The sequence below is a fragment of the Engystomops pustulosus genome, chromosome 5, assembly GCF_040894005.1.
Source record: "Engystomops pustulosus chromosome 5, aEngPut4.maternal, whole genome shotgun sequence".
NCBI classification, from domain to species: Eukaryota; Metazoa; Chordata; class Amphibia; order Anura; family Leptodactylidae; genus Engystomops; species Engystomops pustulosus.
This window is the reverse complement of record NC_092415.1, coordinates 145,534,203-145,665,966: the sequence shown is the minus strand read 5'-3', so window position 1 is coordinate 145,665,966 and position 131,764 is coordinate 145,534,203. Positions and strand designations below refer to the sequence as shown.

The window sequence follows — 131,764 nt, the reverse complement described above, 5'->3', positions numbered from 1 at the left end:
TTTTTACTTTTTCACTTTTATACCATGGTACATGAACAAGAAATCCTCTGATTGCTTGTTCATGATAATATTCTGCAATACTCATGTATTGCAGAGTATTATCAGTGTCAGCCTATACACTTGCATAGGCTGGCACTGTGCCAGTAAGATGACGTCACAGACGCCATCTTACTGGCAATTCTTGCAGGTAACTCTGGGGTCCAGATCGGACCCCAGAGTTACTATAGCAACGATCGGCGCACCCCGAAAACGGTTCGGGGGGGGCGATCGTGGGGGAAAGACCCCCCCAGATACATGTTAGATGCCGCGGTCGCGCTGACCGCGGCATTTAACGGGTTAAGCACCCGCGATCGGAGACAACTCCGATCGCGGGTGTTACACTGGGGTGCCGGCTATCAGTCACAGCCGGCACCCCGTCTTTCCCGATGCCGGTTCGGCTCAGATCTTGAGCCGAACCGGCATCAGCTCAGCGTCCGATATATCGGACGCTGAGCGCTAAGTCACTGAGCTCAGCGTCCGATATATCGGACGCTGAGCGGGAAGAGGTTAAAAGGGCTCTGCAGCGGGCCAGTCCCTGCTGTAATTTGATCAAACAAAAGATCATACAAATTGTATTCCTTCATTTTTTATATATAAATATTTCTACTTTTTGCTGAATATGCCATTGCCCTTATGTAGATGCAATTCACGCTAGGTTATCATGGCTCTCACTGAGACAACGAACGCCCAGCCTGTGTGTGACATTTCGGAGGAAACTCCTCCTTCTTCAGACCTACATGGTGCTGACTCGGATAATCCTTAAATACTTTTCACATATAAATATTCTTGTAATCTACTAATACATTTAACTTACTAAATCTATCAAATATCCTAATACAAAACCACCAATTACTAGCAGCAAACGAACATTTACAAAAATACATTAAAATTGCATTGCTCATTGAGACTGGCGCAGAGATGAGACTTACCACGGTGCAGGATATCGGCAGGGCCGAACGAGGTAAGTACACATTTATTATTTTTAAATAGCACACCCCAGCCCGGCCCTCAATAAATTTTTACACCCCTTTAAAGGTTACCTTCAATCTTGTCTTCTTCTTTGCCTTTTCTGTAACTCCCACTCTAAAAATGAATCCTGGTAACACTATCTCTTAGGTTCTTTAAGACTACAAGCAAATACTTATTAAGCTTTAATATACAATAGTGCAGTGCACACATTAAAAATATATCAAAATGAAGCATGGGACCCTTACTCATAGATCCAGAGACTTTGATTGTGGTAAGCTTATTTTATTTGTGATCCATGGCTTCCTTCCTTCTAAACCAACTTCTATAATTATTCTAATGAGCCCAAAGGGCTCTGGTGTCTCCCAGAGCCCCTCAGTATTATAGCTTCACAGGCTCCACAAACTGATGAAAATAGTTAAAGGGGTATTCTCGTCTGGGCACTTACATTCAGTTTCACTAATCTGCCATATATAAACATTTCTTCAATTGGATGTTATTAAAAAAAATGTTCCTGTGTGGAGATAACTTCTCATAAATGTAGTCATTCTGTCCCTTAGAAACGAGATAGCTTCCTCGGTTACGACCACGTAATACTCTGGCAGCGGTGGCCAGACTTGGGCTATAGAGTCCTGCCAGGCCACCAGGATTCAGCGATCATCACCACAGGACGGCTGCGGGACCTGCAGTAACTCCCGGACATTTCATATAAAAAACCTTTTTGTTTCTTTGTGCAATCATTCCGGCACAGGTGGCCGTATCCGAAGAAGCTATCTCGTTTCTAAGGGACAAAATGACTACATTTATGAGAAATTATCTTCACACAGGAACATTTTTTTTAATAACATCTAATTGAAGAAATGTTAATATGTGGCAGATTTATCAAACTGAATGTGAATGCCCAGATGAGAATACCCCTTTAAAGGCTGCCAAGAACACGATCTGGAATAGGATCTGCTCTATCCTTTGTTTCGCAACCAATTGGCTCATGCCTGTTTGTTTTCCTGCCTGCTCTCTGCCGGAAGTTGGAAGTCTCCTAAAGTATTGTTAAGGACCAACACCTTGTCCAGAAGAGAACCTTTACAAAAGTGAACCCTGAAGATAGGTAGCACTCTTCAAACTGGTGGAGACTGTTAAGACCACCTACATTGACAAAAATGATGAGATCTGCTGTCAGTGGGGAGGTGCTATCTTGTGGATGAAATCTGTGGCAAAAATTGCCAAACTGGAAAAAGCCAAGGAATTGACTATGAAAATTGGATAAATGTACTGGGTATCCACTATGTACAGTATTCTTTACATAATAAAGAAAATTGCAAATGTCAAGGGAGATAAAGACTTGGTAGTCAATTTCAAAGTCCCATTCATTTTATTGATACATTACTAAAAAGATAATACTACTTGAATACATTACAATCAAATATAACAAATACTTAAGCTTAATAGCTTAATTTACAGTAAAGTGCCATGAGCACTAAAATCTCTTCTAAAAAAAAAACACTTTTTGTTGTGTTGGCAGTGTCCTTGACTCAGAGCCACAAGCCTGAAAAAGTGTGAAAATACTGCATGAATTGCAGCCATATCTGTTTGCTGAAATGGAGGACTTGCCAAATCTTGACACACATTACGGGCAGCTAATTGTTTCCTGTATTTTGTGTGTTTCATCTATTGCATTTTTACTCTCTGCTGTAAAAGAGCAATTACATGACTAGTTTCAATCAAAAATAATTACTGCCCTCAGCATTGAATGACTTCAGTGAGCAGTGAAACATTGCCAGTGATATAATAGCATGAGCAGTTGCTGCATAAAAAGTACAGTGATTGCCAGGCAATAAGCATGTAATGTATGTGGTGATGTACACCAACTTATTTCAAATTTCATGCATATTGCACCCATAAATTACTTAGTGGCAGGAACCTGAAAAGTCTACAAAACTGAAATCAGTATTTAGATGGCAAAGGGGGTGTCACCTCCTCCTGAGATCTCGTTTAGCAGCGTGCAGTCCAACACCGCCAGGTCTCTGTTTGTATACAGTAGCTGGTAGTAGCATCCTGACCACAGCCATATGCCTGCTACACCAGTTAGTGTAGTGTAGTAGTGTCTGGCGGGATGGCAACTCCAGCCTCTGTATAAAAACAGAGTCCAGCAGTGAAGTTTGCATCCAGTCTGTTTCTAGAAAATTGACTTAACAGGGCAAATATCAAAAGAGCAACTTCAGCTCCTGCTAAGGAGTTCAGAGAAGGAGTCAAGTGCAGCACTCTTATAATCAATGGCCCTTCTTAAAGACGTGGATGCTATTGATTCTAGTATAATCCATCATACTAATAGCCATCCACCTCCACCTGGTAGAAGAAACGACCCTTACTTTCACTTGCATCTGCTAATAAGAGAAATGTTTCAGAGCCCAGTTATACATTTTGAAACTTCTATGAATAGATGTGGCAGTTCTAGTAAATGAGACCTAATGTTTTGGAATCAGAATTCATTTAGATTGCTTATCATTTTTAGAATATTGTCACAAAAAGTAGTAAACTGCTCTTTCATACTTGACTTCTATGAAATTTAAATCTGCATTTCAGTTTGGCTATTTTCGTAGTGTTTTCAATTAGCATGCTTCTGCATTAAAATTAGCTTAAAATCAGGTAATGGGCAAGGAAACAACAAGGATATCCTGTGTTTCTGATGTCATTCAAAGAAAAATGTGCATATAGGGCTACAGTACCTTCCTGTAACGCAAGTACAGTTAAAGAAAATATAGGGAACTACACCCTAGTTATAACACGCATTGTTACTTTAAATAGAATTGGTCCCCCTGCAACTATTTTACAATACAATAACATTCTAAAATGAGTTTACATACAGACAGTGTTGTTGTTGGTGGGATTAATAATTTTTTTTCAAGATGCTAACGTTGAAGGGGTTTCCAAACTAAGGCACACAGGACATGGATCGTTGTTTGCAATACGTTAAAGTATCCTCAAGCCCTGGTGACAATTGAAAAAGACTGCCTGAATGCAAACACGAGGAGGAATAGGCCAAACAATCAATTTTTTTCTGTTCTGTTCACACTACTAGGGCCCCCCCAGCATCCAAACCAACATGTGCCCGTATTTTAGGACTTAAGTACTACTCTATTTCCTTAATCTCGTACTGTTCATAAAAGTAATTTAATGATGAACTTCAAACATGCTCTTATAACCCATCTATTTAGGAAAACCAATCACATTCGCTAACTGCATAAAACCATCCTCCCCGACTGCCGTCCAGACCAGATCTCCCAGACAATGTAGGAGATGTGGACTGCTGCCCCTGGCTAGTCCGGCCTCTGTGCGCTCTGCAGCTGAACTCCCCCTCATACATTAAATACTTGCATATAAGTTTAAACATTTATAAAATTAAAAAAAAACTGAGATAAGTTATTGGAAAAAAAAAAGATTCCCTTTTACTCTCTCCAAATTTCTTCCTTCGACTTATTACGTTTATCATAGTAAGGTTTTTCAAATGATTTAATTCTTTTGTGTAGGGCCAACCAGTTGGCAAAGATCAGGGCACGCTGTTCTTTTCATTTTCTCGCAATCAGTATCTTTGCTATCATGGACAACCTACAGATAATGGATTTTTGTAATCTGGATAGCAGTAGGGTGTTATCGTGTAAAAAATCGTTAAGAATTAATAACTCAATGAAACATGGAATTGGGCTTCCCAACAAATATTCAATCTTGTGATGTACCTCCTGCCAAACAGTGTGTATGTGGGGACATGCCCAACACATGTGAACAAAATCTGCTTCTAGATTCTTACATCGTGGACATGTAACAATCTAATTTATACTAGTTTTCTTAAATTTATTTAATAAAAGTGGAGTGCAATACAGTCTATGAATAAAATTAAAGTGTATCATTCTATGATTCATGTTCAAAATGGAGAGGGGAGTGTTTTGATACACTCCCTTCCATTGTTTTTGCGTGAGCTCGACACTATCTCTTTCCCATTGTGCATTGTCTTTGAACAATAATTCCATTGTGGTCTCTTTCAACAAGAACTTATATATTTTAGAAACAGTAGTTTTCCCTTTCCATTTAAAAAACATCTGATCAATTATCGTGTTTGTGTGAACTATAAAGCAAGTTTTATCCACCGTCTTTATATAAGCGTCCCTCAGTTGTGCATAAAAGAAAAAAAAATTCCTTCCTATCCCAAATAGTGTATCTATATCTCTAAACGCTAATAATACCCCATTATCAAAAAGTTGGGAAATCTTAGTGATGCCCCTTTTAATCCACGCATTCACATCAGTCATTTTCCACACCTCTTTTAGATTTTTGTTATACCACAACGGGGTGAACTCTAGGGCACCTTTCAGAGCTGCTATTTTTTTTAATATATTTCCAGCTTTCGCTGACCAATCTGTGGATGGGGAGGTTTTTAGTAGCTCTACCCCCTAATTGTCCTGTTTCACAGAGCTCAAAAAAGGGTATCTTACCCTGCATTTTCCCTGACAGTGTTGCGAAGGCCTCCGAGCTCCGCCATTCTGACATAAAACATACTTTAGCGGCAATAAAATATAACCTAAAATTAGGGATCGTGAGTCCACCGTCTCTATTGCTTTTATATAGGTATTTTCTTCCCCAAATAAGCTCATTACATAGTCTCTCTATTAACCTAAAGAGTTTTTCCTCAATCCATACTGGGGCAGCTGTTAGAGTGTATAATAATTGTGGCAGGACTACCATTTTTAGTAAGCCAATTCTGCCTGCTCGAGTGAGGGGGAGTTTTACCCATATCTTCGATCTTCGATCTTATCTTTGAAATTGTTGGCAATAGGTTGAGTTCTGTATATTTATTGATATCAGCCGAAATTCGCACCCCCAGATATTCCATGGAAGATTGTGGTTCTATTACATGAAGACCCCAGTGGTTAGTGTTTTTTAATTTTTCTAATGGTAATAACGCTGTCTTTTGCCAGTTAATTTGTAATCCAGAATGCCTTCCAAATTCTTGAATCAATCCCATAGCTATAGGGATAGAAGAGTCTGAGTTCCCTAGGCACAGTGGTATGTCGTTGGCAAAGAGCAGAATTTTGTCACTCTTATCCTTACACCCAAAACCTACTATTGTGTCATTAGATCTAATTAGGGAAGCCACAGGTTCTATAAAGATGTTAAACAAAAAGGGCGAGAGGGGACAGCCCTAACGAGTTCCCCTATTGAGGTCAAATTTATCTGAGACATGTTCATTGGTCAGGATCCTAGCCACAGGTTCTTTATATAATAACTTAACCCAGGATATGTATTGGTCACCTAGCCCCATTTTGTGCATGACCGTCCATAGGAAGGGCCACTCCACCCTGTCGAATGCCTTAGCTGCATCCAATGACAGGATGGAGCGCCCCCCTACCCCTGAGCCCAGCTGGATATTCAAGAACAATCTATCCAAGTTGTCATGGATGACCCTCCTGGGGATAAATCCCGACTGGTCCGGGTGAATGAGATCCTTGATCACTCTCCCTAGCCTTATTGCTAATAATTTGGCAAAAATTTTAACGTCCGTGTGTAATAGGGATATCGGTCTGTATGATTCCTTTTCTATTTTTTCTTTACCTTTTTTAGGGATAAGGACAATCAAGGCCTCCGTCATGGATTTAGGAAATTTCCCCTGGGAAATACTGGTGTTTAATACTTCCAAAAATAACGGGAGCAGAGTATCGCTATATCTTCTATATACCTCAAATGGTAAACCATCAATCCCTGGACTAGTGTTACCTGAGATGGATTTTACTGTGAGAGTGATCTCCTCCAATGAAAATGGGCGATTTAATATTTCCCTTTCTGTTGTCGTAACTTGAGGTAAAGGTATTTTAGCAACATACTCCTCCAGTTGGATTTTTTCTATTTTTGACTCAGAAGCGTGTAAGCTGGAAAAGAATTCCACAAAAACCACATCATTCCAATCATTTTCCCATATAGAAAGATATATCTGCCCTCGGGGTCGATTTTGTTTGAGATTATTTGGAAATCAATACACTAATCCCCCTTGAATAAGTGGAGAATACCGAGTGAAATTCCCTTATTGCCCACTTCCTACTGATCCTATTTATAGTTTCACTATCCAAGTGGGTTTCTAATAAACATATTATTGCAGGTAGGTGTCTTTGAACTATATCAAATACTACCCTTCACTTAATCCTATCCCCCAGTCCCCGCACATTCCATGTGACCACGGAAATCATTTATGGTTGTAGCTGTAGCAAAAAAAAAGGGGGGGCCGGGAGACCGGATAGCGAAGAGAGGAAAGGGAATAAGAGAGCAAGACCCATAAAAGAAACACAACTAGAGGAAAAAAAAAAAAAAAAAACCCCGGCAGACCACCAAACCCCCTTCAAGTCCCTCCGCATCCTCCCCAATACCCAAATGTATACAGTACCCTGTAATACTCTTCTCCCCTAGCAATCTCACAGAGTCACCTCATCCCCTCAATCACAACGAAAATGAAGGGACCTCAACAATGCTAAATTAGAGTGACAACATAGAGGATCATTACAATCCCTTTAGTTCTACCCATTGAAACCCTTCTTCCGGGGTGGAGAAAAACACAGTTCTCCCCTGATATATCACTCGCAACTTGGCAGGGTACAGTAATGAGTAAGAAACATCTTTTTCAGCTAACCTTTTCTTTATATCTATGAACCCTCTCCTCTTCATCAATGTCTCCTTAGAGAAATCTGGATAGGCTGATATTTTAGACCCATTATAGGATACTTCCTCCTTGTTTCGTAGCTCCCTTAGGACCATATCCCTGTCTCTGGCGCATAGAAGTTTAATCAAAATTGTACGAGGGGGGGAACCAGGGTCGGCGACCAGGGACCCTATGGGCCCGTTCGATAACAAATGTTGGGGATATATAATCTTTGCCCAGGGTTTCAGTCAACCAGGATAGTATAAACGACCCCGTGTCCTTTTGTTCTACCCCTTCTGGGAAACCCACTAATCGAATATTTGATCTTCTTGATCTATCTTCTAGGTCAGTAATCTTGGCCTGCATGTCCCTTTTCTCAGCTTCTATTTTGGTTATTTTTTTATGGTATTTCTCGGATGATTCCTCAATTTTGCATAATCTATCACCTTGATCTTTAATACGCTCTCTAATTTTATTTAAATCTTCCCGTATACATGAGATATCATTTCTTGTAACCTCCAATTGGCCTTTTAGCCCCTCCATTGCCGTATTGCTTTTATTAACGGCTGCAAGTATTTCATCCCAAATGGCCGGGGTACTTTCACGTCTTTCTTCTCCCTCTGCTTCGAGAGTGGAGAATCTCGACCCTAGCTCTGGGTCCTTAGGATTTTTAGAATTCTTCCCTGGTGGGGTTTTTAAAAATTTATCAAGCTTAGATGTATTTTTCTCTCTAGGAGAACTAACCCCCCCAGATTTACGTGCACTCTTAGGCGGCATAGTGATACAAAAAATTTTTTTTTTTTAACCCAGCAGCACATCCACCATAGGTGCCACTTGTGGATATACTCTGTAGAGGGGGAGCCTCTATCCCTTAACCACTTAGGGGGATGATTGTAAGAGCAAAGGAAGGGCAAACAACTACAAATATTAAATCACAGAACAGTCCTTTTGTTCAAGAACACCGTCTTTCTTTTCCTCTTGTGGCGGGGCAACCCCCATAGAGGGCACAGTACAGGAGGGTACCACAAACCGAGACCTTCCGTATGGTTTCTCCAAAAGATGCCAACAGGTCAACAGAGTGTTTTCTGCGGGAACAATTCCCTCAAACAGTTCCTAGGCTAACCCCTTAAGGACGAAGGCATTTTACAGCTTAAGGCTCAGCCCCATTTTTTGGATTCTGACTTGCGTCACTTTATATGGTTATAACTTTTGAACACTGTTACTTATCAAAGCGATTCTGAGATTGTTTTTTCCCCACATGTTGTACTTCATTTTAGTGGTAAATGTTGGCTGATAAGTTTTGCGTTTATTTTCCAAAAAAAGAAAAAAAAATGATGAATTTTTTGAAAAATCTCACTTTTTTGAAATTCAAAATCATTACATTTTCAGGTAGATAGATTTACCACCTAAATAAGTTGCTGCATAACATTTCCCATGTGTCTACTTTACATTTTCATAATTTTTGAAATGTCTGGATAATATATTTTGATGTCGCTCGGCTTACAAATCGAATAGCGATTTTCCGTATTTTCAGAATTTACTCTTTTGCGGATAAATACAGTTTTGAATGAAATGTTACATATTTAGTATCAAAACCCCCGTATATAATCAACCCATTTTCAAATCTGCACCCCTCAAACTTTCAGAAACAGCTTTTAGGAAGATTGTTAACCCCTTGAGAGCTTCATAGTAATTGAATCAAAATGGAGGTGAAATTTAGATTGGTCAAATTGTTCCAGTTATATGCTCATTTAGCCCTAAAATTTACACATTTCCAAAAGATAAAAATAGAAAACACACCATACAATTTGTTCTGCAATTTCTCCCGAGTGCAGAGACCCCCCACATGTGGCCGTTACTTGTTTTATGGGTACACAGCGAGGCGCAGAATGGAAGGAAGGACCTGCAGCTGCCAGGATTTTAGTTTCCTCTTTGGTCCCTTTTGTAGGCTATAAATTTTCGCTTTTTCGTTATTGGGGCCATGTGCTGGCATTTTTTTTTGCGGGATGAGATGCTTTTTCCAGTGTTGCCATTTTGGGGTTGGTATCACCTATTGATGAAAATTTAGGAACTCGTTTTTGAGGGTATATGTAGAAAAGCATCAATTCAGTACTGGATTTTTGACTTTTTTTTTTTCCGTGTTCACCGTTTAGCCTAATAATCATGTTAGCTTTATTCTATGGGTCGATACGATTACGGGGATACCAGACTTGAATATATTTTCTTACATTTTGCAAAATTTGTCAAATAAAACCGTAATGTGGGAAAAAATCTATCATTTTTGCATTGTCGTCTTCCAAGTGGCATAACATTTTTACTTTTTTGACTTGGGAGCTGGTTGATGGCTTGTTTTTTGCGGGACATGCTGTACTTTGCATCAGTATCATTATGGAGTACATACGTTTTTTTGATCACTTTTGATGGCATTTTTTGTAAGATTGAATAGGTAAAAATGTAAATTTTTGGTGGGTTTTCAATAGTTTTTTTTAACGGCGGTCATCGTACGGGTTCAATAATGATTTACTTGTATTCTACGGGTTGTTACGAACGCGGTGATACTATATATGTGGGGTTTTTGTTATGATTTAGACTTTTTTGGGGTTATATGTCTCTTTATATGTTATGGGGCTTATGGGCATTTTTATTGATTTATTATTTTATTTTTTATTGAATAACATTTTTTTTTTACTTTTTCACTTTTTCCACCATGGGAAATGACCAAGCAATCATCATGTATTGCAGGGTATTATCAGTGTTAGCCTATGCACTTGCATAGGCTGGCACTATGCCAGTAAGATGACGTCACAGACGCCATCTTACTGGCAGTGCCTGCAGGCAGTGCTGGGGACCAGATCAGACCCCAGCACTTCCATAGCAGCGATCGGCGTCCCCCGAAAACGGTTCTGGGGGGCCGATCGTGGGGGAAAGACCCCCAGAGGCATGTTAGATGCAACGGTCGTGCTGACCGCAGCATTTAACGGGTTACACACCCGCGATCGGAGCCCACTCCGACCGCGGGTGTTACACTGGGGTGCCATCTATTAGTTACAGCCGGCACCCTGTGTTTCCAGAGCCGAGCCGGCATAAGCGCCATGGCGGATATATCCGCCACTGAGCGCTAAGTCACTGCACTCCGTGGCGGATATATCCGCCACAGAGCGTGAAGGGGTTAAAGTCACATAGGAAAAAGCTCTAGGAGCGACCACAAGCTGCTTAACAAACCGTTGGTCATCAAATAGCAATATACAGCTTAGTCTGCTCCCAGCACATCCACCATGGTTGAAACTTGCGGATAGACACTGTAGAGGGAGGGCCTCTATCCTTTAACAGCTTAGGAAGATGGTTATGAAAGTAAGGGAGGGGCAAACAAACACAAATATTAAATCAATGGGCAGCCCCTTTGTTCAAAGGTGCCGTCTTTCTTTTCCTCTTGTGGCGGGGCAGCCCCCACAAAAGGCACAATACAGAGGGGTACAGCAAACGGAGGCCCCTTGTGTGGTTTCTCCAGGGGATGCCAACAGGTCAACAATGTGTTTTTGCTGGAACAAGTCTCTCAAACAGTTCCTAAGTCAAAGTCACATAGGAAAGAGCTCTAGGAGCGACCACATGCTGCTTAACAAACTATAGGTCCTCAGACAACAATAAACAGCTTAGTCTGCTCCCTTGGAGCCCAACCGTGTTCACAAGCAAGGGTTTAACAGGGTACCACAGAGGGCCACAGTCACCTCCAAAAGGGCAGTTAAGGCTTGCCTTACCGGGCTTCAGGGGTTTTCTCGACCGGAGTGGCAGCGGAACTTTCCTGTACTTTTCCCAGGAGGAACTCACTTATGTTCGCTGTATCCCTGCAGAAAATCCCGGGTCAGCCGAACGTGACCTCCCTGACGGGCCACCAACCTCTGCCTCCACAGCGGGCCGTCGCCTCTGGGCACCGCCTCGGTCCTCCGCGCCCCGGCGCCAGCTACTCAGCCTGGTTTTGGAGGCCTCCGAGCCACGGCGGGACGCCGCGACTAGCAGCCACCGGGCGGGAAAAAGGTTCAGTGGGATCCGTCCAGTCTGTCCCGGGGTCCAGTAGTTGAGCGTCCACACATAGTGACCGGCGTCCGTCAGCACGAGGGGAAAGGAGGCGGCTCCGTGAGCGTTAGTGTTACGTCATGCCGCACATGCTCTCATGTTGAAATGAGAAGAGCTCCTCTTTAATGAAATGTCCACAGCAGAACCTCCCTTTAATGTAATGTGACAGCAGAGCCCCCTTTAAAGTCATGTCCATAGCAGATCCCCCCTTTAAAGAAATGTCCACAATAGAGCCCCCTTTAAATAAATGTCTATAGCAGATGCCACTTTAATAAAATGTCCACAGCAGAGCCCCCTTTACAGAAATGTCCACAGCAGAGCCCTCTTTACAGAAATGTCGACAGCAGATGCCCTCTTTACAGAAATGTCCACAGCAACTGCCCCCCTTTAATGAAATGTCCATAGCCGAGATCCAGGGGCGGACTGGGAATTTAAAATGGCCCTGGAAAAAACTATAAAAGTGGCCCCATTTAATGGGCGGAGTCAAAACAAGTGGGTGTGCTCAGATAAAGTGGGTGGGGTTATAACAGACAAATTGTTGGTAGATGGCCTTAATGCAAAACAAGAACATCTTTTGATAGTAAGTGAATCTAATGTGCAAAGAATGTGACCTGTCGATCCGTAAATGATGCAAACACATGACCCGATAAGCCTTAAAGAGAACCCATCATGCAAAATAACCCCCCTAAATGAAATATATTTTCATAAACTGCCATTAGAGAGCATTGCCTCTATCCCTTTATTGTCCCTCTACATGCCTGTAAACCTAAGCAATAAGGTCCGAAAGCTGTATGCAAATGACCTGTGAAATGTCCAATGAAGCATTAGCATATTCAAGCTGTCCACTCTATTCATGAGTGGGAGGCACAACCACACCCCCAGTGCATGACTGACAGCCTGTATAATGGTGTGAGGCTGTATAATGATGTGCTTCCTGGTGCTGGTGGCCACGCCCCCTGCAGCCTGTGTGTGCTTGTGTGTGTGTTTAGGAGAGATACAGCAGCTCCATGTTACAGCAGAACATGTCAGATTCATGTGTAGCTGATGTCTGTGTCTCTCACCTGTATATTAGGAGGATGCAGCATGTCAGCAGATACAGCACACACTAGCCATGCTTTACTATACATTATACACAGACATGAGCAGGGGGAGGAGAGGGGAGGGGGAACAGGGGTGACATCACTGCCTCTGACCATGTGACCAGCCTCATTTACATGATAAAAATAGATGATTTTATAATGATTAATGTATGAAATAACTAGATAAAGGCTGGGATGGGATCCTTGTGAGCTGCTCCAACAGGTAGTAGTGACAGGACAAGTGACACAGACCTGATGACAGGTGCCCTTTAAATACCTTTCTCCTGTGCCATACATGTACAATTCAGAGAAATAATATATTGATACTGCCTCCTATGTACAAGAACAATGCTACAATAACACATTTAGAATAACCCATTCAATCCTGCCTTCTATATACAAAATAAATTACTACAATACCTTCTCCCATATACAAGCCAACTACTATAATACTGCCCCCTATGTACAGGAATATAACTACTATAATACTACTCCCTATGTACAGGAATATAACTACTATAATGCAAAAGAAAACAAAAGTGTAAGCTCACCTGTGAAGAGTAAAGGGTCGCTCCGTATGGATATAGCTGTGCTCGCCGGGACAGGGGGAGCCTGGTCTGGACCCAGGTGAGATATGCAAGTATGGACGAAAAAGAAAAGCGTCCATCGGCACCAGCTTGAGTAAAAAATCTTCAAAGTTTATTCATAGCAAAAAAGTAGCAAAAACAAATAACATGGTGAAAAAGTAACTGAACATGATAAAAACATGTTTGTACCCAGTCATGTTTGTACAAACATGTTTTTATCATGTTCAGTTACTTTTTCACCATTTTATTTGTTTTTACTACTTTTTTGCTATGAATAAACTTTGAAGATTTTTTACTCAAGCTGGTGCCGATGGACGCTTTTCTTGTTCGTCCATACTTGCATAACTACTATAATACTGCCCTCTATGTACAAGAATATAACTACTATAATACTGCCCCCCATGTACAGGAATATAACTATTATAATACTGTCCCCTATGTACAGGAATATAACTACTATAATACTGCCCCTATGTACAGGAATATAACTACTATAATACTGCCCCCTATGTACAAGAATATAACTACTATAATACGGCCCCTTATCTATAATAATATAACTACTGTAATACTGCCCCCTATGTACAAGAATATAACTACTATAATACTGCCCCCTATGTACAAGAATATAACTGCTATAATACTGCCCCCTATGTACAAGAATATAACTAGTATAATACTGCCCCCTATGTACAGGAATATAACTAGTATAATACTGCCCCTATGTACAGGAATATAACTACTATAATACTGCCCCCTATGTACAAGAATATAACTACTGTAATACTGCCCCCCTATGTACAAGAATATAACTACTATAATACTGCCCCTATGTACAGGAATATAACTATTATAATACTGCCCCCTATGTACAAGAATATAACTACTATAATACTGCCCCCTATGTACAAGAATATAATTACTATAATACTGCCCCTATGTACAGGAATATAACTACTGTAATACTGCCCCCTATGTACAAGATTTTAACTACTATAACACTGCCCCCTATGTACAGGGATAAAACTACTATAATACTACATATATACACAGAAGCAAACATGAAAAAAATCAGTATTTATCATATACAGCTACAGAAAACACATGAGAGATCCTCACTTATTACGTCTCCTCGGATTGTACTCGTTCCTCAACTTCTCCATTAGTTCCACCATCACCTTGTCTCTTCCTCCAGGTACACAGCTTTCCTGCAGAGTTTACCACACAGACGTCTTATGTTCTGCTTTCCCATTGTCCCTTAACTGTCCTTTCTTCTGCTACCACCAATACTGTGCCCCAAATACTGTAATAGAGCCTCCTGAAATATTAGTACCACACAAATAGTGCCCCATAATGTAACACCCCTACCCCAGACATAGAATTAATGGCCCCAGCCTACCCCAGACATAGAATTTATGCCCCCAACCTACGCCAGACATAGAATTTATGCCGCCAGCCTACCCCAGACATATAATAAATGCCCCCTGCCTGCCCCAGACGTATAATTATTCCCCCCCTGCCCACCCCAGACATATAATTAATGCCCCCCCCGCTCCAGACATGTAATTAATGCCCCCTGCCAGCCCCAGATATAGAATAATCCCCCCCACCCCAGACCTATAATTAATGCCCCCTGCCAGCCCCAGATATACAATAATGCCCCCTGCCCGCCTCAGACATATAATTAATGCCCCCTGCCAGCCCCAGATATACATTAATGCCCCCGCCATATAATTAATGCCCCCTAACAGCCCTAGATATAGAATAATGCCCCCCGCCCCAGACATATAGTTAATGCCCCCTGTCAGCCCCAGATATACAATAATGCCCCCCGCCATTTAATTAATGCCCCCTGCCCGCCCTAGACATATAATAATGCCTGCTGCCCGCCTCAGTCATATAATTAATGCCCCCTGCCAGCCCTAGATATGGACTAAGGCCCCCCCACCATATAATTAATGCCCCCTGCCAGCCCCAGATATACAATAATGCCTCCTGGCCGCCTCAGACATATAATTAATGCCCGCTGCCAGTCCTAGATATAGAATAATGCCCCACCGCCCCAGACAGCGTCGGACTGGCCCAGCGGAGTACCGGAGAAACCAGTGGGCCCCGAGTCCCGACACACTTACAGAGTGTCTGTGATCAGGTGCTGGCGGACGCCGGTGTGCTAGTACGCGGCAGCGGCATCAGTGTGCGCGCCGCCGCCGACACTGTGCACGGCGGTGTCAGTCTGCTCGCCGCTGGTGTCAGTGTGTGCAGCGGAGGCAGCACTGTGCGCCCACGTGGCGTCAATGTACGCGCGCGCAGTGTCAGTGTGCACACTGCGCAACTGCTGGGAAGCGCGTAGGAAGGCAGCCTGTACCATCGGAGTGGGACAGTCAGCAGCCTTTCATGAGGAGCTGCAGTACACTGCTATATATGGAGCTACAGCCGCAGTATACAGCCATACATGGAGCTACAGACGCAGTACACAGCCATACATGGAGCTACAGCTGCAGTACACAGCCATACATGGAGCTACAGCCGCAGTACACAGCCATACATGGAGCCACTGCCACAGTACACAGCCATACATGGAGCTACAGCCGCAGTACACAGCCATACATGGAGCTACGGCCACAGTACACAGCCATACATGGAGCTACAGCCGCAGTACACAGCCATACATGGAACTACAGCCGCAGTACACAGCCATACATGGAGCTACAGGAACAGTACACAGCCATACATGGAGCTACAGGAACAGTACACAGCCAAACATGGAGCTACAGCTGCAGTACACAGCCATACATGGAGCTACAGCTGCAGTACACAGCCATACATGGAGCTACCCAGCAGTGGCGTAACTAGAGTCCACTGGGCCCCGGGACAAAATTCTTAATATTCTCTCCCCCCACAATGAATTATTTAATATTCTCTCCCCCCACAATGAATTATTTAATATTCTCTCCCCCCACAATGAATTATTTAATATTCCCCCCCCCCACAATGAATTATTTCCTATTCTGTCCCCCCCCACAATGAATTAATATTCTCTCCCCCCACAATGAATTATTAAATATTCTGCCCCCCCCACAATTAATTATTACATATTCTACTCCCCCCCCACAATGAATTTTTACATATTCCCCCCCCCCCACACAATTAATTTTTACATCAAATTAATTATTAAATACAATAAGCCCCTTTTACAACTGATTGATTTTTTAAAAAAAACCCTGTACTCACCTCTGGCAGCAGGTCCCACGTCTTCGTTCTTCAGCCAGCGGCCAGACACGAAAAGGTGCGCGACAGCGTGATGACGTCATCACGCGGCCGCGCAGCCTAGTTCATGGAGCGATGTGCGCCGGGGTGGTTTTCCGGCCACATCGCTCCAGTAATAGTGCTCGACCGACCGGCCACATCGAGCACTATACAGTGACGGACAGGAGCTTCCTGTCCCTACGGACGGAGGCCCCTGCCCGACTGCCAGTGGCGTACTGACCGCTGTCATCATTGATACGGTCGCCCGGGCCCCCCCGTCCGATGGGCCCGGTCTCAATGGCGACCGCTGCGCCATATACAGAGATGCTCAATCCAGGATTTGAAGAAAAATGTGTCTTGGAATTGTTATTTCATGGAGAATGAGAGTATTGCAGAGCCACTGTGGACACCTTGTATTTGACTACTATATAGTCACTGTTTAGCACTCTCTTGATTTCGCTCTTAGGTCTGTCTCTCATTTAAAGGTTGGTAGATACACTAACCAGATCTTCCCTGTCTGGGGCTTGCAGTACAGTAATGTCACCTGTGTTGTTATGACCAAGGTTGTCGTTGGCAATGTACAAATGTTGAATTTTGTATGGTTCTGTATCCGTGTGCAGATTTTAGACAGTTTTGCAACAAATATGACCAAAGGGATTGTTCCTCATTACCAGTATCAAAATTGCCCAAAAATCAGGCTTATTTTTTGATGTAATTAAACCAACTAATGGAAGGTGCAAATTTATACTAAAAAGACTTATACTACAACATATGTATCATCCAGTTTCATATATTGCGAGGCTGGATGATACCCGGTGCAGTATAAATCTGTCCATCTCTGTTTACGCTGTCTAATGTTGAATGCTTCTGATATATCTGCCCCAACGTGTCTTGGATTCTGTAATATTCTTTCTATTTTAATGAAAGGCGGGCCCCAAAAAAGATTTTCTCTGGTGGGCCCAAGGTACTCCAGTCCGACACTGGTCCCAGACATATAATTAATGCCCCTTGCCAGCCCCAGATATAGAATAATGCCCCCCTGCCATATAATTAATGCCCCTTGCCAGTCCCAGATATACATTAATGCCCCCGCCAGCCCTAGATATAGAATAATGCCCCCCTGCCATATAATTAATGATCCCTGTCAGCCCCAGATATACAATAATGCCCCTGCCATATAATTAATGCCCCCTGCCAGCCCCAGACATATATTAATGACCCCTGCCCGCCTCAGTCATATAATTAATGCCCCCTGCCAGCCCTAGATATGGACTAATGCCCCCACACCCGCCCCAGACATATAATTAATGCCCCCTGCCAGCCCCAGATATAGAATAATGCCCCCCTGCCATATAATTAATGCCCCCTGCCAGTCCCAGATATACATTAATGCCCCCGCCAGCCCTAGATATAGAATAATGCCCCCCTGCCATATAATGAATGCCCCCCCCCCAGATATACAATAATGCCCCCCATTCTATAATTTAAAAAAAAAAAACATAATACTCACCTCTTTGGCGCAGGTTTCTTCCCGTCTTCCCTCGGTCTTTGGCGGCTTGGTGTAGAGGCGCGGGATAGTGACGTCACTGCTCCGCGCCTCTTACACCAAGCCATGGAGCTACATGGAGGCAGGCGACAGCTGATAGCTGGTAAGTGTCAGCCTCCTCCACGCTACACAGGTCGCGCAATGACGTCAATTGCGCAACCTGTGTAGCTGCGGGTATACACAGACGCAGAAGCAGGTACTATACGTTAAATCAAAAGTTGTAGGGAGTGCGGACCGGCCCCGGAGCAGCTCCGGACCGGCCCCAGACCGGCCCAGGACCGACCGACCCACCGGGAAAATTCCCGGTGGGTACAATGGCCAATCCGCCCCTGCCGAGATCCCCCTATTAATGAAATATCCACAGTTGGCCCTCTTGGAATAAAACCCCTCTATCTCTGTCATCTCCTCTTCCTGCTCGCGCAGTGCATAGACTATGATGTCAGGCAGCGTTATAGTGTATTCACCCGGCAGGAAGAGGAAAAGATGGAGACGCGGGGCCGAGAAGAAGCAGGTGGTGAGTATAAATTTATTTTTAAGACATGATGGCGGATCTTCACAAAGGGCCTGCATATATGAAGATTCACCATTGCGCATAGTCCAAAAATATGATTCATGTTTCCTTCTGACTAGAAGATGCCTATATACATAAGACTAAGCCTGCATTCACACTTATATATAAACATGAACGTTGACAAGACAAACCTACATTTGCATGAAAAACAAAGTCTGAGAACAGGCTAAAAGCTGTGTGCAGCAAACTGGAACCAAAAGTGGTCAAGCTAGATCATAAAACATTGCCATTGTTTTAATGATGAGGAAATTGCACAAGAAATAAAAGTTGGTGGATTGCTCATCACAAGACCACAATTGTGCAGTATAATAGTTTATTCATTACCATACAGAAATACTAGCTTTCCCATGATTCATCATATACATTCATGTATCATGTTATCTTTACTATTTACAGTCCAGGGCATTGTTGGGATGGGCATTTTGAAAGGGCTTATAATAATAATACCTCTATTTATATAGCTCACGCAGTGCTACACTGGGCTTTTGAAATCAGTCCCTGTCCCCATGGCGCTCACAATCTAATCAACCTAGCTGTATGTTTTGGAGTGTGGGAGGAAACCGGAGGAAGCCCACGCAAACACGGAGAGAACATACAAACTCTTTGCAGATGTAAAACCTGGGACTTGAACCCCAGCGCTGCAAGGCTGTAGCGCTAGCCACTGAGCCACCATATTGTCCATGTATTCAGGTACAAATCCCTACAAGTCAAAAAATGTTCCTTCATATGGTATTTCTGTGAGGCTTTGTATTATCCCCTAGGAGTGGATGTGGATTCTAATGGACAGTGATGCCATCAAAGTGTATCTACAAAAATTACAGACTTGCAGATGCTAAAATGTCAATACCCCTGTCATTCTGAAGTGAGGTAAGCTTCTGAATGGGGTTATCATGGGACAGTAATAACCTCATATTGGAGTGTCAACACCAGAGAGAAACACTGATTCTACTCCAACCAATACAAAAACTATATTTATTAAAAATGAAAAGGTAGTACCAAGTCCATCTACAGTAAATAAAATAATATAATAAAGTAAAGCAAAAAACCTTTATGCATATATACAGTTGTCCAATTAGGTCCAATCAGGAAACACCCTTCATCAGACTAAGTTAGGACAAATATCATGAGGCTTAGATTCCCCTGGTGTATAAAGATTCCAGGATTATTAAAGTACTGATGTAATTTGATGTGATGTAAGATATACTGGTACATTCATTTACCTGCCAATGAGACAAGAAACATACAAAATTAAATTGTAAACCTAAATCAATGAGAATACCCATATGTCAGTATCTGGTGATATGGAAGAATTGTTTCTTCATTATGGTTAAGAATAAGCGGAACAACTGAGAAAGGTTCCTTAAAAGAGGATATCAGATGGAAGTACTTACTAGTGGCTTTAAATAAGTACAACCAGCAGACAGGATGGAAGTGTTATCATCTCAAAAAGGAAAGGGGGGGGGGCAAAGAATGGGTCACATGGGTTTTACTCACCTCTTTGTGATCCCTGCTACTCGGGTCCTGACACCCAGGAAACGTTTGGAGGTGCCCATTAAGCCATTGGCAGCATCTCAAAGCTCTTCCCAGAAATTGGCTAAGAGTAGCAAGGCAAAATAGCATGACACTTCTGTAAGTGCACCCTCAGGTTCGGCTCTTGTCCTTGGCTAAGATTTTAAGGCAATTATCCAACTCAAAATCAAATTCAAAGAGGCCCCTGTCAGGCTCTAGGGGTAGTGGACCCACTGGACCACCACGGACGATGACGTAAGCCAACACCTGGGACCAGAATCTAAGTGGCACCCAGTTTTCACCAGAGCCCGCCGCAAAGCGGGTTGGACTTTCTGCAGTGTGGTACCACCAGGTTGCTACACTGGTGCAACCTTGTCCATAGTGGCAGCCAAGGCCTGTTACACAGACGTTAGGCAGAATCGTAGTCGGGGACAGGCAGGAGGTCAGGACGGGTGGCACGGGATCAGAGTCAGGGACGTGGCAACAGGTCAAGGCAGGTGAAACAGGATCAAAGTCAAACACGGAATCGGGTTCACAATGGGAAATCAACAAATAGGCACTAGGCAAGAGTACAAGCTTTTTCAAGGGCATAGAGCACGAAGATCCGGCAGGGAATGCTGGGAGAGGCCAGCTTTTAACCATATCCTGGAATGGCCAGCACCAATCAGTGGTGTGCTGGCCCTTTAAATCTTCAAGAGGCGGCGCGTGCGTGCCCTAGGAGTTGGGGATGCTCACACACAGCCGTAGGAGCCGAAACAGGAGCTGGGACAGTTAAGTGGTGCGGGCTCCGGGGGAGAAAGGGGCATGGGGATGAGCCTGCAACCAGCCACATTGTAAACAGTAAAGAAAGACAGATGAACCTGTGGAAAAGAAAATGTTCCCTTCGAAATGAACGGGTGCCAGATTGTCAACATTTTTTGTATAAGGTTTTTCACCTGACAACTGGCTTCTAAAATATACTGTGTGAACATACTCCGAGAGACACCCCAGATAAACTAGAATCTGGACAATATTGCTACTAGGACTGCAGCAGTCCTAACTGTGATGTTGTACACCCAATCAATTGCAAACTACAACAATTATCAATTGCAAACTTAAAATAATAATTGCTCAGGAACTTTGTATCAGATTTCTTGAAACATTTAGCAACTTTCTCCAAAGTGGTAGATGAATATTAAAACGATTTGCCGAGGCAAAGAAATAACATGGAAGGACCTAGTGTAGCTAATTATGTACTACTCTGTCCAAAGAGCTTCACAGAACAAGTGCACCTTCAGGCCATGTACAAGATGTGCTAACCGGAGGTTGCTTAGAAGCCACCTAACTGCAGCAAAGGACTATTAGGCCCCTTCTCCACTGGCGTTTTTCACGCGCGAGTTCTGCGCGTGCATTTGACGCTCAGAACTCGCATTGCACTCTGTCCCATTGTATTCAATGGGTCTTTCTCCATTAGCGTGGTTTTTAACGCGCGTGCTTGCGTTCGTTTGCACGCGCGTCAAAATCGCAGCATGCTCTATTTTTGCGGGTCACGCGCGTTTTTCACGCCCCATTCAAGTCTATGGAGATGCATCAAGAACGCATTGCACTCGCAATCATTGCAAGTGCAATGCGAGTGCAATGCGTTTTAAACGTAAGGGTTGCTAGGTGACCAGAATAACATTATTTCCCCTGCTCGCGATCGAGCATTTAATTAAAAAAACACAATGAAGAACAGTGAAGAATAGAATAAAATCATTGTACACAGTGAACACAGTGACCACAGGATCATTTAAGATAAAAACACAGTGCAGAACACAGTGCAGAATAGATTACAGATGTTCGGCACATCTGCTTACTTGTCGGGAGATACGCGCGGAACGGTGCGAACAAAATAGCATGTGAAGAACAATATATATGTGTGAAGAACACATTGCAGATGTATTTAAACATCTGCAATGTGTTCTTCACACACATATATATTGTTCTTCACATGCTATTTTGAACAACAATGTGCCCATCCTTGTAGTGGATAACATCGGTTACACCGCGGCTGGCAGCGCCTCCTCTCCCCCGCAGGACATTCCCGCAGGGTGTTATCAGATAACACTCCCGTGTGTACTGTATGCGGCACTGCCTGCCCTCCATGTAACTGAAGCTTTCCCTCAGTCATGTAGCACAGCGTTCATACATGTCAGGGACGTATGACAATAGTAAGCAGCCGCCACCCCCTTAATGTGTGCTGCACAGGTGCCGTGTCACTGCTGGGGCTGTCCCATTGTCGCAGGAGAAGAGGGGACACGAGGGCTCGGAGACTGTGTAGTATGCAGCTGTTCCCTCACTCAAAGTCCTGCAGCGCCGCAAGGAGGACGGCAGCAGGCACCTGCTGTACACGGGAGCACGCAGCCCGACACCTGCGGCTGCTATCCCGTACAGAGAAGGGGAACCTGGCGGTGTGTGAAGGTTTCCTATGTCACTGGCACCGCTCAGCAGACGTTACCCCGCGCCTGTGTGTACAGCTACGAGTAAAGGGAGGGTGGGCGACACCTGGGAAACTTTGTGCGCGCTCACGCCGTGCCCTGTCTACACCGCGGGGAGAAGAACAATATATATGTGTGAAGAACACATTGCAGATGTATTTAAACATCTGCAATTTGTTCTTCACACACATATATATTGTTCTTCACATGCTATTTTGTTCGCGCCGTTCCGCGCGTATCTCCCGACAAGTAAGCAGATGTGCCGAACATCTGTAATCTATTCTGCACTGTGTTCTGCACTGTGTTTTTATCTTAAATGATCCTGTGGTCACTGTTTTCACTGTGTTCACTGGTTTTATTCTATTCTTCACTGTTCTTCACATCTGCTAACTTGTCGGGAGATAATATACGCGCGCGGAACAGTGAAGAATAGATCGCAGATGTTTGCAACTGATCAGAAGACATTATTTTTCAATTAAATAAAACATTTTATTCCCGAACCTTGGTCCCTTTGAAAAAGTCCAATGGACTTAAAAAAACGCGCGTGAAAAACGCACCAAAAACGCAAAAAAACGCGAACAAAAATGAAACAAAAACGCAGCAAAAACGTCAGTTTTTCACGCATTGCACCCTGACGTGAAACGCAACGCTAGTGTGCAAGAGGCCTTAATGAGCACAGAGAAGCCACATTTAAATTATTCCTGTGCTGTTTCCCATGTGTCCTTATGAACTCAGTCTGAATAAATTGTATAGTAAATCTAGGACACATAATAAGAGCATCTGTATTCCATTGTCTGTTCATAGACACCACATTTCAGCAGCATTTGTTTTCTGATGCAGATTTTAATTTCAGTTGGCATTTGCATAGGATATGTGTGACATTTGGGTTATATCTCTCATCTCTATTTTTCTGGTGAAATTCAAAGCTTTTTTTTTATAATAACTGTATAGAAACAAATATTAAAATATTGCAAATGTAATTGAACATGCTTCATAGTCTCAAAAATAACATATGACTAAATAGATGGTGAACATGCGTAAAGGGAAGCTTTAAAAAGTTTTAGTGTTTAAAGATTAGCTACTGTGTTGTTTCAAGTTACATTTGATGAAAAAATATATTTGCCCATAAACCAATGCGAAAGTTTCAAACTTCATCTGAATTATTCAACATCTCTCTCTCTTTGGCCAGGAAACATGATCCTGTCAGAATCAAACCCTGAACTACAACAGTGAAAAAAGACAATGGGGGTCATTTACTAAGGGCCTGATTCGCGGTTTTCCGCCGGGTTACGCAAATTTTTCCATTTTGCGCCAATTTTTCCTGAATTGCCCCGGGATTTTGGCGCACACGATCGGATTGTGTCGCATTGGCGCCGGCATGCACGCTATGGCGGGAAATTGGCAGGCGTGGCCGTAAAAAAAAGACGGATTCGGAAAAACGCTGCATTTAAAAAAAAAAAGTGTTGCTGGACACGCGCTGACCTTCACCTGGTGGACGTCGGAGGAACAGTGGGGCAGATTTATCAATCTAATTATGACACAATTCTGTCATAATTTGTACCACACAACTGGGAGGCGTGACACCTGTGCACCAAAAAAGTCTTTGCTTCAAAAATAATGCTACTGTGTCAGAATCTTGGCACAGCTTTTTGCTGCAAACTAAGCTAACAAAAAAGTGGGAATTATGATTGGACAGTCGTACCTTACACCAGATTTATAATCCAGCATCAGACCAGGGGCGTAACTAAAAGGGTAGTAGACCACCATTAAATACTTATTATGTACATTGTACAGCATAGTATGTAAAGGTTAAAAGGGGTATTCCCATCTGGGCAGTCACATTTAATTAAATTCGTTTGCCATATGTGAACATTTCTTCAATTGGATGTTATTAAAAACAATGTTCCTGTGTGCAGATAATTTCTCATAAATGTAGCCTTGCTGTCCCTTAGAAACGAGATGGCTTCCTCGGATACTACCACCTCACATTTTGGCAGCGGTGGCCAGACATGCGCTATTGAGCCCTGGCTGACCACCTGGATTCAGCGTTCATTACTACAGGACGGCTGTGGGAACTGCAGTGTCTCCTCGGACATTTCACATACAAAAACTTTTTGTTTCCTTGTGGAATCGCTCCAGCAGAGGTGGTCGTATCCAAGGACTCAGTCTGGTTTCTAAGGGACAAAATGACTACATTTATGAGAAATTATCTTCACACAGAAACATTTTTTAATAACATCTATTTATGTCTACAGTATTGTGACTGTAGGTATAAATTTATGTATGCAGCATCGTGACTAGAGGGATATACTATAGGATATATATAGGATATACTATACTATATAGTATGCTATATAGTGACTACAGGGTTATATTTATGTGTACAGTATCGTGACTGCAGGTATAAATTTATGTATGCAGCATAGTGACTAGAGGGATATATTAATGTATACCATATAGTGACTACATGGTTATAGTTATGTGTAATCAATTTAGTGCCTATATTCCTGAACGTATCCAGTGTGCACCGTCCACCCTTCTGCTTGAGTACGTATGGCTTGATACAAAAATAATTTTATGGTCCAGCCCTACTGTAGATATGAATCTTCATTTTATTGTAATGCAAACTACGAAGATGACCACAGTGATGTGCATCCTCGCTGGATACCACTACATATTTAGAAACAAATAATAATTTTGTATGTATATATATATATACACTCACCGGCCACTTTATTAGGTACACCATGCTAGTAACGGGTTGGACCCCCTTTTGCCTTCAGAACTGCTTCAATTCTTCGTGGCATAGATTCAACAAGGTGCTGGAAGCATTCCTCAGAGATTTTGGTCCATATTGACATGATGGCATCACACAGTTGCCGCAGATTTGTCGGCTGCACATCCATGATGCGAATCTCCCGTTCCACCACATCCCAAAGATGCTCTAATGGATTGAGATCTGGTGACTGTGGAGGCCATTTGAGTACAGTGAACTCATTGTCATGTTCAAGAAACCAGTCTGAGATGATTCCAGCTTTATGACATGGTGCATTATCCTGCTGAAAGTAGCCATCAGATGTTGGGTACATTGTGGTCATAAAGGGATGGACATGGTCAGCAACAATACTCAGGTAGGCTGTGGCGTTGCAACGATGCTCAATTGGTACCAAGGGGCCCAAAGAGTGCCAAGAAAATATTCCCCACACCATGACACCACCACCACCAGCCTGAACCATTGATACAAGGCAGGATGGATCCATGCTTTCATGTTGTTGACGCCAAATTCTGACCCTACGATCCGAATGTCGCAGCAGAAATCGAGACTCATCAGACCAGGCAACATTTTTCCAATCTTCTACTGTCCAATTTTGATGAGCTTGTGCAAATTGTAGCCTCAGTTTCCTGTTCTTAGCTGAAAGGAGTGGCACCCAGTTTGGTATTCTGCTGCTGTAGCCCATCTGCCTCAAAGTTCGAGGTACTGTGCGTTCAGAGATGCTCTTCTGCCTACCTTGGTTGTAATGGGTGGCGATTTGAGTCACTGTTGCCATTCTATCAGCTCGAACCAGTCTGCCCATTCTCCTCTGACCTCTGGCATCAACAAGGCATTTCCGCCCACAGAACTGCCGCTCACTGGATGTTTTTTCTTTTTCGGACCATTCTCTGTAAACTCTAGAGATGGTTGTGCGTGAAAATCCCAGTAGATCAGCAGTTTCTGAAATACTCAGACCAGCCCTTCTGGCACCAACAACCATGCCACGTTCAAAGGCACTCAAATCACCTTTCTTCCCCATACTGATGCTCGGTTTAAACTGCAGGAGATTGTCTTGACGCCATGTGATTGGCTGATTAGAAATTAAGTGTTAACGAGCAGTTGGACAGGTGTCCCTTATAAAGTGGCCGGTGAGTGTATATATATATATATATATATATATATATATATATATATATATATACACACACACACTGTATATTTCTCTGGCAAACAAGGTCTGTACTGCATTCAGTAATTCAAAGCTTTCTAGTTGTGCCTAGTAACTGATGCCAAAGCCAGTCTTTGCTATGAATAGTCCTTATTGTATGGGTCATTACTGATGTAATCAGTAAGAAGGAACTTCACAATCCAAGAGTTATCACTGATTGGTAATGATCCAAGATGGTTTGAGAATACTGCTGAGCCTATTATTATATTACGAAGAAAACAGAATTCCATAAATATGAGGTCAATTTCTACTGCCTGTAGCCAGGGTCAGCCAATGACTTTCATACTATGATAGATAAAGCAAAGAAACACATTGAATATCACCATTAATGCTGGTGTATACATTATTTCTGCTTGCTCAGTACAATTGGTAATGTCAGAGGATGTTTCTTATTTGTCTGGCTACAACAGGAAAGTGTTACTAATGCTGAAAATTTGGGAAGATAGCATATACAGAATGCTCAGAGGTTCTGTTTTTATAGATCACACTATTCATTAAAGATTTTTCAGTTACCATCAGAGGCGCAGCTACCAGGAGGGTGGGTGGATCCGAGGCCCAGTGACTTCGAGGACCGTAGATACAGATCCCTGAATCCCTGAATGCAGGGACTAGAGAAGCTTTGCTCTCTATGGTAATAAAGTTCCCAACATTACTATTGACCTTTAAGGACCCTTATCCTGTATATATGGGTTCAGTACTGCTACTCTTATCCTGTATATATGGGCTCCGAACTAGTACTCCTATTCTGTATATATGGGCACAGATAAGTACTACCGTACTACTCCTTCCTACCTGTATATTTTTTTTAAAGACTTTATTCCAAAAAAAAGCATAACATCATAACAAAAGACAAACACCTGCCTCAGGGAGTACATTTTGCAAACATAGAAGTCAGGTATTAGCATAAAAGTGATACAGAATAAATCATATCAGACAATAAAGCAGATACAGAAGGATAACAACCTTACTAAGAAGCACCCATTTCCTTAGGCGGAGGACAGAATTCACTCAACAATCACGCAACACACATAAGGAAGCTACGTTTGAAGCCATGTGAACCTCCTATCCTGTATATAGGCACAGATCAGTACTACTACTACTATCCTTTATAAATGGATACAGCTTAGTACTACTGCTCCTATCCTCTATATATGGGCACAGATCAGTACTACTTCTAGTTTTATCCTTTACAAATACCTGTATCTTAGTACAACTATTCCTATCTTGGATATATGGACACAGATCAGTACTATTACTACCCTGTATGCCTGGGCACAGCTTAGTACTTCTACCCCTATCCTGTATATATGGGCACTGCTCAGTACTACTACTCCTATAATCTATATATATGGGCACAGATCAGTACTTGTATTGAAAAAGCTGTTACATGAAAGTGATCATCAAATACATCTTGTTATAAACTAAAGGAAACCTGTCAGTGGATTTGGGACACTAAACCACACAGAGGACATTATGGACTGGTGGTTTAGTGTCCTGTATGATTACTAGTTATGACCATATAAAATAACAGACAAAGAAACAACATTGGTCTGGGGCTCTTGATGCTGCTAGTGAAGCCATAGTAGTACACTCTGGCTTCACAGCACAAGCTCTGTAGGTACGCAGCATGCACTATGAATACAGAGTAGTATACCCTGCTTCTTGGTGACCAGAACCCAGTGTCTTACATTAAAACTATTTTACAATTTTATGTTTGAAGCCTGAAATGTGGCAAAAGGTAGAAAAGTTCAGGAGGCCAAATACTTTCGCAAGGCACTGTAAGTCAATGGGGACCCAAATTATGCTTTAAAAATGGCTTTAAAATGGAGGAAGAGGGGGGTTGGAGGCTCAGCATGCTTTGGAGTCAACTCTTCAAGAGCCTTTAACCCCTCAACGACTGGCATATGGCTATATACGTCCCATTTGCACATGTCCCATGCAAAAAGGACATTTATAAACGTCATGACAGTGGCCAAATTTAAATGTCTATATCTCCTAAAACACAGCATCTAGAAACACAATTCTGGTCTCATATTAAACAGCATATACAGCTTTCTATTTGTCCAATAGTAACTTGAGGAGTGAATATCTCTGGTTCTGTGAAGCATTGATCCATATATCATATTAAAGAGAAGATTATCATGTTTAATATGACACCAGGTGTCAGGGTTCAGGAGATATAGACATTTGAAATGAGACGCTCTCCAGCCTGTCAGCAGAAGGCAGAATGTAGAAGAAGCTGAAGCAGAGAATTAGCTTCTAGTTTGCAGAATTGCAGAAGAATGTGTACCCTCTGTATCTGTAGCTGGACTTGAGGAAAGGGTAATGGAATGATACTATACATTTTATAATATATTCTGATAAAAAGTCTTTTCTGTTTTATCACTTATTAAAAAACCTTGATTCAGAAAAATGAAAAAAGCATATTTTTTCACATTTGTAGTCTTTTATCAGCTAATTTTGTATGTCATGAAAAAAAAACAAGTAATGGGATAAGGCGGCTGTCTTGACCCATAAGCTCTTTGTCTTGTCACAGATACAAGAGACAAACTTTAAAATTGTGTCCAGGTGGTACCGAACTCCAGCAAAACTACATAAGATGTTCCCATCGGTGCCTGATACTTGCTGGAGATGCAATAGGGAACATGGATCCATGTTACATATTTGGTGCACTTGTTCTGGGGTTAGGGAATTATGGGAAGCGGTTTTTGCACTTTACAACAAATTATGGTCAGACACAATTACACCGATACCAGAGATTGGGCTTTTATCTATGATTCCTGGCTCCATTTCTGCGATAAAAAAAGGCTTTCTGAGACATTGCAGTTCTGCCACTTGTCAGATTATTCCCAGACTCTGGAAGTCAAGTGTATGCCCATCGAGGGCCCAATGGGCAGAGGCCTTGAACCATATAATGAGGATGGAGGAGATGAGAGCCATGGAGGGACTGGCGGATGCCCAGATGGATAGGTATACCAAGGTATGGTCCCCGTGGATCGATTTCCGTAGCTCGACGGAGTTTGCTCCCTGGATAACAGGCAACGGTACTACACTTTGATACTCTGTCATGTACTGATCAGGTGCTATAGGTAATGAAGGACTTGGATAGAGTGGGGTTTTTCTTTTTTTTTTCCATACTCCTCCTTTTTTCCTTGTGTGCTCTCCCCCCCCCATTTCCCTTATCCCTCTGTTCCCCTACATGTGCTTCTCAAGCACAAATAGAGACAAAACATGTGATCTTTATTAATTAAACAAACAAATCAGTAATCACACCAAACCAAAAGACAATAAAAACATTTAAAAAGGAAAAAAAATCCTCTATACAAGAACCCAGGGAGGGTAGGGCACATGATAATGCCCACCAAGACATCACCTCCCTACCCAGCCCCAAACCCTATGCCTGTCTAGCTACACCAATACAAAAAGTAGCAAAAGTGACAAAAAATTCTGCAGCATCATGGCAAAGTAGCCCATGTAAGAAGCATGATAAAACTGTCAATCGTTATAGTTACCCAACAGGCCTGACAGATGGGGAAAGGGGCTGGGAAAGGCCTTTGGGGATGGGGAAAACGATCGTATGTGTTTTTAAAATGCATGCGTTTTTAAATGACTGCTTAAAAACGTACTAAAAACAGGTTAAAAACGCCACATGTGCCACCACCCTAAATGTGATGTGCCCACCAGACGGAATTCCACTATGCTTGAAAGGGTGTAGTTAAGTTCCATTTACAGAAGTCAAATTGCTTAACCCCTTTCCGACATTAGACGTAATAGTACTGCGTGTCAGGAGGAGTTCCCGCATTATATAGTACTATTACGTCCAGTATTGTAATGATTATTGTGTCTACAAACACAATGATCAATGGGAGACCATCTCCCTTCATGGACCAAGGGAGTCACTCTCCCCCCATGCCCACGATCTCTGCAATCAGCTGGTCAATTCAGTCCAACGGATTTCAGCAATGCAATGGTTAAAGGACGCTATAACAGTGTCTGTGCAGCAGAATAAGCTACATTGTTATTGATTCCCATACACATGTTGAATCACAACATACAAACCCTGGGGTTTTTACATGTGTTGAAGCACAACATTTCCACAACCCCTCCCAATAAAAAAAAGATCCTTTTCATCAGTGGAAGCATATGCCTCCCTAGCCTCAGACATTGATTCAGAAGGGGAGGGTGCCCCATTCCTTTATTTCTCATCCTTCAACATCCTCATTTACTAGATGGGCCCCTGTAGATGATGAAGTTTTGGGGTCTTGTGCATTGTCAAAAAAACTGAGATAAGGTAATTTTGGAGTTCTGATATGTTCTACATAACTCCAATTTATCGCACAGTAATGACTCATGCTTTGAGGCCATTCTAAAATTTTTACACTAGAGCGACAATTCACAGTTCCCATTTGACCGTCTTCACAAAATTAGGCCAATCCTCAATCACTTTACCACCAAGTTTGCCGTGGCCTACACTCCTGAAAGGGGTGATTTGAGTAGACATATCACTTGTCCAGCAAGAGGGCAAGGTATGGAATTAAAATGTACAAGCTGTGTACCACAGGGTACACCCACAGGTTTAGGGTTTATGAGGGAAAAGATTAGCCCCCCCCCCCCGAATGACCCCCTTTCCTAGTTGCTTCTGGGAAGCTTGTGTGGGATGTGGTGTACCCATTGTTGGATAAATGCTTCCACCTCTATGTGGATAACTTCAGAATTCCACTCTTCAAGTCCCTAATTTCCAGGGGTACTGTAGCTTGCGGCACTGTACGCAAAAAATTGTTAAACAATTTCTGTGGTGCAATTTCTCCATTTTGCCCTTGCAGACAACAAAAATTGGGAAAAAGTGTTCCATATTTTCAGGTTTCAGCCCAAATTTTTGATAAAATCTGTGAAGGGTGTAGTTTCCAAAATGGGGTCTTTTATGGGAGTTTTCCCTGTTGTGGTACTTTAGGCGTCATGGCCACTGAAAACTATAAAAAACGGCTTTGTGTCTTGTGGACTTTCACTGTGCGCTCCAAATAACACCTCTGATTTATTCTTTCGTTTGGTCTAATCACGGTGATGCCACATTTGTATAGGTTTTATTGTGTAATACATTTAAAAAAAATAAAACGAATGTGTGCAAAAACAAAAATGTTTTCGCTATTTCCGAGGTACATATCTGTGTGAGGTGTCATTTTTTTGCTACCATTTTGAGGACTGTGTGACCTTTTGATCATTTTTTATTACATTTTTTATGTGAGGTTATTAGGTCTATCACCGTTCCTCAGACCCAAGGATGGCAACAGTTTACCGCCCCTTGACGACATCCGGGGGTACAAAAGGAACAAAAATGGTGATCTTTTGCCGGCGGCATGGGAAGGGTTAATAGTGGGTAATAGTTGGGTGTTTACTGCATACAACCTCATACAGCCTTTGCACCTCTGAGCGGTACACGTGTACGGCGCAGATTGTGGAGGACTTAATGATGCATTTTGTAAACGCAATGTTTACATCTAAGTATTAAGGCCGGCGTTACACGTGGCGTTTGGGCCGTTTTTGGGCCGTTTTTAAGCCGTCCATTTTTGAAAATGCATCCGTTTATGACCGGTTTTACCAATTATTTTAATTAAAACCAGTCAAAAACTGATGTTTTTTCAAAAAATGCAAAAACGGACCAAAACGGGTTCAAAATGCCAAGTATGCCACCCTCTTAAGGGCGTTAATTTAATGCAGAACACCAGCGGCTCGTTCCCGATCACAGGCGTTTCCCGATGCGATCGGGCCATGGGCCGCCCCGGTGTGTGCGGTTTTGTTTGCGTTTGCAAACGCAGCCAAAACACAACATGAGACAGTGCCCTAAGGCAGCGGTCACAAGTACAGCTAGGCGTCCGTTGATAATGCGACGCTAGCACACAGGGGTAGGTCCTCGCCCTGAACTCACATGTGTTTCCAGAGAAATGCATGCGATTGATAAGCCAAACGCATGTGCGTTCGGGCCGAGGACCTCCCCCTGTGCGATAGAGTCGCGTTATAAACGGACGCCTCGTGGTACGTGTGATCGCGGCCTAAGGGTAATGTCACACATGGCGTTTTTAGGCCATTTTTGGGCCATTTTTAGTAAGTGTGCTTTCAGATCGTAAAAAATGCATGCGTTTTTATCTGTTTTTAATTACGCAAATTCAGAATACCGGACAAAAACACATGTGGTTTCAAAAACCGCATGCGTTTTTCAAAACTGATACATTTTTTCCGATCTGAAAACACACGCCCGGTGGGCGCGACTTTGTCTGCGTTTGCAAGCGCAGACAAAGCGCTACGTGTGGCGCCGGCCTTAGGGCGCTGTCTCATGTTGTCTCCTCATCTTAGCTGTTCTGATGTGATCATGTCAGGCCGGTTTTGCATCCTTGTAAAACGCATCATATTTGCATATTGGCTTTTTCAATGGGTTTTAGGTTAAAGTGTTTTGCCGTTTTCTCCCCTACATGTTTTTTGTGTGTGTTTTTGAAAACACATGCGTTTGTGGTCTGTATTTTGAAACACATGTGATTACATACACCAACAGCAGGAAGAAGATCACTGCGTTTTTACAAATTTCAAGAGACACAGCTGCTTGCAATTTCAAGAGACACAGCTGCATGCGGCATTGCATTTTTTAAAACGCTAGCAAACATTTGAAAAACGCATACGTAAAAACACAACAGTTTTCAATGCGTTTGAAATCTCAACAGAAGCGCAACAAAAACGCACGTGTGTCACCGGACAGCTTAAAAAACGGCCCAAAAACGGGTACAAAACACCACGTTTGCCACCACCCTGATTCGTTTAAAAATGCATGCGTTACTGCCACATGTGAACGCACCCTGAATGAAACATTGATTCCAGCTGAGACTTCTTAAGGTTACAGGTGAGGTGAAGATTTGTTACGGCACACAACAGATGCTGCAGGAATGGAGGCATATGCTGACCTGGCAGAGGAGAGTACTATAGCAAATCTCTGGACCCCATTAGACAAGGAGAATGCTTCTGTTTTGCTACATGCTCCTATTGAATACCAGCAGGAAAGGAAAGTCTCTGAATTAGGTAAATGAAATCTTTACCATAATGGGTCGTAAGTTGAATTGAATAATTTGATATAGTGGCTTCCAAATATTCACTTCCTGGCATGCAATTGCACTGCTGTTGTTATACTGCATTTGGTGTAGTTAGGGTGGGTTTTTAAACCCACTGCAAAACACATGTTACCATGCATTTGGCTGCCAAACGCATGGTAAAAGGGAAAAACCATGTGTTTAAAAATGCACTGTGTGACCACACCCTTAGGGCGCGTTCACACGATGCGTTTTTCATTGCGTTTGAAATGCATTACAAGAGCTGAGAAGAGGTGATTTACATTGCTGTTAACATTTGCATTTACAAAACACATTGTAAACTTTATGTCGACATGTGTGAACAGTGTTAACATATGTAATTCGGTAAATGTACACAGAAACAGATGGATGCGTACCCTGACAAAGACAGAACAAACATGATTATAGAAAAAACACTTAGGGCGCTGTCCCACGTTGCGTTTGCAGACGCAGACAAAACCGTGCACGCTGGGGCGGTCCGATCACATCGGCGTTTCTATGGAAACGCCTGCTATCGGGTACGAGCCACCGGTGTTTTGCGTCAAATTAATGCAAAACACTGGTGGCTCGTTCCCGATCGCATAGAAACGCCGATGCGATCGGACTGCCCCGGTGGGCGCGGTTTTGTCTGCGTCTGCGTTTGCAAACGCAACGTGGGACAGCGCCCTTAAAGTACACCAGCAAGGTGAAACTGACTACCATGGGCCAATGTTTGACCCTCTACTCCTTAGCTCAATCTGCCATGACTAAAGTATATCCATACAAGAAAGGCAAATATGCGCTGTAGTATAAACCAACAATATAAGCCACTAATGCATATGGGCGCACTATATGCCTGACTAATACAATACCAAAGTATATTTCATGAATCCATGTGGTAGAGTCTATCGGGCTTGGTCAGAGAACAGGGGAGGTAGTAGACCCCATGTGTATCGTCACCACAGGGTGATTTATTAAGGGATAAGTGACAACAGAGTGCAAGGTCCTGTCCATATACAGGGAACCCCTCCCCCGCCCCCGCCCTCAGCAATACAGTAGCAAATAGAATTGAAGTAGTAATTACCTGTGGCAGACAGGAAGCGCCATTGAACTGGAGTGTGCCAGGTACAACTGCGCCTGTGCGTAGAGTGCCGAGTCATGTGACTAAGATCACAATATCGGAAAGCAAAACAATACAAGGACGAAGTAAGTGCATAAAAGCTGGTAATATTAGTTGCCAAAATGAGCCAGAACGCGCAATCCATGGTGAGAAGGTAAAGTATAAGCACGCATGCTCAACGAATAATCAACCCAAAAGGGGATATAAAGATTAAATAAGTTAGCGCTGATCATAAAAGGACATATTAAATAAAAGATAAATCGGGGAGGACACCACTGTGTGGAACCAATATTCTTTAAGATAGATAACACATAAAATAAGTATGAGTGACGCAAAAAATAGAGAATCAATAACTATGTATATTTAAGACCATTTTGACATGGCGATAAAGTAAATAACAGAATACGCCTGAGCGATAAAATAAATCTGCGCATAAAGTGACATATGCAAAATAATAAAACGGATATAAATGTGAACCATACCATGAATGGCAAACGGTCATCCAAAATAAATAAAGTGCACTAGTGTGGACAAATGAGTGAAAATGCAAACTGCAATAATGTAAGGGTCTAAAACTAGACCAAAATTCAAGAAATATAAAGTTTCAATAAAAAGGTATCCATACATAATGGTAATGGGAAAAGAGACCAAGAGTCAAAAGGCCAACCAGCCAGTGAGGTGTCATTCAAGAAAAAAAAAAGGTCCATAAGTCTTGCAAAAGTAGAGATGGGCAAATGTGTTGAAATTCAATTCTACCCAAATCGGATCATGACGAATCACGTTAAAAAACAGGTATTTCTTTGGTGCAGAGAGCCTGTAGATTTTTTGGAACGTTGTGCTATGCTCAAATATGCATATGGAGCTTGGTTTGGTCTTCAAACAATGCTGTGTTTTAGCATGACACACACATGACAGCCGCCGCTTTTAGAATCGCTTCACTCTTCAATTCCATGGGCACTTACAGAGGCCAACTTCACCAAATAAGTGAAACGGGAACACAGCCTGACAAGGTAACGTCTGTGTCAACTCGAAAGGACTGAGCTGAGGGCCAAGATCTCACTAGAACATCAAAGAGTGCACTCTTTTTTACACTGACATCAGATGATTCCATAGAATCCGACAGAACCTGTTCTGTTAAAAGTGGATACATGAAGAAGCCCCCCCAAAAGAGTGGAGAGGGTATCAGCAGTAATTTTGCATTGACGTCACTGATCATTTTGCCCTTTATTGCATCTGTCAGTGTCCGGATATTTGCATGTCCTATGTGTTCTGTATCCACTCCTGCTTTTGGCTATCAATCCTGAGGCTTTTCATTCCTTCTGACAGATGAAATGAAGGGGAAAACCGAACTTAGTGGCAATGTCATAGAGTAGTGAAGGGTGAAAACCGCATTATGGAAATCACAAGGTGTTCCAGGGAGACAGCGGTCAGTTGGCAGCAGCATGAGAAGGCCGCAGAGTGGCACAATGACAAATTCTTTAGGTGGCAGCAACATTGTTATTGTGCTACTCTGTGGTCTACCCAGTGTGGAGGTGGCGTACAATTCCAGTCCCTGGTAAAGATGGAGGGAGGCAGATGTGTGGCATCAGGTGGGTGGCAGCATCAGAATAGTGGTTGAGGCAGGTAGTTAGAATCCAGACTCCTTTCTCAACATTTAGGGGATGCGCCATGGCTGATCTAATTTGATGCATAAGGCATTGGTGTGTTGAAATCCTGGCCGATCTAAGCCTGATTCATCTTGACAAAGGTCAGTCTCTCCACATTACGGGTGGACAAGCGGGTTCTCCTTGGGGTAACTATGGCACCTGCCGCACTGAACACCCGCCCTTATGCCACACTACTGGCCAGGCAGGACAGCTTCTCTACTGCAAACTCTGCAAGTTGCAGCCACGTATCAAGTTTGGCTGCCCAGTAGTCCAGGGGATCGTCTACCTGAGGTGGTAAAATGCTGTCTAAGTAGGCCACCACCTGTATTTCTCTATAGTACGCCAGTTGTTTCTCCCTCTTGGCAGTTGGAAAAAAGTCACACATTTTTGACAGGTAGCGAGGGTCCAAGAGGGTGGAGAGCCAAAACTCATCCCTATGCTGGATGTTGACTATTCTGCTGTCACTATTTAAGCAAAGCAGCATGCTGCAGGCCATCTGCGCAAGTGACTCTGAGGGACTCCCGGCCTCCATCTCCACTGTATACTCTCACGGTGCTTCTGGGTCATCTGCCTCATCTTCTACCTGCTCCTCCTCTCCTGTCACCTGAGTATAAAAACCACTAATTTCACTAGACTCTGCTTCTGCTCCAATGTCCTCCTTAAGTTTAGCCCCCACTGGACTCATGTGGCCATGAGATGTAGTCGCCACTTCTCCAGTGCCCTGACCAGACAGATTTTGCAGCATGAGTTCCAGGACATGAAACAGTGGAATGACGTTATTCTTCCCGCAGTCATGGTGATTTAAAAATAACGTTGCCTCTTCAAAGGGCCTGAGCAAATGCCAGGTGTCACGCATAAGCTGGCAGTGGCTGACATCAAAGTTACACAGGGGAGTACTCCGATCCACTTGCATCATCAAAAAAATCATTAATGGCTTTTCTTTGTTCATACAGACGGTCTAACATATGGAGGCTGGAATTACAATGGGTGGAAACATCGCATATCAGACTATGTTGGGGGAGGCCGTTCTGCCGCTGCAACTCGAGGAGGGTGTGCTTGGCTTTGTAAGAATGACTAAAGTGCATGCACTGTTTCCTGGCCATTTTTAGAATGTCTTGCAGATGGGTGGAAGACTTGAGGAACCTGTTGATAACCAGAATGAGCACGTGCGCCATGCAGGGCGCATGGGCCATCCCTCGGTGCATCGCGGACACAATGTTCCTCCCATTGTCTGTCCCCATGGTTCCGATTTTCAGTTGACACGGAGAAAGCCAAGGATTGATTTCTTCTTGCATGACGCTGAGCAGTTCCTCCCCTGTGTGACTTTGTTCGCCCCAAACAAACCAGGTGTAAAACTGTGTGACACCGCTGTGCCCTGCACATGGGGTATGATGGAGCAGCACTTGTGGAGGAGGAGGAGGAGGAGGCCGGACACTGGCGCATGAGCAGCAGTTTGACAATGTGGAGGAGAAAGTAGAGTCTCTTGTGCATGTTGTTGGTGTGGCTGGGCGGGAACACATTCACCCAGTGGGCCGTAAAGGACATTTACTGGCCTTGACCATAGTTACAGCTCCACACGTCCGCGCTGCCATGCACCTTGGACTAAGCTCAAGGACTGGCCCACCTTCTGTTCTACATATTTGTGAAGGGCTGGTACTGCCTTTTTGCAAAATAAGTTTTTGCTTGAAACTATCCACCTCGGTTCGCCACAAGCCACTAGTTCTCTGAAGGGTGCAGAGACCACGGCTTGGAACGGTACCAACAACTTTGACAAGACCATGGTCAGCTTCTGCACCTCAGGATGGCTGGACACATACAGTTGTCTCTTCGTAATCACCTAGTGCATCATCGTGGGATGATGTCAACGACAAACCGCTCCCTTCGGCAGAGGTGCTGAAATGGCATGTGTGCCACTAGGTGTTGCTGCGGCGGCAGGATGCACCTCCACAACTGTACCACGTTTCTCCCAGGCCATTGGATGGCGACGCTGCATGTGTTGACGCAGGGCCATGGTGCCAACGTTGGCTCCCTGGCCTTGCTCCACTGTCTGCCCACAGATTCTACATATACACACGTTCGGCTCCTCTGGTGTCTTAACAAAAAAATACAATATTGCGAGCTGGGGATTTACTGCCAACACTGTGCACTGAGTGACTACTAATGCTGCTGCCTCGCTGAGTCCCTGTGCCACTGCTTACTTGGTTTGTACCCCGCGGCCGTTTGGCTCCTGTCCTCGCACTGCTGACTCAAGGCTGCAGTGTGATCGGCTACATCATCATCATGTGTGGTTTTTTTTTTTTTTGGTTTTTTTTTTCCACTGCTATTCTCAACAGACCGTATGCACAGCCTAACTACTTGCAAGTGCAACATAACCTCTCGTGCCACTCTCCACATCTCTACTTTCCCACCTACTGCACTAAGCAGCGGATTCCTGCCCCACCTTTTCACTGCCAAGCAGCTGCTTACTGTCCTCAAGGAGTTTGTCCTCACTGTATAGTGGCGCTGAGCCTAAACCACCTAGTTGATCTCTGGCTGAGGGAAATGAACAGGACAGAGGCTGGTTGAGGACAGCTGAGCGCTTGACCTGCTCCTGGGCCATGCCAACTGATTTTTGTATCTGACAAACCCACTAACTTGGCTGGGGTTGTCAGATGTCATTTTGGAGGAAGTGGATGACAGAGTCAACCAATAGACAAACTTTGGGTTGTTTATCAACACTAGATGACAACGGCAGTTCTGGCCTCAGTCACCCCTGCTGTAACGTCCCCTTACTGTGCTGTGACCTGTGCCTGCTCCACCTGCCATCTCTCTGTGACATATTGGTTAATCAACTATGTCTACTTTATTTACCAAAAAAACTTGAAATTTGGGAAAGGAGCAGAAATCGCCACAGAAAATATGTGGATTTTACACTCCTTTCTTCCTATTCACTTCGGCAACAAAACACTGCTATTTGAGGTATACAAATCCCCCAAAATGGACACCCTTGGAGCAAAAATCACTACAGCACAGTACAGTACAAAGCTGGATGCTACAGACAGCACATGCAGTGTGAAATGCCGAGATTGAAAATGGCTGGCTGGCTGGCTGTCTTTATAGGGCTGTGTAACATCACATAAGCCTCCTGGTCGCTGATTGGCTTACAGGTCTGCACCTGCGATTGAGGAGTTCTCTGCCCCATGTAACACATTGTATTCGTGCCCATTTTGGTAATAAAGGAGAAAAAAAAACTTTGTTCCCACCAATCACCGTAAACTTCGGATTCGTGACTAATCAAATTTTCCCTGAAATTCGGACCAAATTCCACTTCGTTAGAATCGATTTGCCCATCTCTAGGTATAAGTATAGCTCAGCTTGTTGGCAACTGTCGAATTACGGACCAAGTCCAATTGTTGGTCCTACAGGAAGTGTAACATGTTCACTTTGAAGTCAAAGGGAATACACATTAGCAGCCAAAGAAAGGAGTTCATCAGAGGACCTAGAGCTAATGCAAATAGGAAAATATAAAAATTAATCAATACACATTAATAAGCGACTCCGAAGAGGTAAATATAACCGTGACTAGAGTGTGGTCGGAAAAGCCATGGTTGCATTGATGAATTTGCATTTTAACTTTTGCACAATTATGGACTTTTTTTTTTCTCCTTGAATGATACCTCATTGGCTGGCTGGCCTTTTGACTCTTGGTCTCTTTTCCCATTACCAACTGTTTTTCCACTGTTCATCTCCATCTTCTTAACTCGCGTTGTATATCTTATATATTATTATCTTATTGTATATATGTACCATTGCCTTCTGTTTTGAAGTAGATTTAGTGCACATTATTTATTTTGGATGACCTTTTGCCGTTCATGGTAGGGTTCACATTTATATCTGTTTTATTATTTTGCGTATGTCACTTTATGCGCAGATTTATTTTTATCGCTCAGCCGTGTTCTGTTATTTTACTTTATCGCCATGTCAAAATGGTCTTAAACATACATAGTTATTGATTCTTTATTTTTTGCGTCACTCTTATACTTGGATATCACATAAAAATATCTTAAAGGTTATTGGTTTGACACAGTGGTATCCTCCCTACTTTATCTTTTATTTAATAAGTCCTTTTATGATCGGCGCTAACTTATATATAATGTTTTATATCCCCTTTTGGGTTGATTATTGGTTGAGCATGCGTGCTTATACTTTACCTTCCCACCATGGATAGCGCATTCTGGTTCATTTCGCCAACTAATATTTCACCATATATATGTTCCCCATTGGCCGGCAATGGGCGCACGGTGGAGTATGGTGCAGCACCTTACCGTTCAGTACCCGGGGAAAAGATAGGACATGTCCTATCTTTTCCCATAATATGGTGCTGTGCGCCATGTATCTGTATGTAGAGGGACGGGGGAGAGCAGCGCTCACCCCCTCTTCCTGTCCCGTGCGCCGTGTGAATTCGCCATTAGGGGAAGGGGGCCCCATACAGAAGTTCGTCATGAGGCCCAGCCTCTTCTAGTTACGCCATTGCCTGTCAGACTAATCTGATTGGTTTCTACGAGGAAGTAAGTTCCAGACTGGATCTGGGGGACGCTGTGGATGTTGTATGTCTGGACTTTTCAAAGGCATATGACACCATGCCGCATTAAAGGTTGGTATATAAAATGAGACTGCTGGGACTAGGGGAAAATCTGTGTATTTGGGTAGGTAATTGGCTTCGTGATGGAAAACGGAGGGTCATCATTAATGGCACATTCTCAGATTGGGTTGGCATTACCAGTGGAGTGCCACAAGGGTCAGTATTGCGGCCACTTATTTTTTAATATTTTTATAAATGACCTTGAAGTGGGTTTACACAGTCAAGTTACAAAGACTTTATGTACGTGTTCAAGAGAGGCCTGGATGCCTTTCTGGAGAGAAAAAATATCACGGGTTATGGGGATAAACCATTTATTTAATTCTTAAAGGTTGGACTTGATGGACTTGCGTCTTTTTCCAGCCTTATATACTATGATATACCCTGCTGGTGTGCTTTTTAAGTGTTTTTAAAATCATGTTTGGTCTGTTTTAATTTACTTTGTAATAAACTTTAACTTTTCAGTCTAGCGTACGCATCCGTTTCTTTATATATGTCCATGAATTTTTTTGGGATGCATGGATTTATTGATCAGTGTTCCATGTTGGTAGTCCTTGTCCTTCTTGTTATTTCTTTGTGATTTACCTAGAAAATTACATCTCCTCAGCTGTTTTAAGGCGTTTCACGTGCAATTAAAACACAGGGCAAAAAGCGATGAGTGATGGCGCCCTCAGGACGCTTTCACACGGTGCGTTGCGTCACGTTTTTTGATGTATTTTGATCAAGTGCTAAGGTTACATTGCGTTTCCACTGCATCTGCTAAAATGCAATGTAACCTCAGCATGTGATCAAGGCTGTAGTCTTTGGAATGCGTCATAAACGCATCAAAAAACGTGACGCAGCACAATGTGTGAAAGCGCCCTGAGAGTGATGCTACACGTGGTATTTTTGGTCCCTTTTAAAGCACCCGTTTTCAGCCCGTTTAAAAACGCAGTTTACCAAGCGTTTAGCTGCTTAGAACCTGTTTATCTATTAAGATAAAAATCAGGAAAAAAGGGGTCAAAAATTTACTGAAAACATATGTTTAAAAAGGACCAAAAGAGCCCCGTGTGGCATTACCCTGAGGAGGACTTGGAGTGTAACGGGATCAAAACCCACCGGTGCCGCCTGCAGCCGATCGCATATGCGCTTTTTTTTTCTGTCATTGGAAACATTTACAGACATGTGAATAAACATATTATATAATCCAAACAATATGTCTTTGTGTCGTAATTCTCGTGCCCCTTTTCCACTCCTGTTTTCTTTTAATTTTCCCCCTGTTCTTTTCCTTGTGGTAGCGCTTTATGTGCCATTGAGTTCCAATTGACAGTTTTTTTTTTTTTGTTTTGTTTTTTTTCCTCCTTGTTAAGGTTCTTAACTTTATGGATCACTTAACAATATTTAACTTGTTGAGTGTAAACATCAAAGCCAACATGGTAAAAATAATGTGATCATGGTCACATAGCCAGCCAGGGGGGGGGTTACCTTTGTTGTTATATTGGTGTTGCTATTGGGGGAGTTATGTGATATTAGGTCTGTATGAGGTGCGTTATGGCCCAAAACCTTTTGTTAGTTTATGTTCTCAGTCTGCCTAATGTGCCTTTGATGTTCTCGGTCATGTACCATGTAGAGAATTTGAGCTTTCTCATTAGTTCTTCAATCTCGCTTGTATTCATGTGGTTGGTGATAAACTTGTGCCATTTGCGGAAGAAGGCTTTCACCCTTTTGTCCCCCTTCCTTTCCGTCTCTATCTTGTCTATGTTTAGGTATATCTCTGCTTGGTCTATAACCTCAGAAAGTGTCGGGAGAGTTATCATTAGCCAATGGTTCAATAAACATCTTTTGGCAATCAATAAGAGAATGTGTATAATAGGGGATATAGTAATATCTGTGTTTTATTCCTCTCCTTGTGGTAGAGAGTGGAAGAGAAATGCTAATGGCTGCAGAGGGATTGTTATTGTATAATCTATAATAAATTTCTGGAACTCTTTCCAGAAAACCTGTGTTGAGGGGCAGGTCCATATTGAGTGGTACAGATCAGTTAGTGGTTTATTGCATTTGGGACATGCAGTGAGCCTGTCTGGTCTTGATTCTGAGGCAGGGATGTTGAATGCATATATCGCTCCGTGCATCATCTTGAAAAATGTTTCTCTCCACTTTTCACTGATCACATGTTTTCTAACTGCTGCCCACCCTTGTAGAATCCTTGGGGAGGTGTCCGTCGTTCTTAGTGGTTTTTCCCAATATGTTAATTGTAGTGCTATTTCCGTATCGTCTCTCTCTGGTGTCAGTAGTATATATATAAAAAGGATATTGTTCGTTTGGCGTTTGGTCCCCCTATTATAGTGTCCACTTTTTTAGTCATAATTTCTCCCGCTAGATTCCGTAGTTTGGTAGAACAGAAAGTTTTTAGTTGTGCGTATTGGAATTCTTGCCTCGTTGGTAATTGGAAATCTGTGGTTATTTCAGTCAGGGTTTTTAGTCTTGGTTCGGTAGGGTGCAAAACCTGTTGTAGCCGGTGTATCCCCTGTGTACGCCAAGGTATGAATAGCCTGTTGTTTTGTCCTGCAGGAAATTCTGGATTGTCCCATAACGTGAGGTGTTGTGAAATTTGGTAGGATAACTGTTTTTTTTTTCCGTAATATTTTCCATGTCGCAATAGTGTCTTAACAGTAGGGACTGCTTAGCTACTTGTGGCAGTTTTCCATATGGTATGTGTAAGGCCGTTATCAAACCACATGGGTGTAATAGTGCCTGTTCTAATTTGGTGTTGGAGTAGTGGCTGGTAGAATTGAGCCAGTCTGTGAGGTGTCTGGTTAGACATGCTATGTTGTATCTTTTAATGTCCGGGAAGTTCAGGCCTCCTAGGTGTTTGCGAAATACCAGTTTCTGTAGTGAAATGCGGGGTCTCTTTCCCTGCCATATGAATTTTGTAAATGTTATTGAAGACGCAGGACATCAGGGAACTGAATAAAACAACGGTAAGGTCTGCATGGGATATAAGAGTCTGGCAAAACTGATCATTTTAATCAGATGGACTCTCCCTGATATGTTGAGTGGTAATGATTCCCATTGTTTCAATTCCGTTTTAATTTTGGTGAATATTGGGGGGTAATTGAGTTTATATAGGGATGATGGTGCCTTTCCTATGTTAATTCCCAGGTATTTAATGTGTTCTCTAGCTATGTTAATATTGTGCCTCCTCTTACTAGCCTGTTCAGAAAAAGTAAAAAGGTCTATGAGTAATATTTAACTTTTTGCTGTGTTAATATTAAAGCCTGAAATGCTACCAAACTGTTGGATGTGTTGTAAGATTTTAGGTATATATGTGATCGGATCGCTTATAAAAAGCAGTATATCATCCGCAAAGAGTGCATTAGTGACCCTTTCAGATCCCACCTTTATGCCAGGGTTGATATTTGGGTTTCTCAGCATTCGTGCCAGAGGTTCTATCGCTAAATTAAAAAGTAATGGTGACAGAGGGCATCCCTGCCCTGTTAAGAGGGAATCTGGCCGTTAGATATCCAGGCGAATAAATGGCCGCTGTCGGATTTCTGTATAAGGCTTTAATTAACGTCCGGAATGAACCCTGTATTCCAAATCTGTCCAGAACTTGGTTCAGCCACCCCCATCGGACCTTATCAAATGCCTTTTCCGCGTCAAGGGTTAAAAGGATCCTCTTGCCCGATGTTGGTGGCTGGACCTTTGAGCACCTGCCGCAGGTTTGCTGCTGCTGCTCTGCTTTTAATGAAACCCACCTGTGGGTCACCTATCAGGCCAGGCATAAAGAGCGCTAGGCGATCCGCTAGTATCTTTTCTATCAGCTTAAGATCTTGATTGATAAGAGAGATGGGTATGTATGAACTGGTTAACATGGGGTCCCTGTCTGGCTTAGGTAGGACCTTGATGTAAGCTAGGTTAGCATACGGGGGTAGATGAGTTCCTTTCAATAATGCGTTATAATACCCTGCCAATACTGGTGATATCTGTTCTCTTAGGCCTTTGTATGCTTCCGCTGGGAAGCCGTCAGGTCCCGGTACTTTCCCTAGTGCTAGGCCTTTGATAGCCGCCGATACCTCTTCTTGCGTGATCTCCGCATTGAGGGTCTCCCTCTGTTCTACTGTTAGTGTGGGTAGTTGGAGTTGGGCTAGGTATGTCTCCCCTTTTGTGCTGTCATAGGGTTCAGAATCGGTATAGAGGTCCGTGTAATATTGGCGAAAGGCATTTAACACTTCTCATGGGTCTCCCTGTGTCTGCCCTGAGTCCTGCCTAAGTTTAGGTATATGTGTAACCGGTTTTCGACCCTTTGCCAAATTAGCTAGTATTTAGCTAGTATTTTGCCTGACTTGTTGCCAAATCTAAACAGGTTTGCCTCTGCATGGACCCGTGTGTAGCGGTCTTGTTGTTCTAGTATAGATTCATGTTGGGATTTTGCGGTCTTCCACTTTTTGTTGTGTTGGGGTCGCTAAATATAAAGTGTATGCATTTCGAAGTGCTGCGCTACTATCATGCATTTTTTTTTTTCTGGCCTGCTTCTTGGCTCGTCCTACATGCCCCATGATTTGGTCTCTGATTACTGTTTTGGCCGCTTCCCAGTGTATGGGTGGATTGTCTTTTGTAGATGCGTTATGGAATTCGAATTTAGTCCACCATCCCCTCAGCAATTGTAGGAAAGAGTCGTCCTGTGCCATGTACGAGGGGAAGCGCCAGATGTAGTCAGTGCCCGGTTGGTGTTGCGGGCTCAAGGTCAAGCTTACTGGTGCGTGATCCGACCCGACTATTGTTGCGATGTCAGTATGCTCTATTCTAACAGGGTCCCGTTTGCATATGCGCTCCTATGCAAATTCATGCAATCGGCAATCAGTCGGCCCCCCCCAAATGCCTGTTTACATTACTGTTTACATTGCATTTAGTAAATGCAAATTTAAACTATGTTAATGCAAGCTTTCGCACATGCGTTTTGTTAATGTCATGTTAACAGTGTTAACTGTGTTGCGTTTTGTAAATGCAAATGTTAAGTTATGTATTTGGCCAAATCTTCTCTCCTCAGCTGTTCTAATGCAATTCAAAACGCAATGTAAACACAACCAGAGTGCAATGTGTGAGTGCGGCCATAGTGTCGCTGAAGCTACCAGTCACATGGCAAACATGTGAATAAGCCTTTATGTTGTATGTAATTGGTTTCAAACTCTTCTTCAGCTCCAGTAAAGCGGTCTTCCAAGACCTTACTAGAAAAACTTCATTTGAAGTATTCTCAGAAATCGTGGACTGAAACGTATAAGCTTGTCCGTTATTGTCTGGTAAGAACTTTTTTCATTCTTTGTAAATTTTATTTGCACTTTAGAAATCATTTTAAATACTGTGGGTTTTTTTTCCCCTGTAAGGGTGATGCCACACATGGTGTTTATGGTTAGTTTTTAACCATGCGTTTTTAAAACGCATCAGTTTATGATGGGTTTTTTTCCCCCCAATTTTCTTTATAGATAAACAGGTTGTAAGCAGCCAAACACATGGTAAACGCTCAAAAAAATAATGCGGTTTAAAAACACATGCGTTTTTAAACTGATTGAAAACGCATGCTTAAAAACGGACCAAAACTTTTACTAAGGGCCCGAATCGCATTTTTACGACGGGTTACCAGAATTTTTGCGATTTGAGGCGTTTTCCCCTGAATTGGCCCGGGTTTTTGGTGTACGCGATCGGATTGTGGCACATCGGCGCCGGCATGCACGCGACGGAAATCGGGGGGCGTGGCCGAACGAAAACTCAACGGATTTGGAAAAATTACATGATTTGATAAATTACATTACTGTTGTGTGTTAACAGTAATGTAACATGGCAATCTCATCTCGCCAGTTGTTGTAATATGTTTCCAAACGCAATGAAAACGCAACGTGTGACTGCACCCTTAAAGAAAAAAAAAGTGTCAGTAAGAAAAACTGGCAGAAATCCATAATAAATTACCTCCATGGGCTGGTAATAATGTGACTGGATTTGTTGAAAAGTACTCGACAAAGTTGTCTGCATCCACTCAAATTCTAGATTTGTCCTTCCACACATTTTGGTCCTTATTTTTTGCACTTTGCAGTCTATGGAACACTTTGACTACAATGGAAAGTCATTTATTTTATAGGATCATATAGCATGTTCAAGGTTTACTTACAAATTCATGTTCATTTAGGATAAACCTGCTGCAGGCACTATAAGAGGCTTTACAGAACATCCAATTTTGAGATGCACAAATACATTACAAGAAGCTGTAAAAGGTAGGTAGAAATTAAATGTATCTCTACTGAAGTTTAAAAAAGAAGGTTGAAGCAGCACTCCAATAAGTAGTGAAAAAAGAAAAAAGTTTATTCCACCATTGATGCGACGTTTCGCCTTATCATTAAAGGCATTCTCAAGCATAGTGTTAGTCAGAAATCAGCTGACTTAAATAGGCGGCGTTAGTTAGCGCCGGAACACGTGACATATCATACAAAGTATCAAAAAACATATTAAACAGTATTAAAAAGATATGTTCAAGATACAACATGTGTACAGTGACAACTAAAGTGCATATTATCAGTAAAGTGCATAATTATTATAAAGAGGTCCATTGGTTACCAAGGACGCTATCAGCATGTGTAAAGGATTAAAAACATTCTGTAAGTGCATCATCGATCGTGCAGAGCCCAGTGTCCATCTAAAAACAAAAGAGGGTTCCATATCGAGGCATCCAGAGTTTTGAACTAAGTGCGCTCACGGACCTAGCGTCGGTGTAAGGCTGTTAGTCAGCCCGAGTTCTGTATGCAGAGTCCGGGATTTGCGCATGCGTACAAGGGTTATGAATCCACGTAGTAACCATCTTCATTATGGGAGTTTTGCCCAACTCCTTTGCAGCTGAAAACTCACGGCCGGACTCGGGACAGACCAAGCGGGACTGTGAGAGGTGATGTACGGGGAAGTAGGAGGCAGGACCAAGGACATTGAGGGCCATGGGCAGGAGGACACTCATTGTGCCACAAAGGCTAGAGTGAACCAGCCCGTCTTATGTGTCCCATCCGGGATCGTGGTCCCGTCCAAGGTATCCATGGTTTCCAAAGTAGCCCAATCACCTGTATGTCACCGCATCCAGGAGAGTCATGTAAGTCCTCATCGTGGTTCAATTGCTGCTGTGGAGTGAAGAAGAAAGACGGTAAGTGTGGATAATTTAACCCAAAGTACAGAGCAATCAAATGGAGCCTCACATTGTATACAAATATATAAACAAGAAGTTTACAAACACATGTAAGAAGTATGATATATAGTATCCACTAACACGGGATCAGAAGAAGACAGAAAACGGTCCAATAGAAGACAGAAAAAAATCGGGTGTTGATAATCAGAGGAATACATTAAGGGGGAAATCCCTATTTAGACCCTTCGGGTTCAGGGAGTTGAGTCTGTGAATCCACTGTACTTCCCTACGTTTAAGTAGTAGTTCCCTATTACCACCCAGGGGTAATGGAGGTATTCTATCAATAATGGAGAATCGGAGATCATCAAGTTTATGGCCAGCTTCATGAAAGTGGAAGGGGACTGGAAGGTCAAGTTTCTTGGTGCGAATACTGGATTTATGGTTGTTGAGACGCAATCTGCATTCGGTGGTAGTCTCTCCCACGTACAGCAGATTGCACGGACACTGTAAGACATAAATAACAAAATCGCTTCTGCAAGTAACAGTGGATTTGATTTTGTAAGGTGTCTTGGAGGTGGGGTGAACGAACACCTCACCCTTAAGCATCAAGGCACAATTTTCACAGGACATACATGGGAAACAACCTGTACGGGAGGATTTATTCCTTCCAGTAGAAGACACATCAGACTTTACAAGCTTATCCTTTAAATTCCTACACCTTCTATATGAAAACAGCAGGGGAGCCTGAAACTCAGGTGTTTGTTTATAGAATGTACTCAAGATACACCAATTCTTGCGGATGATGGAAGCAATATTCCGACTGTGAACAGTGTAGGTGGATACCATGGGGATATGTCTTTCTTCCTTAATAGTCTTAGTCTTGGAGAGTAACTGAGCACGATCTGTGGTTATCACTCTATCTAGTTGTTTGTTTATTAGTGACTTAGGATAGCCTCTATTAATGAATTTGTTTCCCATAGAGTATAACCCTGTCAGTTGTAAGTCTTCATCTTCAACAATCCGTTTGACCCTCAGAAGCTGGCTGTAGGGCAGGGAGCGAATCATGTTTTTAGGATGGTGACTGTCAAATCTCAAAAGTGTGTTACAGTCAGTTTCTTTAACATATAAGTCAGTGCAGAGTCGATTGTCAACTATAGAAACCTTAGTATCCAAAAACTGTAAATGTGTGTCCCCAACCACCATCGTGAATTTGATGTCGGGGTCTACGCTATTGAGGTAGTCCAAAAACAGGTGCAGTGAAGGGAGGTCCCCCGTCCAAATGGCGAAGACGTCGTCTATGTATCTCCACCACTGCAGCACTAGGCTGAAGTGGTGGGACCCATAGACGCACGTCTCCTCCAGGTCCGCCATTACAATGTTTGCGTAGGCTGGGGCCACATTGGACCCCATGGCCGTACCGCGCAACTGCACATAAAATGCATGGTCAAACATGAAATAGTTACAGGTAAGTATCATTTCCAGTAAATGTAACACAAAATCCTTGCTCTTGTTCGAAAGACTTGTACGAGACAGAGCTCTACTGACACTCATAAGACCTCGTTCTTGATTGATGGACGTGTACAGACTAGTTACATCAAAGGATGCTAAAATCGCACCTGGAGGAACCATAACAGTGGAGATTTTATTTAAGAAGTCGGTCGTGTCTTTAATGTAGGACTTGGCATTGATTGCATGCTCCCTAAGAATTTTGTCTAAGAAGATAGCCGCTGGACTGAACAGAGAGTCTCGTCCAGATACAATCGGCCTGCCTGGTGGAGCTGATAAACATTTGTGTATCTTTGGCAGACAATAAAGGAGGGGGGTCCTCGGAAATCTAGGTAGTAAAAAATCATGTAATTCTTTATCTACAATGTCCATGGCATAAGCATTATCTACCGCAATCCTCAATTTCTTGGTAAAACTGTGTGTGGGGTCTGAATCGACCTTTCTGTATACTGACTGGTCCCCTAATTGTCTGTAAACCTCATTCATATATTGAAGGCGATCCATGACGACGATCCCACCCCCCCTTGTCAGCGGGCTTGGTTATGAGATCGCCGTCATGGACCAAACCCTCAAGAGCCTGTTTTTCAAGGGAAGAAAGGTTACCTTTGACTCTGGGGAAAAAGGGATTTCTCCTTATACACACCAATATCTCGGAGAACAGATGTTATGAAAGACTCCACTGCAGGAGAGCCCGAGGGTGGACAAAAATTGCTTTTTGTGTAAAGACCACAACTCTTTAAAGAAAAATCATAGGTTATGTTACTGGCCACAGGATCGATTGTAGGTGCGGAGGGTCTATCTGAAAACCAAGTCTTTAATTTAATTGTCCTGAAAAAACTATTAAGTTCAATGTCCAAAGTAAGCCAATCCATCGGTAAAATTGGGCAAAAAGATAGTCCTTCACTAAGTACTTGCAACTCTACATCAGATAGTAAACGGGAAGATATATTTACCACAGGATGTTGTGTCATTTTCTCCTGGTTGTTTGTGGAGGTGGCCTCAGGGTCTTGCCACCTCACGTTTTTTGACCATCGACGGTATTTGCGTCCCCCACGTCTCCTCTTGTGTCCGGTATGGCTTCTGCGTCCGAGTTGGTTTCCCCTAAAAAATCACTAGTTGTTGATGTTGAGGAGGAGGCAGCTACTGCTGTTTTAAAATCGCTACGTTTTCTTTGGGTATCCCGTTTATTTTTCCTTAACGATAATGTCTCATCAGGTTTCCAAGTGTAGATCTGGCCTGTAGCATAGTCCTCCTTGTCCCTAGTCCACTTGTGTCTTTTGGCCTCCTCCTGTTCTTTTTGGAATTTCAATAATATTGTTTTAGTTTTTTTCTTTATAACTATTGAACTCCGAGTCCTCCAGAAGATCACGAAGCTCTGTCTCCAATTCACCTTGTTTCAACTGGTTAGAGATTAAATCTTGTTGTATAAATTCTATATTAAGTAGAATGTCAAGGGCATATTTGTTAGACAAGCCTTCAAATCTTGTACAAAAATCAGTATTGGAAGGAAATAAATTCGGTCTCAACTGTGATCTGAGACCCCTAGGTATAATCTTGTGTTTATAATACTGGCATAACAAAGATAAATGCAGTTGAAAATTAATAAGCCTCCTTGACACATATTCATACTTGCGTTTTAAATCCGCCTTAGCTGGTATATCAAGAAATGTCCCATCTCCCAGAGGACCACCTAAGATTCTGTCGAAACCATGGATACCTTGGACGGGACCACGATCCCGGATGGGACACATAAGACGGGCTGGTTCACTCTAGCCTTTGTGGCACAATGAGTGTCCTCCTGCCCATGGCCCTCAATGTCCTTGGTCCTGCCTCCTACTTCCCCGTACATCACCTCTCACAGTCCCGCTTGGTCTGTCCCGAGTCCGGCCGTGAGTTTTCAGCTGCAAAGGAGTTGGGCAAAACTCCCATAATGAAGATGGTTACTACGTGGATTCATAACCCTTGTACGCATGCGCAAATCCCGGACTCTGCATACAGAACTCGGGCTGACTAACAGCCTTACACCGACGCTAGGTCCGTGAGCGCACTTAGTTCAAAACTCTGGATGCCTCGATATGGAACCCTCTTTTGTTTTTAGATGGACACTGGGCTCTGCACGATTGATGATGCACTTACAGAATGTTTTTAATCCTTTACACATGCTGATAGCGTCCTTGGTAACCAATGGACCTCTTTATAATAATTATGCACTTTACTGATAATATGCACTTTAGTTGTCACTGTACACATGTTGTATCTTGAACATATCTTTTTAATACTGTTTAATATGTTTTTTGATACTTTGTATGATATGTCACGTGTTCCGGCGCTAACTAACGCCGCCTATTTAAGTCAGCTGATTTCTGACTAACACTATGCTTGAGAATGCCTTTAATGATAAGGCGAAACGTCGCATCAATGGTGGAATAAACTTTTTTCTTTTTTCACTACTTATTGGAGTGCTGCTTCAACCTTCTTTTTCGACTGCATTCAGCGAGTCATGTCAGACCCGCTCTGAAGACCTGCGCCCGACCGTTTGCACGGTGCTGTCCCAATCTTTTCCTTTTTTCTACTGAAGTTTATATGCTGGAATGTCCAAAGCTAAGAAGAGGTTATGGTTTCCCAATACAGAGGCAAAGTGGTTTAGAGACTTGTTTTTCCAGACATTGCGTTCTAGGAACAAAGTATACAAATTATTTCATACCAGTATCTGTACACACCTGTATTTAATGCTTATGTCTTAATAGCATGAATCACTTCTCTTACTTGTTTCACCATGGTACGTTGTCTAAAAATAAGTCTCCATGTCAAACCATGCTTCTCCATTGGGGAACAGTCTCTGCATTGGCTTGTAAATCCAAAACAAATTAACTTCAATACGGCAGCTTTCATCTTTTTAATTATTCTTTATTCTTTTTATTCTAGCAAAATCCCTTTCAACTTTATTAACCCGAATAGAATCCATATCAAAACTCAAAGGGTAAGGAAATTGGTTTGTTTGAATTAAAGTAACAAATTTTATTGTTAAATGATAGTTTTGGTAAACTTTTGAATTTGTTAGTTTTGCTGTTCCATATTACTGTAAATAAGGTGTGTATGTTGTGTGTTTGCATTTTTGTTTGATAATAACTTCAGAACACATTTACTTATCTATTTTATTTTGAGTTTTTTTTTTTTTTTTTTTTTTTTTTTTTCATGACACAACGGGGCTCATTTACTTACCCGGTCCTGTCACGATCCAGCGGCACCTTCTCCGGCGAGGATTCGGGTCTTCCGGTGATTCACTAAGTTCATGCACCCAATGTCGCTGCTGCGCCGAGGTCCGCCAGAGTTTACCATCCTATTCCTGGTGCATGTGTGTATCAAGCGACACTTTTTTTCCAAATCCGTTAGGTTTTCCGATGGCCACGCCCCCCTTTTTTCGTCGTGTGTAACCCGTCGCTGATGCAACACAATCCGATTGCCTTTGCCAAAAACCCGGGCCAATTCGGCGCATAACGGTAAAATTCAGAAAACCTTCCGGAAACCGCAATTCGGACCCTTAGTAAATGTGCCCCAATGTGTTTTATGACAGTGGTAAATGTTAGTTGATTTGTTTATTATAAAAAAAGGGGAAATGTAGAAAAAAATCAGAATGGGTTTTTTTTATTAGACAATCTTACCATCCAAATTACTTTTAATAAATAAAATTTACCATAGCTCTGCATTCTATTGTAATACGGTAACTTTGTAAACATTCTTAAATTTTTCTGTTAGAAAACCATGTTTATGGACTATTTCAATTTAAGAAAGGTCTTTTTAAAAGTCTTTGCAATAAGAAATCATCACAAATCACTCCATTCTCCATCCAGCTTATCAAATCCACTTTTAGAAAGTTTGTTTACCCTTTCGGTGTTTCACAGGAATTAAAGCAAAATAGAAGTAAAATTTTTAAAAATAAAATAATTTTTTTCACTAATATATTAAAATTTACAATGGGTTGTAGAAAAAAACAAACACCCCAATTTGTTGCACAATTCCTCCCGAGCACGGCAATATGCCACATGTGGGTCTAAACTGCTTTTGGGGAAAGCTCCATTTGGCTATGAGTGGGTAGATTTTCCTGAAACCGTTTTAGGCCACTATCATTCATTTACAAGGATTCTGGGGAATGTAAACTGTTAAAAACCCCAACAAGTGACCCCATTTTGGAAACCAAACCCTTCAAGGCTTCCAGGATAAAGCAATAGTGACTTATAGGCCCCATTCCACCACACTTATTGTAGATTTGAGCTAACAGAATAATGTAACACCACCATAAGTGAACCTTATTGAAAACCGCAACCAGAAAGTAAAATTATTCATCTAGGGGTATAATGAAAGCTTTTGGGGCTCGTAAATATATTTTGTCAGCATGATTTTACTCTGACACAAGGACTGTCTTTCACCCCGTCTCAATTTACAGTCCACCAGGTTTCTTTGGGGAGGCCTCTTTGATTCCTCCTTATTGTTCCGCAGGCCTTGCTTTTTCAAGGAGGCACTGAAAGAGATGATCACTTGTATAGAAATTATCAATGTAAAGGTGATAGCCTTTACCCAACAGGGGGAATAAAAGATTCCACACAATTTTACCAGACGTGGTTAGGACAGGGGGGCACTCAGGTGGACAGATCTGGGAGTCCTTTCCTTCAAAGATACAGAATTTTTAGGTGCATCCGCTTTCACTTTCACAAAGCTTGTAAACTTTGATCCCAAATCTAGCTCTTTTGCGTGGCAAATATTTCCGAAATTTAAGCCTACCTCTAAAGAGTACAAGTGACTCGTCGATGGCTATATTATTTGTGGGGTGTAAGCCTCCATAAATTTCTCTTTAAAATGAGTCACTACTGGCCTTATTTTATATAATCGGTCTTGGGCATGGTCAACAGCAGCAGGACACTGACTACTATAACTGTAATGCAGAACCCGATCCCTGGGTTGGAATTGAATGCTGGAATTTAAGGAGAAAACATATTTGGGCTCCCATCTGGGGTCACTTGACTGCTCTTCACTCAGCCTACAGCGCTTTTGTGAAGGCTCATCACTGTCACAAGAGGAGGACGTTAGACAATGCAAGTGATGAAAAACACTTTCTGTATCTAAACACATGTAGGCAAATGCCTAATCCGCAGAATACACCTGTTTAGCTGTGGTAGAAACCTATATATTTTTTTTTTTTTTTAGTTTTTTTTTTTTTTAAGGTTTATGAAAAATTTTATGATAAAGCAAAAAACAGTAACTGAAATGTTAGTGCAGGAAGGGATACAAAAGCTGAATGTGTAGGTGTATGTAATGAAGTACAAGATCTGCTTTTGTGTGTGTAATATATATATAATATATAATCCCTATATTTAGAAACCCTGATCACTTATATTCAGTAACTCTAATCGCACACAAAAAAAAAATATACAAAAAAAATGACAGCTCTGGCTGTCACACTGAATAAAGATATGGAACAGGGGTGTGGAAGGGTCGGAGTGGGTTTTTTGGGGGGAGGGGTATTTGGGTTTGGGTATTTGAGGGGGCACTCTGAATACACGGCTCTTGTCCTGTCACTTCTGTTACGAAATATGATGGAATTGGACCCGGGAATCAGCTCTCCCCTCCCTTTTGAACTGGGATTGGTCAGGCTGCATTTGCTGACCAATAGCAGTGATCGTCGGGCAGAGACGGCTGTGATTAGTCCCTGGCCCGATGTCGGTGACGATCAGCTGTCGTCATGGACTTGTCACCATGCGCTTACACATGGTGACTCTTTCAATATATGGCGATGTAGATCGTCTTTTTGTGCAAAGTACCCACTGAAAAAGACTATCTATATTGCCTTGCGTCGTTAAGGTGTTAATCAAACTTTTTAAAAATGTGCTTACAGATTCTATCACCTAAAATGTAGGTTTTACAAACCTTGTTAAAGTGGTTGGGCAGTCATATATATTTATATAAATAACGTATGTTTGTGTATGGGGGGGGGGGGGTTAAAAGTAATAAAGAGCATAGATTCTCCTTGTTTCCCATTCAGCTTTTGTGCTTTGGTTGGGAAGGCACTGCAGGCCGCTGTAAACGAGAGTCGGCACCACAGTTGAAACAGGTCGGGCAGAGAGGTAACATTTTGCTTTTTAAAATCCTTAAAAAATTATATACAACTGTATATAAACCCCTTTTCCATAAAACCAGCCATTAAAGGGGTTTTTATTAAAGTCGAAACAATGAAACTTTCTCAATGAAAAAAAGTTCAATAAACCAGAGAAGACACCCCTAAACACTAATTGGACCTGCTAAAAAGACTCCTTATATGTTGCGTTTTTACCCTCATATAAATCCCTATAATATTTCCAATCTTTGCTGTGAGGTCACACCATAAAATAGGCACTCACCGGCCACTTTATTAGGTACACCTGTCCAACTGCTTGTTAACACTTAATTTCTAATCAGCCAATCAAATGGCGGCAACTCAGTGCAGTTAGGCATGTAGACATGGTCAAGACCATCTCCTGCAGTTCAAACCGAGCATCAGAATGGGGAAGAAAGGTGATTTAAGTGCCTTTGAACGTGGCATGGTTGTTGGTGCCAGAAGGGCTGGTCTGAGTATTTCAGAAACTGCTGATCTACTGGGATTTTCACGCACAACCATCTCTAGGGTTTACAGTGAATGGTCCGAAAAAGAAAAAACATCCAGTGAGCGGCAGTTCTGTGGGCGGAAATGCCTTGTTGATGCCAGAGGTCAGAGGAGAATGGGCAGAGCTGATAGAAAGGTAACTGACTCAAGTCGCCACCTGTTACAACCAAGGTAGGCAGAAGAGCATCTCTGAACGCACAGTACGTCGAACTTTGAGGCAGATGGGCTACAGCAGCAGAAGACCACACTGGGTGCCACTCCTTTCAGCTAAGAACAGGAAACTGAGGCTACAATTTGCACAAGCTCATCGAAATTGGACAGTAGAAGATTGGAAAAACGTTGCCTGGTCTGATGAGTCTCGAATTCTGCTGCGACATTCGGATGGTAGGGTCAGAATTTGGCATCAACAACATAAAAGCATGGATCCATCCTGCCTTGTATCAACGGTTCAGGCTGGTGGTGGTGGTGTAATGGTGTGGGGAATATTTTCTTGGCACTCTTTGGGCCCCTTGGTACCAATTGAGCATCGTTGCAACGCCACAGCCTACCTGAGTATTGTTGCTGACCATGTCCATCCCTTTATGACCACAATGTAACCAACATCTGATGGCTACTTTCAGCAGGATAATGCGCCATGTCATAAAGCTGGAATCATCTCAGGCTGGTTTCTTGAACATGACAATGAGTTCACTGTACTCAAATAGCCTCCACAGTCACCAGATCTCAATCCAATAGAGCATCTTTTGGATGTGGTGGAACGGGAGATTCGCATCAAGGATGTGCAGCCGACAAATCTGCGGCAACTGTGTGATGCCATCATGTCTATATGGACCAAAATCTCTGAGGAATGCTTCCAGCACCTTGTTGAATCTATGCCACGAAGAATTGAGGCAGTTCTGAAGGCAAAAGGGATTCCAACCCGTTACTAGCATGGTGTACCTAATAAAGTGGCCGGTGAGTGTATATGTATGCTGATGGCCCTGGGTGTGTAACATCATTTCCAATTATTTATTTATTTTTGTTTAGCCCCTTAAGGACGCAGCCTGTTTGTACGTTAAGGCTCAGTCCTTTTTTATAAATTTGACCAGTGTCTCCACAGTGTTCCTGTGATAACTTTTCAACACTTTAAGATATCCCTGTGATTTTGAGACTGTTTTCTTGTGATACATTGTAGTTTATGTTAAGTGTCATTTCGTTGATCAGTTGTTGTTTTGTTTTTTGGGGGGGCAACAATTCAATAATTTAGGAAAACTTTGAAAAATATTACATGTTTTTAAAATGTTCTACTTTTTGAACAAAAGGCAAACCACTTTTTTTTTTTTTTTTTTTTTTTTGTAGCAACCTTTTTGCCATTGGTCCTCTTTTTCTATTTTTTAAGGATGTGAGAAGGTTTCAAGTTTTAGTAGCAACCTCTGTGGGTTACCCCAGTTAGGGCAATACCCCATAGGCAGCAATAATCTGCAGGATGGAGACATGGCAGGGCTCAGGAGGAAAGGAGCAAAATGTAGGTTTTGGAGCTCCGATTTCACTAGATTAGTGTTGGGGGTGCCCCTGAGGAACCAGTACAATAGAAACCCCCAAGTAGTGACCCCATTTTGGAAAGCACACCCCTCAAAGAATGTATGTAGGGTTGTATAAGCATTTTAGCCCCTAAGATGCTGAGCCAAATGTAATACAAAGTGAGTAGTGCAGAGTAAAAATTATATTGCAATTAATCAAATATGCCAGTGTAGTGACAAAAAATCAAAAATCATTCTGCGGGTTACCCCGTTTAGGGCAATACCCCACAGGCAGCAATAATCTGCAGGGTGGAGACACGGCAGGGCTCAAAAGGAAATAACTTGTATTTGGATCACAGGCATTGTACCTTTTTTTTTTTTTTTAATTTTTTTTTCTATTTTTCTGCATCAGGAAGCATTTGTAGATGCGAATAGGGGCCATTACAGTAGAAACCCCTAAGAACTGACCCTATTTTGTAACCTACACCCCTCCATTAATTAATCTAGGGGTATAGTTCGAATTTTAACCCTACAGGCTGTCATCTCCTGCTCCCAGCTCCTGCCACGGGAGACAAACACCCTAAATATCATTATGTGTGTTTTCCTGGGCACATCCAGGGATGTATGATAAATTCGGAAGCAATCTTTCATACATAGTCCTGTTTTTTCTGGGCATGTCTTACAATGATAAATGGTATCCTTCCGAATGCCTTTTTTTGGAGCACTTCCTGTAACTCTTCTGTGTCCATCCCTTTTTGGCAGTTTGGGGAACTTTTCCTGGAAAGTGCTGCCCGGGTACAATGCGTGATGTGGCCTCGCTTCCAGAAGTGCTGGCACTTTCCCTTCCCCCCCCCGCCCCACTTCCTGGTCCGCAAAAAGAAAGTACTTTCTTGGAATTTCAAGTGGTGGTAATAAAGTTCCCCCCTGGTCTGCATATCGATATAACACTTAAGCATTATATAGTGCTATCTGCATGATGTGCATGACCAGCTGCTTGTACCACACCCTCGACTTCCGCATGGTGTCGTATGGCTGAAGCACCTGGTCCGACAAGTCCACCCCTCCCACATACTTATTATAATCTAAAACACAGTCTGGCTTGGGGGGTTCTGTACTGGTACCTCTCACTGGGACAGGGGTGGTGGTTGTTAATGTATTGTTGTTAATACATGGACCTCTTTCTCTTGTCATTAACACACAATAAAGAGTAGCTGCACGCCCTCGTCCGAGTACCCGGCGTTCTGCGCATGCGCAGTAGCGCCGGCCTCGGAGCTACGGCCGCGCACCCACGGGGAGCTGCGCACCGTAGATTACCTGGTTGGCGGAGGAACGAGGCTACTGGGGCGTAGAGTAGCCGCGACTAGTAGCCTCGTGTCCGGCTACTCCACGCCCCAGTAGCCGCTTAAAAAAATTAGCATATAAACTCATTACAGTTTACAAAAGGATAGCCGGGACGTAAGGATTAGCCCAAAAAGGGCTATCCTTACGTCCCATTCATCCACCTACCACCCGTTCTACGTTTATAGGTAGAATCGTGGTGGTAGGTGCCCTTTAAATAAACGATCATAACTGGGGTCAGCTCCTCATTTAAAAAAAACAAAAACCTTAAAGTCAACAGCTCTGGCCCTACCATGTCAAATTTAATTCCAGATTGGCCCATAAAGTCGACCTCAGGGGTATAATTATCTGGGGCTATCCATGTGGGTCAGTGGAAGCCCCAGGCACTTCAATCGCTGACTCGGTGTACGAGGCAAGCCTGTTGTATGCCTCCCAACATGGTGTATGTCTTCTGAGAGGAAAAAAAAAAAATGTGCACCAGAAAAATTAGATGTGCACCCAACTACCGTCTAGCCGCACAGATGGCACCAAAAAAATAGGTAAGTGCACGCAACTACGGGTACACCTAGAGCTCTCTGGAAAAATTAATACCAGGCACCAAAAAAAAAAAACCTATGTGCACTGCACAAATGCACCTAGCTTGCCCGAAGACAACTTAACTACCGCTAAAGGTACTGTGCAGCGCTATTCACATGGCATACTGAAAAGTGCGTCCAGTGCAGAACAACGCTAATACAGCGCACTGAAAAGTGCATTTGGGTTCAGAAGGGACAGACAGGAGATGCGGGTAAAAAATGGAACACAAGTGTGATCATGCAAGGCGATCACACAGGACACAGGAGGGAACAGATGGGATCAATAAAGATCAGATAGGAAAATAGTGTTTTGGTGCAAATGGTAATGCTCTGCTCCTCTCTCCATCGATGCCAAAATGGAGCCGCTGGAGGGAGGGAGCTAAAAACAAGTTTTCAGCCTATGAACTCTGCAATTGGTCAGTCAGGATTGCCTGGCAAATCTCAGCGATTGATGTGTGGGACCGATCCGATTGGTTGGGTGACGTCAGCAGAAGGTTCTCCTGAGTCCGTCATGTGCGTCCCACCGCTATGTTAACACGTCATGTGATGTGGTGTCACAAAAGGGAGCCCTCGCATCATACTAGTACTGCACTGAGCCAGTGATGAACTAGTACGGCATGGAGCGCTAAGGGGTTAAGTCAAAACTGCTATGAAGTCAATATTATGTACACAATAGCCCTATGCATAGTGTCTTTAACCATTTGTGGCTTCTCTAACAGACTGGAATCCCACTTGGGCCCAAACGGAAGAATCTGCTACATAACATCAGAAATGTTTTACATAGAAGTTCAAGTGAAGAAAAATGGACATGTAGCATTTGTGAAGCTGGCTCACCATGGTGAATCTCCAACGGTAACATAATTTCCTCCATTTACATGAACAATGGTTTTTGTATTAAGTTACTCAAATAACTGTCAAAATTTGCATATACATATTTAATTTATTTATGTGTGTGCTTTTAAATTCGATGTCCCCCATGGGGTCCTAAAAGATCCATATTTTTCCACATGGTTTCCACTGTAACTGGAATCTCTAGAGCCTCAGATACAGTTGGAAACCAAACCTACTGTGGGCCAAATAAGATCTACCAGTTCCGCTTACCGTATATACTCGTATAAGCTGAGTTTTTCAACACAAAAAATGTGCTGAAAAACCTCAATTCAGCTTATACTCTGGTCAAGAGAAAAAAAAAAAAGTATAAAGCCCCCCCCCCCCCCTCCGGCAGGTCCTCTTCTATACAGCGATGCTCTGTGTCTTGCCCTTTGGCAAAAAAGGATGATGCTTTAAGATGACACAATATTCTAATATTCTACAGTAAGAGGATTTACAGGAAAATGCCTGAATCTCCCCGACCCTTAAATCGGTAGATATAGCTAGCAGAAAGGCCGTCTTGAAACTAAGGAATTGGTGAAATACATGAGAAGGTCCCATGGAGGAACAAAAGACTTAAGTGGGGGCCACCTTGATGAACCTTTTCCAAGTGGAAAGTCTGCTAACCTAAAATCCAAAAATATGGAACTTCAAGGTAGAGACCCCAAGACCCTTGTCAAGTCCATTCTGTAAAAAGTCCAATTACAAAGTAATGTCAGGCATGGAAGCATGGTCCCATCTATCCTAAGATTTTAAGGAATACGTTCCAAATCCTAATTTATATATTGGAGGTTACAACTTTACGACTTGATTAGAGGGTAGCAATTGCCTTCTCCGATAGTCCTTTGCTCCTTAACATTCCCAATGCAGTCCCCGTGCTGCCAGACGAAGTTGATGGACTGCAGGATGAATGACCGGACCCTGGAAAAGAAGGTCTTTGTACACTGGAAACTCCATGTAGTCCCCCCTTGCCATCTCCATTATAAGCAGAAAGCAGGATCTTCTTGGCCAGGAAAGAGCCTCCAAGATCACCTGAGATTGGATATGAGAAGGGGGGGAAAAGGCTGTGTGACTACCGCTGACCCAGAGCATCTACCCCACATGAGGAGTCTGCTTGGGATAGAGAGAAAAAAGCAGGTACCTGAAAGGTCTGTACAAGGGTTACCCCATCTTGTCACTATAGTCCAATCTGCCACCACCTTGTTTTTCCCCTTCGGGTGTACTCCTGAAATAGATAGATTATTCTCTGTCCAAAAAACTGAAGGTAAGAAGAGGGCTCTTCAGATTTCTTTCCTGTCTTCGAGGTACTTCTGTGGAGTTGGGGAAACAACCTTTGCACTGTTGGTAAGTACAAGCTAACTCGCATATAAATTTATTGCTCTTGCATCTAAATTTTTTTTCAATGGGTGGATGGATTAAAAATGAAAACCCAAATTGATCAATAGCACAGTTGGATTAATGCATGTCATTCAAATCTTGTATTTGGGTGACAAGCAGCTTTTCAAAGTGGACCTACAATAAAAAAAAGTCTATAAAAACTTAATGTAATTTTTTTCTGGTTTCCCAGGTTTGCAATGAACTACTTCTACTTCTCAGGTATATGTATATATATTTTTTTGTTCACGTACTGTAGTTTTTACAAATATTCTTATTTGATTTCTAAATGTACATAAAATTGATGGTTCATTCTTTGGTCTTCTAAAAGTTGTGCAGCCAACTTTGACCACGGTTTTAGTGTTTTTTTATATATATATATATATATATATATATATATATATATATATATATATATATATTATACCAATCTAAGACCATCACTAATTATTTACAAATCTATAATATATATAATATATATCATATTAACTAATAACTTTTATATTCCCTGTAGATCTAAAGATTTTGAAGGTTTTGGCAAAAGCTTGGAGGGACTTATACATTTGTACAACATTCCAGGCAATAGGTATGTTCTTCTCATCTCTACCTGCTCCCAATATGCTCTAGTGGTCCCCAGACAGCTGTTTATTTTACTGCAGAGGTAACGCGCTATGCATTCCTATGAATGCCACATATAAAGGTATAACCACTGAGGTCAGAATTTGGAAGCAGTTGCCAAATGGGTGTATGAGAATTCCCAGATAAATGTAAAGGCTAACGAGAACTAACTACCCCCCTCCCCTTCTTAGAAATCGTACCTCCTTCTGTAATATGTACATCCCGTGGAGGTGTTTGTTTTAGCATATTTCTAGGTTGCAGCATGCATGAAAAATCATCTTTTATTCTTTTGTAGGAAGCAGTCAGTCAGGCAACCCCACCTCCTGCAGTCAGTCTGCTCTGCCCACTTCATGTATCTGAATTGCTAGCTGGGCCAGATGCATTATTTTCTAAGCAAACCCATTATCCTGTATAACTAGTGACATGACAGACATAACTAGGTTTACTATAGTCACTACTAAATCAGTGCATACTTGTATTGTAACGTAACATAACATAAGCAATATTTTGTTCACATTTATGATTTGGGGTTATTGTTTTTCTTAAATGAACCATGACTTTAAAATCATTTGAAATCTTTTTTCCTAGTGATATCAAAGCTAAAGTTTATATTGCCTTGCGTAGCCTAGAAGAGGATATAAGTGCATTGTTTAATCTCAGCAGGTACTGTACTTTTCAGCAAAATGTAGTGGTAATGGGTATTGGTCAATCAAATGAAGTTTCCATGTGCACGTGATATATTTCTTAAACTTCAAGATTTTTCTTTTAGCAGGCATTGTTAATAAGTTGACATTTTGGCCTGACCCAGCAATTATCAAAACACCAATGCCACTGTGAAGTTGAGAGGTGAAGCAAAATGACACAGTGGTAGTAGTAGGTTGTCTGTACTTTGGCAGGATGGCGACAGAGCGCACAGTACAGTGTAGGTATGAACCAAAAAAAAATTGTGAAGTCCCTTTTGTGATGGAGAAACTGGGCAGTTTATTATCCGACCACCACCTTGCAAAGTCAGCAAGATTATAGGAAGACAGAGGGCGACATGGGTTCAAAGCACAATTCGAGTAACCACAAAGAACAGTTGCGTATTGTATTCAACTAGAGAAACAAGATCAGTTAGTTTGGCCAGCATTGGGTGCACAATAAAATTCAATGGTCCCCAGGACATGCTGGGCCGATTTTTTTTTTTTTTTTTTTTTTTTTTTTTTTTTTTTTTTTCCCCTGAGGAGACGGTGGCCTTTACCTCCATCTTCCCCACCTACTCTTAGGAGAGAGAATAGATTTACTAAAACAAAAAGTTTAAAAAAGTGAGAACGTGTTAGGAAAATAAGCGAGAAGCGGAAGGGTCTCCTGAAGGTACACCACATGTGGCCATACACGGTGAGGGAGATAAACTCCTGTATGGAAAAATATTACAAAACATATGCATTGTGAACCATGCATGGTCCTAAATACACAAGCTTTGTTATGTTTTTGAGGTGCTTCCATGTTTTTAAATGTACAATAAACTTTTTTTTTTACTTAACCTGTCATTTGCTGCCATATGCTGGAACCATTCCATTCATAGAGCATTTTTCGTTAACCCCCTTAGGATAATGAGGGCTGTGTTGTCAAAATCTCTAGGAGGTCTAGAAGGATAGCAAAAGGTCATAAGACGGTCCCAAAGGCAAGGAGTCTGGCAGGGAGACGATCGTCTGTTGGACAGCAAACCTATAAGAAAGACCACGTCAGTTTTAATCTCCCAGCATTTGGTTCTTCCGTCCTCTTGTGTCATCCCCTTAGTCTAAGCAAGTGTGGGGTCCAGTTCCAGTGGGTTAAGAGTGATGTCAATCTTGGTGGTGTAGATGTGGGCCTCTAATTGAGGCTGTGACTTCAATGAGTAAGTAAGCCATATCAGACTAAAGTTCTTCTGGAGGTCTGATTTGGTCAATGCAGCCACCAGATAGAACGGGGACCTTGAGAAAGGGTAGGGTAAAAAGAGTAGGTAAAGGGCGGAACTACAAAGTGCATTCTCCCTTTTGAACAGACAGGTCACGTCTATCCGAAAGGCTATAATGAAATGTTTGTAACATGCAGTGGCTTAAAAGTGATGAATGGAAGTTTTTAAATTCAAGTTATCCCTAAAGGTGCGAATCGGACACTTATGGCATTCAACAGTTGTGAATTATAAGCACCCTTAATTGTGATATAATAAGACTGTTTAAAATAATTTTTCGTGTGTGTGTGTATATATATTTATATTATTTTTTTTTTTAAGACCTAAAACTGACAAGGATAGGATAATAACAATTCTACATGGAAAAGTAGGACTTCTTTCTCCAAGAAGTGGAGGTAAATGTTTGTTTTTTATTGAACTAACTAGAGTTAAATCCCACTATATAAAATATAAATGGGGATCAGAATCGCATATCTGTCAGAAAGTTAATTCCCCTATTGGCTAGTGAGCTGGATTTGTTGAATACTTTACTTTAAAATTTAATGGTAGCTTGTGAGAAATTTCTGAAATAAGTTCTAAAATAAAATATGGTTCTCCGTCAAACTTGGATAGGTTCCCTATTAACATACATTTTCACTGAATTTATATTCACTTTAAAAAATAATTGATTTGTATAACAAGCAATTTTTTTTCTCAATTTATGTCCATTAGGAACTCCAATGAATATTGAGTACTATATTTCACCATATCAGATCCTGGAAGAAAAGCTAAAACCAGGTAAGAAAAATGTTAACAGCGAAATTGTAACTGGCCAGGTTATAGGGGGGGCACCTAGGGCCCGCCACTTTGCCCTTAAAGGGGTCCCCATCAAATATGGGCGATTCGCCCACAGGGTTTATGGTCCCAACTTCAGCCTATTGCAGAGTGAGGGAACAATAAGTTCCCTGCTCTGTCATAGATTATCGGAGGTATACCAAGATGGCGACACCCTGCTGCTGGTAGCATAGTGTGTAACATCCCTGAAAAAAACTTTGAAAGATGTTTAAATGAGTTTTCATTGGGGGGGGGGGAGAGGATGATGAACAAGGGAGATCCACATGCCAGATATTGTCCTGTTCATCAAGCCACCCATATCCTTCCTCCAGCCTCCTCTTCATTAGCCTAATTGCCCTAGCTAGGGTGTTAACACTGCGGGGGGCGAGCTTCAAAGCATTTCCCCAGTCGCGGCGACTCGGAGGTTTCCATACAATTTTTAATATCAGCCCAATACGTTGATTAGGGACAGTTTTGGAGTAATGGTCCATGGCATTGTATCGATATGTCTAATTAGGTTCTAGGATCTTTTGGTCCAGAGATGTACATATCTTGGGATGGTACTATAGCAAGTGGGTCAGGTTTGGTATCCATGCAATCCAGGGATTCACCTGGATCCAATGATACAAGCCTGACCCAATGACTTCCCCCTGAGAAGCTATGACTTCTCCAAGGTTCTGTACTTAATACCAGGTAGGAGGGACCTATGAGTCCTCCTGGGAGTGTGAAGAGGTGTCTGCACCTAATATAATCAGAACACCCCTGATGTTTTTGTCTTTTGTCTGGGAAACCATTTACCATCAAGTGCAGAGGAAAGATCTTAAGGTGTGGACTATCAGGTTACATTGGGCCCACACATAAGGCCCTTTGTATTTTGTCCTCTGCTTAACTGAGTATAATAAATATATATAATTTTTTTATTGCACTGCTTGTCTAGTGTGCCCTTAAGGCAATTAAATATAAAATTTAACCTGTGTTACTCTTTTATCTCTAGCCACGAACCCCACGTCCACGTCTCGGTTATTTATATACATGCTAACGGGAAGGTTACTTGCCCCATATTATTCCTTTATGGACCGGGCTTATAATAAAGGAGAATTGTGGCAGCTTAATTGGGTTGTTATGGTCCTGTTTCACTGAGTCTAGTGAAAGGGGTCTTATAGGGTTGGCATTTATTGTTGTGCCATATATCCGGAAGTTGTGGACAACTTTAAATCCCTTCCTGTGTGCCTCAGAACCGTGCATTCTGGGAGTGTCTAAAAAGGATAACCTTTTCATTAGCTGCCTTATCAGACATACCAGAGTGACTCTTCTCTACCACCTACCTTATCAGTCATTTGTTTAAAGCATTGAGAGTTCATTTTCTGCATAATGCTGAATCTCCCAGAATATAGAAGGACAGGGCTGACTCTAGCCTTTTAGTTGCCTGAGCTGAAAATGCTTCCCCTCGGTGCCAGAAAGATGCTACCCCACAAACTAGTAGTCAGTCAATGACCCAGACATTAGTGACATCTAGTATCTACGGTAGTACCTTACAGTTGATGATCTGCTCCATCAGGAAGTGGACTTCTTTACGATTTCTCCAACCCATGTTTTATCTCTGAACTCCGAGTCAAATGTCTTCAGCTCCAAGCAGCACAACTCCACACGGTGCCCCCTCCCCCCCCCAAAAGGAACTTGCAGTATAATGGATTGTGTTCCTAAACACAATCTCGACTATTCCCTACAAATAACATCCTTTTTATATAGTTCCCCCAAATAATTTATAGTATGTAAAACACCTAGAATTGTGTATATACCACATGCCCTGTTAATTTAGCTAATTTATATTCACATCAGATATATCTATATATATTCAGTTGCCTAATTTATTTATAGCAGCCCACATATACATACTCCCAAATTAAATTATATACCGTACTCCATATAAGGTTACCAAGTTTTATTAAAATCCAGCCTCTATATACAGATGCCCTTAGACAGTATACAGAGCCACGCCACACTGAATAGTACCTAGTACGCACAGCCTCATCCGTATACTTGAAGATTGTCCCAAGAAATGAAAATTAAATGGCTACTTACCTCCAGTCACTCTACCATGCAGCTGCTGTCGTCCCAAACAGGCCTGCGTCGCTCTGTATATTAAATGCATCTGTGTTCTTAAAGAAACAGGCGCAATTAATTTCATGGTGGGTGATTCAGGCAGCAGTGGTCACCTGATCACCCACATTACATTCCCCTAGGCTGCACCCCTATGAAGGCTCAGTTATCTGCTGCCCGAGGCAAGATTCTCATCTCTCCTCATGGCAGATGCAGCCCTGTAGAAGGACATCAATAAGATCCGAACACTGTCCAACAGAACAGGCTGGTGGTCCAAAATCTTTAAAGGGGTATTCCGGGAATATGAACGTCTGACACAAAAACCCATGATGATATAAATAAATAAATACAACAATACTCAATGTCATTAGTAACAAAACGGAGCTTAAATAATTAGATTTTATGATTTACAAAATTTATGGCCTCTCTAAAGTAGTTGGAGTTATCACTAAGATGGCCGCCACTGGAAACTACAAGTTCCATGATCCTTTAGTTCTCAGTAACTCCTCCTACCACTTATGCTCTGCTCCCAGTGATGATCTAACAGGTTTTCTTGCTCTGTTACCATAGTAATGATGTGTAACTGCCATCACCCAAACACTGGCCCTACTGGATGCACTGCAACCAACCGACTACAGCCAAACTTGGTGGTGATCACATGACCCTGCCCAGGCAGGTACAGGACATGTGATGTGGACATGTGACAAGCAGCCATCTTCTGTCCTGCAACGGACTACGTGGAGGAAATTAACGGACTTATTAAAGGGCCAGAAGCATTTTAATTCTTCATTACAGTCTATGTCATCAGCATTTTCTGCTAAGGGGAGCAAAATTTTAAATAACAACTAATTACACATTAGCTTATATTTTGAGTGTCCACTTGTATATTTATTATGCTGATTCCTGGAATACCCCTTTAAGATCAGTTCCATTTAAGGGCTAAACAGTTTGTTACCCAGTTTCCATAATACTATTCAAAGAATTATCACTTTTTTCCTCCATAAAAATAGTTGAGTGGCATCATTTTGCTGTACGCAGAACTTAGATTTTCATTTAGCCTGTAAGTTGGATGATTGAAGTGTTGTCAAATATGTAAAGCTTATTCTTAATATTTAATAGATGGGGGAATAGAAACACTTTTTTTCCCCATAGTTATTTATTTACAAAGTACATTTGGACACTTTGGGGCACATTTACTAAGGACCTTGCACATTCTTTTATGTGCAAACTGTATGCCCAGGTATTTAAAAAGTGTCAGTGCCACATATGTGTCACATGCAACTCATTTGTGTGGTGGCTGCCCTATATCCAACATGACACACATTTCTTCACATAAAGGGGGGGTTCAGGTGCACAGTTGGAGCATGTGCCACATTAATCATGCGGAGTCCAACAGCAGTGTGTCACATGCCCTATGTTTTTTGTGCACCAAAAAAAAAAAAAAAGGTTGGAGCAGTGCAGGGAGCGCCATATTCATTTGGAACAGGGGCCACAATTCCTGAATCTGGCACACCCTGCAAATACCACAGTGTGTATATACACTCACCAGCCACTTTATTAGGTACACCATGCTAGTAACGGGTTGGACCCCCTTTTGCCTTCAGAACTGCCTCAATTCTTCGTGGCATAGATTCAACAAGGTGCTGGAAGCATTCCTCAGAGATTTTGGTCCATATTGACATGATGGCATCACACAGTTGCCGCAGATTTGTCGGCGGCACATCCATGATGCGAATCTCCCGTTCCACCACATCCCAAAGATGCTCTATTGGATTGAGATCTGGTGACTGTGGAGGTCATTTGAGTACAGTGAACTCATTGTCATGTTCAAGAAACCAGTCTGAGATAATTCCAGCTTTATGACATGGCGCATTATCCTGCTGAAAGTAGCCATCAGATGTTGGGTACATTGTGGTCATAAAGGGATGGACATGGTCAGCAACAATACTCAGGTAGGCTGTGGCATTGCAACGATGCTCAATTGGTACCAAGGGGCCCAAAGAGTGCCAAGAAAATATTCCCCACACCATGACACCACCACCACTAGCCTGAACCGTTGATACAAGGCAGGATGGATCCATGCTTTCATGTTGTTGACGCCAAATTCTGACCCTACCATCCGAATGTCGCAGCAGAATTCGAGACTCATCAGACCAGGCAACGTTTTTCCAATCTTCTACTGTCCAATTTCGATGAGCTTGTGCAAATTGTAGCCTCAGTTTCCTGTTCTTAGCTGAAAGGAGTGGCACACGGTGTGGTCTTCTGCTGCTGTAGCCCATCTGCCTCAAAGTTTGACGTACTGTGCGTTAAGAGATGCTCTTCTGCCTACCTTGGTTGTAACGGGTGGCGATTTGAGTCACTGTTGCCTTTCTATCAGCTCGAACCAGTCTGCCCATTCTCCTCTGACCTCTGGCATCAACAAAGCATTTCTGCCCACAGAACTGCCGCTCACTGGATGTTTTTTCTTTTTTTCGGAACATTCTCTGCAAACCCTAGAGATGGTTGTGCGTGAAAATCCCAGTAGATCAGCAGTTTCTGAAATACTCAGACCAGCCCTTCTGGCACCAACAACCATGCCACGTTCAAAGGCACTCAAAATCACCTTTCTTCCCCATACTGATGCTCGGTTTGAACTGCAGGAGATGGTCTTGACCATGTCTACATGCCTAAATGCACTGAGTTGCCGCCATTTGATTGGATGATTAGAAATTAAGTATTAATGAGCGGTTGGACAGGTGTACCTAATAAAGTGGCCGGTGAGTATATATATAATATTATTTCCTCAGCAAATATCTCTCCGTAAAGGAAATCATTTACCTGATTTCTATAGGAAACCTTATTAGTTTCCTTTTATTTCTGTCTTGTCTGACTTCTACCTCACCTGGGCGAGCATACTTTGGTTGTGAGAGCACCCTATAGCACAGTAGTACGGCTGTAGTGTCAGAACTCATATTTTCCTACATTTTATACCAGTGACCAATCTTTATTGAAAAAGCTTATCTGTAAGATGCCTTCTTAGAATTATATTTTATTTATGTATTATCTGAATAAGTAGACACATTAAAAAAACAAAAACAAAAAAAAAACAACCCTCTAGTATAGGAAAGTTCACATGCATAAATATGCATGTAGCTGCAACTTACATGCTCGACTTGGTGATTCATCAGTTAATGTGAACAGGACTCTGCTCTGGGTTGCTGGAGATCCCAGCAATTAGATCTTCACCTATGTTATCCCCTATCCTATGCTTAAAGATTTGCAATTAATTTGCTTAACGTGTGAGTTTCTTTCAGGCATTCGTGTGATTGGATCAAATGTATCTGTAACTGTTGCTGGCACGACAAACTGGTACCATCTTCCAGTAGTACCATTATTTCAAGAGGTTTGCCAGGAAGGGGGAAGGCAAGTAAACATTAAATTTAATCTAAGTTGTTGCAGCTGTAAAATGCAGCAGAAAATCGAGGTAGGCCGTGTGCTAGTTGCAATCAATTTCAACTTCTTTAGTGTAGTGGTTAGTGACGGGTTCTTTTAGAGCCCTATCAACTAACACCCTTCTTTTAGCTAAAAATAGTTTCCTTCACATCCCCATAAATCAATTTTATCTTCTATTACCTGGAACCAGGGGGGGGGGGCATGTCTTGCCAGCCCCTCCCATCTACTCCTCCCCATGCCTTATGCCTCCTTACTTTTCAGCAGTTCATGTAATTTGACCAGGGTGATGTCGTCAAAGGTCTTGTACCCTTAACATTTGCAAAATCTACCCCATGTATGTGTCTGATGACTGTGATTTTGTGATCACATACATGCAGTACGGTGTGGGTACAGTTCGCTAATGTGAGGAGGCTAAAGGACCTGACATGTCACTCTGGTCATATAACATGAATGTAACACATGGCAGAGCTGTCGGTCAAAATATGGGGGAGTGGTTTACTGGCAGCCAAGGAGAGAGAAGAGTCAAAGCCAGGAGAAATGCGTCAGGAGAGCTAATTTGCATATCAGAAAAACTTCTGTAATTAAGGTACAGTGTCTCACTGGCAGCTAATTTTAGGTGATATGGGGACAACTTGTAACTCTTAATCAGCAGGCATTGTTAGTCAGGGTGATAAAATTCTGGTGACAGGTCTTTTTTAAGGGTGAGGTCACACGTGGTTTTAGCATTGCATTTACAAACGCAACGCTAGTGCCCAAGGGGTGGGTCTCAGTACATTAGCATATGTGTTTTTATGGAAATGCGTTGGTTGGTAACCAGCACCCTGGTTAGGGATTGCATGTTTCCACAGAAACACGGCTGCAATCGGCCACCGCATGTGACTGCACCCTAAAAGCCAAGTATCCTTGTAGTGAAATTTAAAAAAAAAGTACATTGCATTACAATTCCTATTATAAAGCAACTGGGTCTATGACAGTGGTGGCTAACCTATGGCACTGGTGCCAGAGGTGGCACTCAGAGCCCTCTCTGTGGGCACCCAGGCCATCACCAGAGAGGACTCCAAATATCTTCCTGCAGTCCCAGACAGCCCAGGACTTGCTGTGCACAGAGCTATTTTAAAGCAACAGTGCCACCTGGGACTACTGGAGGAGTGGGAAGGTGTGGACAGATCTGGGTTATCATTTTAGCTCCTGCTCCGGCCCTGACAATTTTTCCTGTTTATGGGACCCTGGAGGGAAGCTACAATGATCATCCAAATTTCATACAAATTACTAATTACATTCCTGTGTTGCCACTCATCAATAAATAAGTGGGCCTTTGTTGTAGTTTGGGAACTCTGTCTCTAAAAGGTTCGCCATCACTGGTCTATTTGCTCCGTGTCAGTTTTTATAAATGCATCTGTTGTGTTTTGTAAACGCAAATGTTAAATACAATGTAAATGTCATGTATGAACGCAGCCTATAAGGGCACATTCACATGGCCGTCTGCAGGGACGTACATGCGGCCGCAAATTTGTGCATGCGGCAATAGCGGCACGGCGGGGATGCCGATCCAGGCCGCACACCGCAAAAAGATAGAGCTTGCTCTATCTTTCGGCGTGTGTGCGGCCGTGCGCCGCTATTCTCTATGGAGGGAGGAGGGGTCACCTCCTCCTCACGTCCAGCACACGGCGGTATGCCCACACGGCGGGCATACCGCTGTGTGAATGTACCCCAAGTCAGATACGACAGATTCCTCTGCACAGCGACAATGGAAGAAGCAAGTCTCTCTTGCTGTAGCCGGTAGGGTAATTTAAATAAAGCAGAACCCTTTGAGGCACACGGAACAGAATGGAGGGCTTCAATTATGTTGCCTATTCTAGTTTTTCTTTTTACTGAGTTGACTGTCACGAACTCTTGCTTTTTATTTTTTAGTATCCATGTGTTTTCCTCCTTTACTGATGAATCCAGTATGGCACTCCCGGCTTGTTTTTTTCTAAGATTTGAACATCCTCAGCCAATTTTGCTTTCATTACTTCAGAAAATTCAAAACCTAACTGGTATGAGAAATGTTTCTGTACTCTGAAAATTGTTTACTATGGTCGAAAATGTGATTTCTTTTGATTTGTGTAGGGACCCTAAAATAAAACTTTTAACACTGTGGGGCAGATTTACTTTACCCGGTCCTGTCACGATCCAGCGGCGCGTTCTCAGTGGAGGATTCGGGTCTTCCGGCGATTCACTAAGGTAGTGCGCCTGATGTCCGTCAGGTGTCGCTGCTGCGCTAAAGTCCGTCGGAGTTCAGGATCCGTTGCTGGGTGCAGGTAAGCGATTGTCAGGCGACACTTTTAAAAAAAAAAAATAAAAAATACGGCGTTTTTTCCGAATCCGTCGGGTTTTCTGATGCCCACGCCCCCTGATTTCTGTTGCGTGCATGCTCTTTGGAGCTACAGCAAGGAGCGGCTCTGATAACCCTCCACCTAGAGCCATTCTGGTTCATAAAAAAAGCATAATTTTAGAAGGAAGGAGGCCATAGATAATAAATGTAAGAAGTTTACCACAGTCACATGCCTGGATTTCTGAGTAAATGTCCCTGGTTTATCATGCTGGATTTTGATGGATTTTTTCCTTTTAAGCTATATATTTGTCCATTAAACACTAGTTTGCCTAAATGACCCCTAAAGATCACAAAAAGTGACTAATATTTTTTTTGTCTAAATTAATGGCCATTTTTACTGACCGTGGGATTTTTTTTTTCTGCAGGTCAACTTAAATTTGTGTGTATTTACTGTATGTATCTTCTGTTTCAAAGGCCTTCCTGTTATTTTCGAAAAAGAAGGCCCAATGCATGAGCTGCTCATTGAAATGAAGCATAAGAGCCTTCCAGATTTAACTAGTGGGAAAGATGTCCAGTTTGTTGTGGTATGTTATGTATATCCATCTATCCTGACTTGTCCAATTTAAATTTCTCCCAGCGTATAACAGATATGTTAGATAAAATGAAAGATATGTTAATACTAAAGAGGATTTCCCCTGTTCTGATGTGGGTCAGTAAAAATTCCTGGCTGTAGTATTGGTGAGTAATGTCAGTATATTTTTCTGATTATAAGTGTAATGACTTTAGACCTGAATGCTGAGATGCAATAGCAGAAATAGCCAATGGATAGCAGTGTTGCTGTTTTAATAAAAAAATTCAAACTTTTAGGGTGCACATTTTAACATCTGTACTTCTAACATACTGCATGGACCATAAGTGATAATCCTATGCACACATTGTGGAAAGAATCTGTAGAACACACTACTTCTTTTTTTTTTTGTTTTGTTTTTTTTGTTTACCTTCTGTAATCTATCACATTCCTTTGACAAAAGTAGCAAGCAGCTAGTGTTACTTGACACAATGTTAACGACTTTAGTTTATTCTGTTGCGATCTCTAGGTCTACCAAACCATGCCTCTCGCAACGTAAACCTAACCCCCATCTTCCACCACCTCATAGCATTCATTTATCAAATTATCCATTTCCCACTATGTCCTCCATAAAGGCTACCTGGAGGATGCCCTTTCTCCTTTCCTGTTCCCACAGAGGTCAGAGGTCTTCTCCCACATCCTCCTGCCAGTGTCTTTCCTGTTCCCACAAGGTCAGGATGGAGAGAAATCTCTCCCTCTCATCAACCAGGTGTGTGGGGAGACGCAACACACTTGCCCTGTTAGAGCGGTACACCAGACCAAGCCAGCTTACGGCGTCCTTGCTGGCGACAACGTCCTCCCTAAGGAGCATGCTGCCGGACACCCAGCAACTAAGGGAGCAGATCGGAAATGATGTTTTCCCAGAGGGAAATTCGAATCCGGACGCTATTTGCAGCTTCTACAAAAGGGGTAAGCTCCTCTTTAAGGTATTTAAGTTCTGCTAGAGATAGAATCAGATGATCCTGAGATCCAGTAGGTACTGTCTAGCTGGTTTTGCTGTTGCTGCATCAGAGGCCGTCCCAGTCATACTATGTCTGATGAGGTAGATTTGGGGGACCCTCCAACTGCTTTTTTGCAAAAGTAGCAAAGAAAATGGACCTGCCATTTGAAGACTCTGCAGAATTACAGGATCCTATGGATTGTAAATCTGATTCTCTTCTCAAAAAAACTTGGGATACCTCTATGCTAACCCTAAAGACCAACATTACAGCCACATCCATGGCCAGAACTCTCCTCTTCTGGTTGAAATGAACTAGAAACACACATGGCTCAAGCAATGGGGAAGAGATATTTGATCAAAAACTAAACTTTGTGGAATCCCATTGTCTGTATGACTTTGTTTTTGGTCCAGAATTAGACACCGTTTTGGAAAAGGCTACAGATAAAAAAAAAAAAAAAAAAAAAAAAATGTTTTCGTGAAAACCAGACTACTCCAAAAAGAATTTTTTTTTCCGTGGGCCCAGAGACCAAAAAGAATTTTTTTGGGGGAAAGGGAAACAAGGTTGTTGGAGCTATCCTAAAGGTGGAAAAGATTGAGGATTCCTCTTTGCATCAAAAAACACAGATTCTTCCAAAAGTAAGAAACGGTGACGCCCAGGGTTCGGGGAAGACTTTGTATGTTAGCCAAAGAGTGGACAAGAGTAACCTCAAATCTATTTGTGCTGGATATCATCCAAAACAGCTACAGAATAGAATTTTCTTTCCCCCCCCCCCCCCTCAAAATTCATTATCCCATCCCTCTCACCTTCCACTCAAATTATTTGGCAAGAGGTACAGCTGCTACTTCAGATGGGTATAGTAGTACAGGTCCCTGCAGAATATCATCACTGTGGATTCTATTCCCCTCTCTTCACAGTCAGGAAACCCAATGTCTAAAAATGTAAAGAATTTAAACCATTTTTGAAGCGTCTGTAGACGATGAAGCAGAGTCGGTATGGTCCGGCACCCCTCTTATTCACCAAAATTCCTTTATGAGCACGATAGATTTAAGGGATGCTTATTATCATGTTTCCATCCATCCCTCTTCCCAGAGGCTTTCTTCTATTTCTCCAGAAGGGGTTACTAATCACTTTCAATTTTGTGCATTGCCTTTTGAAAAAACTCTGGGGGCAGGAGATATTCCAAAGATAATGATAGAGGTTGTGGCTTTTCTAAGGACCCAAGGGGTTGTTCTGTATTTAGACAATCTCCTAATCCTAGCGAGATCAGAGTCCGACCTAATCTCATCCTGAGACTTGACAATATCCACTCTAACAAAATTGGGATAGTAAATTTCAAAAAGATCAAACTTGGTTCCCCTTATTCAGGTAAAATTTTTAGGAGTACTATTGGACTCACAAAAACAAACTTCTTTTCTTTTACAGCCAAAGAAGCCAAACCTCTTGGAACGGATCAGATTGTTCAGGAGAAAATCCCAAATTTCTGTGAGATCCGCAATGAGATTACTTGGTCAACTAACAGCATGTATTCCTGCGGTCGCATGGTGTCATTGACATGAGGTCTCTACAACACTGGATTCTATCTACAAGGAACACGACCCCTTCAGGCTTATAAAGAAAAATAAACATTCGAATGTCAGTGAAATGAGAGGTCCGCTGGTGGCTTCAGTAATTGAACCTATCCAAAGGAGTGACTTGGATTTGTTATGCCCTAATCACGATAAAAACGGACACAAGCTTGTCAGGATGGGGTGCCACGTTCCAGCACCATCTTCTCCAGGGTCTATGGCTTCAACAAGTCAGAGCCCAATCTTCCAATTACAGAGAACTCAGAGCTGTGTGGGAGACTCTAGTTGCAAGTGGTACTCGTCTAAAGAAAGCACAAAAATAAATCCTGTAAAAAGCAGATAAAGGCCGCAAAAATAGAGACCGAGAGAAATATTGCCAGGGAGAGCAAAAATAATCCCAAACTATTTTTCAAGTATATAAATGATAAGAAACTAAAAACAGAGAGTTTGGGTCCCCTTAGAAATAACATGGGGGTCATGGTGGAAGGAGATGAGGAAAGGGCCAATCTGGTCTTTACCCAGGAAAATCCCCTGGTGGAAGACACAATGAGGAATAATGTAAATTCTTTTTGGAATGTCAACAGTTTAACCCAGGAAGAGGTACGGCACCGCCTCACAACCACTAAGATAGATAAATCACCGGGGCCAGATGGCATACACCCCCGGGTTCTGCATGAACTAGGTACTGTGATAGACAGACCGTTATTTTTAATATTTGAAGATTCACTGAGGACTGGTTATGTTCCACAGGACTGGTGCAAAGCAAATGTGGTACCAATATACAAAAAAGGATCAAAAGGCGATCCTGGAAACCTGGACCCGTGAGCCTAACTTCTGTGGTGGGGAAAATACTTGAGGGGTTTGTTAGAGATGCTATCCTGGAGTATCTCACTGTGCACAACCTTATAACCCAGCGTCGGCATGGGTTTATGAGAGATCGGTCCTGTCAGACTAATCTGATTGGTTTCTACAAGGAGGTAAGTTCAAGACTGGATCTGGGGGACGCTGTGGATGTTGTATATCTGGACTTTTCAAAGGCATTTGACACGGTGCCACATAAAAGGTTGGTATTTAAATGAGACTGTTTTCTATCACTAAGCCAATTACTTACCCAAATACACAGATTTTCCCCTATTCCCAGCAGAGGGTTGTCATTAATGGCACATTCTAAGATTGGGTTGACCTTACCAGTGGAGTGCCACAGGGGTCAGTATTGGGGCCACTTCCTTTTAATATTTTTATTAATGACCTTGTAGTGGTTTTACACAGTCAGGTTTCAATATTTGCAGATGCTACTAAGCTGTGTAAAGTAATAAATACTGAGGTCGATAGTTTAGCATTACAGGGGGAGTTGTGGAAGCTTGAGGAGTGGGAAGAGAATTGGTTGATGAGGTTTAATGTAGATAAATGTAAAGTTATGCACTTGGGCCATGGAAACAAAAGGTATAATTATGTTCTAAACAGTCAATTACTTGGTAAAACTGGAGCTGAAAAGGACTTGGGGCTATTGGTGGATGGTAAACTTAATTTTAGTGACCAGAGGCAGGCGGCTGCTGCTAAAGCAAATAAAATTATGGGATGTATCAAGAGAGGAACTGATTCTCATGCTAAAGACATAGTTTTGCCCTTATACAAATCCCTGGTCAGACAACACATGGAATATTGTGTACAGTTTTGGGCACCAGTGTATAAAAAGGATATAGTAGAGCTGGAACAGGTGCAGAGGAGAGCAACCAAGATTATTAGGGGAAGGGGGGACTAGAATACAATGACAGATTACAAAATTTGGGATTATTCAGTTTAGAAAAAAGAGGGGAGACCTTATTACAATGTACAAATACCTGAACGGACAGTACCAGGATCTCTCCAAAGATCTTTTTATACCTTGGCCTGTGACCAGGACAAGGGGACATCCTCTGCGCCTGGAGGAGAGGCAATATTACCATCAACATAGACAAAGGTTCTTTACTGTAAGAGCAGTGAGACTGTGGAACTCTCTGCCGCAGGAGGTTGTTATGGCAGACTCTATGTACATGTTCAAGAGAGGCCTGGATGCCTTTCTGGAGAGAAAAAATATCACGGGTTATGGGGATAAAACATTTATTTAATTCTTTAAAGGTTAAAATTGATGGACTTGCGTCTTTTTCCAGCCTTATATATTATGATATTATCAGACAATGCAACTACAGTGTCAGAAGACAAGGAGGAACCAGACTACAGAGTCTTCAGTCCCTGTTTCCTTTGGGCAGAAAACAAATGTCTTTCTCCATCTGCTACACATCTGCGGGAAATGGACAACATGACAGCGAATTTTCTAAGCAAGAGTGTTGTCTAAAACAGGAAAAAAATCATCGCATGTCCCTTTGGGGAAATCCATCAATAGATATTTTTGCTACCAGAGAAAACACTAAATGTCTGAATTCTTATTCTCTAGGCCCAAGGGAATCTCATCAAATACTGGAGGCTTTCAGCCACAGGTGGAACCAACCTCTAGTTTATGTCTTTCCCCAATCCCTTTGATCTCAAGGGTACTGCAGAAAATTTACCTGGACAAATACAGATTAATCCTAATCTGTCGGAACTGGAAGAAAAGGAGCTAGTACCCGCTTCTCAGATCTATGGCTGTCCAGGACCCTCTAATCTTACCTCCGGAAGAGGATTTTCTTTTCCAGGACTCAGTTCTACATCCAAGACCGGACCAACTGAACCTTGCAGCGTGCATCCTGAAAGGGAACTCCTGATGTCTAAGGGTCTTTCTTCCAGAGTAATAAATACATTAAAGGCAAGTAGGAAACGGTGACATTCACCTTTTAAAACCAAGTTGGAACCAAAAAGAGGCTAATTATGCCACAAATCTAAATAAAAAACATGATATATTTTATATCTATTAGAAATACATTTTATCACATGTGAAAAAAATTTATACTGATTGTAAAAGTGTATGTTTGTTTTTTCAGTTTGTGACGTAATCAGCCTCTTTTTGGTTCCAACTTTTGTTTTAAATACGACATTAGCAATACTACATGTGCAACATCCCCCCACCAGGGCCTAGCCTTTTCTTGGGGCCTGGAGACAGCCGGGGCCCGCAGTACCTGAGTGGCTGGCGGTTGCAGCCTAGGCACGCTATTGTCACGGTGCTTGGTATGGGGAACCGGAGGGCTGTTCTACAGCCTGGTAGGTCTTCAGCAGAGTGGTGTTGGCAAGAAATGATGAGGGAGAGGCTGCTATAGCGGTTCTCCCTGGGGCAACCCTTTGGTGCCTAGACTATGAGTCTCTGTGTGGTGGACAGGGTGCCCGTGATGGTGACAGCCGTAGTAGCAGGGACCAGACGGAGGCAGACGTTAAACAAAAATAACTTACAGTTCTTTATTGGGAACCGGCAGGAATGGTAGCAACGTGCCTTAACAGAATGGTAGAATGCTGGAGATGCAGTTGGAGGGAGCCACAGGATGGATCATTAGCCTGGATGCAATGGCAGGCTGGAAGATAGCTGTGTCCTGGAAGGATGCTTCAGCTTGTCCTGGGTTGCTTCAGGTATCACCCTTGATGGTAGGATGATACCCCTTTCCTCACTGACTAACTCACTACACTCAGGCAGGGAGCTGGGCTCACCTGCTCTGGTCTGGTGTGCTGGCTGCACTGACTCTTCTGAGTCTGTCTTCCTGTCTAACTAGATTAGACTGCTCTCTAGAAGTTTCCTGACTTCTCCTCCAATTACATCTCAGCTCACGTCTCAGCTCACAGAAACAAAGTATAACACCTGTGATTGGTTGCTGGAATTACATCACAGAAAACAATTAACTCCTGCCTTACCAGGCAGACTCTACCGCTGCAGTGTTCCCCTGTGTGATGTAGTGACATGCTGTGGGGCTGATCAGACCCTACACGGGCTGCAAGCTACATGGTGGGATGTATTCGCAACCACCTCTCTGCCTTGCATCGGCGAGGGTGTTGCACATGTTAGCCATGATGAAGAGTTTTTTGTTTTTTTTTACTGGAAATGAGCGTAGCTGTTTGTGGATACCACGATGTGCTGTTCAATTTTATATGATGATTTAATAAAGAAGCAAAAATCTTTTCATATACAAGCGCTGGATTGTTTGAATCTTTTTCATTAAATAATTTTTGCATCCACATTTTGCATGTGGTTATTTGGTAGTCACTGGCAAGAGGATGTGGGAGGGGACCTTTTAATCTCTGACCTCTGTGGGAACAGAAAAGGAGAAGGGGCATCCTCCAGGTGGCCGTCATGGTGGACTAGTGGAACCTAAATGTACATTTTTCTCTCCCAATCCTGTAACTTGGGTGCGTACCTGATTTTCCAATTGTACAAGATGACCTTCCTTGCCATTAAAAGACCCTTCATAGAGTATAGTATCTTCTGGATTGAACTCCTTATACCAATTTAAGAACCCAAAACACATCTTAGCATGATATGGTATAATACATTGCAAATTCTCAATTACTTCCTTCCAGAAGTGAAATAATTTTGCGCACCTCATATGGATCTGGTTCACATTCACCAAATGACATCGAGGACATTTTTTTTTTTTTTTTTATTTATCCAAAAGTTTAGGGGTATAAAAAAAACTCTATGCATCAAAAAAAATTCACATGGCATAGGAAAAATGTCTTGTTTTATCAATTTTTTTTTAACGAATCTACCCGTTCCTCCATAGAAATATATACTTCTTTCTTCCATTTTTCATAAAAATATGATGCTGGGAGGGGGGTGGGGGAGTCTGCTCTTCATTTCTCAGCACCTTGTACAGTTTTGCCATCAAACCTCTGAGTCATAAGGAGGGGATGCTGCTCTTCCCTACATTCTCCTTTGGCCAAAGTTGAGCTGACTTTTTCAGTACGTTTAAAAATGGTCCAAGGACGCACCCCCTAGAGGTAGCTGTTTGTAACCTCCTAGGGCAGTGATGGCGAACCTATGGCACTGGTGCCAGAGGTGGCACTCAGAGCCCTTTCTGTGGGAACTCAGGCTATCAACCCAGGACAGACTTCATGAAACAGGAACATATCCATTAAATCTTCCTGCAGTCCTAGGCAACTTACAAGATGCAGCGCTCAGCACTATTTTACAGCAACACTTCATTGACTGTTTGGAACTGCTTGAAAAGTGAGAAGGTGTTGAAAGAACTGCATTATCTTTGGAGGTCCTCATTCTGGACCCACCATTCTTCCTAAACGAGAGACCCTGAAGAGAAGCTACAATGATAGTCTGAATTTGGACACCTTGTTCAACTGTATTTCTGATCTCAGGCGGCCGATACAATTAAAGAAGTGGAAGAACAGGTAGCAATAAGTAACTGCTTAAAATGGCACATTGGCACATCAGGGTAAATAAGTGGATTTTGGTTGTAGTTTGGGCACTCGGTTCGCCATCACTGTCCTAGGGGATGATGGAACTTGAAGATTTAGTGCAAAGAAGTCCCATGATCCCCCTAAAGGTAATGAGCAGCCTTATTAGGACAGTCTAACACTGGTAATCTGCTGCTAGATATCCTTTAAACTCTAGCCCCTCACCCAGGGAAAAGTCACTGCATTATATGCAGACAAGCCGATTGTGGCTGGTTTTTTAATTCTTGCAGAATGGCTGCAGGTTCACCATACAAAAGAAAAACGTGCATTATATATATTTATTTTAAAAAAAATTGTGCAAATTACCTTTATTTCCATAGTCCCTTTCAGATTGTAGAGATCACTGTTATGTGATGACCAGCAGGAGGGATAATGAAAATTCTGTGATTGGTGCATTGGTGAGCAAAATACCTTTTATTCATCCAAGCCACGTCCAAACAATTCTGGAAGTTTTACAACACCAAGAAGCTTACAATACTCTACTCAGCAGCTGTATATCCAACACAATAAACCATAAGGGTAAGGTGTTTTTTGTTTGTCTAACTTAAAAAAACAAATGCAGAAAACCTCACCAGATAGCATCTGAACACTCACACCTCATTAACTATTGTTTGGATTTCTGTACTCAATTGGCAAAGCCTTTAAAGGGGTATTCCTACAAAGACAAGTTTCTTATATGTACTCGGGATAACAAAATAACATTATCTAATTCACTGTTATATTAGTGAAATGCTGTATTTTTTAAATTTTTGTTAAGAAGTCCAATCTGTCTCTATCAGTTCTGCTGTACACAATTTCAGTTGCCCCTAGACACGACCCAGTAGATCTAAAACGGCAATACAACTGTATAACATTTTAAAGTAAGGGGCTAAAATGATCTTTAGTGTGTAAACATCCACTAAGGGATTGACTTGTGAGAATTTTCTTTCGTGGGAAAACCCCTTTAATAGGTCTTTGGTTCTGACTACTAAGGTAACTAAGTGTGGTCAAAGCTCTAGATCAAATTTGCAAAAAGATGACCTGTTGGCACAGTGGTCAGTAATATATAGATTCATTCAAGTTTTGCATGCTTTGTGCAGCACTGTGTAATCTGTAGGCGCTATATAAATAATTTAATGCATTTTTTTTCTGCAAGTTGGCAGATATCTTATAATATTTTTTTTTTTTAAACACAAATTTTGTTAAAGAAAATCTGTGTCAAATTTGACCATGTGAATAGTGCCGAAGGGAGAACCGAAGAAAAGCAGCAAATTGCAGTTCACCATGCATATAAACTAGACCTGAATGATTCTCTATATTCTGCCATTTTGTCAGGGCTTTACTTTACATTTGAAGAAAGCGGAATAGATGCATGTTCAGTGTGCCCCCCCACACAAGTGTGTGGGGTTTTTTTTGTTGTTCTGAAACTGATATCCTGTATTATGGCTTACTGTTTCCAGATCACACAGACATGATACACTTTGAGGTCTCCTTGCAAAGAGACTTTAGGTTCTGCATTTCGTTCCAGCATCCTAATGGTGGTAATCTGTCCAGTGGTATGTATTGTTTTCAAGTCCATTTTACATAATATTTGCACATATTTGATCAGTGAGATCACTGGGGGTACACCCCATTTATCAACAGAAGTCCTTGGGCCATGTTTTTGGCCATGTTCAAACATGCATACAGCAGGGATAAAGGTATACTGACATACCAACTGAATAGGCAGAGTGTTGCAAAAGCAAAAGATTATGGTTAAAACAAGAGATTCTTGTGGTAACTCAACCAGTGGTGTAAATAGGAGAGACGGGGTCCCCTAGCAGGCTACTGCATGGGGCCCCTTTTTCCACTTAAAAAATATACGTATTAGTATACTCACACATGTGACTTACAATCACATATAAATACACTCATGTCCACACACAGCATATACACACACATACAGTGCCCAGGGCCGGATTATAGGCGGGGCTCCCGGAGCTCGAGCCCCGGGGCCCCCACCATCTTGCCCGCCCTAGGGGCCCCCACCAGATCGCAACCATCGTTCCCCCGCCTGAGATGCCCACCGCCGCTAGACACGGGTGACCGCTTCCACCTCCCAGGCTGCCCACTTCGCACAGGTGACACCGCCTCCAACTCGCGGACCCCCTCCCGCAACAGGTTACCGCCTCCCGGCCCGCCTATCCCCAGCCATGCACCCCAGGCTGAGCAACCAACCCCCCGGTGGCCCGCCTGAAAAAGAAAGCCTGCTCGATCTCCCGCCCCCGCTCTCGCTCCCGCTCCGAACAAGGGTGCCCTGGCACACAGGTGACACCGCCCCCGCCCGGCCCCCCGACAAAGGTGACAGCCTGCTGGCCCACCTATCCCCCGCCATGCATGGCCGAGACAATAACCCCCCCCCCCCGCCCGAACAAGCCACCGTGCTTGACTCCCGCCCACCCCCCGCCCGCTGCTCAAAAAAGCATCCGCCGCTCCCCCCGCACCCTGCTCAAACAAGCACCCACCATCACCCCCCTCCCCGGCCGAATAAGCGCCCCCCCCCCCCCCTCCGCTTGAAGAAGCACCACCGACTCCCTCCCCGACCGAACAACAACCAAAAGACACCCCACCGCCCGAACGCCTGCCTGAAGCCACGGCTGGTCACCCTAAAAGGTAAGTATATACATATGTATTTATCTGTATGTGTATATATGTATATACTGTGTATATGTGTATATACTGTTTATTTATGTGTATATGGGTATATACTGTTTATTTATGTATGTACAGTGTATAAATGTATCTACTGTGTATATGTGTAAATACTGTTTATTTATGTGCATATACTGTGTATATGTGTATATACTGTGTATATACTGTGTATATATGTATGTACAGCGTATAAATGCATCTACTGTGTATATGTGTATATACTGTTTATTTATGTGCATCTGTGTGTATATACTGTGTATATATGCATCTACTGTGTATATGTGATTATACTGTTTATTTATGTGTATATACTGTGTATATGGGTATATATGCATCTACTGTGTATAGATGCGCATATATATATATATATATATATATATATATATGCGTGTACATTTAAATTTTATATATTATGCTGGGTATATGGTATGTATGTATATGCTCTATATACTGAATGTGTGTGTGTATTTGCTGTATGTGTGTATATACTTTGAGTTTGTATATACTCTGTGTATTAGTGTATAAATGTATAAGTGTATATATACTTGTGTGTGTATATATGGGTGCAAGTATACGAGTTTAGAACTTTATCTGTGTATATAAGTATATAAAGGTGTGTGTAATTGTATAAACATGTCTGTGTAAGGGTACATTCATAAGAACGTATGAGGGACGTTTATCTGGCTGCAAATTTGCTGCCGGATATACTTCCCTCATAGGAGTCTATAGCCTGGGCTTGATACGGTGAGCACAATGAGTACTCACTGTTTCGAGCCATGGCCGCAAAAGAGAGAGAGACGGTTCTATTATCTATGGAGAGGGGAGGGGTGAGCTGCGATCACCTCTCTTCCTCTCCAGCACGCCAGACATGTGCTTGCCACGCTCAAGCTTGGCGGGCACACGTTAACATGTAGCTGTGTTACTGGGGGCGAGGCGGCTGTATGTAGCTGTGTTACTGGGGCCGAGGCGGCTGTATGTAGCTGTGTTACTGGGGCCGAGGCGGCTGTATGTAACTGTGTTAATGGGGATGAGGCGGCTGTAAGTAGCTGTGTTACTGGGCGCGAGGCGGCTGTAAGTAGCTGTGTTACTGGGCGCGAGGCGGCTGTAAGTAGCTGTGTTACTGGGCGCGAGGCGGCTGTAAGTAGCTGTGTTACTGGGCGCGAGGCGGCTGTATGTAGCTGTGTTACTGGGCGCGAGGCGGCTGTATGTAGCTGTGTTACTGGGAACGAGGCGGCTGTATGTAGCTGTGTTACTGGGAACGAGGCGGCTGTATGTAGCTGTGTTACTGGGAACGAGGCGGCTGTATGTAGCTGTGTTACTGGGAACGAGGCGGCTGTATGTAGCTGTGTTACTGGGAACGAGGCGGCTGTATGTAGCTGGGATTGTGGAAAGGAAGCAGGGGGACGTGTATGTACACTACACTCAGTGGGGGCCTCCACCAGATTTTGCGCCCAGGGGCCCCCACCAACCTTAATCCGGCCCTGACAGTGCCATATGCAACATGCTCACATACAGTGTATACAGACACCATATACACATCACAGATACTGCAGATATATATACATCACAGTATATGTTATATACATATTATGCTGGACAATGTGCAGTACAATATCGATATGATGGTGAACATTCTCCATTCTTTGTGTCAGGTCAGATGTCGGGGCCCCCTGACACTGCGGGCCCATTGCGGCTGCTATAGCTGCTACCGCTGTAGTTACGCCCCTGAACTCAACAAATAATTTATTACTTTCCACCTCTTTGTATTATACAATATATGTGTTGTCATCAAAATTAAAATGGTAATAAGATCTGTCATATTTCTTGCAAGGCTGTATTAAAAGGAAGGCCGCAGAGCCTCCTCCATTTTAGAGATAAAAGGGGTCTCTACCAGTGCTGCAGGTTCGGACTTATAATTATGCCAAACCTGCAGCAGCCAGGGACCTGGTTCTGAAAGTGGCCCTAATGCAGCAGAACAGAGCGGATGATTACAGTCCGTGCTGTTCTACTAATACTGTGTAGGTTAGTTATTGTGAAGGAGGTTATCTGTGGGAGGGTGGGCTTAGAATCCCAGCTGCTGCCTGCCTTCACTCCATACAGGCCACTTTGAACTCCTTTACAAAGCACCCAGTAACTCCTACATACCCTCCAAAACAGTTTCCATCCATATCCATGCCACTTCCTTATAAGTAAGGATAACTGGCCGAGTTCAGCCGAAGGCGATCCTTAACCCTTAAGGACCAGGCCCTTTTTCGTTTTTGCGTCTTTATTTTTTACCCACCACCTTCAAACATTCAGTACGATCACTGGGATACCAAATTTGTATAGGTTTTATAATGTTTTCATACATTTTACAAAAATTAAAACTTCCTGTACAAAAAAAAATTCATTTTTTCCGTCTTCTTTTGCCAATAACTTTTTCATACTTCGGTGTACAGAGCTGTGGGTGGTGTAATTTTTTGCGAAGTTTGATGACGTTTTCAATGCTTATATTTTTAGGACTGTATGACCTTTTGATAACTTTTTATTGAATTTTTAAAATATTTTTCAAAATGGCAAAAAAATGCCATTTGCGACTTTTTCCGTTACGGGGTTAAATGCACTGAAAAACAGTTATTATATTTTGGGCATTTTTGGACACGGCGATACTTAATGAGTTCATGATTAGAGATGAGCGAGCACTAAAATGCTCGGGTACTCGTTATTCGAGACGAACTTTTCCCGATGCTCGAGTGCTCGTCTCGAATAACGAGCCCCATTGAAGTCAATGGGAGACTCGAGCATTTTTCAAGGGGACCAAGGGTCTGCACAAGGAAGCTTGGCCAAACACCTGGAAACCTCAGAAAAGGATGGAAACACCACGGAAATGGACAGGAAACAGCAGGGGCAGCATGCATGGATGCCTCTGAGGCTGCTTAAACGCACCATTATGCCAAAATTATGGGCAACAGCATGGCCATGACAGAGTGACAGAATGAAGCTAGATAGCATCTAAAACATCCAATAATTGACCCTGACACTATAGGGGACGGCATGCAGAGGCAGCGGCAGCAGCGGCAGGCTAGAGAGTGTCTTGGCAACATAACCCAAATGGACTCAGGCTTAAAACCAATGGGTGGCAGAGAGGAACCAAAGGAGGTGAGCAAGAAGCGCTCAAATAATATCGGTAAATGATAAAAGTTTACCAGTATATTTTGTGGATTACACAGCAGGGTGGCGACAAAGTTAACAAGTTTGAAGTGGAAGCCATGAAAACAACCCAAAATTCTGCCTGACACAGCTCGTTTGATAAGGGGACCATGTATGGAGGCAGTGAGCTAGTAGTAGATTAAGGGTGCTGCAGTTAAAACTATGTTAGTTGGATCTTGGCATGGAGCTGGCGCTCCGCTGCCAGGCGAGCTTTCGCCAATCCAAGCCCCTGTCTCTAGGCTACTCCCCAAACAGCACTTCTAAGAACCTTTTGTATAAGATCAAGTGTAGTAGCGTTCTTATAAGTTTGGGATATGGCGGGTGAGGGGAATGTAAACAGATGCGCAAGAAGCGCTCAAATAATATCGGTAAATGATAAAAGTTTGCCAGTATATTTTGTGGATTACACAGCAGGGTGGCGACAAAGTTAACAAGTTTGATGTGGAATGCCCTGTAATAGCTCTTGGGCGGTGTGCCTTTTATCGCCTAGGCTCAGCAGTTTGAGCACCGCCTGCTGTCGCTTAGTGACGGCACTGCTGCTGTGCCTAGAGCTACCGACTGATGGCGCCATGCCCACGGATGGTAATTCGGAGGAGGAGGAGGTGGAGGAGGGGTAGGAGGAGGAGGAGGTATAGTAGGCCTTTGAGACGTGGACCGAGGTAGGCCCCGCAATCCTCTGCGTCGGCAGTATATGACCAGCCCCAGGGTCAGACTCGGTCCCAGCCTGCACCAAGTTAAGTGTAGTAGCGTTCTTATAAGTTTGGGATATGGCGGGTGAGGGGAATGTAAACAGATGCGCAAGAAGCGCTGAAATAATATCCGTAAATGGTAAAAGTTTGGCAGTATATTTTGTGGATAACACAGCAGGGTGGCGACAAAGTTAACAACTTTGATGTGGAATCCATGAAAACAACCCAAATTTCTGCCTGACACACCTCGTTTGATAAGGGGACGATGTATGGAGGCAGCTATATGGACGACTTTTGGAGGTAGCAATGGAGACAACGTGTGGAGGCTGCTATGGAGACAGTTTAATTTGGATAGTGCCTGTATGTGGCAGTTCAAAAAAGTTTTCAAACCAGAGGAGCAGGTAGGTGGCCCTCCAGAAAAATTGAATAGATTGAGTGCCTGTATGTGGCACTCCCAAAAATTGTTTAAAACAGAGGACCGGGTAGGTGGCCCTCCAGAAAAATTAAATGCATAAAGTACTATAGCTAGAGCCAGTGGGCCCTGTCAAAAAATAGCCAGTTTCCTCTGCTTTAGTGTACAAAGAGGAGGAGGAGGAAGAAATTGAGGAGGAGGAGGAGTGCATAAATTATTCAGGTTGAGCTTCCTTCACCTGGTGGAGATTGGAAATTATGAGAAATCCAGGCTTTATTCATCTTAATAAGCGTCAGCCTGTCAGCGCTGTCAGTCGACAGGCGTGTACGCTTATCGGTGATGATGCCACCAGCTGCACTGAAAACCCGCTCGGACAACACGCTAGCGGCAGGGCAGGCAAGAACCTCCAAGGCGTACAGCGCCAGTTCGTGCCACATGTCCAGCTTTGAAACCCAGTAGTTGTAGGGAGCTGTGTGATCATTTAGGACGATGGTATGGTCAGCTACGTACTCCCTCACCATCTTTCTGTAAAGATCAGCCCTACTCTGCCGAGACTGGGGACAGGTGACAGTGTCTTGCTGGGGTGACATAAAGCTGGCAAAAGCCTTGTAAAGCGTACCCTTGCCAGTGCTGGACAAGCTGCCTGCTCGCCTACTCTCCCTCGCTACTTGTCCCGCAGAACTACGCACTCTGCCGCTAGCGCTGTCAGAAGGGAAATAGTGTTTCAGCTTGTGCACCAGGGCCTGCTGGTATTCATGCATTCTCACACTCCTTTCCTCTCCAGGGATGAGAGTGGAAAGATTTTGCTTGTACCGTGGGTCCAGGAGAGTGAATACCCAGTAATCGGTGCTGGAATAAATTCTTTGAACGCGAGGGTCACGGGATAGGCAGCCTAGCATGAAATCTGCCATATGCGCCAGAGTACCAACACGTAAGAATTCACTCCCCTCACTGGCCTGACTGTCCATTTCCTCCTCCTCCAACTCCTCTTCTTCTGCCCATACACACTGAACAGTGAAGGACTGAACAATGGTCCCCTCTTGTGTCTCGCCAACATTCTCCTCCTCTTCCTCCTCATCCTCCTCCACCTCCACCTCCTCCGATATGCGCTGAGAAACAGACCTAAGGGTGCTTTGGCTATCAACAAGGGAATCTTCTTCCCCCGTCGCTTGTGACGAGCGCAAAGCTTCCGACTTCATGCTGATCAGAGAGTTTTTCAACAGGCCAAGCAGCGGGATGGTGAGGCTGATGATGGCGGCATCGCCACTGACCATCTGTGTTGACTCCTCGAAGTTACTCAGCACCTGACAGATATCAGACATCCACGTCCACTCCTCATTGTAGACTTGAGGAAGCTGACTGACCTGACTACCAGTTCTGGTGGAAGTTGACATCTGGCAGTCTACAATCGCTCTGCGCTGCTGGTAAACTCTGGATAACATGGTTAATGTTGAATTCCACCTCGTGGGCACGTCGCACAACAGTCGGTGAGCGGGCAGTTGGAGGCGGCGCTGCGCTGCCCTGAGAGTGGCAGCATCTGTGCTGGACTTCCTGAAATGCGCACAGATGCGGCGCACCTTCGTGAGCAAATCAGACAGATTGGGGTATGTCTTGAGGAAACGCTGAACTATCAGATTTAACACATGGGCCAGGCATGGCACATGTGTCAGTCTGCCGAGTTGCAGAGCCGCCACCAGGTTACGGCCGTTGTCACACACAACCATGCCTGGCTTCAGGTTCAGCGGTGCCAGCCACAGATCAGTCTGCGCCGTGATGCCCTGTAATAGCTCTTGGGCGGTGTGCCTTTTATCGCCTAGGCTCAGCAGTTTGAGCACCGCCTGCTGTCGCTTAGCGACGGCACTGCTGCTGTGCCTAGAGCTAGCGACTGATGGCGCCATGCCCACGGATGGTAGTTCGGAGGAGGAGGTGGAGGAGGGGTGGGAGGAGGAGGAGGCATAGTATGCCTGAAAGACCTGGACCGAGGTAGGCCCCGCAATCCTCGGCGTCGGCAGTATATGACCAGCCGCAGGGTCAGACTCGGTCCCAGCCTCCACCAAGTTAACCCAATGTGCCGTCAGCGATATATAGTGGCCCTGCCCGGCAGCACTCGTCCACGTGTCCGTGGTCAGGTGGACCTTGTCAGAAACGGCGTTGGTCAGGGCACGGATGATGTTGTCTGACACGTGCTGGTGCAGGGCTGGGACGGCACATCGGGAAAAGTAGTGGCGGCTGGGGACCGAATACCGAGGGGCGGCCGCCGCCATGAGGTTGCGAAAGGCCTCGGTCTCTACTAGCCTATAGGGCAGCATCTCCAGGCTAAGCAATCTGGAGATGTGGACATTAAGGGCTTGGGCGTGCGGGTGGGTTGCACTATATTTCCGTTTCCGCTCCAGCGTCTGGGGTATGGAGAGCTGAACGCTGGTGGATGCTGTGGAGGATCGTGGAGGCGACGATGGGGTTTTTGTGCCAGGGTCCTGGGCAGGGGGCTGACTATCAGCTGACACAGGGGAAGGAGCAGTGGTGTGCACGGCCGGAGGTGAACGGGCTTGGTGCCACTGAGTGGGGTGTTTAGCATTCATATGCCTGCGCATACTGGTGGTAGTTAAGCTAGTAGTGGTGGAACCCCTGCTGATCCTGGTTTGGCAAAGGTTGCACACCACAGTCCGTCGGTCATCCGGTGTTTCCTTAAAGAACCTCCAGACTTCTGAAAATCTAGCCCTCGCCGCGGGAGCCCTCGCCACGGGAGCTTCACTACGTGACACATTTGGCGCTGATGCACCTGCTCTGGCCCTGCCTCTCCGTCTGGCCCCACCACTGCCTCTTCCAACCTGTTCTGGTCGAGGACTCTCCTCCGTCTCAGAAGCACTGTGTTCACCCGGCCTCTCAACCCAGCTTGGGTCTGTCACCTCATCATCCTCCGATCCCTCAGTCTGCTCCCCCCTCGGACTTCCTGCCCTGACAACAACTTCACCACTGTCTGACAACCGTGTCTCCTCATCGTCGGACACCTCTTTACACACTTCTTCCACTACGTCAAGAAGGTCATCATCACCCACAGACTGCGACTGGTGGAAAACCTGGGCATCGGAAAATTGCTCAGCAGCAACCGGACAAGTGGTTTGTGACTGTGGGAAGAGTCCAGAAAACAGTTCCTCAGAGTATGCCGGTTCAAATGCCAAATTTTCCTGGGAGGGGGCAGACTGGGGGGGAGGAGGCTGAGGTGCAGGAGCTGGAGGAGTGCCGATTTCGGTGACATGGGTGGACTGCGTGGAAGACTGACTGGTGGACAAATTGCTCGAAGCATTGTCGGCAATCCACGACATCACCTGTTCGCACTGTTCTGGCCTCAACAGTGCTCTACCACGAGTCCCAGTAACTTCAGACATGAACCTAGGGAGTGTAGCTCTGCGGCGTTCCCCTGCTCCCTCATCAGCAGGTGGTATCTCACCCCGCCCAGGACCACGGCCTCTGACCCCTGCAGTAGTTGGACGCCCACGTCCCCGCCCTCGTCCTCGTCCTCTACCCCTAGCCCTCGGGTTAAACATTTTGAAAATGAAAGTTATAACTTTAATTTTTTTTTTACTTTTTTTTGTGTTTTTTTTGTGTTTTTTTTTTTTGTGTTTTTTAGTTTTTAAAACCAAAAGATGCTATCCTATTGCTATGGCTATTTTCTAGCCAAGTATGAAAGCACACTGCTATGCCAGATGAGATGACGCTGAGTTATGAAAAAATAAACGTAAAATAAAAAGTCTGTGCCTAATTGAAATCAAACCCCTAATAAATTTTCCCACTTTGGTGTTTGAGGTGGATATGTGTGTCCCTAAGAGCTAAACACAACGGTAGCAAGTCCCCCTGCAAATTCCTCACAATATGGTACTAGCTGCAAATAAAAAAAAAAAAATGTATAACGTTATTGTAGCCCTAAGAAGGGCTGTTGGGTTCTTGTAGAATCACTCCTGCCTAACACTATTCTAATAGAACAGCCTAACGCTTTCCCTGACCAGCAGCAGCTCTCTCCCTAGCGGCATCCAGACACAGAATGATCCGAGCAGCGCAGGCAGGGGCTAGTCTATTCCAGGGTCACCTGATCTGGCCAGCCAACCACTGCTATCGACGTGTAAGGGCACCACGTCATGCTGGGTGGAGTGCAGAGTCTCCTGGTTTGTGATTGGCTCTGTTTCTGGCCGCCAAAAAGCAAAACGGCGGGAGATGCCATTTTCTCGAGCGGGCGAAGTATTTGTCCGAGCAACAAGCAGTTTCGTCTCTGGATACAACCATCACTGCTGGAGTGATTCTGCAAAAAAACAAAGTTTTTTCATGAACAAAATTGGAGGTTACTGCATGTTCCACAGCAGTCCTATGGAAAGGAACACCAATTTCAGCTGTGTATCGAAGGATAGCCATATTGTTTCCAAGGAACGATATGACTACAGGTGCATATAATAAAATATATATATATTATATTATATACTCTTGAAAAAGGTGGATACACCGAAACGTCGCATCTGAAATAAAGATCACCCTGATTTAATCTACTAACTGGAGTGCTGCTGCCTCCCTTAAATACACCATATCCAGATGGCCTCCCTTGCCACGGATATCCAGATTTTTGCACCCTGGCCACTTGGTTGTGCTGCCTTGGACTTCTTTTATTTCATATATATATATATATTTATATTATATCTCATCCAATTGAAAAATCTGTGTAATGAGTAGCACTCCAGTCAAGTTGTGGTTAAAAAAGTAGTCCTTTTTAGTCCAGGAGTGATGGCAACAACGTTTCGGCTCAATCTGCCACTTATGGAATTAAGAGGACCACTCCATCTTAGACTGGAGTGCTACTCCTTTTTCAGGTTTCTACTTATGGAGGACTTGAGGCCCAGTCCTAGGTAGCCTGCAACCTCCTGCTTCAATTGTTTTTGTGCTTCTTGAACTGTGTGTGTGTGGAATATATATAAAATCTCAGATTAATTAAATCGTGTTCAGATGAGGAAAAACCCTTTTAACTAAAGTTCGTTGAGTGAGAAAAAGAAAATTTAATATTTTTTTTTAATTGTGTAAATACTCATTTAGCCCAACAACTATTGAATGGTCTGTGTCCAATATACTAAGACAATATCGCAGAATACTCTGAATTCATGGTCAATCATGTATGTACAAGGGAAACTCTTACTATTGTTCTTGTTGTTCTTTACTGAGAATGCCTTTAATCTTAACTAAAATTACATATTTTTCTGTACAGTTGTTGTCGATATATTGAGCTGCCGGAAATTAGTCTGCAACATTTACAGTAGTGCATCTGATCCACCACTGCCCTGCAACAAGGAATTTATTCTGAAAATTCTGGAAAGGTAACTACTTTATGGCCTACCTATTTTAAGTGTTATGATAACATGTAAATGACTGTTGTGAACAATTTATACAATTTTAACTTCGTTACAATAGTGTTTGTGTTATTGTCTTTCTCAGGTGCATGTCAATTCCCTTAACAATGAGAACCATCTTCAAGAAGGCACAGGCGTTGGAAGTTTCTAAGGATATGGAGAAAAATTATGCAAATGGAAAGAATGCTTTGCCGCCAATCTGTGCGGGAAAATATAAAAAAGAAGGTGTGATTGAACAAAATGGTATACCACAAGAGAGAACATCAGTCTTTGAGGAGAATTCTGTCTATGACCATGTTGAGGATATATTTCCAGATCATGATGATGGTGACATGCATTCAGTTGATTTCCACAACCCTATTCCCTGTCCATCTCGAGAACCAAACTCCAGCTACACAGAAGACCACTATTTTCACCATGTAGAAATGAATTCTAGTGGGGTTGATGACCGTAACTCTAGTGTTGCAGAGGAATCTTATTCAAGTCTTGCAGAGGATCCAAGTTCCAGTCTTGTACAGGAACTCAGTCCGATAATGGCTGGAGTCCCAAGTCCCAATATAGCTGAAGATCCTAGTTCAAGCATTACTGGAGAGCTGAGCTCAAGTATTACAGAAGAGCTCAGCTTGAGCGTTTCGGGACTCGGAACGACACGATCTATGCCAGAGCATGACATGGATGAATGCTATTAGTAACAAACAAACCAAATAAATAATATTCAGCATAGATTATGCCTTGTGTAATTTACTTTACATAGTTTTGCCTGATAAGTGTAGTAAAGGCACTGAAATATTTAGGGAGATCTCCACAAAAGTGGTGTCTGGCTATTTAGATTAATTACAGATTCCAGGATGCACACAGGCACTCTCACACATTGCGGGTATACATTATGCAGTCATGTTTTTGTGGCTGGAAATGTCACCCGTATGTAACCCATATTCCACCGTAAACAAACCATATCTACAAAAAGTATGGAGAGCTGGCACCCACGTAACCTAGTCTCCTGAGCAACCCACCACAAAGACTTCTCTGGAGAGACTTTACCACAAACTTTTAAATATAGAACATGTTCATGGTTCACGGTGATCAGATACATAACCGTATTTCCAATTAAAATGAATGGATGCAAAAGATAACTGTGGTGGCCGTTTTTACGTAATTGCCTGAGAATTTACTGTCTAGCTTCATGTCTTGTGACTTAAAAAAAAAAAAAAAAAAAAAGCCGCCTTAAAAAGTCAGTCACTCCAATCCCCTGCTGGTATATTTGCTGGGACTTTTTATGCATTTTGCAACTTTTTGAAAAATAATCCCAGACAGCATAAGAACGTTTATTAAAGCACCAAAGCCACTTTAATGAATCTGACACAGCTGCGGAGCTCAAAAGGCAGACCTAGAACTGTCCTAAGGAGCCTGTCTGATGAATAACCCCCAGTGTATTTATTGATTAGACTTGGTATGAACATGTGTAGTAATACTTTGCGAACAAACCAACTATTTTACACCTATATTAAATTATATCAAGGATACCAATTTTGTATTGCATAACAAAGCCCACTAGATATTTGGTTAATTTAAATATTCCATGTGTCCCTCTTTTACCAAAGGTGTTTTTTTTTTTTTTAACATCTGCTTGTGATACTGAATTTTAGTCATTTTCCAATACAAATATAAAAATATATCTTTTTTTTTTTTTTTACCAAATAAGTTTAAGAGATTTCTGATCTAGTGCAAATTCTTTGTAATTGGACAGTTCCAGAGGATTGTGTAGTAATGGCTGAATGTATTAATAGGGGACTATGTAAATTCCATTGGTTTCAGCATCAAAATGTGAATAGGGTCATATTGCTTTTCAATGAGTTTTGGTTGATACTGTTATTTCACAAAGGAATGTGCAGCTTCCCATTTACTCATGGTAACAAAGAGGAAATGCTGACTTCTCTGCAACTGTGAGCAATCTACCACCTAAGCAAATGGTATACTGCATGGGCAATGTAAAAAGCTGAACTAGAGCTGAAATGTGTGATAAGACACTGTCAAAGTAGTTTTCTTTTTTAAGAAGTTTTTTTGCTTTCACAGAAAGCTTTTTTCACAGTTAGGATGTGCATGAAAACTGTATGGATGATGGAACTGTTCTAATCATTTTTAATCTCTTAACACTATAGTCGTTTTGCAAAAAGCCATAACTTTTCTAGTAACTTCACTTTTGTTTTTTTCAACTTTATGATCACTATATTGGTAATATGTCAATTTAATTTTTTCTTTATCTAGTACAGAAAAAATCTGTATAATACGTAAAAGATGGCATATAACCGTTTTAAGTAATCGGAGCAAAGTATTTGTTTGTCAACTGAGGCTACATTCGCATCCCATCTTTTGGATACATTTAACGTTTACACTGTACACACAGTTAATAAAAGTCTATGAACACATTCAGTACTGTTGCTGAAAGTTTTACTAGTGTGGGTGTTTCCCTACAGATGTAATTCTCCAAATGCCCCAGCAGCAATAACAGAGAGAGACTGGGACATTGGTCAGGGCTGGTACACCAGTTTTCTGAAATAATTGCAGTTATTGGTGAACGACCCAGGAATTTCGATTAATTGCCTTCTTTTTTCCACTAACTCACAAAATACTTGAAGTATTGTACAGCCTCATGTACGTCCACTTAACTACTACTGACTGCAAAGGACACGTGTTACCTGAAATCTTCCACCCGTTTAGAGTAGACTACCCATTACTCTTAACCTTTTGGCACTCATCGCCGTACTATTACGGCACTAGCGCACCCTGTGCATTACGTGTAACCATGTCATGTGAAATCTGATACCCATCTGTTCCCTCATGTGTCCTGTATATTCCCTGTGTGATCACACTTGTCAGTGCGCTGTGTTTGTGTTGTTCTGCACTGGGCACATTTTTCAATGTGACATGTGAATAGTGCCGCTCAGTATCTTTAGCATAATTGGGGCATCTTAGAGCAAGCTAGGTGCATTTTGTAGGGTTTTTTTTTTGCATGGTGCACATAGGTGTTTTTTTTCAGAGGGCCTGTAGGTGTACTTAGGTGATTTTTCATAGTGCCGGCTGTGCGGTATATCTGTGTAGTTTTGTGCACTTTATCTAATTTTTCTGTGTACAATGTCTCAAAAGACGTACACCATGTTAAGGCATACAACGTGCTGGCCTCTGACACAGTCAGCTAGTGGGGAAGATGTCCCCTTATACCTCTCCTTTTTCCTCATCTTCCAGTGACCTGCAAGAACCTCTGAGAAGGCGTTGTAGGGTTTATGCTAGAGAAGTGCCTGGGCCTTCCACTGACCCCACATGGGTAGCCTCAGATAATTATACCCCTCAGCTCCCAGACTTTTTGGGCCAACCTAGAATTAAATTTGACATGGCAGGGCTCAGAGCTGTGGACTTTAAGTATTTTATTGATGAGGAGCTATTGAATTTAATTGTAGTCCAGACCAATCTCTACGCTGCACAGCATATTGCCCAAATCCCCACTTAGTTTTATGCGCAACCCCAACCCCCAATAAGAGGTCAAGGTATGGCGTGAAGATGTATAAGATGTGCAAAAGTACATCAGGCTATACCTACAAGTTCAAAGTATATGAAGGTAAGGACTCCACTATAGTGCCCCCAGAATGCCAACCCTTCCTGGGTATTACTGCCAAGATAGTGTGGGATTTGGTGCACCCACTGCTGGACCAGGGCTACCACCTTAACCTAGACAATTTCTACACCAGTACAGGCGGTCCCCTACTTAAGAACACTCGACTTACATACGACCCATAGTTACAAACGGACCTCTGGATATTGGTAATTTCCTGTACTTTAGTCCTAGGCTACAATCATCAGCTGTAACAGTTTTCACAGGTGTCTGTAATGAAGTTTTAGTGTTAATATTGATTCTTATGACAACATTTTTAAAATCCAATTGTCACAGAGACCAAAAAAGTTCTGGCTGGGATTACAATGATAAAATATACAGATCCGACTTACATACAAATTCAACTTAAGAACAAACCTACAGACCCTATCTTGTATGTAACCCGGGGACTGCCTGTACTACACTATTTAAGTGCTTCGCTTCTTGAAATACTGTGGCATGCGGCACTGTAAGCAGAAATCAGAGAGATCTGCTTGGGCAAAAAACTAGAATGCAGGAAAGCCGAGTACTATGCAGCAACTCTGTATTGTGTGTTAAGTACAAGGACAAGAGGTCCTTCTATTAACAACAATACATGTGCGCACCTGCACCCCTGTCTCAGTACGAGGTTCCAGTACAGAAACCCCCAAACCTGACTGCATACTGGATTAGAATAGGTACATGGGAGGGGTGGATTTGTCGGACCAGATGCTTCAGCCATACAACAACATGTCAAAATGGAGGGTGTGGTACAAGAAGCTGGTCGTGAACATCATGCAGATGGCACTATATAATTCTTACGTGTTATATAGATGTGTAGACCTGAGAGGAACTTTCCTGGAATTTCAAAAGGTGGTCATTTAAATATTTTCTTTTTGGAGACCAGGAAGGGGGGAGCGCCAGCACTTCAAGAAGCGAGGCCACATCACGCATTGTACCAGGGCAGAACTTTCTAGGAAAGTTCCCCAAACTGCTAAGAAGGGATGGACACAGAAGAGGTGCAGGGTGTGCTCCAAAAAAGGCATTTGGAAGGACACCATTTACCATTGTAAAATGACCGGAAAAACCATGACTATGTATGAAAGTGTGCTTCCATATCTATCACACATCCCTGGACCTAGAGGTAGATTTTACCCTGATGTACTACGCACAGCTTATACATCAGTTCCCATCTTCCCAGCTGAGCTCTGCTGTGTACCCAGTCTGTAGATTATTGCCCCATATGGGGTATTGCTGTACCCGGGAGAACACGCATCATGATCTTTGGGGCATTTGTCTCCTGTGGCTGGAACTGGGCACAATATGACAATGTTGTCATAGAAAAAAAATATATGTAAAATGTCTGTGCTCCAAATGCCAGTGGGCCATGCTGTGTCTCCATCCTGCAGATTGCCACATATAGGATATTGACATACCTGGAATAAGCCACAAAGATTTTTGGGGTGTTTGTCCTCAGTGGCATGAGTCGGGCTGATTTAATTTGTCACTTCAATTACACATTTATGAAAACAATGCAATTTTTACACTGCCCCATTCACTTTGTATTACATTTGGCTCAGCATCTTAGGGGTTAAAATGCTCATATTACCCTAGGTACATTCTTTGAGGGGTGCCCTTTTCCAAAATGGGGTCACTTCTTGGGGGTTTCTATTGTACTGGTACCTCAGGGACACCCCAACACCAATCTAGTGAAAACTGAGCTCCAAAACCTAAATTACGCCCCTTTCCTCCAGAGCCCTGCCATGTGAGCATCCTGTAGTTTATTGCCACATATGGGGTGTTGCCCTAACCAGGATAACCGGCAGAATGATTTTTGATGTGTTTGTCTCCAGTAGCATGATTTGGGCAAAATACATGTCACTACAATGGCATATTTGATAAATTGCAATGCGATTTGTAATTTGTACCATTTACTTTGTATTACCATTTAACCAGCATGTTGGGGGTTACAATTCTCACCACAACCGCAGATAAATTCTTTGAGGGGTGTAGTTTACAAAATATTGTCAATTCACCGGGGCTTCTATTGTACCGATTCGAATAGTTTGAGATGTTAGGTTCAGAAAATGGTGTTACTTGGGGAAAGGGGGTTTTAAAGTCCATAATCCTTTATAGGGCACTTCCTAATTAAATTGGTCACCAAAAATGTAGCATTTTTCAAATCTCTAGAAAATTTAAGAACCTTCTACTAAAACTATAAACCTAACAAATTATGGAAATATAAAGGATTAAAATGGCACAAGCTTTCTACATAAGAAAAATTGTGGTATGACTTGTCTAAAAAGTAGAACATTTGAATCTTTGAAAATTGGAATTTCATTCAAAATGTTCCTAAATTATTGAATTTTTATCCAAAAAGTAAGTGAGCACAGAAATTATATTGTCAACATAAACTACAATGCCTCACGAGAAAAGAATCTCAAAACCACAGGGATATGTTAAAGTGTTGAAAAGTTATTACCACAGGAAGAGACACTGGTCAAATTTTTTTTAAAAAAAAGGACTGAGCCTTAAAGTGTAACCGTTATTTCAAAAAACTTTTGCTATGTTGTAGGGCAGGTAATTTTAAGCCCTTTTGCAATTGGATTAGTTACCCGAATCTTGTTCCTTCCTCTTGTATTCTGCAGACTTCCCCTAGATGTCAGTGATCTCTCATATGGCTGTTACAATTGTACATTCCGTCTTCAGAAAGAAGCAGAGACTATGGAGGGAGAGACACGCTCACATCTCTCTCCCTGCTCTCTGCAGATCACCTCATGTCTGGTACTGGCAACAAGGTAGAGGAGGAGCATGGAACGCGCAGCGTGTAGCGGAAGCACGTGACATGCCGAGCGCGAGGCCAGAGTGAAAGTGCCGCTGTAGCCGCTCACCTCCGCTCACCTCTCGCAATGCTACCTAGGACATCGTGGTAACCCATAGCCGCTCCACCACGCTTGCGGATCGGTGAGATCACTGCCTGCCCTGCTGAACGCGCTGATGACGCGGAGGACCTGATCTGAGAGATCCCTTGTGAGCCCTGCAACCCCTCAGCAAGAGAAAAGAAAACAGCACCCCAACGCCGGTTCTCAACACTTCGTGGAGTTGGAGCTGCCCCCCCGTGGGTGTATCCTATTGGAGGTCAGCTTCTCAGCTGAAGATATGTTCCCGGCGAGGGAGAGCTGTGGCACTCGACGCTGTGCATGAGGAGGTATCGGACTCAATACATACGGAGCGGTGTGGTGAGATGCACTCTTGATTTAATAATTTTACTCATACAATAATCTATGCAAGAGTAAATTCTCCTCGCTGAAGTAGAACTGTGCTTAAACTTGTAGCGATCTATGCAGGACTACTGTCACTGACAATTGATCTACTAACATCTCGAGCCCTATTCCCCCCTGTGAAAAGAAGAGGAGAAAGGAGGGAAGTTGCCTAGTAAATTTTTGAAGAGAATAGTCAACTAACCTGGACATACTAATAGTATATACATACTGACATACTGACTGATATACATCCGGTTACTAATCTTTTATTCCCATGTGGTAGTGTATACCCTAGGTACTGACAGGTGACTAACTGCGCTCTCTAGAATCTGAAGTCAGTGTGAGACTAACACGGCTTACAAACTGTGGTTACTGTTAGCTCATCATATCAGTTCCTCGTACCTGTTTGACCAAAAACCTGCGTAAACTATAATTCTTTATGCCGGATTACATGTTAAATGAACTGTGTTTAAATTTGTATCGATCTATGCAGGACTTCTGTTACTAATAATTGTCCTACTAACATCTTGAGCCTTATTTGTCCCTGCGAAAAGAAGAGGAGAAAGGAGGAAAGCTGTCTAGTAAATTTTGAAGAGAATAGATGTCAATTAACCTGGACATACTAATAGTGTGTGACTGATATATATCCGGCTACTAATCTTTTAGTCCCATGTGGTAGTGTATACCCTAGGTATTGACAGGTGACTAACTGTTCTCTCTGAAATCTGAAGTCAGTGTGTGACTAACACGGCGTATTAACTGAGGTCACCGTTTTATCACCATATCAGTTCCTCTTACCTGTTTGGAGGGAAAAAAAAAAAAACTTGTGTAAACTATAACTCTTCATGCTAGACCGCATGTCAAGCGAATTTACGCTATTTACACTGTCTATTATAAATTGTGTGGATAATGGTATTTAAAATGCTCTTCTTGTCACGGTGTACAATCTGAGGTAACCATTAGACTACCACATCAGTTTTTCTATATGTATGCTGAAAATTTATGCAAACTACAACTCTTTATGTGACTAGAGTGGATGTTACGCCGCCCATACTAGCATATTGCCTATCATAGATTGTGTGAAGAACCATATTCAAGCGCCCTCTTTATCCCATAAATAACTAATTATGGCTAATAGAAAAGCAGCGAAGAATGTCCCTAAGTCTAGAACCTCAGATGTGGGGTTATCCCCGGGGGAAAAGAAAAGAAAAGAGGGGAAAATAGATAGCTTTTGTACAGTCACCTAACTCCTCACAAAACAAGGCTAAAAAGAGCGGAGAAAAAACCAAGGGGTCCTTGGAGACATATGGGTGTACGGAAGGTGATGTAGTGGTCCCCAACATTGATGACAGTAGTGAAGAAAGGGACAACTGTGAGCCAGAGCTTTCCCTTAAAGATATTTCATCGCAAATTACAGCAAATCTCTTAGCGGTGGGGAATGTTCTAAAAGAAGTTGGGATCGTAAAAACAGAAATAACTTCTGCTAGAGAAGATATACACCAACTTAAAACACGCATTGACGAAGCAGAATTAAGAGTAGGAGTTGTGGAAGATAAGATTGAGATGTTAAACAAAAAAATAAAAAATATGGGAAAAGCTGAACAGAACTTAAAAGAGAAGGTGTTGGACCTTGAAAACCGTTCAAGGAGAAATAATTTGCGTATAGTGGGGTTTCCGGAGGATCGGAGGGGAGCGATATGGTCAAATTTGTGTCAGGCTGGCTAGAATCTACCTTTCCAGAGGGGGTTCGCACAAAAATGTTTATGGTCGATAGGGCACACCGTATACCAACCAGACCCTCCCCTATAGGAGGCAGATCAAGGAATATTCTGTTGAGACTCCTCTCCCCAAGAGACAGAGATAATATATTGAGAAGCATAAGATCTTTACCCCCATTACAATACAACAACAACCCAATTATGATTTTCCCAGATTATCCGCAAGATATCCAAAAAAAAAGAATGAGTTTTACGGGTATTAAAAAAAGGTTACGGGAGAAAGGGATAGTCTACTCATTAATGTATCCAGCAAAATTAAAAATTGTGTATGAGGATAAGACTAATTTTTTTGAAAATGCGGAGGAGGTAAATGAGTGGATAGAGAAAGTTTTGAAAATTTAAAATTATTGTACTGGTAGTTTCACTCTGGCGCTGAAAATGCTCCAGGAAGAGTCTAGGGATGATCAACCCTGGACAGGGGTTTAGGGAAAGGTGGGGAAGGGGTGGGATCAAGTGGTTGACGATAAAACTACACTTTGGGAAACATGGGATTGGAATAATTCAATTTACTGGTAATTATGATTAAAATCATTTCTTGGAATGTGAGGGGGCTAAATGACAAATTAAAAAAGAAAGGCAATCTTTGATTTGTGCGGGTCATATGGCCCAGAGGTGATCTGCTTTCAGGAAACACATCTAGTAACGGACACATGCAAAACTCTAAGTAAGGCCTGGATTAGCCGATATTATAATTCAACCTTTTCCTCGTACGCTCGCGGTGTGAGCATTCTGATCCATAAAAAGATGTGTTTCCGGGAATTGGATGTCAAAATAGATCCCTTTGGTAGGTACATTATTCTACACGCCATATTAAATGGAATAAGATTAGTACTAGTAGGCCTATATCTCCCGCCAACGGATCGACTGGAAGTTCTAGTTAAGATAGCCAAAAAAGTTGAAACGTTTGATAATGCCCCCGTCTTCTGGATGGGAGATTTTAATCACGTATATAATGAAGGGCTGGATAGAAATAACCGATCTCCCACCGAGACAATCACGGTATTCGGTAGAATGATGACAGAATTGGGTCTCTTAGACATATGGAGGGAAAGAAATGCGAAGAGAAAGGCTTATACATGCTACTCAAAGTCTTCAAATTCTCTATCTAGAATCGATCTCATACTGGGGAATGAGACAGGAAGTGAACTAACGGAAAAAATTGATATGGGAGCAAGAGGTCTCTCTGACCATCTACCAATTTGGTTCACAGTGAGGGAAAGTAAAGTGGCTGGCCTGGTGTTTTACAAGATCAAACCTTTTTGGATGGACCTAGTAAAAAACAACCAAGATGTGCTTATAAATATACAATTCTTTGTGGAACAGAATATAGATTCTCAAGATATTGGTATTGTTTGGGATGCCTTAAAAGCATATTTGAGAGGACTGGTAAAGGACCAGATCAGCCGCTTTAAAAAAGGGAAAAAAAAAATCTGGAAGAAGTCCAAGAGAGAACTATAGCTCTGGAAAGGGAATATATCGATAACCCCACAGATGAGAATAAAAAGCTTTGGTTGGAGGCACAGCATTGTCTGGAAAGATACTGCACAGAAAAAACTGTAAGGGACAATGCAATCCAAAATCAGAAATCAATCTTAGGGCAATATATCTCAACGAAGAGATTGGCGAACCTGGTGAAAAGACAAGATGGGAATAATACCATTAGGGCAATTAGAGGAAAACAGGGCACATTAGTCACATCTCAGGAAGAAATCAGGGAAGAATTTAAACAGTTTTTTGAATCTCTTTACACCTCGGAAAGAGGAAACGATCTAGAGGAAATCAAAGAAAGTTTGATGGGGATAACGATCCCCCAGTTGTCCCGCGAGGAAGTAAATTCATTAGACCAGCCAATCACGTTAGAAGAATTATCAGACGCTCTCAGAAACATGCCAAAGGGTAAAGCGGTGGGCACAGACGGGATTTCGCCGGAGGTAATAAATCAATATGCTGAAGTTCTATTACCCCTATTGCTGAGGGTTTATAACCACTCATTTTTTAAGGGCCAATTACCAGAATCCATGAGAGAGGCAATTATCATTTTAATCCGTAAGGATGGAAAGGACCCACTGGACCTGGACGCCTACAGACCGATCTCCCTGCTGAACACCGACTATAAGCTATTAGCAAAAATTTTAGCAACAAGGCTACTGAAAGTAGTCAGAACAATAGTACATGATGATCAGTCGGGGTTCATGCCGGGGAGGTCGGTCCGGGACAACATTCTGCGTCTATGGTGGAGCATTCAAACACCGAGCGACTCTGTGGGGAAGCGAGTGGTGGTCGCGCTCGACGCGGTCAAAGCATTTGACCGTGTCGAGTGGGACTTCATTTGGCTCACTCTAGAAAGAATGGGTTTTGGACCCCAGTTCATTAACTGGGTGAAGATTCTCTATAGTGGGGTATCAGCAAGAGTGAGCGTAAATGAGAGAGCTTCAGCATCATGGCGGTTACAAAGGGGCATGAGACAGGGATGCCCCCTCTCCCCACTATTGTTCGCATTAGCACTAGAACCCCTAGCATGTGCAATAAGATCCTCCAACCAAATAAAAGGATTTAAGTGGGGTGGTAGAGAATTAAAGGTCCAATTGTACGCAGATGACATGCTGATATACCTAGATAATGGGGGAGAAGGTATAAAAGAGATTATCACGTTAATAAAAAAACATGGCAATTTATCGGGCATTCGTATCAACTGGAACAAATCTGCATGCTTGAGCCTAGACAGCTCCCTCGGTAAAACGGTCGACCAACTTCCCGTAGTTGAGAACATGAGATATTTGGGGGGTATTATTAAGTAAAAACCTAGATGATTATATCTCTCTTAATATTCACCCTTTGATTCACAAAATAAGACAGAAAGTATTAGTATGGAGAAAAATGAATTTACCCATGGCAGCCAGATTAGTTTTATTTAAGATGATTATTTTGCCCCAAATCCTTTTTAAGTATCAAAACAGTCCAGTAGTCATACCAAACAAATATAGTAAAATAATGAATGCACTATTAAGGGAACTTGTATGGGATGGGAATAGAGCACGTATAGCTTTAGAGAAATTATACCCACAAATAGACAAAGGAGGACTAGCTCTTCCGGACTTATCATCATATTTTATAGCAGCACAGTGGCAAAATTTACTAGATAACGACACTTTTCTGATAAAACATATAATAGGGGGAAAACACAAAATCTTGGAGATTTACAACACATGGTCACTATTAGAAACGGGGGTTTTCAGGAATAAAGAATTTAAATCACAATATTCTATATTAAGATTAATGCAATGGGTATGGGAAAGAACTAAGGATAAGATGCAATATAAGGGTTATTTGGATATATCACCTTTGTGGGGTTTCACAAAAAGAAATTTAAAACCACAAGAATATGCTAAATTCTGGATTGGGAAAGGGGTCCTGTTCCACAGTCAAGTATTGAAACAAGGAGCATTAAAATCCTTTGAAGATCTGACTGCAGAGTTTAATCTAAATAAAAGAGACTGGTATGCTTATATACAACTTAGTAGTGCATATAAAGAATTTTCTAATAGGGAAAAACCCACCTTAGAAGATCATCCACTAAAGTTCTGCTTAAATCGTGAAGTAAATAGAAAAGGTCTAATGGCACGTGTATATAAATCACTCATGGGAAATCAAACTTCGCCCCCGGTCAAAGAGAGATATACGCAATGGAAAAAAGAAATTCCAGAATTATCAATTGAAATATGGGTTGATGCTCTTGCAATGGTTAAATGCAGTACTAAAAATATGTCTCATATAATTTCGCAGATATTCATATTACATGGTGTTCATTATACGCCAAAGCGACTGAATCAATTTAAAAAAAATAATAAAGAAGAAAAATGCCCAAAATGTAATCTGTTTGATGCAGATCTGATACATATGCTCTGGCGGTGCCCGAAACTACATATATATTGGAGTGAAGTTATAGGAAGGCTAGAGACAATATTTAATTGTAACATCCCGACAACCGAAAGTGTATGTATTCTGGGATCAAAAATGGGAGTGATCGGCACCCCGGACACAGTGATGTATGTAATGAAGGGCTTATTACTAGCTAGAAAAGTAATTTTATTTAAATGGAAAAGTAAAGGAACCCCCAAAATGCAGGAGTGGGAAAGTAGAATGGACTTATTATTATACGCTGAACAGCAGGAAGGAAGAGGTAAAAGCTTGGAATCCGAAAAAATAAGGAAAGTATGGTTTGAAAGACCAGGTATAAAATAAACGAAAGAAAACAATTTAAAAAAAAACAAAACAAAAAAAAAAAAACATGTGTTATATGAAATGCTAAAAGCCAAAGATCTAGGAGCATCTTTACCATCATACCGAAGAGCTTCAATTATATATGTAGTTCCAACTATATGTGTAATCTCTAAATCTGTTTATCGTCAACCACTTGGGGAAGGGGAGGGTAGGGGTGGGTATTGGTAATGGAAAATATTAAATAATCACGATTGTAATTATGAATGATGTAATTTGCTAACCATGTAAAAAAAAAAAATACAATTGTGTATGTGATTATATTTTTTATGTAAAGAAAATTGCGTAAAATAAAAATTCTTAAAAAAAAAAAAAAAAAAAAGATCACCTCATGTCTCACTGCTCCAACACTCACTCATGTGCAGGGAGAAGTCCAAACTAATGTAGTAACAAAACACCTACATTCTTATCTCTCCCTCAGATTTCCCTACACTTGTGTAGAAAATAATCCACACAGACAGAAAACTGCAGCCCCCCCCCATCACCTCACACAAGGAAGTGGCAGGAGACTCTCTCCAAGTGTGCAAGCTGTTCCCTCATGTGCTGTGCTGGAGTTTTACTTAGATAGATTTGAGATAGGATATAAACAGATAAATAGATAATGATAGATAGGAGATAGAAAGATAGATGATAGAAATGAGTAGATAATAGATACACCGATAGATATTAGATACATAAATAGATAGTTATGAGATAGATAGATATGGTGTCATTCGTCAGCAGCAGGTGCTTGTGATGAAGTGACAGGAGGCAGGCTCTGCCCCTCCATCTTGCTGATTGTAGTTTTTTGAGAGCTGAAAACCATGGTTGCTATGGGCCAAAAGAGGTACTTAATTTGGACCGAGACGCAAAATACTTTGAGGAATGATTCCCAGGGACACCGGGAGCAGAATTATGTTTTTTTTTGCTCAGAATGACGGTTACACTTTAACATTCAAACGGGCTGCGTTGTGAAGCTGCATCAACCTGTTTTGTTTTTACCTCATTTGTCCAGTCACTCTAGCAAAATCTGCATTTATTAAAGGTTAAATTTGCTAATTGGCTAATCTGCCCCCCAAACTCTCAGGATACACCCACATCATCCTCTCTTTCTCTTTCTCCTAGTGCTGTTTGACATATTGTCCATGGATGTTGTGATCGCTCACTAATGAACAGATTGGCATCTGAGGATTGCAACATATAACGGGAATTGGAGAGAAGTGAAAGGGCAGTTCTGATTGGAGGGGAGGGTCTGGATTGCTTATGCATTATTCATAAGCCAGACTGCTCTCCAGAGTTCCATTGCATACTCTGTGGAAAGGTTTGTATCAATATTTCTAAATTATTAGCGTACATTATAGTGTAAGATATAGGTGGATACAAAAGGTGCTGGCTGGACTAATATAGAAAGGTGTTGGAATAGGTGGTTTTATTTCAGGTTACAGTTGCCCTTTAAAAAGCAAAAGATACTTTTAAATTCCAAAGCCAGGACCCTATACAATACTTTATATGCTATAGACTTTTGGGCCATATTTCTTCTACTGCATGGATTGTATTGTGTAGTAATAGTTATTTGCAATTGGTTTAAAAAAAAAAAATCTGTCAAGATACTGCATCCGGCTTCTTGGTCCTATCCATGTCAAATCCATCAATGAATCTCTACAAATGAGTAGCAGCATCAGAACCCTGCATGCTTTGTTTCCAATGAGTGCAAAGAAGTGAGAAAATCTGAAGGCAAATTATTTTGTTGAGCTATAGCAATAGCGTCTCTGAGAATTTGAACAAGTTCATGTTTCAATACATCACTTATTTGTTGTGTAGTCCTACATCTATGTAATGAGGTAGGGAAAGAGTCCTTGTTGACGCAGCAATCTGGCCCAAGATTGCATGAGCCCTCATTGGACTCCTTTGTACCACTTGTGAAATCCATATCCTCTAATGCACTCGACAAGTCAGATGGATGAGAGATCTGATAAATGGAGGACAATCTCTTCACTACGTTATCTTCACATTGCACCACTGAAGTCAAGAGTTCACCAAGCTGCTTACATATTGAAGGGTGAGAGTCATGGATTTGACACCAGGTGATCAGGGCACTAGGGAAAAATGAAAAACCGTTTCATGACATAAGAAGATGGAGAAAATCTTTTACAAGAATCCAAAATATATATTTCTACAGCACAAAGAAAAATAATCTGTCACAAATAAGATGCTGTTTAATTGTTTGATTGTCCAGGTTCAAAAAAAAAAAAATATATACACCATATATATCTATACATGTCCAGTCCCACAACTCTGTTTGTATACAGAGGCAGGCGAGCCCACTCATCCATTGCTACGTGCCTGGATCCAGCGTTAGCTCCAATCCCGTATCCGACAACCGGAAGTAGTAGCAGTCAGATGAAGGAGCCTCGGCACCAAAGGGCAGAGGTGTGGGATTGTGGGAGTGCTGGAGAATTACTGTTTATATAGCCCCTCCGGCCAAAAAATAAAAATATATATATATATATATATATATATATATATATATACACATATACACACATACATATACACATCTTGGATATATATTAAAATCTACACAACTCCTTTAACATAACAGATCTTCACTTGTAGAATGATTTTTTTTATTTTTAGAGTTACTCTGCTTAAGATTAAACCATATCTGCTTGGTGGAAATGCATAGCCAGAAAGCATGACATGCCATGACCTAGCCCAGTGATGGCGAACCTTTTAGAGACCAAACTACAACAAAGTCCCTGCTCTGTTACAGTTTTCCTTCTTATCAGCACCTTGAGGACACCAATAAAGCAGAATATAAAAAAGAATTGGATGATCATTGTAGCTTCCCACCAGGGTCCCATAAACAGGAAGAATTATCAGGGCCGGAGCAGGAGCTACAATGGTAATCCAGATCTGTCCACACCTTCCCACTCCTCCAGCAGTCCCAGGTAGCACTGTCACTTTAAAATAGCTCTGTGCACAGCAAGTCCTGGGCTGCCTGGGACTGCAGGAAGATACCTGGAGTCCTCTATGGTAATGGCCCGGGTGGCCACAGAAAGGGCTCTGAGTGCCACTTCTGGCACGAGTGCCATAGGTCCGCCACCACTGACCTAGCCCAATGAGGCCACAAGTTAGCTGGAGAAATAAAAAATATGGCTGGGTCACAGCCAATATAAGTGGTCAAGTGCCTGAGGCCTTAAAGAGATCCACTCACAAACAGGCATTGTTCTACTTATTCTGAAATTGTTTTATTTCTCAATATTTTGGCTTTCTTTTAGATGAGTGATGCCAGACTGTCTGCTCCCATCTCAGGTAGCATGCACACAACCGTCTTGCATGGTGGGGGTACTGAAACATTTGCAACTATGTCGGAAAAAGTAGTGACATTAATGGATACAGAAATTGTTGCAATCAAAGTTGTTTAAAACATAAAAACAAAACACAAAGACAACTGCAGTTCCCAAAATGTTACACATCCTTTGGGGTGCAGCTTGCAAACAAAAGCAGCAGGATGTAATAACTAATGTAATTCTGTTCTTATGATCACTGGCCCCAACCTTTATGACATATATATCATGTAGCTATGAAAGGGACTTTCCAAGCATATCAGGCACAAGGTACACAGAATGATTTATCCAAATCAAATGGTGGAATGTGTCAATGTTTTTATCAATGAATGCAATTAACACACCTTAACGTTCCTCTGATCTCTCCACAGGGCATTAGAAGGTTCACTCCCAATTTATATCCAGAATTGAATCCAGACTGGAGTGAATTTTCTTTTCCAGCCTCCATCCCATCAAGATAACCCTCCTGCAATGAAACAGATACAGAACATTATTTATCATGCCAGTTTGAGGCAAGGGCCCCCCCCTGCTCACACTGACTGCAATATTACAATGTAATATCACAAGTAGTCCAGCAAGGGAGAAAAGAATCGCAGTAGAACAGGCACAACCCCCGCTGCTTCTCGCTAGTTAACCCCCGAAAAAGAAAGACTGTGCAGTACCTGCTGGGGTCTTCAGATGCAATTAGATTACTTGCGGTGCTCAAGTCCCAAAGGTAAATAGACGTAATAGCTCAGATCCAAGGATAGGACAGCACTCGCTGATATGATCCACAATCTTTATTTAGCGTAAGGACAAGTAGACGTGTGAGGACGCCGAGGTCCAAAAGGTAACAGGCCGTTTCGCGCTACTAGCGCTTTGTCAAACCTCCAAGTAGTGCTTTTGGCTATAATAAGCAGACTCTTCTTGGACACTGATCAGAAGCAGATTCCATCATTAAATATATGGGGGGACATTTACATAAAGTGTCGGTGTCTGCACTGGCTTTGTTACCGACCTGCTCTTGGAAAGAAGATACACATTTAATATTGTGGAGCTGTGCAGATACATTTCTGGCACCGAGACCAAAATATGTCCCGAGCACCAGAAATGTGTCCAACAGTCGGAGAACAGGCAACAGTTTTGTGTCCCTGCTAGACCAAATTTCTTTTGGTCTACTTTCCGCCAGTTTACAGCGCCCAAAAATGGCTGCGACACATATTAATTGTGTCTGAGTTTCCACTCCGCCAAAGCCATGCCCCTTTTCGGAGAAGAGTCGGAGCAGGCGGGAAAAGGCATTTTTTTCTGGCGCCACCAGCTAATAGTTTGGAGAGCTGAAAATGCAGTGAGAGCGCCACAAAACTGGTGGAAACGCCATAGTGAATGTCCCCCATTGTGCGCAGTTGCCACGTGGTGCTATAGAACCTGCTATCAAAAACAGATGTAGAAAAACTATATACTTTAACTCTTTCCCACCAAGGACATACCTCAGGGGGCTGTAGTATTTTGTTTTTAAGTTAGCAATCTTGTGGTCTAACTATAGAGACTACATATAGGCTGGATAGGGATGTAAAGACAGATATAGAGTATGAAATAACAATTTGCATAATAGTTCACTTATATACGATCAAAAGACAATTAAAGTTGGGTGTTTGCATTAATGATGTGAAACAAGTGTTACAAAGTATGAAACAACATGGATACAATTACACTTCTCTACGAGGAGTTATACTGACACCTACTGTTGACATCAATGATGAAATAAAAGTCAAGTTTTATAAAAGGTGGACAAATGGGTTTCAGTGAGGTCACCTTAAGGCCTTTCTTGTAAATTTAAATATAAATTTGGAAAATGTTCTAATCTAATAAAAAAAAAAAAAAGAGATAAAACTAAGAGACAAATGATAAAAATCTTATCCAGACGAGGTTTCCATCACTCCCGTGTGACTGCTCTCATTCTTCATAACTGATGAAACCACGTAGGGATCTGTTCACACTTGCATTAACTATAAAATAAAAACCAGGAGGTTCTAACTGCTCCATCGCAGCCTGGATGTCACCAATCTTTACTGTCCCATAGTGCAAGACGGAGAAGAACCTGCAGCGCCCGGCGGCTACTCACCTTCACCCTCTTTTCCATACTTTTCTTCCAGTCATTCTGCAGAAGCTTCATTTCATCAGCTTCCTCATCAAACACCTCATCCCCCTCCTGAGCCCTGAGCTCCGCGCCCGCCTGTACCCAGGACATGCCTACACCAGCTCACACACAACCAACGAGCCGCAATGTACCAGGCAGGTGCAGGACCTGAGATGACGTCATCGTCATGTGATCCTTTACACGACGAGGAAGAGGTGGCTCCAGGACCTTTGATGACGTCATCGTCATTCGATCCCTTACCCAAGGAGGAGAGGCCACAGGACAATTAGCTGGCTCTGTATGAGCTGTCTATTTCCCATGACTGGGAAGGATCTATTCGCCCCCTAGTGGTGAGGTGCTGAATAGTATTTAGCCTTCTCAGATTTTTTTTAAAATATTTGGTTCAGTTTAGGAACCAAGGACCCTTTTCTATCTATTATCCAGTAACTAGGTGTCATGTAGGAGACGTCCTTCTGAGTTATGGATCTCATATAGTAAGATCTATTTCCCATAACCCAGCAGGAACTTTTCTATCTATTATCTAATGAAAAGATGTCCTTTCTTGCAGCAGGTTGCATAATGAAAGCAAGAGACACTCCGATAAATATGGCCATATAGTCTCAGCAGACAATCAGTCCTTGTGTAGACTGTAGCAATCCTTCTTCTGGTTCATCTCATGTAGATATGTTGGAGCACATTTACTTAACCGTCCTGATGCGTTCTCCGAACTGATGAATGCACTGTGCCGTGATTTACTAAGATTGTGCACCTGATATCCTGCATGTGTCGCTTCCCCGCTCAGGTCCGACGGAGTTCACCTTCTTCTTCCTGCTGTATATAAGTGCTTGATCTTGTGACACAATTTGAAAGTTAAATCCCGCACTTGGACCGTCCCCAGCATTTCTGTCACATGAAAGCCAGCGCAGCCGCACCACAATCCAATCACGGGCAACACAATCCCCAGTTAAATAGCTGTCACATCCCGAAAATCTGATGAAATTGTCTGCGGACCCTTAGTAAATAAGCCCCGTTGTCTTCTTTATAGTGTAGCAATTCACATTCAGTTTTAGTGTGTAATGTGTTATGGGACTTCTGTTCCTCACTCCTAATACTGAATGGATGGACCACACTCCCCAGCCCGCACACATTCCTGTACACGAGGCCTTAGGCTCCATGCACACGAATGGCGCCCGGTCACGATTTCAGTGAACATACGCTGTCTCACCACACAGTGAGCTGAAAAACAATGGAAATGTCCTGTATTTTGCTTTGCTACAGCACCAGTCGTTCACTTCTCTATAGAGAGGGGAGAGGTTAGCAGCACTCGTCCCCTTTCCTGTGCGCGGCTGTATGATCTCCCGGGAGAGCATACGTTCATTTGCTTGAGGCCTTACTCTCGTTTTGTAAATTTAAGACTAAAAAGGAGCAATGAGAAGTAGATGTGTAACCTTGTCTGTTCATTAATGAGCTGACTACAATAGGAATAGGAGGAGAGCTCTCTGGAGTCACTGTTATAGCCTGATGTCAACTGCATAGAAATGAGTCAGGAATGGAGTCTATTCACTATAGAAAAGACTAGACTAGTGCTGTCACTATTCTAGGTTCTATAGGACATGACAGATAGAGCAGAACTGTCACTATTCTAGTCTGTACAGAGAGGGATAAACAGAAACTGTCAGTATTCTAGTCTGTACAGAACAGAGACAGATAGAGAGGAGCTGTCACTATTTTGGGCTGTACAGAGAAGGATAGAGCGAAGCCATCACTATTCTAGGCTCTACAGGACAGAGAAGGAAAGCCCGGAGCCGTCAGTATTCTAGGCTGTACAAAGAGGGATAGACAGGAACTGTCAATATTCTAGTCTGTACACGACAGAGACTGATAGAGTGAAGCTGTCACTATTCTAGGCTCTACAGGACAGAGATGGATAGGAAGGGACTGTCAGTATTCTAGTCTGTACAGAAGAGAGACAGATTGAGAGGAGTTGTCACTATTCTTGGCTGTACAGAGAGGGATAGACTGAAGCCGTCAGTATTCTAGGCTTTACAGGACAGAGATGGATAGACCGGAGCTGTCACTATTCTAGGCTCTACAGGACAGAGACGGATAGACCGGCGCCGGCAGTATTCTAGGCTCTACAGGACAGAGATGGATAGACTGGAGCCGTCAGTATTCTAGGCTGCACAGGACAGAGACGGATAACAGGAGATGTCAGTATTCCATACCTCCCAACATTTGGGCGAAAGAAAGAGGGACAAAAGCCCCTCCCCTTTTCTAAACCACGCCCATTGCCCCACCCACATAGTATAATATAGACCTTGATGGTCCCGACATAGTATAATGCCCTCTTACTTTGGCCAACCCAACATGGACCTGTATAACACCACCTAATGCAACTCTGTAACATATAAAACCCCTCTTTAATTTTATCCTCCCTTTGCATTTGGTTTTTCACTTTTATTTATCTCCCCAAACTTACACATAATCCTATCTGCACTTCTACCCCCAGCCCTCCTCACATGGTGTGGTCCCTGTCTTCCACCCTCCTCCTTTGGTCTCCTGTCCTCCAGACCCTCCTGTAGCCCCCTGTCCTCCAGCCTTCTCATCCTGTGGCCTCCTGTCCTCCAACCTCCTCCTGTTCTCCAGCCAACTCCAGAAGCCCCCTGTCCTCCAGCCTTCTTTTGTAGCCTCCTGTCCTTTGCATAGTGAAGCTTAGGTTTACTACAATGGTTTCAGTGACTCAATTGACTGGCTGCTACAGCCAGATGTGTAACATAGAGAAGTTCCCTTTAAGTTGGCAGGGGATGGTTTGGGGGAGGGGGGGGGATGTGAGTAAATAAAGTTTAGGTGGCAAAAGATATGGAAAGAAGGAGGCAGTACGTGGGCTGTGGAACTGGGGAAAAGAGTCATTGGATGGCAATGCATGGAGACAAGGGGGTAACGGATGTGATCTGGGAGGTCAGGGGTGAATACGTTTGGGGCTAAATAAGATGGGAAATAAAGAAGACATTTTGCTAAAGCTGCTGCCTGTATGGTGTGCAGGTAGTATAGCAGCTAGCCCTATATGTCCAACCTCCACAGACTAATGATGACAACAGAGGCCAACGCATGGGTAGAAGAGTGTTTGCGGGTTAGGCCCTTTATTTGTAGCTCCTCGGCAGGTGAGCCTGCGCAACTCGCTGCAGGGATAATGCAGTCATTATTAGGCATCAGCGGCTGTAGATACTGCCTGCACAGGCAAGGGTTAAGTTATGTTAATTGACAACCAATCGCATTCCTTTATGTACACTGGAATGTGATTGGAGAGTGAGCCACCACCTGTCCAGGGTTTAACAAAACTCCTGGACAGGGAGGGGCTAGGGCTCTTGAGTTCCAGAAACCTCTTAGAGCACAAGCTCTTGGACCCTATCTTGCAGTGCACACCTTTCAGAGACAGAGTGACCAGTGTGATAGTGTGTAGCACACCTTTAGTGCTGCACACAGAACTCAGCAAAACCCACGACAAAAGCTGCAGCTTCCAGGATTGGACACAGCTACATCCCAGCCTGCATCTACTACCAGGCTGGTGAACTACTCCTAAGGATCACTCTCCATGACCACTCCAGTAATCCAGAATATCCAACAATCCAGCATCTGTTACAAGAACGTTTGGCCCGTTGCCTGCAGTTGTTCCAATAAAGAACCGTAAGTTATTTTGCACAACGTTGCCTCCGTCTGTTCCCTGCACTGTCTGTACTGCTGTACCACCAAAGGCTCTGCATCCATTACACAGGGACGTATATTACAGACATTAAGGGGTTGCCCCAGGAAGATCAAGTACATCAGCCTCTCCTTCCATTTTTCTTGCACACACCACCTGCTGGAGACCTGCCAGGCTGTGGGACAGCCCTCCGGTCCCAATACCAAGCACCATGACATCAGTGTGCCCAGGCCGCAACTGCCAGCCACTCCGGTATTCTGGGTCCTGGCTGCCTCCAGGCTAGGCCCCGGTGGGGGATGTTGCACATACCTCCCAAATGTTGGAGCAGTGAAACAGGGACATGCTACCCCCGCACTCTACCCCCACAAAGTATAATTACCCCTTTAATGCACCCCATCTCCCTATTGATTGTGTACCCCAGTTCCATGTCACATTGTAACCCCCTTATATTTGAGCCCTGAGGATATGGTGTCCACAGCACCTCCACTTCATATTGTGACCCCCCCCCCCAAGCAGCTCCCTTTCATACTATGCCCCCTCCCTCAGCTGCATCTTTTCATTCTGTGGCCCACAGCAGCTTCCTTTTATACTGTGCCACCCAGCAGCCTCCAGCGGATCTCCTTCTCATATTATGACCCTCTCGCAGCTCCCCTTCATAGTGTGCCCTCCAGCAGCTCCACCTCATACTGTCCCCCCCTCCTCCTTGTTACTGCTTTGCAAAATAATAACATCACCATCTCTGTAATTCCAAGCCAAGGAAGCAAATTGCTGATTTTCCTCATCTTTCCTTTCCATCCAGGACCTACCGTGTTTCCCTGAAAATAGGACATGTCCCGAAAATAAGACCTACTGCCGTTTTCAGTAGGTTTTCAAATATAAGGCCTCCCCTGAAAGTAAGACCCCCCCCCCCCCCGCTTGCTCCCCGCGTGCTCCCCGCATGTCTGGCACCTTAGCCGCAGCCACCGCTGCAGTGACCCGCCACTGGAGATGTTCAGGTAGCTGCCGCATCTCCCATAAAGTTCCCCGGTGTCTGTATGCCTGCTGCTGTAAGGGGGAGCTGACACTGCTTAGCGATAGCTGCCGATGAGTGACACGGCAGGGCTATGCAGTATAGTGGCAGCTCCCCCTTCCTCCCCTCTGCGTAACCCGAGTGACTGCCCGGGAAAGTTGAACTGCCGGCAGTTCTACTGTCGCAGGCTGCCGCGGCTATCGCGGGCAGCAGCGGCTATTGCGGGCAGCCGCCGCGTGGGAGCAGCTCCCGTTACAGTGTGACACTGCACGGGGAAAAGCACTGCCGGCAGCCCTCAGTGAATGGCGCGGCAGTGATCTGTTCAGTATCTGTGTCACAGCCGCTCCAGCCACCAGGTTCAGCGCCGGGGCAGCGGTGACACAGATGACTTATCGCTGGAGCAGTGGGAAGGGACATGGTGGGCACTGCCATACCTGGTGGAGGTGCTCTGTGCCTGCTGCATCTGCAAGAAATCCGCTGCTGCTGTGTCACCTGTCCAGCAGCGGTGTGTGAAAATGACCACCGCAGGACTGAAGAAGCCCACCATATGAGGTCCCTGCATGCAAAGGTGAGTTGGGACATTGGACAATTTAATGTAATTGATGTAATTAAACAGAATGTGAAGGGGTAGGTAGGAGTTACAGGAAGATGTCAAATTGTTCAAGTAATGTTATTGGTTAGCGCCCTCTAGTGACCGGAAGTAGCAACAGGAGGTATCCAATTGAGTTAATTGAGTTAATTGAGGTAATTGACAGTGTCAATCTGTGAGCAGGGCCGGTTCTAGACAAAGTGGGGCCCTGGGCAAAACTAAAAGTGGGGCCCCAAAATTAAACTATTTTATGACCAGTCACAGTCAGCAAGAGGCTCCCTTTAGTATGGTAAAACAAACTGTAATTTTGGAGAATTTTATTGGAGATAGATAGCTGATTGATGGGCAGCACGGTGGCTCAGTGGTTAGCACTACAGCCTTGCAGCGCTGGTCAACATCTGCAAAGAGTTTGTATGTTCTCTCTGTGTCTGCGTGGGTTTCCTCCGGGTCCTCCGGTTTCCTCCCACATTTCAAAAAATTACTAGTAGGCTGATTAGACTTGTGAGGCCCATTGGGAAGAGGGACCGATATTTTCTGAAAGCAGACACTTGCCCCATTTTCAAAATAGCATCAAAGAGTTTATAGACACCTTCATGCAACTTTGATTCGAAATAAAACATTTTACAAAAAAATACTTAAAATTTCCCTTTGATAGCAAAAAATGTGCTCCAAACAGAAACTATTTACCTTCACATCTCCTAAATGTAATAGATGGACATGTGTAGAGTTCACAAATGTCCCATATTGATATGTTCACATAAATAAATCATCATAATATCACTAACACTGTAATAAATAGATATCTGCTTTTCAGCTAGAAAATTCACACAAATCTATCATTGTATGTTCCTTACACAATGGTAACCCAAATAAATAACTATATATCCATAAACCGAGCTAATGAGATAATAAAGTCACTTTTAGATGTGCACCATTGTATTAGCTGCACAATAACAGAACCCTCCGCGGATCATAAGAATGAGAGTGAAAACATCATAACATAGGTGTAAATAATGGAGGATGATGGGAAATAAAAACTTTATTCCAGAACATGTGTGTGTTTTTGGTGTTACATATAACTTTATGGACATGTTCTGGGTTTGAATGTTCATTGTATCAGTCAATTTTCCCAACAACAAAAAACTAGCACAAAATAAAAGTGAATAGGAGAGAAAGTGTGTTCTTAGATAGTTCTGCATAGAGAAGGGTTAAAAACATGAATATTAGTTGATATTATCCCTTCTCAGAATGTAGTAACATATAAAGTGAATATTTCCATTATCTGTGAGGTGCAGCAGCTCCTGTGTGCAGCAAATGCTCCCTGCAGCCTGATTGCTAAGAATCTGGAGGGGGGTCACACTTAAGGGGGCTGTATCTCTGGCTCTTTGACACATAGAACCTCACTTCTTTTTTCCTATGAAAGAAGAGAATCTCCTATTTTATATGAATCTAAAATTGTGTTTCTAAGTTTTAGGAAAATGGAGATATTAACTGTTGAACTGCCGTTGGGAGTGATTTTTATATATAAAAATGGCACCTGATATTCTCACTTTAAACCTGAATATCTCTGGATCCATAGCACCTAGAAACAAAATTCAAGATTCATTTGAAAGAAGAGATTCTCCCCTTTCAGGGGGGGGGGGGGGGGCTGGGCAATTGCCACCTTTGCCTACCCATAGCGCCGGCCCTGTCTGTGAGACATCTGACGGTTTTCCTGTCAGTTTTAAGACACTTTTGTTTTCTGGTCCCTAAGTGTTAAAATCAGGCTGGTGACAATCCTTATTGTTTGTGACCTTCTGGGATCTTTTGAGTGTGAATCTTTTGTGGGGTACCCGCTTTTTTGGTGAAAGGTTTGTCCCCTACTGTTTTTCGGTAAAGTACGAGAATTTTGAGAAGATGAGTGCCAGAAGAAAAAGTTATTCTGTCGAGTACAAGAAAGGAATAGTCAAAGACTCGCAGGGCAAAAACCTTACTACTTTCTGCAAAGAGAAAATGATAGATATCCGATTAGTCCGAAAATGGCGAGCGGATTACAATAAATTCAGTCAACAAGTGGATAACGGAAATGCTAAGAAACGCAAGTGTGGATCAGGTCGGCAACCATTATTTTCTGAGCTAGAAGATCTCATTTGTGAATGGGTTGCTGACAGAAGAGCAAAGGCTTTGGTTGTGAGTAGGGCCCATATTCAAGAATTTGCTCTTGCAACGGCACCACAGTTCGACATAGCCCCCGAAGAATTCAAAGCATCGAAACACTGGCTGGATAGTTTCCTTCAGCGGAGTGAGTTGTTTTTAAGACGATCCACAACACTTTTTAAGCTGGAAGATGCAGAAATAATAAAACGTGCATTTGCATTCAAGTCCTTTATTGATGAGATTGACTTTTCTAAATATAATCTTGCCAACATTATTGCTATGGATGAAACTGCAGTTTTTATGGGTCAAGTGTCTCAAACAACAATTGATCAGCGGGGTGCATCCTCAATCTATATTCCTTCCACTGGTTACGAAAGTGCACGAGTTACCTGTATTTTAGCAATTCGTGTGGATGGCACTAAAGTCACACCTTTAATTATTACGAAGGGCAAGAAGGATAAAATCGAACGTGTTTCAGGCGTTTTTATCCTTGAAACTGAAAAGGTCTGGGGCACGCAAGCAGTTATAAGGAAGTGGGTCGAATTAATGTTTCCCCTTGTTATGCGAGGGAGCCAAAGAGGTCTGCTAATCTGGGATGCCGCCAGCACACACCGTGCAAAAGACATGAAGAAATTTCTTCATGAAAGAAGAATAGATTCCATAATGATTCCAGCAGGAATTACGGCCTATCTCCAGACACTTGACATTGCAATAAATAAGCCATTCAAGGACAATTTGCGCATGGAAATGAATGACTACATTGAAAATAGAATGGAACGAAACCAGCGTGGAAACTTCGTGAAGCCTAAACTACAAGAGGTTGTGACATGGGTGAAAAATTCATGGGATAGAATTACTGACGGATGCGTTGCAAATGCCCTACGAGCAGGCTATCTTGACAAGAAGTCCTCCTTTAAAGAAAGTGCCATTGCTAAACATGAGAGACTTGGGCCATTGATTCTAAAAGAAATGGAGTCAAAAGAAATGGAATTACAAGGAAGTCACCACGAAATTCAGGATTTGGAAGGTTATGATGATGTTCCAGAAGACGATGATATGACTGTATATGAATAATACTGATAGTGGTAACAAAGTCTTGATGGAATTCCAAGTTTGGACAGTTATAAGGATGTACCACAAGTTAATAAGACTTTAAGTAAAAAAAAGCTTGTTTTTTGTTCATAACTACTGGGACCAGTAAATGAACCATATATGTACATGGAAAGAAATTCTTTTGTGGCTGGTTATGCTAATGTATGTGATTATATGTCTACAGTTTATTAATAAATGTTAATTTTTGTTCAACAAGAAATGTCAATTCTTGTTCATGAAAAAATAAGACATCCCCTGAAAATAAGACCTAGTGCCTCTTTAGGAGCAAAAATTAATATAAGACACTGTCTTATTTTCGGGGAAACAGGGTAGCAAGAGAAAGCATCGCTGTGCAATGATGCCACCTACTGGACACAATAATTATCTCTCCTTCAAACCAAAGAACAGATCATTTTTGGAACATGCCAACAGCTGCAGCTTCCTCACCCCGAACTCCAAAACCGCAGAACAGAAGGGGACCAGGGGCGTAACAATCGTGGGGGCAGAGGGTGCGACCATGTGATGGCGTCTTCCTGTGGCTTGCGTCACCACGTCGGAGGGGTATGTGAAGGAAGGAGAAGGTGCCGGGGGGCGCCGGAAGGTAAGTGGTTTTGTTATTTTATTTGAGGCCAATTAATAAAAAAATAAAAGTACTTTATCTGCATTTTTAAATAAATTAAATCCCCTGATAACATATCAATTAATACTGCACTATATATAATAGTATTTATATATATTTTATCCAGTCATTTAAAATAAGGGAATAATATATATAATGTGACAATTTCACCTTGATGTAGGTCCAGGACCTGCTTTAGGGTGAAGTTATCACGTAATATATATTATCCTGATTTTAAATGACTGTAAAAGTTAGATTTTAGTATCCCCCTTTTTCTTTCACTCAGTAAAAAGTTACTATGACTATTTAAGGGGGCACTGGCACTTTATATTGTTGTTATTATTATAATTATTATTATTAATTAGGCATCCTGTGATTTCTAATGTAATTAGGAATGTACTGTATAAAATATGTTTTTATGAGGTCTAATATATAATGTTAATATATAATATTAATGCTATATAATAATCGTGAGGGCAGCAAAATGTATTTGTGGTAAACACAGTGGGGCAGATTTACTTACCCGGTCTATTCACGTGTTTTCTGCGGTGGATTCGTGTCTGGCTTGGATTCACTAAGGTAGTTCCTCCGCTGTCCACCAGATGTCGCTGCTGCGTTGAATTTCCCCAAGGCCCGCTGGAATGCCCTGAAATTCAACGGCCTATACCTGGTGAAGGTAAGTGTAAAAATGAGTCGGTTTTTCCGAATCCGTCTGGTTTTCGTCCGGCTGCGCCCCCCGATTTCCCTCGCATGCATGCCAGCGCCGATGCGCCACAATCCGATCGCATGTGCCAAAAACCCGGGGCAATTCAGGGGAAATCGGAGCAAATCGGAAATATTCGGGTAACACGTCGGGAAAATGCGAATTCCCCCGCCAAATGATGCTACCTCACACTACACTAGTAGTCAGTCAATGACACAGACATTAGTGACATCTAGTATCTAGTCCCTTACAGGTGATGATCTGCTCCAAGAGGACTTCTTTACGATTTCTCCCACCATGGTTTATCTCTGCTGAATTCACATTGAAATGTCTTTAGCTTCCCAAATATGTATTATCCACTATTCCCTGCATAAAACATCCTTTATATAGTCCTCCAAATTAATTATATTAATTACAACACCCAGAATTATATATATATCACATGCCCTGAACTACAGCACCCATTTTAGTCATATACAGTTCCCTTAATTTATTTATAACAGCCCCCACATACACACTAATAAATTACTCCATATTAGGCGACCCAGATTAATTAAAATCCAGCCCCTATATACAGATCCCCATAGACAGTATACAGAGCCACGTCACCCCCAGTAGTAGCTAGTGAACACAGTCTTCCCCATAAATGAACACGGCCTCCCCCAGCAATGAACACAGCTACCCCGTATACATAGCCCCCCAGCATGTATAGCCTCTCCCTAGTATGCACAGCCCCCCTCCCAGTATACACAGGCTTCCCCAGTATACACAGCCTCTTACCAGTATGCACAGCCACCCCCTGTATGCACAGCCTCCCCCAGTATGCACAGCCTCCCCCTGTATACATAGCCCCCTGTATACACAGCCCCAAGTATACTCAGCCTCCCGTTGTATACATAGCCCCCCTGTATACACAGCCCCCTGTATACACAGCCCCTTGTATACACAGCCTCACTCAGTAACACACAGCCTCAAGTATACTCAGTCTTCCTCCATAACACACCCCAGTATACAAAGCCTCCCCCCGTATGCACAGCCCCCATATACACAGCCTCCCCTTGTATACACAGCCCCTGTATACACAGCCTCACTCAGTAACACACAGCCCCCAGTATACTCAGCTTTCTCCCATAACACACAACCCCAGTATACACAGCCTTCCCCAGTAATACACAGCCTTCCCCTGTATACACAGCCTTCTTCTGTATACAGAACACCCCAGTATACACAGCCTTCCCCTAATATACATAGCCTCCCCCTAGTATACACACAGCCTCCCTCCTGGATACTGGGGGGTGGGGGGGTATGCACTGCCGCCCTGTATGCATAGCCTCCCCACTTTATACACAGCTTCCCCCCAGTATATTTAAAAATTGTCCCAATGAATAAAAATGATAAATAAGTTACTTACTCCCAGTTACGCTTCTACGCTCCGACGCAGCAGCTACTGTCCCCATCTCTTCTCCCGCATAGGGACGCAGGCGGCATGATGTCATCACACGCCGCATGGGTCCTCCAGAGCAATAGAGCGGCACAGCCAAACAGGGCTGCGCCGCTCTGTATATCAATTGCGTCTGTGTGTTCTTAAAGAAACAGACGCAATTAATTTCATGGTGAGTGATTCGGGCACTTGTGTCAGATCATTGATGAACCACCCAGTGTAACATTGATACGTCATAAATAGAGATGAGCGAACATACTCGTCCGAGCTTGATGCTCGTTCGAGCATTAGCGTACTCGAAACTGCTCGTTGCTCGGACGAATACTTCGCCCGCTCGAGAAAATGGCAGCTCCCGCCGTTTTGCTTTTTGGCGGCCAGAAACAGAGCCAATCACAAGCCAGGAGACTCTGCACTCCACCCAGCATGACGTGGTACCCTTACACGTCGATAGCAGTGGTTGGCTGGCCAGATCAGGTGACCCTGGGATAGACTAGCCGCTGCCCGCGCTGCTCGGATCATTCTGTGTCTGGATGCCGCTAGGGAGAGAGTTGCTGCTGGTCAGGGAAAGCGTTAGGGTGTTCTATTAGAATAGTGTTAGGCAGGAGTGATTCAACAAGAACCCAACAGCCCTTCTTAGAGCTACAATAACGTTATACTTTTTTTTTTTTTGTTTGCTTGTGGCTGGGCTTGCTGGCACTAATAGTGCAGCTAGTACCATATTGTGAGGAATTTGCAGGGGGACTTGCTACCGTTGTGTTTAGCTCTTAGTGACGCACATATCCACCTCAAACACCAAAGTGGGAAAATTTATTAGGGGTTTGATTTCAATTAGGCACAGTCTGGCAGTTTCTTTTTATTTTACGTTTATTTTTTCATAACTCAGCGTCATCTCATCAGTGTGCTTTCATACTTGGCTAGAAAATAGCCAAAGGAGAATCCAAACGGCTTACTTACGCCTACAATAGCGTTATATATATTTTATTTCTGGTTGATCTGCTGGTGGCTGTCCGTGCTGCAGTGCATATACTAGCCAATTGTGAGGAATTTGGAGTGAGACTTGCGACCGCTGTGTTTAGCGCTTAGTGACGCACATATCCATCGCAAAGACCGAAGTGGGAAAATTTATTAGGGGTTGGATTTCAATTAGGCACAGTCTGGCAGTTTCTTTTTATTTTACGTTTATTTTTTCATAACTCAGCGTCATCTCATCAGTGTGCTTTCATACTTGGCTAGAAAATAGCCAAAGGAGAATCCAAACGGCTTACTTACGCCTACAATAGCGTTATATATATTTTATTTCTGGTTGATCTGCTGGTGGCTGTCCTTGCTGCAGTGCATATACTAGCCAATTGTGAGGAATTTGGAGTGAGACTTGCGACCGCTGTGTTTAGCGCTTAGTGACGCACATATCCATCGCAAAGACCGAAGTGGAAAAATTTATTAGGGGTTGGATTTCAATTAGGCACAGTCTGGCAGTTTCTTTTTATTTTACGTTTATTTTTTCATAACTCAGCGTCATCTCATCAGTGTGCTTTCATACTTGGCTAGAAAATAGCCAAAGGAGAATCCAAACGGCTTACTTACGCCTACAATAGCGTTATATATATTTTATTTCTGGTTGATCTGCTGGTGGCTGTCCTTGCTGCAGTGCATATACTAGCCAATTGTGAGGAATTTGGAGTGAGACTTGCGACTGCTGTGTTTAGCGCTTAGTGACGCACATATCCATCGCAAAGACCGAAGTGGGAAAATTTATTATGGGTTGGATTTCAATTAGGCACAGTCTGGCAGTTTCTTTTTATTTTACGTTTATTTTTTCATAACTCAGCGTCATCTCATCAGTGTGCTTTCATACTTGGCTAGAAAATAGCCAAAGGAGAATCCAAACGGCTTACTTACGCCTACAATAGCGTTATATATATTTTATTTCTGGTTGATCTGCTGGTGGCTGTCCTTGCTGCAGTGCATATACTAGCCAATTGTGAGGAATTTGGAGTGAGACTTGCGACCACTGTGTTTAGCGCTTAGTGACGCACATATCCATCGCAAAGACCGAAGTGGGAAAATTTATTAGGGGTTGGATTTCAATTAGGCACAGTCTGGCAGTTTCTTTTTATTTTACGTTTATTTTTTCATAACTCAGCGTCATCTCATCAGTGTGCTTTCATACTTGGCTAGAAAATAGCCAAAGGAGAATCCAAACGGCTTACTTACGCCTACAATAGCGTTATATATATTTTATTTCTGGTTGATCTGCTGGTGGCTGTCCTTGCTGCAGTGCATATACTAGCCAATTGTGAGGAATTTGGAGTGAGACTTGCGATATCCATCGCAAAGACCGAAGTGTGAAAATTTATTAGGGGTTGGATTTCAATTAGGCACAGTCTGCCATTTCCTTTTTATTTTACGTTTATTTTTTCATAACTCAGCGTCATCTCATCTGGCATAGCAGTGTGCTTTCATACTTGGCTAGAAAATAGCCATAGCAATAGGATAGCATTGTTTGGTTTTAAAAACTAAAAAACACAAAAAAAAACTAAAAAACACAAAAAAACACAAAAAAAAGTTAAAAAAAAAATTAAAGTTATATAACTTTCATTTTCAAAATGTTTAACCCCGAGGGCTAGGGGTAGAGGACGAGGACGAGGGCGGGGACGTGGGCGTCCAACTACTGCAGGGGTCAGAGGCCGTGGTCCTGGGTGGGGTGAGACACCACCTGCTGATGAGGGAGCAGGGGAACGCCGCAGAGCTACACTCCCTAGGTTCATGTCTGAAGTTACTGGGACTCGTGGTAGAGCACTGTTGAGGCCAGAACAGTGCGAACAGGTGATGTCGTGGATTGCCGACAATGCTTCGAGCAATTTGTCCACCAGTCAGTCTTCCACGCAGTCCACCCATGTCACCGAAATCGGCACTCCTCCAGCTCCTGCACCTCAGCCTCCTCCCCCCCAGTCTGCCCCCTCCCATGAAAATTTGGCATTTGAACCGGCATACTCTGAGGAACTTTTTTCTGGACCCTTCCCACAGTCACAAACCACTTGTCCGGTTGCTGCTGAGCAATTTTCCGATGCCCAGGTTTTCCACCAGTCGCAGTCTGTGGGTGATGATGACCTTCTTGACGTAGTGGAAGAAGTGTGTAAAGAGGTGTCCGACGATGAGGAGACACGGTTGTCAGACAGTGGTGAAGTTGTTGTCAGGGCAGGAAGTCCGAGGGGGGAGCAGACTGAGGGATCGGAGGATGATGAGGTGACAGACCCAAGCTGGGTTGAGAGGCCGGGTGAACACAGTGCTTCTGAGACGGAGGAGAGTCCTCGACCAGAACAGGTTGGAAGAGACAGTGGTGGGGCCAGACGGAGAGGCAGGGCCAGAGCAGGTGCATCAGCGCCAAATGTGTCACGTAGTGAAGCTCCCGTGGCGAGGGCTCCCGCGGCGAGGGCTAGATTTTCAGAAGTCTGGAGGTTCTTTAAGGAAACACCGGATGACCGACGGACTGTGGTGTGCAACCTTTGCCAAACCAGGATCAGCAGGGGTTCCACCACTACTAGCTTAACTACCACCAGTATGCGCAGGCATATGAATGCTAAACACCCCACTCAGTGGCACCAAGCCCGTTCACCTCCGGCCGTGCACACCAATGCTCCTTCCCCTGTGTCAGCTGATAGTCAGCCCCCTGCCCAGGACCCTGGCACAAAAACCCCATTGTCGCCTCCACGATCCTCCACAGCATCCACCAGCGTTCAGCTCTCCATACCCCAGACGCTGGAGCGGAAACGGAAATATAGTGCAACCCACCCGCACGCCCAAGCCCTTAATGTCCGCATCTCCAGATTGCTTAGCCTGGAGATGCTGCCCTATAGGCTAGTAGAGACCGAGGCCTTTCGCAACCTCATGGCGGCGGCCGCCCCTCGGTATTCGGTCCCCAGCCGCCACTACTTTTCCCGATGTGCCGTCCCAGCCCTGCACCAGCACGTGTCAGACAACATCATCCGTGCCCTGACCAACGCCGTTTCTGACAAGGTCCACCTGACCACGGACACGTGGACGAGTGCTGCCGGGCAGGGCCACTATATATCGCTGACGGCACATTGGGTTAACTTGGTGGAGGCTGGGACCGAGTCTGACCCTGCGGCTGGTCATATACTGCCGACGCCGAGGATTGCGGGGCCTACCTCGGTCCAGGTCTTTCAGGCCTACTATGCCTCCTCCTCCTCCCACCCCTCCTCCACCTCCTCCTCCGAACTACCATCCGTGGGCATGGCGCCATCAGTCGGTAGCTCTAGGCACAGCAGCAGTGCCGTCGCTAAGCGACAGCAGGTGGTGCTCAATCTGCTGAGCCTAGGCGATAAAAGGCACACCGCCCAAGAGCTATTACAGGGCATCACGGCGCAGACTGATCTGTGGCTGGCACCGCTGAACCTGAAGCCAGGCATGGTTGTGTGTGACAACGGCCGTAACCTGGTGGCGGCTCTGCAACTCGGCAGACTGACACATGTGCCATGCCTGGCCCATGTGTTAAATCTGATAGTTCAGCGTTTCCTCAAGACATACCCCAATCTGTCTGATTTGCTCACGAAGGTGCGCCGCATCTGTGCGCATTTCAGGAAGTCCAGCACAGATGCTGCCACTCTCAGGGCAGCGCAGCGCCGCCTCCAACTGCCCGCTCACCGACTGTTGTGCGACGTGCCCACGAGGTGGAATTCAACATTAACCATGTTATCCAGAGTTTACCAGCAGCGCAGAGCGATTGTAGACTGCCAGATGTCAACTTCCACCAGAACTGGTAGTCAGGTCAGTCAGCTTCCTCAAGTCTACAATGAGGAGTGGACGTGGATGTCTGATATCTGTCAGGTGCTGAGTAACTTTGAGTAGTCAACACAGATGGTCAGTGGCGATGCCGCCATCATCAGCCTCACCATCCCGCTGCTTGGCCTGTTGAAAAACTCTCTGATCAGCATGAAGTCGGAAGCTTTGCGCTCGTCACAAGAGACGGGGGAAGAAGATTCCCTTGTTGATAGCCAAAGCACCCTTAGGTCTGTTTCTCAGCGCATATCGGAGGAGGTGGAGGAGGATGAGGAGGAAGAGGAGGAGAATGTTGGCGAGACACAAGAGGGGACCATTGTTGAGTCCTTCACTGTTCAGCATGTATGGGCAGAAGAAGAGGAGTTGGAGGAGTTGGAGGAGGAGGAAATGGACAGTCAGGCCAGTGAGGGGAGTGAATTCTTACGCGTTGGTACTCTGGCGCATATGGCAGATTTCATGCTAGGCTGCCTATCCCGTGACCCTCGCGTTCAAAGAATTTATTCCAGCACCGATTACTGGGTATTCACTCTCCTGGACCCACGGTACAAGCAAAATCTTTCCACTCTCATCCCTGGAGAGGAAAGGAGTGTGAGAATGCATGAATACCAGCAGGCCCTGGTGCACAAGCTGAAACACTATTTCCCTTCTGACAGCGCTAGCGGCAGAGTGCGTAGTTCTGCGGGACAAGTAGCGAGGGAGAGTAGGCGAGCAGGCAGCTTGTCCAGCACTGGCAAGGGTACGCTTTACAAGGCTTTTGCCAGCTTTATGTCACCCCAGCAAGACACTGTCACCTGTCCCCAGTCTCGGCAGAGTAGGGCTGATCTTTACAGAAAGATGGTGAGGGAGTACGTACCATCGTCCTAAATGATCACACAGCTCCCTACAACTACTGGGTTTCAAAGCTGGACATGTGGCACGAACTGGCGCTGTACGCCTTGGAGGTTCTTGCCTGCCCTGCCGCTAGCGTGTTGTCCGAGCGCGTTTTCAGTGCAGCTGGTGGCATCATCACCGATAAGCGTACACGCCTGTCGACTGACAGCGCTGACAGGCTGACGCTTATTAAGATGAATAAAGCCTGGATTTCTCATAATTTCCAATCTCCACCAGGTGAAGGAAGCTCAACCTGAATAATTTATCCACTCCTCCTCCTCCTCATTTTCCTCCTTCTCCTCCTCTTTGTACACTAAAGCAGAGGAAACTGGCTATTTTTTGACAGGGCCCACTGGCTCTAGCTTTAGTACTTTATGCATTTAATTTTTCTGGAGGGCCACCTACCCGGTCCTCTGTTTTAAACAATTTTTGGGAGTGCCACATACAGGCACTCAATCTATTCAATTTTTCTGGAGGGCCACCTACCTGCTCCTCTGGTTTGAAAACTTTTTTGGACTGCCACATACAGGCACTCAATCTATTTCATTTTTCTGGAGGGCCACCTACCTGCTCCTCTGGTTTGAAAACTTTTTTGGACTGCCACATACAGGCACTCAATCTATTCAATTTTTCTGGAGGGCCACCTACCTGCTCCTCTGGTTTGAAAACTTTTTTGGACTGCCACATACAGGCACTCAATCTATTTCATTTTTCTGGAGGGCCACCTACCTGCTCCTCTGGTTTGAAAACTTTTTTGGACTGCCACATACAGGCACTCAATCTATTTCATTTTTCTGGAGGGCCACCTACCTGCTCCTCTGGTTTGAAAACTTTTTTGGACTGCCACATACAGGCACTCAATCTATTCAATTTTTCTGGAGGGCCACCTACCTGCTCCTCTGGTTTGAAAACTTTTTTGGACTGCCACATACAGGCACTCAATCTATTTCATTTTTCTGGAGGGCCACCTACCTGCTCCTCTGGTTTGAAAACTTTTTTGGACTGCCACATACAGGCACTATCCAAATTAAATTGTCTCCATAGCAGCCTCCACACATTGTCTCCATTGCTACCTCCAAAAGTCGTCCATATAGCTGCCTCCATACATCGTCCCCTTATCAAACGAGGTGTGTCAGGCAGAAATTTGGGTTGTTTTCATGGATTCCACATCAAAGTTGTTAACCAAAGTTTGTCGCCACCCTGCTGTGTTATCCACAAAATATACTGGCAAACTTTTACCATTTACGGATATTATTTCAGCGCTTCTTGCGCATCTGTTTACATTCCCCTCACCCGCCATATCCCAAACTTATAAGAACGCTACTACACTTAACTTGGTGCAGGCTGGGACCGAGTCTGACCCTGGGGCTGGTCATATACTGCCGACGCAGAGGATTGCGGGGCCTACCTCGGTCCAGGTCTCAAAGGCCTACTATACCTCCTCCTCCTCCCACCCCTCCTCCACCTCCTCCTCCTCCGAATAACCATCCGTGGCCATGGCGCCATCAGTCGGTAGCTCTAGGCACAGCAGCAGTGCCGTCGCTAAGCGACAGCAGGCGGTGCTCAAACTGCTGAGCCTAGGCGATAAAAGGCACACCGCCCAAGAGCTATTACAGGCCATTCCACATAAAACTTGTTAACTTTGTCGCCACCCTGCTGTGTAATCCACAAAATATACTGGCAAACTTTTATCATTTACCGATATTATTTCAGCGCTTCTTGCGCATCTGTTTACATTCCCCTCACCCGCCATATCCCAAACTTATAAGAACGCTACTACACTTGATCTTATACAAAAGGTTCTTAGAAGTGCTGTTTGGGGAGTAGCCTAGAGACAGGGGCTTGGATTGGCGAAAGCTCGCCTGGAAGCGGAGCGCCAGCTCCATGCCAAGATCCAACTAACATAGTTTTAACTGCAGCACCTTTAATCTACTACTAGTTCACTGCCTCCATACATGGTCCCCTTATCAAACGAGCTGTGTCAGGCAGAATTTTGGGTTGTTTTCATGGCTTCCACTTCAAACTTGTTAACTTTGTCGCCACCCTGCTGTGTAATCCACAAAATATACTGGCAAACTTTTATCATTTACCAATATTATTTCAGCGCTTCTTGCGCATCTGTTTACATTCCCCTCACCCGCCATATCCCAAACTTATAAGAACGCTACTACACTTGATCTTATACAAAAGGTTCTTAGAAGTGCTGTTTGGGAAGTAGCCTAGAGACAG

General features: G+C 43.1%; 2 protein-coding genes across 3 annotated transcripts; one reads left to right on the top strand and one right to left on the bottom strand.

The window, feature by feature from the left end:
• Positions 1–33,554: 33,554 nt before the first annotated feature.
• Positions 33,555–95,311, top strand: LOC140133303 (mediator of RNA polymerase II transcription subunit 1-like). Of its 2 annotated transcripts, XM_072153322.1 has the most exons (17): positions 33,556–33,788; positions 46,377–46,477; positions 47,359–47,443; positions 52,768–52,822; positions 60,608–60,740; positions 62,326–62,354; positions 62,647–62,718; positions 63,339–63,413; positions 65,005–65,078; positions 65,395–65,460; positions 70,890–70,998; positions 72,940–73,064; positions 73,817–73,926; positions 82,164–82,362; positions 83,283–83,378; positions 94,046–94,154; positions 94,273–95,308. In XM_072153322.1, the coding sequence occupies exons 1-17, from the start codon at positions 33,656–33,658 to the stop codon at positions 94,874–94,876; spliced, it is 2,175 nt and encodes a 724-aa protein (XP_072009423.1). In that variant the 5' UTR covers positions 33,556–33,655; the 3' UTR covers positions 94,877–95,308. The 2 variants fall into 2 exon arrangements, with proteins under 2 accessions (XP_072009425.1, XP_072009423.1); XM_072153324.1 differs by lacking the exons at positions 70,890–70,998; positions 72,940–73,064 and having other exon boundaries at positions 33,555–33,788; positions 94,273–95,311.
• A 13,205-nt stretch (positions 95,312–108,516) lies between these two features.
• Positions 108,517–112,794, bottom strand: YAE1 (YAE1 maturation factor of ABCE1). The gene is made up of 3 exons (XM_072153321.1): positions 112,562–112,794; positions 110,805–110,926; positions 108,517–109,206 (listed from the first exon to the last, which is right to left on the bottom strand). Exons 1-3 carry the CDS (start codon positions 112,685–112,687, stop codon positions 108,789–108,791), a joined length of 666 nt encoding a protein of 221 aa, XP_072009422.1. The 5' UTR covers positions 112,688–112,794; the 3' UTR covers positions 108,517–108,788.
• Between the last annotated feature and the right edge of the window lie 18,970 nt (positions 112,795–131,764).

Coding starts and splice junctions, on each gene's coding strand:
- LOC140133303 (XM_072153322.1), top strand. CDS start 33,656: ATGGAGGCATATGCTGACCTGGCAGAGGAGAGTACTATAGCAAATCTC. Junction 60,741..62,325: donor ACCATGGTGAATCTCCAACG/GTAACATAATTT, acceptor CTGGTTTCCCAG/GTTTGCAATGAACTACTTCT. Junction 83,379..94,045: donor TGGTGGTAATCTGTCCAGTG/GTATGTATTGTT, acceptor TTTTCTGTACAG/TTGTTGTCGATATATTGAGC.
- YAE1 (XM_072153321.1), bottom strand. CDS start 112,687: ATGTCCTGGGTACAGGCGGGCGCGGAGCTCAGGGCTCAGGAGGGGGAT. Junction 110,927..112,561: donor GTATGGAAAAGAGGGTGAAG/GTGAGTAGCCGC, acceptor GTTTCATTGCAG/GAGGGTTATCTTGATGGGAT. Junction 109,207..110,804: donor GAGATCAGAGGAACGTTAAG/GTGTGTTAATTG, acceptor ATTTTTCCCTAG/TGCCCTGATCACCTGGTGTC.